The sequence below is a fragment of the Lissotriton vulgaris genome, unplaced genomic scaffold (genome assembly GCF_964263255.1).
Source record: "Lissotriton vulgaris unplaced genomic scaffold, aLisVul1.2 SCAFFOLD_1089, whole genome shotgun sequence".
NCBI lineage: Eukaryota > Metazoa > Chordata > Amphibia > Caudata > Salamandridae > Lissotriton > Lissotriton vulgaris.
The window spans coordinates 128,342-252,432 of NW_028255123.1; the positions used below are offsets into that span (position 1 = coordinate 128,342).

The following is a 124,091-nucleotide window of genomic DNA, read 5'->3' on the forward strand; positions in this document are numbered from 1 at the left end:
AAGGCGAATGAGGAAATAATGTTTAACAGGGGGAGACTCACAAAGATGTAGTCAATTAGAGAATTTCCAGAGGAAGTTAAGTATGAGAGGCCAGCCAGTTTGTCCAGGAGTATGCATTTGTTTAAGGTTCTGAGGCTTAGTACTCACTGACCAATGACATGTCTCTATTTATTGAAGTTGTGTTCTTTGGTGAGCAGAATATGAGGCATCATAATTCGATATGCAGCTCAAATGTCTCCTCATGTGAAGGATAGACACAGCTTTGAGGTATGTTGTGACTATTTAGACTTGCTGTTACATGGGGCCCGATTCACAAAATGAATTTAAGACTCAATCCTAAACTTACTACTATTTTGGTATTCACAGAATGAACTTACTACTTTTGGTATTCACAGAAGTTAGGATTCTGACTTAAGTTTGTCCTAAGACAAACTTAAGACAGACTTAAGACAGACTTAAGACAAACTTAAGACAAACTTAAGGCAAAATCCTAACTTAAGTCTGTCTTAAGTCTGTCTTAAGACAAACATAAGACACAATCCTAACTTCTGTGAATACCAAAAGTAGTAAGTTTATTCTGTGAATACCAAAAGTAGTAAGCGCATTCTGTGAATGCCAAAAGTAGTAAGTGCATTCTGTGAATACCAAAATAGTAGTAAGTTTAGGATTGAGTCTTAAATTCAATCTGTGAATCAGGCCCTTAGACAATAGTGTCAGGCTCATGAAGTTAATAGGTTTTCTCTACATATTATCCTGAAGTTGTTGTGCAATATGGCATGTCTTGTCCTGAATAGACCCTCTGGAATTAGAGGGTGGGTTGAAATGTTGACACTGGGATAAGGATTGTCCAGTATACATATGATTCAATATAGAACTTGGAATTTATAAAAAAATGTGTATTGCGCATGGATTTGTGGACAATTTTTATTGTTCACATTACTGCACCTATGAGCACTGCACTGTCTGCACTAATGCAATTTCTGAATCACTTAGATAGAAAATACATGCAAAAAATCATTGATGGTGCCAAGACTTGATAGTATTATTGTATTATAACTTCATATTATGCTATGGTATGTCGATTTGTAAAGTGCCTAGTTACCTGCAGGCATCCCGGTGCTGAGTGAGTCATAGCCCGCACGGGCGAGCTAATACCGAGAGAAACAGCTAAGCGGGTATAGGCAAGTCATTTCCCTGAAACAAATCTCATTTGTTTTATTTCTCAAGTCAGCCAGCTTTGAATTCCAACATTTTGGAGTTTGATATGAGAAGGATCTACCGCCCCATCTGGTCCTTTGTGTTTGAGGAACCTTTAACAGCTGCCTTTCAGAGGATCTTAAAGTCCTTGAAGGAGTGTAGTGTACAAGGAGGTCCATGATCAATGACAGGCGTTTCCGATGTATTCCTGTATGAGTGAAACAAAGTGTCTTCAAATGTATTCTCTCCTTTACTGCAAGGCTGTGCAAGGAGGCCAATGCACTTTTTGCTGATCAGGGACTAACTCCTCACCAAAGTGTATGTCTGCTTGAAGAAACAAGGATGGTAATTAATTAATTAATTCATTTAATTAATTAATTAGTTAATTTATTTTATTGTTTAGTTAATAAAAACCGTAACAAATTTTCTTTACAGCGTTTGGCCAATGTTAGCTTAACACAACCAAGACAACGAAAAGCAGTAAGAATAAAATTTCAATAAAATTACTTTCAATTGTGATCTTTGCTAAAACCTTAAAAAAGCAATTCTTAAGTAGTGTTTACATATGTAAATGAGAAACTTCCTTCTGACTTAGTCTGCAATACTAAAGGGTCTTAAAAATATTATAATATTAATATTAATTCGTTATGGACTCGCTTGCTTTCAAGTGTTTTTCATGAGCTTGCAAAAACGTTATCATTTTGCAGTTCATTTTGGGGTCAGTAGGATCCAGGCCCCCAATAAAGAAACAAGGAGTGTGAGCCTCTGGGGAACATGAATAATACAGGAAGTACCTTTACACTGGTTTTCTGCAATGGAGGCCAAGATTTGTGGACATGTTGTCATGTTCTCACCATCTCCTCCAATGTTTCCTGGGCAGGGGCAACAGGTGACTTGCTCTTACCCTCAGCAGAAATGCATTCACAATGGCACAGCTGCATTTAGGGAAGGTGCTTCTCTCACCCTCAAAGACCTGTGGCAAAGATTTGCTGCAGGATTCAGAAGAGACTACTCCTTTTGACTCTTGTATCCGAAAGCCATGGTCATGAAGGGCACTGGTGACAAGATGTGGAGCAGTGGGTACCAATTTTAGGATTCGTCACTGTGGATGAGAGGAAATGATACCCAATTCCTCTGTTGTCAGACTGCAATCTTTAGGATGCAGAGGTTCATCCTTCTAATTAAAAGGGATAATATGCTTACTTATGCTAAAAAGGAACAATATCTATTAAACTGCAAGAAAAACTGGGGAAACTCATTTGAAGCACATCTTAGTTGAGACAACATGCCTTGCAGTTTCCAAATACCTTGGCACAGAATGGATAGAACACCTATGCGATTGCAGCAATTGGGCAATATGTACAAGCTGGCAGAGCCACCTGGGGGTGTGTTAAGTAATGTTTCCCAGATAATATTGTCTCTGGCAAAGGTTCTTCGAGAGTGGGAGGCCATGTCCAGAGAGCATGATTAGGAATGTTGTAACATTACTTGTACTGAGGAAAGATCCGGGAAACAGGAGTCATTCAAACAGGCAGTCCCAAATAAAAAATAGTTTGGCACCTACACCAATTCTAATGCAAATATAGTTGACTGAAAACAAATCTCTCCTTATCAGTGAACTCCTAAATAAACAGACCTCCAATGAGTAGACTACCAGGTCATCTGCAAACAGTCCACAAACATGCTGAGCAGTGCTTCTCCTAGTCCTATGAACCCAGTGTCCTCATAATGGTGGCACATAAAAGTGTGCAGTCACTGAAAGGGCACTCTTTAAATATTCAAGTACTTTCATTGTCAATGAAGCCTGACACTCCTGAGGATTATCCCATTTTGTCATAAATCTGCTATGAGTGACTACCATATGTCAATAATTAGCTCAAGTGAGCCTTAGCAAACTTTTTTCATTGCGTTTTATCCGTATGCCATAAATCTCCTGCAATTTGCCAGTGCCAGAACTTTGCCATTAATGCTGTCGATTTGCCACTCATGAGCAACCATGAACACAAAAATTGAGTCAATCGCTGTTTCAAATGATGTAAGAGTAGCCCTGCATGCAGGCGGATCAGCTGCCCTGATCCTGTTGGATCTAGTGGCCGCATCCGACACCATCTCCCGTTACACCCTGTGTAATCACCTCCAAGATTCAGGAGGGAAGGAACAAGTGCTCAGATGGTTTACATTTTTCTTACAGACAGGAACCAAGAAGTTGCCCTATGTCAATGTCTGAAGCAGTGCCGCAACCATGAGGAGTTCTCTCATTCCAGAGGACCCTAAACAACAAAGTGTTCAAGCCCTGGTCAACATCTGGCTTGACAAGTCTAATGCACTATATATGGAGCTTAACATATATGCTCCAGGGAAGCTGCTAGTTCTTCAGAATGCAGAAGCTAGGCTCTTCCTCAATATCCCAAAAAAGAGAGCCCATATCTCAACATTTGAGATTGGCACTCATTAGAGAAAATATGCGCTTCCCGGGCTCATTGCTATTATGACAAAGCAGTGCCTTGAAGAAGCATGCTAGGCATTACATCTCGACTCTCTTTCAGAGATGTGCCCCAATCAAAGCATTACGCACCATCTCTGCTCTTCTAGTTAAACTGCCCCAATTCTCAGTGTGAGTGTCAGGAAACATTTGGATATTGGCTTGCTTAATAAAACCTTAAACCTGATAACTAGGGGTGGGCGTAACTCGCTGAGTTTCATTCCTTGGAATGCCACGGAGTTACAGAAAAACTGGGCAAGATTCCACTAAATTCCACCAATGGGCTGCAATTTAGTGCTGGAGCAGCGCTGAAAAATCCCGACACTACTCTGCAGCACTGCACTCTCTGCCTCTGAGTTCTATGCCGTTCTACTCTGTACCACTCTACTCTGCATTACTCGATTCTGTGTCACTCTATTCTGCGCCACTCTACTCTGCACCGCTTTACTCTATGCCTCTTCGCTCGACACCATTACCCTCTAATAACTTTACTCTGCACCACTGTATGCCGCTGAACGCTACACTAATGCACTCTATCCTACTCTATTCTACACTACTTCACACTAAGGCACTCTACTGCTCAGCACTGAACTCTATGCCACTGAACTATGCACCATTTTACTCTGTGCCAAGCTACTCTGTGTTAATCTACTCTATGTCACTACATTATACTATGCACCACTCAACACCACTCTACTGCACTCTATGCAAGTACACTCTACGTCACTCTAATCTACTGTGCTCCACTGCACTTTGAAACTCCACTCTATGCCACTTCACTCTATGCCTCTCTACTCTACTCTGCACTATTCTACTATATGCCAGTGCACTCTTGCCAGGTGTACTATGCACATGCACTCTTTGCCACTGCACTCTACACTACTCCAGTCTAAGCCAGTCCATTTTACGCCACTCTGCAATACGGCACTCTGCGACAGTGCACTGTAGATCACTACTCTATACCACTCCATTCTACCCTGCACCTCTCCACTCTATGCCACTTCACTCTACTCTGATCAATCTACTCTATGCAACTGCTTTCTATGCCACTGAAATTTAGGACACGCCCCTCCACTCTGTGCCACTCCATTCTATGCCACTGCAATCAACACTGTGTCTCTCTACTCTATACCACTCTAGTCTATGACACTGTGCTCTATGCCACAACTCTATGCCACTGCACTTACACCACTATACTCTACCTTGAACCACTCAACTCCACTTAACTCTACTCTGAACCAATCTACTCTGCTCCACTACACACTGTGCCACTGCACTCCATGCCACTCTACTGCACTCTGTCCCACTCAACTCTATGTCACTGCCCTCTACACTGTGCCACTTTATGCCGCTGCATTATACACTACGCCACTCTACTCTAAAGCACTGCACTCTATGCCAATTCACTCTACACCACTTTACTCAAAACCAATACACCCTACGCCACTTTACCTATGCCAGCTACTTTGCACCACTGCACTATACAACATTTGACTCTGCCTTGCATGCCACTGCATGTTACGTCACTCTACACCATTGAGCTCTATATCACTTCACTCTACGCCTTTCTGTTCTGCTCTGCACCACTGTACTCTACATCACTGCTCTCTGCACCGCTCAAGCACCCTACCGCACATTAGTCAAAGCAATACCCTTTTTGCCACTGCACTCTATGCCAATCTACTCTGCACCACTGCACTGTATGCCACTAAACACTACTCTATGCCACTTTACACTACAACATTGCATTTTATGTCACTTTATTGTGCACCTCTGAACGCCACTGTAATCTACACCAGTGCACTATATGCCACTTCTCTCTACACCACTGCACTCAACAACACTCTACTCTGCATGACTGTACTCCCTGTCACTGAACTCTATGCCACTGCACTCTGCACCACTCTGTGCTACTGCACCCTATTCCACTGCACTATGTGCCACTGCACCACTCTATTCTGTGCCAATGAACTCTACACCACTCTACTCTGCATCACTCCACTCTAAACCACTACACTCTAACCTGCACCACTCCACTCTATACCAGTTTACTCTATGTCACTCTACTTTACAACACTGCTCTCTCTGCCACCGAATTCTATGCCACTCTATTCTGCATCACTTCACTCATTGCCAATCCACTCTAAACCATTCTAATCTACTCTGCACCACTGCAATCTACACGACTACACTTTACTCGGAAACAATCTACTCTATGTCACTGCAGTCTATGCCACTCTATTCCACTCTGTGCCACTCCACTCTGTGCCACTCCACACTATGCTACTCTCTTCTACACCACTGCACTATTTGCTGCTGAACTCTATGCCACTGCACTCTACACCAATACTCTCTACACCACTTTACTCAAAACCTATACACTCTATGCCAATCTACTCTGCAGCACTGCACCACTGCACTGTATGCCACTATACCCTAAGCCACTACACTCTACACCATTGCAATCTGAAACTTTACTCTGCACCACTCTACTCTATTGCACTGTACACCAATTCACGCTATGCCCCTCTAATCCACAATATGCAACTCTAATCTATGACACTCTACTCTGCACAGTTAACTCTATGCCACCTCACACAACTCTGCACAACTCTGCACCACCCTACGCCACTCCAATCTACTCTGCGCCACTGCACTCTGACACTACAATCTACACCACTTGGCTCTACACCTCTCTAAAGTACTCTGCACAACTCTATAGCAATGCACTCTACCCCACTCTACTATGCACCAGTGCACTCTTCACCACTGCACTCCACACCATTGCAGTCTAGGCCACTCCACTCTGCAACACTGCACTGTGCCAATGAACTCTATGCTACCACTCTACACCACTCTACTCCACTCTGCACCACTCCACTCTGCGCCACTCCACTCTACGCCACTGTAATCAACGCAGCACCACTCTCCTCTACACCACTCTATGCCATTGGACTCTACATTACACCAATACACTCTACCCTGCACCACTCCACTGTACTCTGAAACAATCAACCGCTGCACTCTATGCCACTGCACTCTACACCACTCTACGCACCTCGCTCTATGCCTCTGCAGTCTACGCTATTCCACTGTACTCTAAACCAGTCACTCTACAACAATGCAGTCTATTCCACTATACTCAAAACCAATGCACCCCATGCTACTGCACCTATGACAACTACTTTGCACCACTGCACTTTACGCCACTATACTCTACAACTTTCCACTCAATACCACGGCACTATATGCCACTGAATGCTACAAACCTGCATGCTTCGTCGCTCTACACCATTGCACTATTTGTCACTGCACTCTATGCCACTGCACTCTTAGCCACTCTATTCTACTCTGTACCACTGTACTCTACAACACTGCTCACTACACCATTCTACTCTGCACTGCTCTGCTATACGCCGCTCTACTGCGCACCACCCTATGACCCTGCACTCTGACACTCTACTCTGCATGACTCCACTCTGCCACTGCACACCATTACACTGAACTCTACTCTTCACCACTCAACTCTCTACCACTGTACTCCACTGTGCACCATTGCACTCTACACCTCTTCTCTCTACTCTGCACCACTCCACTCTATGTCGCTTTACTCTTCACCACTCTACTCCACTTTGCCCCACTCCACTCTATGTCATTGCACTCTACGCCACTGCAATCTACTCTGCACCACTCTACTCTATGCCACTGCACTCAATGCTACTCTATGTCACTGTTCTATATGCCAAAGCACTGTATGCCACTTTTCTCAAAACCAGTGCACTCTACGTTACTGTGCTCTATGGAAATCTACACTGTACCACTGTACTTTATGCCAGTTAACTCTAGGCCACTCTACTACATTCTACTACACTCCACACCACAATACTCCACACTATGATGCTCTAATCCATTAAACTCTGCTCCACTGACACTCTACTCCACTCTATGCCACAGCACTCTTCTCCACCCTATGCCATTCTATGACCCTTCTCCACTCTGCGGTGCTCTATGCAACTCCCTCTATGCCAGCCCATGCCATTTTACTCCAATCTGTTCTGTAACACACTACTCCACTTTACTCCATCCCATGCCATTCCATTATATGACAATCTATTTGTTCTATGCCACTCTACCCTACAAAACTCTACTTCACTTGATGAAATACTCTCTATACCACTCCACAACACTTTATGCCTCTCCACTTTACTCAAATCTCAAACTGTACTCCACTCTACATCACTCAACTCTACACCCATCCACTGTAAAACATTCTACTCCCTCCGGAACACAACACTGTACGCTACTCCAAGAAACTACACTTCACTCCTCTCCACGAAACTCAGCTCTACCGTACACCATTCTACATCACTCCACAACACTTCACTCTACTCCACTTTACAGCACTCCAATTCACTGTCCTTTACCCCACTAACTTTTAGTCATGCTGAACAGCAGCCACTCTGGTGTACATCATTGCTAAAACATATATTGGGATAGCCACTAGCTCTTGCATAAGCAAAACCTATTGGCTTTGCCATTGCTTGTTTCTTGTTTTCGTTATTTCTCTCCTTCTTTTCTCCTGTCTTCTTTTTTTCTTTCTTTCTTTTTTTCTTTCTTTCTTTCTTTCTTTCTTTCTTTCTTTCTTTCTTTCTTTCTTTCTTTCTTTCTTTCTTTCTTTCTTTCTTTCTCTCCCTTTATTTCTCTTCCCTTCTTTCTTTTGTATCTTGCCTTTAATCATTCTTGTCCTTCATTTATCCTTCCCTTCTTTGCCTTTCCTGCTCTATTTCTTTCTTTTACCTTCTCTCTTTCTTTCTCTTTCCAATCTATTTCGTTCTCTTTCTTTCATTTTCTTTCTTTCTTTCTTTACTTCCTTCCTTCTTTTCATCTTTCTTTCATTCTTCCATTGTTTTCTTTCTAGTGTTTTTTCTTTCTGTTCCCTTCTCTTACTTTTTATAATTTCCTCTCCCTTTCTTTCTCTTTCCTTCATTCTTTCTGTATCTTGCCTTGACTTGTTCTTGTCCTTCATTTCTTTTTCCTTCTTCCTTCTCACTTTTCTTCTTTCTCTTTCCTTCTCTCTTTCTTTCTTTTCCTCATCTATTTTTTCTTTCCTTCTTTTTCTCTCCTCTTTCTTTCTCTGTCTTTTTCTGTCTTTCTCTCCTTCCTTTTTTCCCCACTTTCATTCTCGTGTTAGTTCTTTCTGCTCTTTTCTTTCTTTATTCTTTTTTATTTTCTTCTTTCTTTATTTTTCTCTCTTTCTATTTCCTTATTTTGCTTTATTTTCCTTTCTCTTATTATTTGCTTCCTTCCTTATTTCCTCCTTTCTCTCTTTAATTCTATATTTGTTTCCTTTTTTCCTTCTCGCTCTCTCTCCCCTCTTTCTTTCCTTCTCTCTTTCCTTCCTTCTTTCCCTCTCCTTCCGCCTCCTTTCATTCTGTGTCTCTTTCCTTCTGTTTTTTCTTTTTCCATCCATCTTCCTTTATGTACTTGTTTCTTTAATTTGACTGTTTTCTTTTTCCTTTCTTTCTGTCCATTTCTTTTGTCTTATTTCTTTTTCTTTGTGCTGTTCTTTCTTTCCTTCGTTGGTTCTCTTTTTTCCTTCTTTCTTTATCTCTTCTCTCATTCTCTCTATTTTTCCTTATCTTTCTTTCCTTCTCTTACCTTCTCTCTTCCATTATTTCCTTTTTCTTATATGTGATTTTTATAAGAATTTTCGCACTGCTTTCTTAAAACCACTGTTTTTAAAATATGGTATTTTTAATGTGGATGCACTATATCCTATGTGAGGGCATATCGGAATGAGCAGATATGCCCCTACAAGTTCATTCTGTGATGTTGTAAGTGAACAGGGAAGTCATAAAAAGTACATGGGGTGGGTACTTGTCACCATAAGTTTCCTAGCTCCTTGATGGCGATACTGATTTCTAACGTGTTTGGTACAAAACATCTTCTCTTAATAAATCCTCACTGATGCCAGTCATGGATTTATTAGGAACTTCGAGGGTTCACTGAAAAGCTACTAAACCCTGGTGTGATTTCTGACTTGTTTATGCCAGTCTGCCACCACCAGACATGTTTCTGGCCTCATGGGGTGAGAACCAACGCTCTAAGGGGACAGGAACAAAGCCTGCTCTGGGCGGAGGTGCTTCACACCTCGTCCAGGATAGGATGGCCTCCACGGACGGGAAGCTTCAAAGATGATGCCACCTTTGAAATTCAATCCAGGAACCTCCAGATAGTGGGGGAGGCGAAGCCCCCTTTCCAGCTCCACTTTCAGTGGGAGGAAAGGCGGGAAAACTAGCTTGATCAGGAGGAGGGTCCCCACTTAGCCTACACCATCACTGGGGCACGGCAGATGATGTGAACCCCTTTCCTGAAAGTCCACCATCTTGGCATGGTGGAAAAACAAGCTATCAGGGCTATGGTAGTGCCTCTTCCCCCAGGAAGTGATAACTAGATGGTATAGACAACCTAAAGGTAGGGAGCCCATTGGTTACTATCGGTGTCCCCTCATAGCGCCCCTAAATTCAGTATTTAGGTGGTACCCTGAGATGACCTGAACATCAGATTCAATGGACAAAAGAAGACCTGGACAAGGAAGACACGCTGCATGAGAACTGATGACCTGCTGCAGAAGAAAAAGGCACCAAACCCTGCCTGCTGCCTGACAGATTTGACAATCACTGCCTGCTGTTTAGTCCTCAGCCTGAAAGGACTCCAAAAACCCTTGCAGCACCTCCAGCTTTAGAGAAAGTGCCAAGAAGCTCACTTGGAGTGAAGGTATCACTCTCCTGCACACCGCAGGCAGCAATTCTGTGAAGTCTGTTTTGTCAACTTGCTGCTCCCTAATTACTTTAGTACAGTACAGAAGCAAGAAAAGGTACGGCAGTTCTGGAGGGTCAGATCTGTCTCCTCACCAAGTTTGGAAACACCAGGACCTACTGGAGCCATGGTATATCAATACCCGGGTTCTCTGACTTTCAAAGGTAAACACCGAGAAGAAGAGTCTACACCGCACTCCCAAAGCACCATAAGCAAGCAACCATCAAGGGATGTCAAGACACCAAAGACCCACTTTCTGAATGGCCTAGCTGTCCCAAGATCGCCTCTACAATTTGCCTACTCCTCACCGCGAGGACCTCAAAACACACAACACCTTGCTAACCTGTTCACTCTGCTCCCAGGCCCATCAACCCTGGCATTGACTAACCAACTGTGCTCTTATGGTCCACAAGCCCATGCAACCTCCTTCCTCCCTCCAAGGAGATCCACCAGACTTACCTGTAAGTCCTCCTGTGCAGGGTACATTCAAGTGACCCCCTTCGTCTTCGCGCACCAGCTTCCAAGACCCTCAGCACTTCGCACCTGGTCGATCTGGGATGCTCCCAAACTTCTCCTGCTGGAATTTTGGAACTGGTCCCAACATTGACCTACAATGAGAAGGTGAACTTCGTGAAAGCATTGCCTGAATTCATATGCATTTTTTATTCCTTTCCCATTACTCTGAAAAATCGTAACTCCAAATGTACTTTTCTTGAGCTATGTTCACAGTCTTCTGAATTATATGAACTTTGATATTATTTTTATAAATTGGATCCAGATTTATTCTTGAATTGGTGTCTCATTTATTGCCTCTCCGAGTACAAATGCTTAGCACTAATTTCTGATAAGCCTAACTGCTCGCCCACGCTACCACAAAAAGAGCATTAGTGTCATCTACTTTTACCTCTGTATACCAATTGGGGATTCACTGGACTCTTTACACAGTGTACTCCATTTACTGCACTATACAGAGAGCCAGCTTCCTACACCCAAACAATCAACGTTTGCAAAAACCATGACAAAAAAACAAAAATTACCCTACAGATGGTGGCCAACGCCAGACCAACTGGCTTTACCAATGCTTTTTCTATTCATGTGGTGCATAGCTCTGTCAAATTTCTAATCATAGAGAGTAATAAAGCACTGGTGATTGCACAAATGGGTGTCCAGGTGCAAAAGAGGAGTTGGCTTAACGGCTAGGGCGCTCGACCTCGAACCTGGGGATCTGGGTTCGAGTCTCGGTAACGACGCCAAAACCTCCGGTGATTCTGGGCAAATCACTTAATCTCCCTGTGCCTAAAAAAAAATGAATGTGTCCTCATGTAATTCAACTGGTGCTATGTAAAGCGCTCTGATACCTGATTCGGTTCGAGTCTAGTTCGCGCTATATAAAACTCTGCAAAATGAAAAAAAAGGAAAAGCATAGCTCGACTGTAGAGAAATGATAATTCATGCAGTTAGAAGTCATGCAAGAAAAGCCAGGACTTTAGGGCTTCTTGAAGGTCGCATGGTCAGAAGTTGTGCAAATGTGTACAGGCACAGCATTCCTATGTTTGGCGATTAGACAACAAAATGATCACGTTCAGACTGCTCACCCACGCACACAAAGTGTTCCACAACATGGGCCCTGACTACCTCAACAGCCGACTCTCGTTCTACACCCCCACTCGCCTGCTTCGCTCCACCACCCTCGCCCTCGCCATCGTCCCACGAATTTGCAGAACCACCTCCGGAGGAAGATCATTCTCCTACCTGGCAGTGAAGACCTGGAACTCCCTCCCCACTCGCCTGCAACTGACCCAGGACCATCTCAGCTTCAGGAAACACCTCAAGACCTGGCTCTTCGAGCAGTAGCAGCCCCCCCCAGCGCCTTGAGACCCTCACGGGTGAGTAGCGTGCTCTATAAATGCTTTGATTGATTGATCAGGAAAAGGAGTGATTACAGGGTCTTGGACGCCAAAACCGGTAACACCTTTTGTGGTACTCTATTCTGTATTAAATTCTGTAACCTCTGTTAGAGAAGGGACTATATGAATTATGAGAGTGTGAAGAAAAGAAAGCTGGAAAAGGAGAGAGTAGAAAAGAGGATACGGTAGAGAAGAGAAAGGAAGCATTGGCATTTACGGAAAAAGACATGAGAACTAGGGGTGGGTGATATATTTAGCTCCATCAGCAGAATTTGTGGAATATTGGCCACTCCTCGGTATGCTTGTAACGTGGAGTTCTGGCCAAATTCCTCCAACCACCATTTGGGGGAGTTTTTTCTCATGCGTTGCTGAAAATGGTGAATTGGCGAGTGCAAGCAATATTTGGCAACCCTTAGCATAATTTTTATTCTCTAAAAGGGCACCCGTAGAGATTTCTCCAAAGAGGACGGTCTCGACTGTTTGCGGTCTCGACTGTTTGCGTTCTGAAAGTTGCATCTCGAGTAGAAAATCTACTCGAACAGCAGCCAAATCAACTCGAGACGCTGCACCTCCTGGCGAACCACTTGGTGCCATTTGTGCTGATTTTTCAGTGTGGAACGAGCTCCTGGCACTAAAACACAGCACAGACAGTGCAACGCGCCTATTTCTGCCTGTTCGCGGAATTGAGGAATCTTGCAGTTTTTTTGTAACTTCACGAAAAATCTGCAGAATGAAACTCCGCGAGTTCCGCCCAGGCCTACTGAGATCAGTGAGAGCAGTGAGAGGTAAGTGGGGGCTGCAAAGGAATAGTGAAAAAGGGACAGCTAGGGTAGATTAACATCAAAAGAAAAAGTGAGACTTAGAGAGTAGGCAAAAAAATAATAAGACAAAAACAATGAAACACAAATGGCAGAGAGAAAAGGATAGAGGAGTGAAATATGGGGAAGAAATTGAAAAGCAACCTTGGCAAGAAGAGAGGATGCAGCGACAGAAGAAAATAGGAAAATAAGTAAACATTGGCAGTGAAAGAAAGAAATCTAAAAACATGAAAGTATTGAAAATACAAAGAGGACATTAAAGAAAGAAAGAAACAATATTAGAAAGAATAAATTAAAGAAAGAGGTGTCATAGAGAGAATTTAATAAACCAGGAGAAATAAACAGAAAAGTGTCTAGGATACATCTATGTGTAACTGTGTCCGTCCATGCGTTGTGTTCTTATGTTGTGTAACACACAGATTTTTCGGCGGGGATTTATTTAACAGTTTATTGCCCAATGTTTGTCTTGGACAGATCATGGGTTGAAGCGAGGCCTCGACCCCTGTAATCCCCCCGAATGGACAGGTCCAGTCTCCTGCCGCTGGACTTTGTCTGGCCTGCGTGGGTGCTGGGCATCGGGCGCCTTATATAGGGGCCTGGAGCCGATCCGTGGCCAGAGCTGCACCGGACCATCCTGTGCCGCCCTCGCCATGTGGAAGCCCTCGCTGCCCCGCCTGTGCCTCGTCCTGGGCCTCTTCCATGCCTGTGGGACCTCTCCGCCACAGCCGTAAGTGCGCCCTCCTCCACCTCCACACTGCGCTCCTGCACGCCTCCTGCCCTCCTCACTGCCCAAAGCACCCGGTCTCATTCATTCATTGATCCATCCATCCATCCATCCATCCATCCATCCATCCATCCATCCATCCATCCATCCATCCATCCCCCAGTTCTCTCTCTTCCCCCTCTCTGATCGCTTCTCTCTTCCTCCCCCCTCCCTTCCTCTCTCTTTCTTGAAGCCTCGGGAGCCCGCAACAAGTGGGTGGCCTGCTTGCCTGTCTTCAGAGCCACATCCAAAGGCAGGCCTATAAGTGGGTTGAAAAAAAACGGAGGGTAATAAAGGGCGTGGCTTAAGCTAAAATCTGTGCTTAGCCTAGTGTGCCGCCTGACTGGTATTTGGTTGCTTCTACCAGTGCATTCAGATATATAATACAAGTAGCACTAATCCTTTATGGGTTCCGCAGTGGCGTGCTACTCGCCCGAAAAGCGCTTCAACACCCATCAGGGGTAACAAGTGCTATATGAGTGCAAGTCTTTCTTCCCCTTTTATCCCTCCGCTATCCTTTTCACTTCAAGTAACTGACTAATATCCACCGCTGAAATTCCTTCATATTTCACCATATTAATTCACCACTAATCCTTTATGGGCTTCCTGAATAGCGTGTGTCAACAAGCGCTAAATGAATACTAACCTTTGTCCTCCTCTATCCTTCTGCTATCATTCCAAATCCAAATAACTGAATAACTTATCCACCACTTAAAATCTACTTGCATGTTTCACTATACTAATTCAACACCAATCCTCTATGGGTCCCAGAGTAGCATGCTACTCGTCGAAAAAGCGCTTTGATGCCTCGTCAGGGGTAGTAAGTGCTATATAAATGCAATTACAATACAATACAAATACAACAAGTCAGGACAATTGGTTTTGCCAATAATTGTTAGTGGGCATTCGGTAAATAAGCAGCAACTATGGCTTCGTTGCATGTACATTTGAAAATGCTTCAGTTCTGAAATGAGGAGACTGAAAGCACTATCACGAATCTCTGTGAAGTTACATCAAAGGTAGTGAAGAGTGGCGCTGCTGCAGAGGTAACATTTATTTTTAACCCTGAAACCGGTCCTTGGATGCTTGTTTCTGGTCCAGGAAGGACCTGGCTTTGCAGTTCGGGATAGACTGTTTCCAAGGGGCACAGGGTCAAGACTGATTTGCATATGGCCAGGTCTAAAGTGGGGTGGCATGGTGAGCAAAAGATTGATGGATTTAACCCAGATCCCTTGATGGGGGGGGGGGGGTGAATGTTTTTATTTGTTCTGCATTCCATCCATCAATTGTGTGTCTTTTACCGTATTGCAGAGCACAGTACTTTATGTCAGCCCTCGAGAGTGACAGCCACCTATCAGTGTACTCTATCTAGTAGCACTCTAGAGTGACAGCCATATATCACAGTACTTTATGTCAGCCCTCGAAAGTGACAGCCACCTATCGGTGTACTCTACATTCCAGCCCTCTTTCATTATATCCTCCTATTGCTTTACTCTATCAGCGAGCGCTCTAGAGTGTCAGTCATCTATCACTGTACTCTATCTGCGAGCGCTCTACAGTGGCAGCCACCTATCACTGTACTCTATCTGCTAGCACTCTAGAGTGCCAGCCATCTATACCTGTACTCTATCTGCTCGTACTCTAGAGTGTCAGCCATCTATCACTGTACTCTATCTGCTAGCGCTCTAGAGTGGCAGCCATCTATCACTGTACCCTATCTGCTAGCACTCTAGAGTAGCAGCCATCTACCACTGTACTCTATCTGCTAGCACTCTAGAGTGGCAGCCACCTAGCTCTGTACTCTTACCTGCGAGAGCTCTACAGTGTCAGCCACCTATCACTGTACCCTATCTGCTAGCACTCTAGAGTGTCAGCCATATATACTTGTACTCTATCTGCTCGCACTCTAGAGTGTCAGCCATCTATCACTGTACTCTATCTGCTAGCACTCTAGAGTGGCAGCCACCTAGCTCTGTACTCTTATCTGCGAGAGCTCTACAGTGTCAGCCACCTATCACTGTACCCTATCTGCTAGCACTCTAGAGTGTCAGCCATATATACTTGTACTCTATCTGCTCGCACTCTAGAGTGTCAGCCATCTATCACTGTACTCTATCTGCTAGCACTCTAGAGTAGCAGCCATCTACCACTGTACTCTATCTGCTAGCACTCTAGAGTGGCAGTCACCTAGCTCTGTACTCCTATCTGTGAGAGCTCTAGAGTGTCAGCCATCTATACCTGTACCCTATCTGCTAGCACTCTAGAGTGTCAGCCATATATACTTGTACTCTATCTGCTCGCACTCTAGAGTGTCAGCCACCTATCACTGTACTCTATCTGCCAGCACTCTAGAGTGGCAGCCACCTATCACTGTACTCTATCTGCCAGCACTCTAGAGTGGCAGCCACCTAGCTCTGTTCTCCTATCTGTGAGAGCTCTAGAGTGTCAGCCACCTATCAGTGGCAGCCACCCATCACTGTACTTTATCTGCCAGCACTCTAGAGTGGCAGCCATCTATACCTGTACTCTATCTGCTAGCTCTCTAGAGTGGCAGCCAGCTATCACTGTACTCTATCTGCGAGCGCTCTATAGTGTCAGCCACCTAGCTCTATACTCTATCTGGTGGCTCTCGAGAGTGGCAGCCATCTATCACTGTACTCTATCTGCTAGCTCTCTAGAGTGGCAGCCAGCTATCACTGTACTCTATCTGCGAGCGCTCTAGAGTGTCAGCCACCTAGCTCTATACTCTATCTGGTGGCTCTCGAGAGTGGCAGCCATCTATCACTGTACTCTATCTGCTAGCACTCTGGAGTGTCAGCCATCTATCCCTGTACTCTATCTGCTAGCACTCTGGAGTGTCAGCCATCTATCCCTGTACTCTATCTGCTAGCACTCTAGAGTGGCAGCCATCTATCACTGTACTCTATCTGCCAGCACTCTAGAGTGGCAGTCACCTAGCTCTATACTCTATCTGGTGGCTCTCGAGAGTGGCAGCCATCTATCACTGTACTCTGTGTGTCACAGGAAGGCCTGGCTGACTCCAGTGGGGGCCCAGGCTATGATACATCACACTGGGGATCATATTCATGTCGAAGGGGATCAGTGACATCACAGGTCCACCATAGGGTTGTGCCTATACCTGTGAACACTGCACCTGTGGTACTTAATACTTCACATTGCCCATGGTTCTCCTCTGCTCCCTCATCTCACGTGTTGCCTCAGCTCCTTCCTCTTAGAGCTGGTGATGGCTTTATATTGGGGACCACTGGCCTCGCTGTATGTAGAGTTGGCGGATGAGCAGGTCTGTGGACTCTGGGAGCGGCGGGTCTCCCGGAGAGCCACTGTTTCAGTCATGAACCACTTAAGCCATGCAATTAAAAAGCATCATTTTAATGAGAGCAGGGTTTTTTTTTGGGGGGGGGGGGGGGTGCTGTGGAGTTGATTGCTGATCTTCATGCATTCAATACCTTTTTGACTAAAATCCTGTCCATGGTCTGGGTGATTTCAAGCAAGGACTGTTCTAGGATCCCTGCAGGAAATCAGTTCTGAAGTGGTTAAATGTAAACCCAAATTCATAACGGGAAAAGCAAAACTACAAATCCCAGAAGGCAAAGTGCTGCGACTAAACTGGCAGGACTGGACAAACGCATCACATGACACAGACTCTGTGTGCTGGGTTGATATGCATGCTGTGGGACTGCTGTGAGTTTACATGTGGGGTCTTCTTGAGGCAGTGCCTTTGCGGGGAGTGTTTGATTGGTTCAGATGCTCCGTCCATCATCTCCTTGTGTTTCCTTTGTTTGCCATAAGTTGGCAGGGTATGCCCAGACGTGGTCCATTGCTCACTTTGCTACTGGATTCAAGCTAGCCTGGCTGATGAGGGCTCTTACCCCCAAACCGGTCCTAGGATGCTTGTTTCCGGTCCAGGGAAGTCATAGCTTGGCAGTTCGGGCTGGACTGTTCCCATGAGGCACAGGGTCAGACTGATTTGCATATGGACATGTCTGAACTGGGGTGGCAGAGTGGGCTAAAGAATGGTGATGGATTAAACCCAGATCTGTTGACTGGGTGTGAGTGTTTGATTGGTTCAGATGCTCCGTTCATCACCATCCCCTTTTGTACCGCTTTGCGGGTTTAAAGGCTTTGTAGCTCCAATGATACCCGATACCTGGTGCAGTTGAATTGTTGAGGTGTTGCGCTGTATGAGGGGGATTTGTTTGTCTTTCCTATTAACGCACCCAGCTCCCTCAAGTTCCCCGAGTTCCCTGCCTGAGTAGCCAGTCCAGATTTTTGTTCTGCATTCTGGGTTGTATTCTAGGTTTTGTAGTCCTGATTTTGTCATAGGATTAAATAACACTACAAGCCCCAGAATGCAAAGTATGAACCGCGACCGGATGAGCTAGGCTTCTGTGGACCCGGGAATTCTAAAAAGTTCTGACAGACCAGCCCAGAGAACAAGGTCTGACTCTGGGTCTCGAGGAAAGGAAGGCTTGAGGATATGTGTGCACGGAGGGCTTGTTTTCGTAGCTGTGCAGTAGGAAGTTAAACCGGTGAACGAGAAGGGAATGGTGATTCACAGGCACCAGAGTCCTCTAGCCACCACTCCCAGAGCAGTGGGTTTTCTTTCCAAGCTTTATGAAGACTTTCCCAGCCCTACTGTGCAAGAGCTCAGAATGTTAAACCTCTTAGTCTGAATAGAGCGGTCCTCCTGGGCAGGTTTGTGTGTGTCAGTCACAGCCATTTCTTCAGTTTCAGGAAATAGGAGTCTGATTGGTGCAGTTTTCTACTAGATTGCTTGATTACAGGGAATGTCTACAGCTCGTGAGACAAACTCTGTGGCTCTCTGGTTTGGAGGGTGAGCAGCTGAAAGAACAGCTCGGAGTCAAAGAGAGTTCTGCAAGCGGCAGACTGCGTTTGGTCATGGCCTTCACATTGATTTTCAGCTCCGGGTGTTTGTCTCGTGCTGTAAAAACGGTGAAATGGCCCCATGCGTAGCACAAGAGGGCGCTGCTTCTTTTCTTGCCGCTCGAGTAGATTTTCTACCCAAGCGGCAGCTTTCTCAACGCGAACGGAAGGTTTCTCAACATGAGTAGTCGCGACCATCTGCAACCGCCTGCGTTGAGAAATTTCAAAAGGAGGTGGATGTTCCTCACTTGCCAACTTGAAGGAAGCAAGTGCGAGAGAGGGAGAAACTCCGCTTTGCAGAGCGGAGTTTTTTGGAACTCCACATGCTCTGCGGAGTGCGGAAAACTCTGCAAACTCCACAAATGTAGCAGAGTTCACGGCCCAGGCCTACTCAAGGAGGCTATGACCTCTGCTGCCCTGGCGGACACTGCCCTCCAGGTTCAAAGACCCCTAGCTACCCAGTGGGGATCTCTGTGTGTTCAGGGGTGAGGACCATTCTGCTCCTTGGAAGGTACTGACTCTTTTCCAAGTGGGTGCCATGTTTGATGAGCCTGCTCTTGCAGAACAAATGAATGATGGCCTTGCTGTGCTGGGAGTTTTCTTGATGCACATGATTTCCATTGTATGATACTTGTAACACAGGCTGCCACATTTTGCACGCCAGTTACATGCGGGTTGGTTGACTCTCCCTACATAAGGTGCGAAACTGCCTTTGTGATGTGGCCGTCCTGCGGTGGATGGACTGTTGCGTTAACGTTCCCCCCCGTTAGGTTAGACAGGGACGGTGGTACTGAGTTTGGCCTTTCTCTCCTACCTTACATAACCTGCCCACACAGGACATATCACCGCCAGCCTCAGCCCAGTTGAGCGCAGGTTTGGCCAAGGCCACTGTGAAGCAACATTTGCTTTGGCTGAGAGTGAAGGACGTGGATTTTGCATCAGAGTGGAGGACTCTTTGCACTCCCCTTAGAACGACCTCCTGTCATATTTCAAGCACAGGCTTGTGGTTGGGAACTACGGGATGACAGTAGTGAGGGGGAGGGCAAGAGGAGGCTGTGGGCCTCATTTATGAGGCCGTGCGTCACTTTTACGCCGCAGGTGCGCCACTTTTTGTGACCCACCAGTGGCGTAAAAAATGCACCTTGTTGCGCCATATTTACAAAGTGACACATCTAGGTAGATGCGTCACTTTGAAAACCCCTGCGCCACATTATACCTGCGCCAGGTATAATGTATGCAAGGGGGGGCGTATTGACGCAAGAAAGGGTCATGGAAGTGACGCAGTGAAATCTATAAGATCTCACTGCGCCATTTCTTGGCCGCTAATGCGGCAACATCTTACGCCTGCTTCATGGCAGGAGTAAGACTGATGCAGGCACTAACAACATGGGACTTGCCCATGTGAAAGGACACATTGCTGGAGTTGCGTCACTTTTGTGACACACTCCAGCAATGCATCACTTTTGCGCCTACAGATACGTCAGAAATACTGACGTACCTGTAACTCCTTGCGACATGATGCGTCATATTATAAATATGAAGCACCAATCATGACGCAAGGAGTGCGCACTGAGAAGTGACGCATCGCTGCTTAGCGATGCGTCATTTCTCATAAATGAGGTCCTATGTTTTTAGGGGGCAGGTGGCACTGCTGATGGTGGACCCAACAGTTTTATCTCTGTGTCTCTTGCCACTGTGCCCCCTTGGTAAAATAGCTCTCAAAGATGCCACTGCGTTTAAGAATATGTATTATAATTTTGAGGCATTTTCAATTGTTTTTAAACCTACACCAGCAATCTGCACCAGTTGTCAAAAACAAAACTTTTCTGGAGTTTTATATAGTTTTATATAGCACAAACTTAACCCGACGGTATCGGATATCGGATTGCTGTACACGAGCACCAGTTACGTAACACAAGGACACATTCCTTTTTTGTCAGGCATGGGGAGATGAAGTGATTTGTTCAGAATCACAGGATGTTGAGCATCGTTCCAGCGAGACACAAGCTTGTTTCCCCAGATTTGAGGTCGACCGCACTAGCCGTCTGGCCATATGCTCCCCCCGTTGTTTACATTGTTTATTACTGAGCTGGAGGAAATATGCAGATTTGTGCAAAGGTACTTTTTTATCCAAGGGGAAAATATTTTACTCCATAGACCATCAGTAATCCCTTCGCCTCTGCCCCCACCAATTTTAGGTTATTCCATTTCCATTTGAGAATACCCACAAGCTCTTGAATTTATGGATCTTCCTGAAGTTTTCATTGATTTATGATCGATTGTATGAGTATCTTGTACTAGCAGATTACCACGGTTGCATGTTTAATTAGAAGATACACCTGCCAATGGCTTTGTGAATTGAATCCAATGAGTGTGAGGTATACATTGATATTTTCTGCACAACGGAAGGTGAAATAGATAATCGAGTGAAAGTGCCATGCTACCCGGCAGAGAATGCCGAGGGCTTGTGAACTGCAGACCACAGGGGGACAGCCCATGGGTTGTTGTATGCGTTCAAAACTTTACTACAAATCTTGCTTTAGAAAAAGGAATTAATTTAAATTTTCAGTGATGCTTAGTATCCCATTAAAGGACACTAACGCTTAAATTAATTGCAGCAGTGCTTAATTGTTTGCTTGTGGTTGCAGGTAAGGCATACCAGAACTCAATTTTGGGGACTGCACTCACTTTTCCTCATCAGATTTTGATCCAGAGCAAGAAAGATAAAAACACAAACAGAAGAATGTAGGAAGTAGAGAATGAAAAACATTGAAAAAGGGATAGAGAAAGGAAGAATGAAAAGAAATCAAATGAGCGAAGTAAAGTTTGCATGGTAGGGGAGTAGAAAGAGGCATGAGGTGGAATTCAAACTACTCGTCTGCGGTATTTGGCGAATGTGCGATCCCTACATTCGCCGGCACAAGCTGAAGGTTTCTGAGAAAAACTTTGAACACCGGCCCTTACTATTTTACAGATTATAAACTACGTGAAGCTTCCTCTATTCTCTTCTTCTAAAAGGTAAAGTGTTCAAAAGTAGCTTGGTTCACCCCTAGTCCACAGGAAGCCAATCACTGTGCGAGTGCTACCTGGTATTTGGATGCAGGTACCAGGCAACACCTAAATAGCTTGTTGACTGATTCAACTAAACTGACTTTAAGAAGAAATAGTTACTTCCAAATGTAATGAACAGTTATGGGTCACATTGCTAGGGTTAATGGAGTCACTTGGCCACTGGATATGCTGGTTCCCATAAAGTTAGAGGTTAGGAAGGTGTGAGACACAAGTTCATAGTATTCCTTCAGCACACATTATGTGGTATTTTCCACCTCAGGGCACAGAGCATTGCACACAAACAAGGCTGGCCTGGAGGTCCAGGGGTGTTATCCATCGAAAAGTAAGTGTACCCTAAAAGAATGGAGTCCAGTTAACTTGGCAAATGTAGTTATGGTTTTCATATCTGCTGTTTTGAAGACAAACACACACACACTACTTTGCATCGATATGAAGCACATAATTTTTTTTATTGGAAGAGTTCAATATTTGTACTGCTGAAAACAGATCACATTATTACAATCTTTAAAAGGCAACAGTGCATTTTGATTAGTAAACAGGTGCATTATACATTTCGATATTATAAATATGAAACATTTATTAATTAAAAAGTCATAGCTTGAAAGACAGCAATCAATCAACTTATCTTGCAAATATTCCCCCCAAAAAACTTTTAATCCCTTACCCAAACACCTCACAGAGCCTCAAAAACTTTTCATATGACCCTGATCGTAAAGCATATTTCTTTTCAGATTCCTTAATTCTGCATAGTTTGAACCACCGTTATTGGAAATGTGATATTTCTACAGTACGCAAATTTTGAAGAGTTAATGATCTAGCTATTAAGACAATAATATATCATTGCTTTTTTGCAAGCAGCTGGTACTTATATCTGGAAAATAACCCCAAACCGCTGTCTGGGCATCTATTGACTGTTCCAATTGTAGTCTGGGAACAATACTCATTAATCTCACCCCAAAATTGCTTCATTTTTGAACAACCCCACATAATATGGGTCCAGCTGCTCCCTCTCTCCAATGAACATCTAAAACAATTTCTAGAAGTTTGGGGATTGATATTATGCAATAAAGCTGGGGTTCTGTACAGAAGCCATTTAGCGTAAAATTGCAAATGCCTCAAATTAAACCCCTTTAATAAAGTAAAATTGAACTCATTCATCTTATTTCACATTGGTACTGAAATCTGTAGATTTTCTTAAGAGTGCCATTTATCTTTCTCATAGACCTTGGCAGCCATATTTTTCCGAAACAAGAGGACCCAACAGCTAATAGATCTATGAGTTCTGGATTCTATTAGGTCTTCCACTATCTCCAGAGAAGTAAAAATTCTGCTGAGGTCTAAATCCTGTAAAATATATTTGACCTGAATAAAAGACCATTCATTCACTTCTTTACAATATCTAATGCTAGGTTCATTTTCATTCCACCCTTTCCCCTCACCTAGGAAGTCGAATTAAAAATGATATCTATTACTCCCCCATCTAGAGGCAGCATTTTTTTCTAAAATGGATGGGTCCCAAGATATATCAGTCAAGTAAGTTGCACCATTAATAACATGGATATCCAAATGTTTAAACATGTGTTCCTTACGCTTAAAAAATCACTGTAAGATCTTATATCTCACTTGCTTGGGGCTTCTTGTGAGGTGTAAAACATAATTAATTTCATATTCCTGGAAAATACATTTTAGAAAGAAATGATCAAACAAACACCTTGGGGCTTAAAAAACCTGTATGTAATATGTGCAAAATTTGCAAAATAGGTTTCTTTCAGATCAGGAAAGACCTTCTCTCCCTGATTTGCACAATCTAATGACAATCTTACTTACTAGTCCACAAAAAGGTAGAGAACACACCTTGCATCTCTTCAAATAAATTTGTCTGTAAGGCTTTAGGAATAGCTATCAGCCAAAAATTACACAGGAGCAAAACTGACATTCAGATCCGAGACCCATTATTGATAGAGGCAAATTGGTTAATTTGGCCAATAAACCCTTGGTCTTATTGATTAGAGGGACGTAGTTTAGGGAATATAACTTATTAACATTTTCTGAGAAATATATCCCTAAATACTTCTTAGGTCTTGAGTTTATTAAAGGATAAAATTCATCAAGTAAAGTGTCTAGTGCACAGTTACATAATAAAAGCTCGGTTTTTAATGTATTTATCTTATAACCTCCCAATGAACCCGCTTTTGATTTATATATTTGGTTTTAAAAATAGTGCAATATCATTAGCACATAATTTATTATGAGTCATTCCCCTTAGTGGTGGTTCTACATGCTCATTATTTCCAAGAGCAATAGCTAATGGCTCTATAAAAAGGGCAAAGAGTATAAGCGACAGAGGACATCCTTGTCTTGTACCTCTGCTCACCTTACAAGTGCTGATATTGCTAGAGTTAATAATGATGTGTGCGTTAGCTCCTTTATATTAACAAAATAATATTTGAATAAAACTGGTAGGAAATTGTAACTCACTAAGAATAATGAAAAGACTTTCCCAGCACACTAAATCGAAAGCCTTTTCAGCATCCAACAGCATTTCCTGAGCCGGTACTTTATTCTGATGAAAGTAATCCAAAGCCTTGATCAAAAAGTTCATATTTAAAGATGGCTGTCTCCTTGGCACCAAGGGCCATATGTATCAAGCCTTTTTTGATTCGCAAAGGCTGAAATTCGCCAAATTTCGGCCTTTGCGAATCGCAAAAGGCTGTTTTGCATAAAATGATATGTATGAAACAATCGCATCTTAAGGAATCGCAAATACTTGCGATTCCTTATTTTGCTATAGCATTTAAGGAATCGCAATTTTGCAATTTCTTAAATGCTAAGAATGAAGCTTTTTAGACTTGCGATTTCAGGTTTAGAAATCGCAAATTACCACCAACTACAAGTTGGTGGTAATTTGCGATTTCTTGTAAATATGCACAATTGTGCATTTGTGAGGGTGGCATATGACGCACATACATGCCCATTGGGCATGTATGTGCGCCATATGCACACACATGTAATTTACAGGGGTGCAGCAGGGTGTCCTTGAGACACCCCTGCACCCTTGCAACAATTCTCAAATTGCGATTAGCAAATTACGAATTCGCAATTTGAGCATTCTTTGGAAATCATTCCTATGGGCCTCCTGGCCCATAGGAATGCATTGGAAATTATTCCTTATTTGCGAATTCGCAAAATGCGAATTCGCAATAAAGGAAGATTAAGGAATCGCTACAAAAAAGTGAATTTCTTCATGCATACCGTTTTGCGATTCCTAAATAGCGATTCCTTAAAAATCGCTATTTAGGAATCGCAAAACGGAACTATGACACATATGGCACCAAGCCACATTGATCAGCATGAATGACAGTACCTAATATACTACTCATACACTTAGCAAAAATGTTAGTACAAATCTTGTAATCCATATTTAAAAGACTAATGGGCCTGTATGAGTTGACATTATCCTTATCCTTATTCTTCTTCAAAAAACCTAACCACAACTGCAGACTGGAATGATGCAGGAACTTCTCTCCCTTCTAAAATATGATTTGTGTTTTTAAAAGCTGAGGGTTTAGTACCAGTGCAAACCTCATACAGTTCTAAAGGGATTCCATCTTCTCCACAAGCCTTACCATTGGCCAAAGGTTTCACTACAGCCTCGATCTCTTCAAGGGTAATTTTAGCTACTAGGGCTTGGCCTTGGCTCGATTGCAACTTGGGGATGGGGAGCTTATTAAGAAAACCCCATAGTCGTGAAACATCCAAGTCTTGCTGCGCGTTATAAATTGCTTCATAATGTTTAAAAAATCTATCCTGGATTTGTGTTAGGTCCTTTATATATACTTTTGTTTACTTATCTATAAGGAATGTAATCCTGTTCTGTGCTTGGCATTATCTTAATTGTCTTGCTAAAAGTTTACTTATGAATTCGCCCTCTTCAAAATACCTTTTGAAGATATGCTGAGTTAGCAGTGTATCCTCTAGTATAGTAATATTCTTGCATGCTTATTCTCTCTTGCTAAGTGTAGGGATCCCACACGACCCATGGCTAAGTGCTTGCAGCCCCTCCCCCCTTTATGTCAGATGTTGTATTGCCAGCAAAGAGCCATTACTCAGTTTCCTGGGGTGATCGTGTTGCATAGCCGGAGGCTACAGTGGCGGGGTCTTGGTGGTTTTTGTTTGCTGTCCTGATGGACTAACACTGCTACAGCTGCAGATTGGAAGTGACTTCAGATGCACAAATGGACTTGGAGGGCCCACGGGTCCAATTGAGAAGGCGGGGATGCCCGAAACGGGCAACACGCCCAGCAGAAGTCAGAACCAGGTGGGCGCAGCAGTGTGATTTGCAGGTTATCTGAATGGCCTTTCTCGATGACTGCATTTTCTTCATGGGATGTGCCCTTCCACAGGCTTGGCTAGTCTGTTGAAATTGGCCTGCTGCTCTGATATGAAGTGTCAGAATTGGGGCCGCCAGGTTTCTCGCCAGGGGTAAATGTGCTGCTCTCTGCAGATAGTGGAGGCAAGTTGAGGGTCGCTGGGCAGATTTCTCTGTAATTTCACCTTAATTCAGAGCTAGTGTGCAAACAGCACTGAAGAACCTCACAGGACTTTAGATTTTCCAAGCTCTTGTGTTCGTCATTGAGCTGCAGTTTGGGGTTTGGCCCTTTGTAAAGTATACAAAATTATTCAAAAGCTTTTGGCGCCACCGCCAAATTGGATACTTCAATTTTGAGACAAAGAGTCACAAAGAACATAGGACAGGTGGGAGCTCGTGTGAATGCACTTATTCAATTCCTAAGGAGCTTGCGGTGGCTACTAATATAGAGAATCATGAGGATAATTTGAGTCCTCCAAAACACTCTCAGCTATCGGAAGAGACAAATACTACTCTCCCACTGGCTGAAGATTTTGTTCTTTCCAAACAAAGGGCCGGGGGAAACTCAGTGGAGATCTCTATGGGGTCTGAATTCAGCCTGGGCAATGTCAAGAAATACCCTCTATGTCAAAAAAATAAAACAGGAGTATGTGCCGGAGGGCTTTCAATTCATTGCTCCACACTCCCCTTTTTTAACAGCTGCTTCACCAGTAATGAGTAAAGCTGGCACCCTGCAATTACCTCCTCCGGCTCCTCAGAAGATTTTACCGGTGTCTTTACCTGCAGTTACTGAATTTGCTAACTCGGGATGTGAGCGGGTGATCAGTGAATCGATGCAGGTTTGCAATACAAAGACCCTCAGCAGAAGGGCAAGATGGTCACTCTGCAATGGGATGCCAAAAATATGTTAAATCTTTTTCTGGATGCGATCAGAGAACTTAAGGCCTCTCAAGCCATAGACATTCCAGCTTTACATGCCAGGTCCTCTAAGATTAAGGATTATTTTTCTCATATTCCAGAAAAGCTAAAGAAAGCTGAGTTCAGAATTTCAAAACTGGAGGACCAGGTTATTTCAATACAGAATGAGGTTGATTTGTTTCATAAACAAAAATCCATGTTGCAAAGCAAACTAGAGGAACTTGAAAATCCCTCACACTGTGCTAATCTATGCATTGCAGGGGTTCTGGAGGGTTGGAATTGCCAACTAACTCTCCAATGGGTCAATTCTTTTATTAGAACTCATGTACTCCAGGAACATTCTGGCAATCTGACACTGACTAGAGTTCATTGCTTGCCGGCACAGCGGTCCTCCAACTCAAACTTCCCATGTACTATTTTAGTACGTTTCAGGGATTATCGAATTGAAGTGCTAGTGTTAACAAAGGAAATCAAGCAGAGGCAGTTTTCCTTGCCAGAAGTACCTATCTGCCATATTTTCTCAGACATGTGAGCTACAGCAGCTAGGCGCAAATAACTATTTGTTAAAATGCTTACTTTGTTTAAAGCTCAGGGCACTCAAGCTATGATTGAGCAGCGAATAAAAATTGAAGGTACTGATAACGGGGCAATTCCACTTATTCTGTAATATTTCAGAGGCACAGGAGCTTTTACTGAAGATCTCAAACAAGTCCTAATTGCAGGATATACATTTCGATGTACAATGGTTATTGCAGTATACTGATATTAGGTTTTAGATAATCAACTGCTTGTTTGTATTACAATAAAGAGGATGTCCTTAATATTAATGTTCTATGAGCTATAAAGGTTAAGCAATGCATAGCCATTATTAATTCTTACAAATATCCTTGCTTATGATTTATTGATGGCAGCATATATTGCTATCTCTTATGTCCTTTTGAAATTACAGGAACTCTGACGGTTTGGGGGGGTTGCTTGTGCTACTGGGTGCAGTGCCATGGCACCCAGTTTAGTTAGGCACACACTGAGAGGGGCAATGTCGGCACTTCCTCTCTCCTTGGGGGTGGGCGGTTTGAGTGGTTTATTTTTTTACTCATCTCTTGGGCAAGTCCCCTATATATATATACATCGGATGTAGGGCTCAGGTTGGGGATGTTGGGTGTTCGGGTACACAACAAAGGAGAAAAATGAGAGAGTTCACAAACATTTTTGAGTAACTTGATAGACTTTCAGGAAACTAAATGCGAAATGACGAGATTGGTTGAATAGATATGGAAAGTTATACATTTGAAATAGGCTGTAAATGCGAAATGACGAGATTGGTTGAATAGATATGGAAAGATATACATTTGAAATAGGCTGTTTTATTTTTTACAACCTCAGTCCAGCAGGAAGGGTTAGAGACAATGATAAGTTGAAATAATGTGGCATGGCGCATTATGTACTTTTCGTCAATAGGATGGTAGGATGATTCTTTCATCATTGAATAATGCTCTTAGTCACTTTTTCCTCATTTCAAATGGTTAGAAACTATGGGGCAGATTTACAACTTCTGGCGCATCTCTGCTAAACAGCAGGGATGCGCCAGAAGAGTTGCGAAACATCTGCCCACCCGTGCGCCACCACTGATGCGGCGCATTTACAATGCAATGCACTGTGGTGGACGAATGGCCAGATGCGTGTCTCACCACCAGGCGGAAAGGCGGTGCATTGCTGGAGTCATGTCGCAAGCGCAACGCAGCTCCAGCAAGGCTCGGGGTGTCCCTATTCCTAACATGTTGCGTCAATCCTTACGCCTCCTTCAAGCAGGTGCAGGGTTTTGACGCGACATGACCGTAAAAGTAAAATCTTGTAGATTTCACTCAGCCACTTTTCGGAGGCGTTCCTGCGCCGCAAAGCCCACCCCCTGTGCCAGAACGCCCACATGTGGCGCAGGGCTTTACAACGTGACGCATCTCCCTAGATGCGTTACGTTGTAAATACCCAGCAGCATGGCGCTGGCTTTGCGCCACCGCTGCGTCACAAAAGTGACACAATGGCGGCGCAAATGTGGCATACGGGGCTTGTAAATCTGCCCCTATGTGCAATGGGATCGGCTGCTAGCACAATGCACTTTAGTTATGCATCGCACTTTAGATTAAATAGGCAAGTGGATGTAACTTTGTGATTCCTATTGCAGTCATCCAAGGATTTCATATGAATTGTTACTCTAAATGTCGATGGCCATAATAATAAATGTAACGCTCAAGCGGTAGATGACTGGATGCAAAGTCATTTGCTTCTTATATAGGGCTCATGCAAGAGACTCATTATATGGAAAAGAGGGAACCTACACATAACATGTTTAGGCAATGGGCAGGCTATCAATACTTATCATCTGCAAATGCCGCCTACAGAGGGCTGGCAATATATGTCAATAAGATTTATTTTTCAAGTTAAATTTTCCTAATCCGATACAGAAGGCAGGTGGGTGCATATCAGTGGCTTACTTAATAGCATAAGTCTCACTATAGCCACAATATATGCAATAATCTTAGATCATCCTGCACCATTGACAGGTCTTTACCGGGCACTGCTGAACATTCCTGGGTTTGTGATTCTAGGCAGTGATTTTAATTTTCTTCAAAATCCGGAGGTAGACTCATCTTTTGCTAGATGTAAATAGAATAAACCATAAATGGCCAGTGCAGTGACTGAATGTACTAGGGGGTTAGAGTTTGTAGATCTATGGAGGGAAGCATACTTAGACAGGAATATTCTTGTCTCTCATCAAGATATAAATCGGCCACTAGGCTAGATTATTTTCTTTCTTCCCGAAATTTGAAATGAACTACTTACACACATATTCAGAATGGTTTTTCAGGTCATGCCTTAATGAAGATGGACGTGTCTGGGATTCATGTAGAAAGAATGTGCGATGGATAGTTTTTTAACAAAGTGAACTTAAAAATTGTAGAGTGGTGCAAAGATATACAAAGTGAAATAATGAGCTATTTTCAAATTAATACCAATATTTCTAGTTTTGAAAATACTTGGGAGGCATTTAAAGCAACTATACGTGGCTAAATAACTTCTAAAGAGATTGCACAGAGGAGATGTTCAAGTCTGATCTGCATCAGGCATCTGTACAATTTTTATGCAATAAAACTGCATCCAATAAATCAGTATGAAGGATATGAAGCACATACCTAATAAAAAATTAACAAATACTAGTAATAGGTGTAATGCCTTATTATGCAAATATTATTTGTAATACCAAGATACTGATACTCCTACTATTAATGCTAACATTAATGAGGATTACAGTTATTATAATAATAATAGTGATGGTTATTTTAATGTTGCCTCCCTGGCATCCCCTTTAGGCATTACATGCTGCTGGTCCCCACCGTGCTCCATGGCACGCACACGGAGAAGTTGTGCGTGGTCCTCACGCACCTGAACGAGCCACTCACGCTGAGCGTCACTCTGGAGCACCCAACTCACAACATCACTCTTTCTCATGACTTTGCGGCAGAGATTGACTTAGAGCACTGCTGGGATCTGAAGGTAAGAGTGAGCCAGCGCGAGATGTGGGAACCCCTTGTAGTAGACTAGAGTGGAGTAAGCATGAGCGAATTTTGCGGATCTCGCGTTCGCGAATTTTGCGGATTTGCGGATTCGCAATCCGCAAAATCCGCGAATTCCCGCGAATTTGCGGATTTTTTTTTTTTTTGTGTTCGCCCGTGTTTCTGCCAGTTCGCGAGGGTTTTGTACACTTTCGCAAATTGCGAACTTACCTGTCGGGTCGCAAGTTTCGCGAACTTGTTGTTTCTACGTGTCCAGCCTGTTTGGGACACTCTTCTTCATCACTGCCACTCTCTGTCACCACTGCCACTCTCTGACTACTCATGCCACCCTCTGGCCCACCCATGCCACCCTCTGTTTCATCACCACACCCTCTGGTTGTCCAGTGTACATTATTTTCGGCAAAGCAAAGCACACCTTCCCTGCCTCAAGTGACCTGAATTAATTTGGGGCTGATTCATGTGTCACAGAATATTTTTTTAGCTGGCACCTGCTTCCTTAGTGCGCCCTGATTAGTGATCTTTTGCACTTGCTAAGTGCTTTCATTGTTGCAAAATTAGTTACAACACCTGCCCTGCCCCAACTGACAATAATGAATTAGGGGCTGATTAATGGATTTTAACTTCCAGCCTGGCTCCTGCTTGTCTCCCTTAGCTGTAATTCAGGACCTTTGTGGCATATGTGTAACTATTCTGAGGTTCAGAGCAGGGTCACATACTAGTTTCAACTGGCAACTGAACTCTGGAGGGGCCCCTCAGGAAGCACTCCAGGAAATGGCTACTAATGATGAGCCTGAACTTTTGAACCTGGTAAGTAGTTACTTTCAGTTTTGCTAAAATCGTATTTCTGCAATTTTGCACTTATTCGCGGGGCGCGAACTCACGCGAACAGTGCGAGCAGTGCGAGCAAAATCCGCTGCTCGCGGATTTGCGGATTTTGCGGGAAATTCGCAAATCTCGCGGATTGCGGATTTCCCGAAAATCCGCAAAATCCGCGAGCGGAACGGATTTTCCGCCCACGCCTAGAGTGGAGCACAAAAGTTGTGTTAACCCCTTACAATCCATATGCCTTGACCCCTTGCTTTTGCCATGAATGTGGGGTAAAGGCCCTTCATAAAGAGGTGCTCGTGGCAATGATATAAGTCACATTATATGAGCAGAGGCTACTACAAACAGACACCCACAAAAGAGTAGTATCATTAATAAGAACATTTCTAAAATATAAATCTATATTTATAAATACACGCGGGCACAGAGAGAGAGAGGGAGATAATAGAGCTAGGACTATTTAATTAAAATGTTACAAAACGTTGACTCATGTAAATGGGCATTAAATAATTATTGTAAATATATACACATTTAATGTAATGAGTTACTGTAATATTTTATTTAAATAGTTTTAGGTATGTAATAAATATTTACGTTCTTTTATATTTATATTTTACAGTAAAGTATTTTCTATATTTTTTAGGAACAATAAATGTTAAAAAAAATTCACTATACTTTCACGATGGGAGATCCTCTCCATGGCGGCAGAAGTCTCTACATATATGTAAACAGTTATCAGTAGCAACTTTACATTTGTATATCCTGCTATAGGCGACTCTATCAGGGAGTCGAGATATGTAAATCTACACTTGAAAATGGAGAAAAGCAAAAAAGTCAAGATTTAAACCTATATAGAGTATTATTTATACATGTAAACAAATCTTCCCATCTAAATTTACCTTTGTAATCAGGTCTTAAATCTAAACAGGCATTCAGTCTGGAAAACTATAAGCGTCCATTGCAGACTTCAGTTCCCTGAAAAGCTATCACTATCAGAATTTCCCTCTAATGACACAACTGCCTTATTGTTCCACGCCCCCCGTCTCCACTAAAAGGGTGAATTGTGAGACAGAAGTGCTGTAGCCCACCTTCAGCCATCTGGTTGGCCAATCCTTTGTGCACTACTGACCATTACTGAACATCCCTAAACACCCTGAACCAGAAGTTATGTATAGTCCACCATAGTTTTGGCTCCACTGACACCATTGGCACCCTAAGTCCTAATGCCAATGTGCAGCAGTTTGGAACACAAGTTGGAAGTCCAAAAACTCAGAAACACAGCATGTCATCTAAGTAATAGACACTTCATCTGACCCGCACCTGAAATGTGCATTGCCAGAATGTGTTAGAGTTCTGAAACACTATCACATCATTAAACAGCCTCTAGGCAAACTTTGTCCTCAAACATATGCGTATGATGTGACAGTTTCCAGGGTCACCTCCCACAGTGAGTCTGAGACAATCTGTTTCTGAGGAACACCCACATATGGAAAAGATTCAGGGCCTTGTCTTTTGCTGCTGTACAACAGGGACAGAAATATTGGCCTAACTTTAACTTTGTGTTCAAGAAAAACAGTTAAACAAGTGATATTTCTTATTGTCACAGGTCCCTGAAATGGAGACACCACAGATAGCCTACGTCACTCTCCACGGAAAAGGGAAGACCATGGAGTTCCACGGAAGGAGGTCCGTCCTGCTCCAGCCCTCGGAGAACCTGGTCTTCGTACAGACAGATAAGCCCATCTACAAGCCAGGGCAGACAGGTGAGAAAAGAGACAAACACACCTGTGGCAGAGAGTCCCAGACTTGACCTCTGGAAGTCCACAAATAGCATCACACAGGAGCAGTATCAGTCAGTATCAGCCAGTATCAGTCAGTATCAGTCAGTATCGGTCAGTATCGGTCAGTATCAGTCAGTATCAGTCAGTATCGGTCAGTATCAGTCAGTATCGGTCAGTGAAAGCTTAGTGACATGTAGAGGGTCAAGGTATGCTGTAACATTCTGCCCACTCTTCAGGTAAACCAAGAGAATCTGACATCTGAGTGTGGATTTGGGAGAGAAGGTGTTCTCCATGGGTTCTTGTGCAGAGGAGATCTATGTGCATGCCTGATGCTATTCCTAGGCAGCTAGCAGCCTTTCTACCCTCCATGGTACATAAAGGAAGCAAATGGCGCTGTTGGTCTGCTTAGATCAGGTAGGTGCATTAGTCCTCCCATCATCTCATGAGGATGTCAGAAGTAGTAAACATCCAGCCCATACAGAGAAAAAATCCCCAAAACTCACCATATATGATAGACAGGACTCACTGCCCCTTTTGTAATGCTGAATGTAGCCAAGATCCCCAGTGGCCCAACACAGAGGGTTTTTTTGTAATTTGCATGGGATTGTAGGCAGTCAAAATGGGTGGAATTCTTGTCTCCTTACAAAACGCAGATAACTCAACGATCGCAAGCGGTTTCCCTGGCAATCTTGTACAATTTGCACTGTTTGTCAGGGAGAGACAATGAACTTAAACGCCAGGGGAGGGTGCAGCTGACCTCCTCCAAACATCCATTTGTTAGCCTCTGGTGAAGGACACTGATCTCTTTGGCTATCTTTACCCCAGCCATTCTGATGAGGTGAGGGGCCTCTCGAGGGGGGTGCATTTCTCAGGAACATACCAAGAATGCTGGGAAAGTGGGGGTGCACATACTAACAGTGTGCACATGCTCACTTCACCCTAAAGCTGTGTACATCTTTGGCTTTTGTTACGTAACGAGCCACCCAGCTGGTATAACACATGGAAAAAAAGTAATGTGTATCCTTGAATTAACAAATGTTGTTCTCCCTATTTGCTAAGGAGCAGGGATTTGTTCTAGATATGGATAACTTTGCTGTAACAACGTGCGCTAATGCTCTAATTTCTCTATTTTAGTCCAGTTCCGTATTGTGTCGCTGCATGATGACTTCCATCCAGAGAAAGAGACGGTAGGTCTACAAACCAATCAAGCAAATAAACCATTTCTGTTCCACTAGTGGTGACATCCTTTCCATTTTGCAGACATGGAGCCTGAATCTATGAGTGTCCAAGTTCAATGATCTCTACAAACTATTAAAGAATGGCACGGCTTATATATGCCGTTGAACCTCCACAGCAGTGACCTAAGGCTAGAACAATCAGAACCCGCCCCATAGGCTATGGGAGTGATGGAGAAAGCCTCGACCTTACAGTAGACAGACTCTGCCAGGCACTTCTTGTGAATAAGGTGACCCTGTAGCCCAGGAAGCCTTAAGAAATGTCATTTTATCAAGCAGACCTAAAACAAATTGCGGGAAGCCTAGCTAGGTTCTGAGCAGATCTCAATCCGAAGGTTACAAGTATACGTAAGGGCCTTTCTCAGCCCCCCCAAATATCTGATGAAAAATCCCAACAAGTGCACTGCTGGTTGTGCCATAGCTCTTATCATATAAAGTTCACTTTTCCTAAATGTAAACTGATCTTCCGCAGTGATTGTTGTTTGTCACTGTCACTGTGGCAACTCTATGAGAACAAAAGGAAGAGTGAAGCATTGTGTGACAGGATTTCTGGCAGAGCCTGGACTCTTCCCATATTTGTCAGATGCTTCTTTCCAAACTGGATTTGACATCAGGGACAAAGGAGAGAAGAGGGGTGACCATCATTATGGGGTCGGGGACAGTGATGAGAGAAACTGGTTGTGCGAGGTCAGTGAGACTTCTTAGAGTAAGAGGACCACAGATGGAGGAGTGAGTGACACTTCTGGAAGTGGCAAGGATAGAAACCTGATTGATTGGACAAGATCACGCTCCAACACTTTATACTATTTTGAAACTCCTTTCTAGTGTGAGCGGTCCACTTTGGGGAGAACGCCTGTGAATGCCTGAGAACAGTGAGGTGGAATTTAATGAGTGTAACACCATGGAAGGGTACATGGCCAAACTCCAGCAAAGTGTATAGGGCATGTGTTGTGTAGATGAGTGAGAACCCATTAATATTTACTACTTCCTCCCAATGTATGGATTATAACATATTTTTCTTTTCCCTTTCTTTTTTGATTTCCAGTTCCCTGTGGTATACATTGAGGTAAGATTTTAATACATCATTTATTTCATCCCACTGTGTCACTTTATGCAGTGATTTCTCTGAAGACAGTAATGCCTTTGCCCTCAGTGGCTGCCCCCACCAATAAATACTCAGGAGCATCATATACAATGTGTCCATTCCATAGGAGCACAAGATCCAGGCCAGGATCACTGTAGCAATCTGAGAAACTCAATGTGAACTAGTGCAAATCCCAGGGGGGGCACGAGCTCCAGGTCAGGACTCGTCATGTCTAATACGTTTACGGTCTTTAGCACCCTAATCTAGCATTCCCCTCCTTTTAGGATCCGCAGAGGAACCGCGTGGGCCAGTGGCGGGACATAGTAACAGAGGGAGGACTCGTCCAACTCTCATACCCTTTGGCTTCAGAACCTCTACAGGGAACATACAAAGTTGGCGTGCAGAGGAAACGAGGATCTACTGTGGAGCATATGTTCACTGTGGAAGAATATGGTAAGAATCTTTGTTATAAGGGGTTGTGCAAGAACTGTAAGCAAACAGTGAAGTTTATCAAGGATGACAGGATTAGGAAAAGAGGTGGTGAGCAAGAACCACAAGACAACACTGTGGAATGCAGAGGTGGAATATGGAAAGAGAACTCCAGGGTCTAGCTGGATGGAAGAAGTGCAGAAAGATACCACTAAGTTACTTAGATATAGTGAGAGTGCAGAAGAAAAATAATAAGGTACACAAGAATAATTGGAGTGCATGAAGAGAACAATATGGTACATAGGATTAGGAGTGTGAAAAGAGAACATACAGTTATATAGGAAAGGGAGGTGTGCAGAAAGAGAACACAAAGGTGCATAGGAATGGGATGAGTGCAGAACCAGAACTCTAAGGTACATAGGAAAAGGAGGAGGAGTGCAGAAAGAAAACCTAAGGTGTGTAGAACTAGGAGACGTGCAGAAACCAAACAATACGGTGCATAGGAATAGGAGGAGCACAGAAAGATACAAATATGATATATAGAAATAAGAGGAGTGCAGAAAGAGAACACCACAGTACATATGAATGGCAGGAGTGCAGAAAGAGAACACTAGGGGACGTAGGACCATGAAGAGTGCAGAAAGAGAACACTAAGGTGTGTAGAAGTAAGTGCAGTGCAAAAGCAAAGCACTAAGGTATGTAGGAATAGGAGAAGTTCTGAAAGAGAACACTAAGGTGTATAGGAAAGGGAGGAGTGCAGAATTAAAACACTATGGTACATAGGAATAGGATGAGCGCTTAAAGAGAACTCTAAGGCACATGGGAAAAGGAGGAGTGCAGAAAGGGAACACTATAGTACAGGCGTCTCCTACAAAAACTGGGTGGCCCAAATTACACCCATCTTCTTAAAGTAATGGCCGCTCAGATCTTACCAGCTTTGTCCTACGGTCTGGTTACCTGGTGTGGGGGGGAGGCCGGTATATTAAACTCTCTGCAAAATAAAATCTACAAAGTAGTTTTCAATTTACCGAAGAATGCCTCGCCGGCCCAGGTGCGACTTGAATTTGGCCTTCAGAATCAAATCTTCAGGTCCAAATCAAGGTTTGTCAAATTTTACCACAAACTCCGTGCTGCCGATTTACACACATTAAATAATCTCTGTTGGCAAGAAATCAATACTGACTCTACCCAGTGCTGAGCCATCCATCTTCAAAGCTGCCTTTTGGATCTTGGATTGATTGAAGCATGGAATAAAAAATTTGACCAGGCTAGTTTTTGCAAAATTGCCAACCTAAATACAAAACAGAAGTCATTATTGGAAGACAAACAAACTTTGGCCCTTCGACGCCACGCCTGGACCGTTATTTCTTCCTATTCACTCCAACAGCCACAGGCTTACTTGGCAACACACTTTAGCCAACACCTAAAAAAGGCTCTCATCGACCTCCGTATGGGCCTTCACGAGTCCAAGGATTTAAGACCTTCCTGGAAATCCCAAGACAACTGCCCAAAATGCAGACTCTGTGGCTACCAAAAGGAATCTTTAATTCACTTATTTTGTGTGTGCCCATTTCTTATGGTAGCTAGAAGACAGTTTTTACTGGACATATTAAACAAAATGAACATAAGAACATGTCGCCAGGCCGTTATAATTTGGCTGGGAGTTTCATCGCCAATCCTGACTTGTAGGGGTCTTAAACTCATGATTGAGATTGGAAAGCAGTTACAAGTCCGTGCATGATCTTTTAATATATTGTTTGAGGCCACTCCCATATGTCGTTATCGATGGGACCTGACGTAGTTTTAACCCTCTTTTAACTTTGTTATTAATTCTTGTTTTACCAATTTAATGACATTTGTTATGTGTATTTAGGTCAATTGTACTTCTGCTATTGTAAGGATTTTTATTAATTCAACAATAAAAAACATTCAGATTCTGATTCTGATTACATAGAAAAAAGAGAATTTCAGAAAGCAAACAGTATGGTATATGGAAATTGGACGAGTACAGAAAGAGAACAGCATGGTATATAGGAATAGGATGAGTGCAGAAGGAGCACACTATGGGACATAGGAATAGGAGGAGAGCAGAGAGGGAACACTAAGGGGTGTATAAATAAGAGGAGTGCGGAGAGAGAACACTACTGTACAATGGAATAGGAGATGTTCCAAAAACTAACACTGAGGTGTATAGAAATAGGAGTGCAGAAAGAGGGTACAGTGGAATTGAAGAAGTGCAGAAAGAGAACACCAAGGTGTATAGAAATAAGAGGAGTGCAGCAGGATAATGCTCTGGTACAATGTGATAGGAAGACTGAAGAAAGACTAGGTTATATAGGAGTAGGATAATGCCCATAGGAATGGAAGAGGATGAAGGAATTAGAGAAGTGAAGAGGAGCATACTACTCCGTGTTGTATTTAGTTTGAGGAACATGGTAAGAGCACTTGAGTACACAGAGACGGCAACTTAGTTTGAGTGCACTGAGGAGAACAGGGGCATTGCTCGGTTGATTCATTGATGTATATGACTTCCTTTAAGAAGCCTCACCAGCTGGACTGACACCTGCATCTCTTTAACATTTCAGTTTTACCCAAGTTCGAAGTCACAGTCCAGATGCCCAAGTCCATCACCATTATGGATGAGCAAGTGGAAGTGAATGTCTGCGCCAAGTGAGTGCTTTACAGTTTTTTAACATATGTAATTGGCCATGAAGTGCGGCTCGAGCCTCCTCGACCAGTGAGCTCCTTATCCACAGACTGAATACAGTGTAGAATGAGAACAGTGATCTTGTCTCTGGTGATGAGGGTGCTCACTTCAGATGGATCACCTGTAGGATCTTAGGGAGACCTTGGCTTTTCATGGCCTTGTCATTCACCAATTGCCCCTGGAGAGATCACCAATAGAGGTTAGAAAGCAATTTTATCTCCACACTGTAAGAAGTTGGGTTACTGGACGAGGAGGTGAAACCCTAGTCAAGCAGCAACAAAACCTATTGTCACAAGCAAACCCTAAATTAACCTGTGTTGAATTCTCTGGTAGATTGGCACAAAAGCAGTCAGGCTTAACTTAGAGGCAATGTGTAAAGAATTTATGCAGCATACAAACAGTGATACAGTGAAAATACAATACGAGATAAACCCTACACCAATTTAGAAAAATAGAGTCATTTTTATTTGATAATTTGACCTTAATACTTCAAAAATACAATAATAAGAATCAAAGATCAGAAATTCTATTTATGGTAAGTATAGTGCCTAAAACCACTAAGCGTCACTTGCGGTTATCTGGTCATGCAAGTTAGGGTGACTGTGATGGAGTGTGGGCCAGATAAAGAGACAAGGTAAGTCCCACTGTAAAAGTTATATTTTCAAGTACAGTGCAAAGAGTTCAGTTTACAGGGGAGAGGGCCCCAAGGAGCAGAGAAAGCTTCGATGTAGCACGAAGAGCAGGCATGACATTGTGGGATGGTTGTCGCTGCAGTGCGAACATCCTGTTGAGTGTCGCAGGAGATTCACATTTACGATCACCACAGGCTGTCAATGCTGTAGCATGAAGTTCAGGTCTCACATTGCCAGTCGTCGCTGGTGGTCACTGTAGGGAGAAGAGTCGGCTTCACCAGAGCATTGCGGCTGAGGGTGGCAAGATCTTGGCACAAGCAGTTGCGTTCGCAAACAGCTCAAAACTTCAGGATTTCTCCTTTTCTTCCAGGAGGAGTTCATCTGATGCCACAACAAGAGTCCAAGACCTTAGGGGCATCTCTTTGGGATCAGGAACTCAATCCCCCAGAGGCCAGCAGGGCTCAAGCAGATTCAGTTGATGGGCCAGGTAGCAGGTCAACTGGGCAGATGCAGAGAGGTCCCTGGAGCTTGTTATGTTGCTGTTGCTCTAACAGGAGGTCAGTCAGATCACCCTTGCAGTCAATTCCACTCAGGATGAAAGGTGCAGGTCCAGTCTTCTCATAATTCAGGGCAGGCCAGAAGCAACAGGTTGTCCTTCTTCGGTAGTACCCACAGGCCCAGAAATGTACTGAAGAGTGGGCCTGAGGGTTCATTATTTATACCTCATGCCCACTTTGACAAGGAGAAGCTTCAAGAGTCCTTCCCCGACAGAGCTGTCTAGAGTTTCCTGCCCTGTGCCCAGCTTGTCTGGGGGCACAAAAGACTAGTGTGAAACTCTTTCTTAGACCGAGTTTTTGTAATGCGCAACTGTGGTAGGTGACAGCTCTGCCCCTTATCAATTCAGAGATGGCCCATGATGCCAGCACCTATTCCCCCTTTGTCTCACTTACTATCGGACGCTTGGTCCTGCGGACCATGTCTTTTTCATTTTTTAGATGCCATCTACATGTAAGATGAGGTTTAGCTTTTATCCCTGCAAACATGTGTTAGCTTTCTATCTATATATATAAAAACGAAAGTATGTCTGTCTGTTTGTCCTTTATGCATTACTACACCATTCATCTGATCGGCATGAAACTTTGGGAAGTTGTTGAGTACACTCCCGCGAAGGTTTCTGGCAAAAAAAAAAAAAATGTGTTCAAAGTTGTTGAGTACACTCCCGCGAAGGTTTCTGGCAAAAAAAAAAAAAAAAAAATATTTGTTAAATATCGGCCCCCCCGGTCCCCCAGGGCCCTCATAATCGTTCCAATACTGAACGTTTACAGTTTCCGGTGCGACAAGGTTTTGCAATGACCATCAACAAAGCACAAGGACAATTGCTGCATGTGTGTGGACTAGATTTGGAGAATCCGTGCTTCTCACATGGACAACTGTATGTGGCCAGCTCACGCGTCGAAAAACCTTCTGATTTATTTGTGTACGCACCCGACGGAAAAACAAAAAATACTGTGTATCCACAAGCACTCAAATAAATAAATAGAATTAAAACAACACTTTAAAATGCTTCACATATTAAAATGATTAAGTCTCAATAAAAATGACACAATGTAAATTAAATGTTATCATAACAAGTTTCCTTAAATTTCCTTTCTTCTGAGATCGCAGCAATGCGCGACGGGTAAGCTAGTGACTTAATAAGAAGTATTAGCTGTATTCTGTGGAGTCCTTGTGCCCTTTGAGTAATTGGCATCTCTGTAGAGTGTGACCTTCTCCAGAAGAGAGGTTTAACTCTGTGTTTTCAGCTACACACTAGCATCTATTCCAACAGCTTCAAGATTTTCTATCAAAAATAGCAAATATACACCTTCCCACAGATTTGACACCTTCTGGCTAGGGTCTGGTGTCCAAGTACTGTGGGTCAGATGTATCAAACTTTTTGTGGCTGCAAACACTCCGATTCAGAGTTTGCAATCACAAAGGGTTTTAGCTTTGTACAAAATGCATTTTTAGGACTTGGACTAATACTGATTGGCTACTTGGAAGTTGTGTGCTTTCTGCGTCCCTTCCAAACACCAAATTGTTACCGGATTTATCAATGGGTTCCAAGGTTATATCCAGTCACAAAGCATCGAAAAGTCACAGACTCCCAAGTTGGAGTGGTTGTGGATAAAATAAAAAAAGCAGATTTCCTTTTGGACCCCTTTCTCTGTCTGAAATTAGTAAAAATGTCATGGGAATACTCAGTGGACCAGAGGACCACCGCCAACTCCTACTGAAATCTTTACAAAAAGAAAACTTTTCATATCATCAGCTGCATTTCCTTGATGAACATTGAGTTGCTTTAAACAAAAGTTTTCTTTATTAAAAACAATCACAGGCATGATGGTCTGCTTACCCTGGCAGGCTACCATCGCCTTCATTGTGGTCAATCAGAGCGGTGTCCGGTCTAACACTGTGCAGTGGGTATATTGGCAGAGAAAAAGTTCTGTCTGCATTCCCCATCTTGGCTGGGGTTGATTAGAGTGGCACATATCTTGGAGTGTGGTGAAAATGATTTCACTGTGCACAAACTGCATAAAAAAACTTTGCCTAGGAGAAGGAGAACAAACTATGCACTTTGTAAACTGAAAAAATGGGGTAAACTGGGAACTTCGCAAAACATTGCCAGTGTTAGATGTCATTGTAAGCCATATACTCTGTATCAGGTGCACATGGACAACATACATTTTCTGACAAAGGGCTGCATTAGAAGGGTGAGGGCTGTAGTTGGAATTACATGAGCAGTGCACATACTGGTGGTCGCAGTCTAAGAACTGCCTAGGAGGTGCATGCATTATTCATGGTGTGTGTATGCGAGTCTTGCACACAGCGCAACACTGCACGACTCACTGGTGCTCACAATGGCGCAATGCGTGCACTAAGCACAGATCGGTGCCAAATCTTGCACTCTATCATTCACTGAAGATCCAGCCACTGCGCTGCTCCTGACCGAGAGGACATCAAACATGACCTCATGAGTGCCATCTCTGCTGACATCACTAATTTCATCAAAGCTAATGTCACAGAGGAAGTGAAACAGCATTCATACCAACCATTACTGCTCCATTCAAATCTCACGCACACAAGGTGTGTATCTCACCACCCGTCCTAATGACTAAATGTATCACTAGTCAGGTATAAAGTTTTACATATTACATCCAAAAGTTACAGAAGGGGCACAAGGCAGCACAGTTCCTCTTTACAAAATATTTTAAAACATGGCTGCTGCACGTTCCCATTTCCTTTAAGACAGCTGATAGCCAGAAACTGGTCCTAGGATGCTTGATTCAGGTCCAGGGAAGACATGGCTTGGCAGTTCGGGCTGCACTGTTCCCATGAGGCACAGGGTCAAGACTGATTTGCATATGGCCATGTCTGAACTGGGGTGGCTTGGTGAGCAAAATAACAATGGATTAAACCCAGATCTGTGACTGGGGGTGAATGTTTTGCCATTGTGCAACATTCTGTCCATCATCTTGTGTGTTTTGCCGTTCCTATTCCCTGCCAGACTGCATCACTCTTGTACTCACCAAATGAAAACTCCTCCCCTTTTCCCAGTTATTTGCGGCCCTCACTGCCCCTCAAAAGTAGTTTGTGTAATATCTTTTAAAGGGTTACTAGGGGGAACAAGTCAGTGTTTGAATTCTTAGCCGTGTGTGTAACTGAGCAAGGAGTGGGTGATTGGTTGAGTGAGTAGGCTGGAAGCTAAGAGGATGAGTGGTTAAATCTGTGTATGAGTGCCTGGAAGAGTGGAGTGGGGGCAAGTGGGTATAGCATTATATCGATAATAAAAATAAAACAAGCATTTCCAAAGACAGAAAATCTTGCTTTATTATGTTAGTGCCTGCAAACACAAGCATGCACACACACATGTCTTTTTTTTATTACATTTTTTATTGAAGTCCAAAAATTGCAATACATTAAATACATTAAAACCAATACTTCCATAAAAAGAGATTACCTTTAGGCATAATATTAAATTTTCTAGAGATAATAGATAATACATAAAGCACTAAGAAATCAGGGACAAATACAAACATGTCTGTGATTGGATGTTTTAGCCCATCAAAATCCAATGAGTCTGTCAATGCTTGTCTGGAAAAATCTTTGTGCAAAAGAGGGGACCGTAGGATAGAAGCAGCCAATCCATCTAATGTAGGTGTTTGTTATGAATACGACGTCTACCAAGGCTAAAGCTTTATGGAGCCAGACCTAAAAGGGAGGGGGTTGTTACTGGCTGTTTATTTCCAGCTGTGCCTTTGTATCTTTAACTATATTTTGTTTGCACTGATCTTTTCGGTAGGTATACCTATGGGAAGCCAGTGCATGGTGTCCTGAAAGTCAGTGTCTGCCGGAAGTACCGCCAAAGCTACAGCAACTGCTACGGCAAAGAGTCAGAAGCTGTGTGTGAGGAGTACTCGCGAGAGGTGAGTAGGACTGCGAGAAGAAAGGGTGCCCCAATAACTTGTGCTACTTTTGAAATTATCCATCCTTAAGTTTGGATGTAATTCTATTTTTGGATGTCTAAATTCTTCCAACCTTATAACCCTAGGAGTAACTAATGTCCATCACAACACAACGGATATCAAAGTTTAGACGAGGAGCCAGGTGCAATGGCCGACCTTTGATTGAGTCTGTGAAGAAAGCAATGGGGTAGCAGGAGGGGAGGGTGACCAATGCCAGTCTGGCACAAAGAGCCCAGAGAGTGGCTCAGGAAAATGTGTTCAAATGATCCAACATGACTATGAAATACAAAGCAAGGGGTAGGGTTGAACCAGGTAGAGAGAGGGAACTTAAAACAAAAGAAAGGGCCCAACAAAAAGGCAGGTACCCACATGGAATAAAGAAAACAGTTTAAAAACACAAAGCAAATGCAAAAGTGGGACACACTTTAGAATAAGGTACCACATTTCTATTTGTGATGCTGTGCTTTGAATAATGTGTGTTCAAGGCAAGACTCATTTGACGTGAGGCTACACACTCTTTCTGTAGTGAACATCAAATAAAGGGTGGGACCATTGCAAATGCGATCCATCCTTTCAATGGCTACCGCATGCATGTTGTGTCCTTGAGCTAAGCTAATGCTGTGTGGCAGTAGTTCCTCCCATGTTTGAGCAAAGCTTGTCTTGCAAGAGTGCACGCTGTTTGGTTCTGCGAAACCATGAAAGACCCCCAAGTTGTGGCTGAAAAAAAAATCATGACTTGAAACATGCCGGGTGGTGCCCAGCGAAACATCACAACCATTTTCTTTCAGGGTGAAAAACGTTGGTGGAGCCCAGTGGCGGCTGGCAACTTCTGGTAGTGTGGGGGGAATTACATTAAATAAATAAATTCAAAGTTACTTACCATGCGGCAGCAATCGTTCTCGCTCCGGTCCTCTTCTTCTCTGTGACGTCAGGACCCCAGTTAACTCCCTTAACCAATCCTGGGGCTACTCATGCTGTTAATCAGCATGAGAGAGATGCTAGGATTGGAGGGAGCGGACTCTGTCGATGCCCCTGAGGGCACTGGAGGCCTGCACTTACTGCCAACCCAGTTTTCTTAAGACAGCTGGGTTGAGAAGTTTAAAGTGCACATGTCTTTCTGGCTGTCGCAAGACAGCCGTCCAAAGGGACATGCGCACTTCCAACAGTGCAAAGGCAGCCATGACTCCTCCCTGCTGCCACCCAGCAAGCTCCACCCTGTCCTGACACTCGTTTCGGGATGGAGTGATGGAATATAAAACAGTAATGAATCAACTTCATATCCATTTTATTTTTCGTCTCTTGGGGCATTTTAGAGGGGCGACGCTCCTCCGCCATAATGGAGGAGCCGCCAGTTGTCGAGCCCCTCAACTGCAACACTGAACAACAGTGCAAATGTCAACAGAAGGGTGGGTGTGAAGTACAACAAATATTAATAAAGGTATAAGAAGACAATGAAAAATAAAGACATCAAGTGCCCATTTAGCGAAGTTGTATAATGCTAGCAGCTAGCCTCAATCAAAAGACTTACCTTCTGGCTTTGTCGATTTTATGGAAGTGAATCCTGCCAGCCGGGCAAAGTGGTAAGCCTTAGCAGGGATGATTTCCAGGACGCTGTGTATTGTGGTTCCGAGATTCTGCTGAAGGTCTGAGCATTGATGCAAAAAACAGTAAATTGAGCAAACCTGGAAATCTTCCCCACTAACATTGCATCTTTGCCAAGGTACCAGTGCACTTTGTCCCTATCTTTCAGAGATGCAAATGCTTTGGAAGGTCAATGTTACACCTGTCAGCCTTAGGGTGGTCTTCCCCCAAACTTTGGCTTTCATCTTCCCTCATTTAAATATCAAAAAATTGGCTTACACCCAGTTGGCATATTTCATTTATTTGCAAGGCCCTAGTAAAGTGGTATCTTCTGTACACAGGGCATGTAAATTGAATGATACTAAGTAGGCCAGCAGCACTCCTTGTACCACCCACTTAAGTAGCCCTTTAAAAAATGTCTCACGCCTGCCATTGCGGTTTGTGTGTGCACTTTAAATTGGCATTTCGGTCCAAAAGAAACCTCTTGCCAGGCCAAAACCTTTCTTTTTAATTTATATGTCAACCTAAGGGTAGGCCCTAATCAGCCCATAGGGCAGGGTGCCTTGTATTTAAAATGGTGGTCATGTACTTTTAGGTTTTACTTCTCTTGGTAGTGAACCACTTTCAATTAAGTAGCCTGGTAGACATTTTTCAGGCCTGCTATTGTGGCATGTGTGTAGTTTTAACCTGCCATTTCAACCTGGCAAAATAAATATTTTCTCAGAGACTAAACCTTCTTTAATACATGTAAATCACCCCTAGGGAGTGCCCTACCCAGCCCAGAGAGCCGGATGCAGTGTTTTTAAAAAGAAGGACCTGAACTTTTAAGTTCTACATGTCTTGGTAGTGAAAAACTCTACTGCAAGGCCTATCCCTCCCATAGGATACCATTGGGTTAAGTTATTACATTTAATAAGTGAGTAACTTTCAATTAGAAGCAGGTAGGAATCAGTGGTGGCTGCTCCCAGGCAGTAGTACAGGGGCGGGGAGGGTGGCGGATTGAAAAAAAGAAAAGATCTCTTACCTGCTGGCCGGTCAGCTAGCCGTCTGCCGCCTCTCCTCCATCCTCTCATTCTGTGAACCGGAAGCACACAGGCTCTGAGACTCCACTAGCCAACCACAACGCTTCTGTCATCAGATTGACAGCATTGCCGTGATTGGTCTGAGCACCGTGGTTCGGTGCTCAGACAGGGCCTTGGAGCCTGTGCATGTACTCCACCTAGGCGGTGCAAAACAGCTGGGTAGAGAACATGCTAATTGCGCATGACTGGTTGGCCGACCCAAGATGTCCGGCCAACCCTCATGCACACTTAAGTGGGCTCACCACTCCTCCCCCTGCTGGCTGTGATGACAGTGAAGTCCCTTCCCGCCCCAAAACTGGCTTCAGCAGGGAAAAATAAAATGATAATAACAATTGACTAATATCGCTATATTTTTCCTTTTTTGCACTGCTGAAAAGCAGTGAGACGACGCTCCTCCACCTTAGCGGAGGAGCCGCCCCTGTAGGAATGTTGTGTTTGGTGTATAAAGACATTTATTTTAAAACCCCCTTTAATGGTAAAGTCGGATTTTTATTCACAATTCTGAAAAAAAGTTTAAAAAAAAGTTTTAAAAAGTTGGAATTTTTTTGTTCGAACCATTTGGTGCCTGCATGCTGTATCCTGGGTCACATAAATAGGTTTAGCTGGCAGTTTGTCTTTGTGTATTACTCCCAGACAGTGAGACAAGGGGGGAATAGGTGTTTGCAGAATGGATAATGAGCTGCATTTTGAATTCTTATGTTATGGGTGATGACACCCTTGCTATGTCACTGTTATGTGTATTTAAGTGTGCTATGTTTTAATGTGTTATTGCATGCTTATAAGAAGTGCCCATATGTGTGCATGCACTAATCACAAGACAGACCTACATGATTTTTAAATCAATATGAACTATTTTTAGATATTGTGTTTAATAATAAAATACATTTATTTATAATTGTAATTATTTTCAATAAAGTAATTTAACTTGATATGATTTCCTGTGGGGATGTGTTTAAGACCCTGCCTCCAGCATTGTTGCAGTATCTGTGGTTGTCCATCTGTGGAGCTGGGTTACTGCTGTATCTTTTATTGGCAACAGCCACTTACTATCTGGAGTGGAGATGTGAAATTCAACACTTTCAAGTAACTTTACACTCGGATTTAGTGAAAAGCAAAAAGTACTAAAGCTACTCAAAGTGTAATGTAATTTACATCTATAAATCACTCACAAGTGTGTTACTTTTGCGACTAGCCCAGTGAGTGTGGTTAAGGAATAGGACCTATTTGAAAATTCCAATATATTAAAATTATTTTATCCCTTTTGCCCTCAGGTGGATAACAAAGGATGCTTCCATGAAGTGGTGTCAACAAAAATCTTCCAGATGAAGCGATCAGGCTACGACGATAAAATCCATGTGACGGCCATCATGGTGGAGGAGGGGACAGGTACAGCAAGCTTAAAGTAGAACTGTCAATAATAGCAGTTGGGAATAGGCTACTCACCTCAACCAGCAGAGGAAAGGAAGGGAAGGTGCTGTAAGCATAATGTATTGAGCTAAAACAAATATTATTTATTTGAAAAGTTTTATATAGCTCAAACTTGACCCATTCAGGTATTAAAGAACTTTACAAGCTAATGAGACAGTGAAATACAACTCATTAAGCATACTAAAAGTACATACAGTGGCGAAGAAACAAATCGCTCAAGGGGCAGAGAACTGATTATCTATACCAAGAATTTGTTCTATAACAGGGGTTTAACTTTTTTCTTGAAGGAGGTAATTGAGGGAGTCAATCTTATATCAGAGGGGAGGGAGTTCCAAATTCTGGGAGCGGTGCCTGGGAAAGATTGTTTGTAGGTTTTCTTCTTGTTGAAACATTGTGGCTTTAGTAGAAGAGTGAAGGAGCTTGTGTTGAATCTAGCGCCTCCCGATAGCGCAAGCTTGATGGCGAGATAAGTTGGGGTGTTGAAATGTAGAGCTTTGTGCATCAAGCATGCATGAATATTAGGTGTACATCTCTTATTTACCACAGTCAGGACAGACTTCAGAAGGATAGAGGTGCACTATAAATAAAGTGGCCAGAGCATAATGGGGGATTTATGTAGAATACTCACCACACCAAGCAAAGCGGGCGAAAAGATACGTACTGTAAAAATGACGTAAAGTTAAAATGAATACAAGTTGGCCATTGCTTATTCACCACAGCTAGGGAATGTGAGGAGGGAACAGGTGCAGTAAGCATAAAGCCGAACTGACAATAATGAGCGAATCAGATAGAGAACTCACCACAGCCAGCAGAGGAGACGGGTGGGCAGGTATTGTAAACAAAATACAAAGATAAAATTAATAAAAGTGTAAACATAATGTAGAACTGACATCAATCATATCCATGTTTGGGGAGGAAAGAAGATACTGTTAAGAAATAAAATGCAAACCTGCCATTAATACAATGTATATATTATACATTCTCTAGGATTATGAAGGAAGGATCCCATTTTATAAGCACACTGTACACTGAAGTGCATGATAGATTGTCAAAGAATTTAAAAAACAGTCAGAATGGTGGCTGAGAGGGTGGGAACAATGGTGTAGAGTTGGGAGAACAAACCAGGTCACAATATTGCAAACACCACTAATGCTGCCTCACTAGACAAACTGTACATTGGTTACAGATTAAACCACTGGTGGACAGTTTTGCTGCTGCAGGCAGACACCAAAGTTAAAATGCTCTTTTGATTTACATTGCCAGCTCCTGAATACATAAGTGGTTTCCTCTGTAGAGGCCTTCAACCCCAGCAAGGCTCAATGAGAGCAACAGATATTATCATGCTGCTTCCAAACAAACATTCACCATTGCCCATACTCTATTCACCATTTTATCATTTCATTCAGTATTCTCCATTGTCTATTGTTCATTCTCCATTGTCCATTGTTCATTCTCCATTGCCAATTCTCTATCGTCCATTTACCATTATAAATTGTCTATTTTTCATTGTAAATTCTCATTCTCCATTCTGTATTTCCGATTGACCATTCTCTAGTATTTTTTTTATTTTTATTCTCCATTGAGCATTTTCAATTGTCTCTTATGCATTCTAGGTTTTCCATTGTGTATTCTCATTCTCCATTTCCCATTCTCCAATGCCCATTGTTCATTCTCTATTCTCCACTGTATAATTTCATTCAATGTTCTCTGTGGTCCATTCTGTATTCTTCGTACTCCATTGCCCATTGCCCGTTTTCCATTATCTACTTTCCATTCTTCACTCACTATTATCTATTCTCCATTGTATATTCTTATTCTCCATTGTCATTGTCCAATTTTCAATGCCCACTCTCTATTCTTTATTGTATATTTTTGTTCACTATTCTCCATTGTCTATTCTTAATTCTCCATTGCTTATTCTTCATTATCCATTGTCTATTTTCCATTCTTAGATGTTGATTGTCTATTCTCCATTGCATATTCCCATTCTCCATTTTCCATTGTCCTTTCCCTCTACTCATTATCTTCCAGACGTTGAGGTATCTGGGGACGCCTCCAGCGAGATCGGCACAACCATTACAAATGTGAAGTTTCTGCACGCCGACCAATACTTCAAGAAAGGACTTCCTTTACATGGACAGGTTTGTATCTCAGGTGTACGCATCATGGTCTAAATGTCATCTTGGATGTAACCCTTTCACATGGGTTGAAGGAGGATGGTTTTTACTTTTGTTGCTGTTAGATCTCTGTTATGTATATATTCTTCATATATATATATATATATATGTATATATATATATATATATATATATATATATATATATATATATATATATATATATATATATATATATATATATATATATATATATATATATATATATATATATGCGATTCCATCATTTGAGATACATGAGCCACAATGTGGACACATGGAAAACCCACTGGAGATACCAGCGGACCACTTTTTCAATTAGAAAGCATAATAAATGCAAAATGATCTTCATAACATTTGGTACAAAAGTTATACTTTCGACTTTAGTCTTCTAGTTGGAATGGTACCAGGGTATGGAGTACTAAGTATTGTGATACCATGATATTATTTTCAAAATATTAATGACCGAAATATGAAGAAGTTAAATATATAGGTAAGTATGTATTTATTTATTAGATTGACCTCCACATCCACAAATCTACAACTTTACATCCATTTATTCTAGGGATACATTGGTCTGCAAGATACATAGATGGGAAGTTAAGAATAGTTAATGTTTCCTTACCTATACATACTTAGCTTGGTGATATTTTGGTCATTAGTGTTTTGTCAGTGGTATGGCGTGCAGGCTCTCTCGACCTCAAAGCAATTCAAAACGAAGTGGCCGGATGGGCTGTTGAATCAGGAAGTATCTCAGGGTTAGATATGGCTACTAAACAAGACCTAGAAAGGGATATAACCCTGAGTGAAGTAAGACTAGCCTTAGCAGAACTGGCCTCGGGCAAGGCAGCAGGTCCCGACAAAATTCCCCTTGAGCTCTATAAAATTTTGGATAGTATTATAATTCCTATTCTCCTCGATCTATTTATTGGAGTTCAAGTTAGTGGTAAACCTCCTAGATCATGGTTGGAAACGAACATCGTGGTATTTCCAAAAAAAGATAAATCTCCCAAATTGCCATCATCCTATCGACCGATCTCTCTGATCAATTCAGACTCGAAGCTATACTCTAAGATCCTGGCTAATCGGCTCAGGGGGACGATCGAGTCTCTGGTCTCCCCGTGGCAGCATGGTTTCATTCCGGGTAAGGACACTACGGACCATACTAGACGGGTCATCGCCCTGTTTGATGCCATGGCTGTCACGGGGGGCCGGATGTCGGTGGTCCTCCTGGATGCCGAGAAGGCCTTTGACCGGGTTTCATGGGCTTTTTTGTGGGCAGTGCTAGAGTATAATAACATGGGACCATGTCTAATTAAATCTTTAAAAGCAATGTACTTCTCACCTAGGGCCAGAGTTTTGGCGATGGGTCAGGAATCGAGTCTTTTTGATATATCCCGTGGGACTAGGCAGGGGTGCCCATGCTCCCCTATCCTCTTCGCACTGTATATAAATCCCCTCATTATAAAATTATTAAACACCGAGGCAATTCGACCAATAACTCTTGGTCCATTCGACACTAAAGTATTGGCCTATGCCGATGACGTGGCGGTAGTAACATCACACCCCAAGGAGGCAATAACGGAAATTGAACGAATTACTCATGCTTTTGGTCAGGTTTCGGGATATTCCTTAAATACGGATAAAACGATGGTTATATGTACACAAAATACCCAATTTATAGACCCTAGGAAAGTAGATAGCGCGGTATATCTGGGAGTCCGTATATCCTCTAAAATTGATGAGATTATTAAAATAAACTATGATCCACTAGTACAGAAAATAACAACAGATTTAAGGCGGATAGATGGTATACATCTCTCAATCATTGGAAGAAGTAACTTCCTTAAAATGAACACTCTACCTAGGGTTCTCTATTTGTTCCGTGCGATCCCGCTATTGGTGGATGACAAAACCATTAAGATCCTCGAATCTCAGATGAGTAAGTTTATATGGGGATACGGGAAGATAAGGAGATCTATCCGTTTTCTTTCTCTCCCCGTCATAAGAGGCGGTCTCGCAATACCTAACTTAGGGTACTATATGCTTGCAGCTCTGCTATATCAGATGAAGCCACTGTTTTATATAAGATCGCTGAGAAACGAAGTAGGTGAGAGTTATATTCCCTCAATATTCGAACTAGTTATTGGGGATAAGGCAAGAGGCCTTTTAGTAAAACAGCTTGAGCCCTCATACTACAAAAAAGTTAAATTTAAGACTATACTGAGCGTTTGGGGTATTTGGAAAAAAATTAGAAAACAACTGAATATTACGAAATACAATAAGTATACATCACTTTGACACTCTACCATACTGCCACCAGCTATATATGATACAATTGCCAGGAAATGGGAAACATGTGGAGTCACGACTCTCGGTGACTTCCTGTCCCCTCCTGTTGGACAAAGATTCCAACAGTTACAATCTAAATTTTCTATTCATAGCAATAGTGTATTTAAGTACATTCAGATTAACACGATATTGGGCTTAAGGTGTGCAGATATTACACTGGAGAATGTTCCTCTACTTGACTGTCTATTAAGATCATCAACTAGGATTGGTACGATTTATGATGTACTAATAGACAGCCAATCTGATGACGTCGATGTGGTGGAGCAGGGTTGGTCAAGGAAATTAAATAATCCCAATGTCGATATTGATAAGATATTGGTTTTGTCAACAAAACTGTTTATGTCTTCTAATTTAAAAGCACAGTTGTATAAGACCATATATGATCTATATTTCACCCCCGCTAAACTTTTCGCTTGGGGGAAAAGAGCTAATTCAGAATGTCCTAGATGTGGAAATTGCCCGGCACATTTGATTCATATGTTATACGAGTGTGGAAAATTAGTATTATTGAAAAAAATGATAATGGATTTCTGGCAAGAAGTGTTTAGTCATCCAATCGCTGAATCCCCCTCCTTGTTTATCTTGGGATATGATAATACACTATCACATACCAATGAAGAAGAAGCACTGCTTTTTTTGGGGTCAGCAGTCTTTCGTATTATATTAACAGCACGGTGGAAAGACACAGATCCCCCCAACTTTCAGATATGGTTATCAAGACTGTTGGGTATGTATAACCAAGAGAAAGCGATATTTGCCTGTAAAGGGTTGAGGGCTCAAGCACGTGGTATTAAGATTTGGAAACCAATTGAGAATTGGAGCAAATACTAGAAATGCTAGCCAGAATGAAATCACCTATGTAAATAATATCTTGCTCTCTTTCTCGTTTTTTTTATTTTCTTCTTTCTCTCTTTTCTCCATTTTGTGTTTCGTAGTTTTTGTTCTCTTTTTGTAAATTTGTTTTCGGTGACTAAAAAGTATTGTTTTTTGTCTGCATTTGTGAATTGCCAAATAAAATCTAAAAAAAAAAAAAAAAAAAAAAGAAAAAAAAAGGGATACATTGGTCTGCAAGATACATAGATGGGAAGTTAAGAATAGTTAATGTTTCCTTACCTATACATACTTAGCTTGGTGATATTTTGGTCATTAGTGTTTTGTCAGTGGTATGGCGTGCAGGCTAGTTAGATGGCCTTGAGTCTCTTCTGTCTCTGCCATCATGTCATTAATGAAAACAGTAAATAATCTAACTAGTTCATGTAGAGATCTTTCCTTATCATATGATACATGATGGAGTAGGACAGTGTTGAGTGTCCAGGATGCACTCCTGTCCCTCCTGCACTATACAGGTGGCCACTGTTAACTATTATCAATGTCTGACTGTACAACATTTTCAGCACTTTCTGGAACGAGTGCACTTATCCCGCTGTTACCCCAGGAGGTCTTGATATACCAGAAAGTCCATAAGTCCCATTTGTATGTGCTGCGTGGTATGTAGTGTGGCTCGCTGGTTAGAGGCGGCAGACCCGAGAGCAGAGGACGGCCCGGGACCAGGGTTCGATTCCCGGCGCGGCAGGTTTCTGGACCAGGGTCAGCGGACTCGATAATTCTCTCGCCTCGGTGCCCACTCTGATCAGCGATCACACTCGGCAACTCTGGGCATTAGCTTGCCTCATCTTCACTAACGGCCCCACCAGACCGCCGGGGATGCCTGGTCTCACCCTGGAGATACCCATTAAGGGACCATCTTTCAGGGAAGCCAGGAAGGGTTTCGCAGCGGTCGAAGCGCCTTGGGACCCTACGGGTAAGTAGTGCGCTATATAAATGCCAATACATTTACATTTACATTTACATTTACATTGCAAGACCGAAATGGACAAATGATGAGGCCCTTCTAACTTCAGCAAGTGCATTGGGTATACCTGATTGACTATGTGTCCCTTCTGTCTTTATTGTAGCTTGAGTGGGAACACATTTGATGAACCATTATTTACTTTGGTCTTTCCTACATCATGTGAGAGAAGGGGCAGGGACCTGAGGTACCTTCTGTTTCAATGTCACATATATATTGATGAGTACAATTTGATAAAACGTATTCTAATTTCTTTGACATACAATCTAGCAATGCCCTACACAAAAGTCCTTGAATCACTTCCTTCTGCAGTATATCATTAAAGATAACAGCTGTAATGGACTTTCTGTCCATGTGCCAGAACACATTTCAGGGGATAGGTAGACATTCAATAAAGCATATAAAATAGATGGTTCTGACACATGGTCTGAATTTCTTTCATACTTTATGAGTACCTTTTGCCATCATGCACCTCTCTCAATTAGTCTGCCTCTATTGGACTTTGTGATGGGGACAGACTTAATAAACCTTAAGATATGTCAGTTTTTTACCATTTGTCTTCCCTTTCAGACAGTGTGGTGGTGACAGAGCTCAGTAACCTTAAGTTATGCCTGTCTCTTCCCTATTTTATCTTTTTTAGTCACTGTGTTAACAATAGACCTCATGGATCCTAGGTGCATCTCCATCTCCCTTAGTCTGTCTCTTTTACACAATGTATTGGTGATAGGACTGATAACATTGAGTTATGTCTGTTTTTTCATGACTTTTTTTTCCGATTTAGGTTTCGGTTGACGGGTACTCTGTCACAAACATGACAGATATCCCGTCTCCTTTACTACAAGTGCATTAGGATATAATAGGATATAATGCACTTGTAATAAGGCTGTTGGGATATCCATCACATTTGTGATGGGTACACATCCACCCACCTCTAAATCAGGCCCTATGTCTCTTTTACGCGTTGTGTTAGGGGATAGACCTGATGGCTCTTGAGTTACTTCCGTCTTTACATTACTCTGACTCTTTTACAAAATGTGAAGAGACAAACCCGATGGATCTTGAGTTGCATCTGTCTCTCTATTAGTATGTCTTTTGTCGTTAGTGTGTTAGTGAAATACATGGTCAACCTTTATTTGAAGCTGTCTCTGATTTAGTTTGACTCTGTTAGAGTGCAATGTGGATAGTGGCTACGTTATGTTTCCCTACATGACTCTGTTTTTATTACAGAACAAGAGCGGAATAGTCACGATCAACCTTGCGTTGCATCTGTTTCTCAGTCTGTGTCTTTTTCGCCGTGTGATGGGTATAGACCTGATGAAGTTTGAGTTACCTTTGTCTGTTCATCAGTCTGTCTTGTTAGACAATGTAGTGAGGGTACATCTGATGAGCCTTGAGTCACGTGTGTCTTGCATTAGTCTGGCACTTTAGGGAGGGTAATGGAGATAGAGCGGATGGACCTTGATTTATGTCTGTCGTTTGATTTCCCAGTACGTGTGACCCAATGTAACATGAATAGACCAAATGGATCTCTTTTTCCATTAACACGTTGAAGCGTTTGTTTGGAACATATAAAACACAGTCACTCCATTGAGTGAGAGTCCCTCATGTCTCTCTACTAATGTCAGGAAGGTGTTATTATTATAGTGTGTAATGGGGGTGTGAGAAAATGAGGTTGTGATGATACAACTTTGCCCATGTCTCATAACAAGTACATGTTACCATAGCAGGAAGTGATGATAGTAAACCATCCTCTGTTCAGCCAATAATTTTCTTGCTGCTGGAAGGCAACCCTATAAACATTTCTTTTCACAGATCCTGTTGGAGGATTCTACTGGGGCCCCATTGGCCAATGAGACAGTGACCCTTTCTGTGGGCCAAGGAGACACCAAATTCAACTACACAACAGACCATGAGGGCAAAGCGTGCTTTACTGTTGATACCTCAAATCATACCGCCTTGGATCTCTCGATACGGGTAAGCGAGCTCCCAGAATTAGAAATGGGGCAAAATCTAACAAATCAAGTAAAATCATCATAGTATAAAGGTTCAGTGGATGGGGATTTTAAAGTTTAGATGATGGGCAAGCTCTTAGGAATTAGGAGATGCTGGTGTTTTTGGGCACAGTCTTAATGTTTTAGAATTACTGAAGTGTGCCTTTTTCAAGTAACTATAACAAATGAACTTGGACCAATATTTGTACATAGGCACCAACTGCAACTCCACAAAACAAACAATGTACGCTGTCCTGAACTAGATATAGGCTCACTTTCCATGGGGGCGGGGGGTTATCACTTTCTTGAATTTTCTACATCCCATGTATAAAGTCCATTGTCCTGGTATTCACTTTGAAAAGGGTTAGTGCCATTACTGCCTGCCACCACATCTAGAAATTAATACATGTTCTCTCTACTCCATGAAAGAGGCAGGGCACCTTTATGATGTATTGGCAGCCAAGAAGTTTCTGTAACAGCACAGTGTTTCCATGGAAAGGCAAGAACATTTTCCAAAGTGCAATCAGCTGAACGTTGATGTTGCATCAGGAGAAAACATTAAAATACTCTGCATTGCATGACAGACAATCTTTTGGCATGTTCCCAAGGCCACAAAATGCCCCAATACTGAAATTTCATCTTTGAAATGTACTAGATGCATGCAAAATTACACACAGGTTTGGATGAAGTCAGTGACACTGTTGAGATTTAAGCTAAATTCACAAACTGCCAAAATTAACATTCCGAACTTATTGTCAATTGCACACGCAGGTCCATGCCCAACCCTAGCCAATAGAACATCTGAAATATTGCCATCCCTGCTTGTGGATCTATTAAAATGTCATTAAAGCAATATATGACTTACAGGTCATGCTAATTTCTGCATCTAGAAAAGAGGGTGCAGAATAGAGAGTCACCTATATAGAGTTGGAAATTAAAACAATGGCCACATATGAGGAAAGAAAAGAAAAGTTTAGTACTGGAATCAAGGGTACATTTTGAACAGCACAAGATGTCCATCATTGCTATGGACTCTTACCTTACTGGTGGTGTCACGTGAAATGCCGTCTCTTTTAATGATCTTCCAATTCTTGTCAGTCAAATAAGTTCACATCAAGAGAATGTCAATACCTTCAATCATGACCATCTGTATCTGTCACTAGTGTAAATCCACACCATCAAAGGTTTATTCCTGCCATTTAGGTCTTCTATGTGGGTTCCAAGCTAGATTTGTACTAGCATCAACCTGGGTCCTCAGGCAGTGCTGTTGAACAACAGAGTGACCTTTCCTATCCCTCTGTAGAATCTGAGATGTCCAGAAGAGATGCATCTAATATCTCTAGTCACTTTTCTTTTGGGTTTGCATTAAAGTTTGGGGATTATTAAGCAGTGGTTTAACCATGATAGTGTGCATTGTTTGTTATACTCCTTTCTACCTGATCTTATAGTTTATCATTTTGCTGTTAATTATGTTCTCTTATGTTAATACTATTCTGTACCTGTCATTACAATTATCCGAGGAGCTTGTCGGGGGGGGACTCTTAATATTAATGGATATCCCTCAGCTTAGGGCATGCAGCTGGTAGCTGAAGACATATGGTATTTTCTGTGCTAAAAGAGTAAAGAAAAGATTACCAATTGCTTCTTTCACTTCACAAACAATTGTTTTTAAGCTCAGTCTTTTGTCCTTAGCAGTTGTTCTTTGTTATTCAAAATTTAATGTGGAGATTGTGGAAACTCCTGTTAATACCACATATTTGGCACAGTGTCTATCACAGCAGCTCTAGATAGTTGTAGGACATTAGCGCTGTTAATCCTGTTTCCGTTTACATTTTATAAGGTTTCTCACAAGGACACAGCCTACTGTGGAGATTCACGATGGATGTACCCTTCTTACAATGGCGACGCTCACACGGCAAAGTACTTTTATTCTAAAAGCAACAGCTACGTGGAGATTCATCCCATCTATGACACTTTGGAGCCCGGCCACACACAGGAGGTCACTGTGCACTATATCCTGTCCTCTGAGGGCCTGGGAGAGAGCAAGGAGGTTGACTTTCATTACTTGGTAAGTACACTTTGGTGAGTTTGTTGTTACATTAAACAATGGAATGACATATGGGCAAATGCCATACCCTACACAAGACACTCCTTCTAACAGAGTCTCTTAAAAGACTGCTGAACAAAGGTGCACACTTTGTGTGTAATGAAGGTATAGCAGGAATCTTTTAATTGTGTTTCAGGTGTCGCAGATTAGCAGTTCTTTGGAAAACTTCAGAATAAAACACAAATCTAGATATTTTGTTTATTTTAGTTTATAAAAAATCATCTAAAACAGTGGTTCCCAAACTTTTAAGAACCACAACCTACTTTTTTGAATGACAAAAGTTCACGACTCACCTACCTTTAATGGGGGAGATTTTTTAAAATGTAACTAAAGCATCATTTACAGACAGCACATTTCCCATTAAAATGGCCACTAACTTTGCACAGGCAACGATTTGACTGATAATACTATATTGCACACAAATGATCATGTGTAGAAATGAAGTTCCTGTAAATATAGATCAATTGTGCATCACCAATAAAGTGAATTTATTTGTTTTGTTCCTAATAAAATCTCTGTTTCCAACACACTTCAGAACTAGAAAACATTTACTTCAGTTTTGCTTTCCTGACTGCTAAATTCATACAATTAATTTATAGGTATTTACAGTTTGTTGTGTGTTGCAAAAAAATCAACATTCTAAGATTGTCATATAACTTACTTTAAAAACTCATCATTATATAAACTCTGCTTTTCAGTAGAGGATAGATAAATCTATTCTTTATATGATCAATACAATCTTACAATCCAAATTTTACTAATGGAATTTCAGATCCACCCAATAGCTAAATTGTGGGATACTATTTGTACAAGCCTTTTCAACTAAATATTCATAAATTCAAGTCTCCCTCATGACCAAAGTCATCTAATTTATCCAAAACTCACGCAAGGGTTTACATCATAAGGTTTCATTTATATGAACTCTAAAATGGATTCCTTGTCAACTTTTGAAATGAGATAGAACCCTCCACCCTTATTTTGCGTAATAGGCACTGTGAATGACATACATAGGATTTAGCCCAAATCTCCATTGGCATTAACGTCCTGAGCCCCACACCACTTTTGTTTAAGACTAATTCTACAGTTCCTACCAGCGGGTTACAGATGGTAAACTATATTGGAGCACAATAGTTTAGTGTAGGTAATAACTGAGCCCAAAATACTATATTTGATGGTATTTGAGCACTATAATTTAATGTTGGTAATACCTTAGCACAATATACTATATTTTAAGTTAGAAAGAAATAGGCCCTTTATGATCAGTTAAATCTCCATAGAGTCCTCCTCATTACCTAAGTTGACAAATTCCTTGATTTCACCAGAAAGATCTAAGATGGACTTTATTGATGGTTGCTGCCAAATATGTATATTTCTCCACAACCCATGATATTGATGACCACCTTGAATCTAGTGAACCATTCTAAAAGACAAGGATTTTGTCTTGGATTAATGTGTCATAAGTAAACCTTTCCATAAGCCAGTCGAGGTGTACAAATAAAAGACCATCTCGCACATGCATCAATCTCGGCATTTGCGATTTCTTAATTGCGATTTTTAAGGAATCGCAATTAAGGAATTGCAAATGCATATGCATTAAGAAATCGCTAAATAAATTGCGATTTCTTAAAATTCCTTAATTGCGATTAGCATTTTGCTAATCACAATTAAGGAATCCCTTCCCATTCATTCCTATGGGCCTAGAGGCCCATAGGAATGAATGGGAAGACAATCTCAATTTGCGATTCGCAATTAGCTAATCGCAAATTGAGATTGCGATTTCAAGGGTGCAGGGGGGTCCAAAGGACACCCTCTTGCACCCCTGAAATCAAACAATGCACACATCTTGTGTACACACATGCCCTAAGGGCATGTGTGTGCACAACATGAAAGTTAAAAAAATGCACAAAATTGCATATTTCTAACATTTCGCAAAATTACCATGAGGTCCAACCTCATGGTAATTTTTTCTCTCTAATTGCGAAATCGCAATTTTTTTCAGTTTCATGCATTGCTTTTAAGGAATCGCAAAATTGCGATTCCTTAAAAACAATCGCACTTTAAAAGATCGCAAAAATAGCGATTTCTTCACTTTTTAAGGATAATGCATCCCAAATAGTGATTTAGGAATCGCAAACGGCCGAATTTTGCGAATCGCACCGTTTGCGATTCCTAAATCGCTTGATGCATGTGCCTGCATATAATCAGAAAGTACACGTTTAGAGATACATACCACATGAATAATAGGATACACAGCATTGCTTCAATCTTGGACTGACAAATATTGCTTTTAAAAGTATTTATGAGAAGTCCAAATGTTTATACTTTTTGTATTTAAAGTGGTAGGGGTTACGAGAGAACAATATTGATCCAGACTGCCCTTCTAGCTAAATGATCAAAGTCTTATGCAAAATCAACATAATCAACTTACAGTTCATCGATTTTCCTTTTCTGTGCTTTACTTGGTAAAGTTACAAAAGCTGAGAGTTCATGCAAAGTCTAAGCATTTTGTGAGAACCATGTGTGGAAGTGAGTATATGTGAACAGTCTGGAAGAGACTGACAATGATTTGGGGTAGGATTAGGTACTAAAGATTCAGAAATAAGCATTTAGTGATGCATGGCTTTAGATATGGGTATTGGACTGATGACAGCCAAAGGTCTTGCAGTTTCAGACATGGTCGAGGCTGGAAGCATTGATCAAGGATACCGCAAGAGCGAGTACGAGTTGAATATCCACAGCGGTTATCTAGGCGAGCTGTTTTCAGTAACGTGTCCATAGAAGTACTTTTTGCCATTCCTTTCACTTGTGAGACTGTGTGGGTAAGAGACTCACTAAAGCAAAGCATGGGCCCCCAATTGCTAAGTGTGGTGAAGGATTGCTTCATTTTGGTCACCAGCGTGAAGATTCAGGGGCTGATTCACAAAAGGACACCGCACTTGTGGCGGAGGCGCCGCAGTCGTGGGAGAGTTTCTGCACTCGGCGGCATCTCCACAATGAGAATTCTTGCTGCGGAGATTCCTTCCTGAGTGCGGAGACTCCCAGTTACTGCAGGCTCTCTGTCATGAGTGAAGAGGCCCTTTGTGAATCAGGCCTGTAGTATTTGAGGCAGCTGTCCTTGTTACCTATACATGTTCTACTTATGCCTGGGAGGGTGAGGTTCTAGGTCAGTGGTTCCAAGTAATGTCTATGGAGAGCATGGTAGATATATTCTTGAGCTGTTGGATTGTCATTATATATGGGTTATCATCATGAATATAAGTTAATATTCTACTGGAGTAGATATATTTATGTCTGAAGCAAGAGTTTGCAGATAAGGGAGTCCACTGGCTCTTGTTACAAATAATGTAGTTAAGCTCGTTTCTGATGCCATGCACGATTTCTGAAGCAGTTCGATGTCGCGCATGAAGTCATTGCTTTGTGCGGACTCCAATCCAATTCGCCAATTGAAAAGGCCAGTCAGATTGTGTCAGGAATGCTATAGTTGGCTTCAGCAACTAAGTTACACAGGTGAACACTTTGCTTTAGAAGAAACAGTGCTTTTACAAAAAAAGAGAAAATGTGTCATGTCCCTATTGGGATATGTCATCCACTTAGATGATGTGGTGATATACCCAGGTTCGAGACCAAGGTCCCTTCTCTGTTTCTTTGGCCTTTGAGGATTAAGTAGATTTTGATGAATGTTATGATGCTGAAGAATAGCCAAGTATGGAAGAAGGGCAAGCATGTTTACAAACTCTTGAGAATGGATACATGGCAGGTTGATTGACTGTTTGTCTTGTATTGTGCTGGTGAGTCTCGCGTGATTCTGTATTCCGATTTTGGTTAGACCCATCTCCTGTGTTTTTAAACATGAGGAGTATACTGCCATTTGGCACGTGAATTTACTGTGCTTTGTATTTAGAATCTGCCATAGCATGTTTCGTGTTGCTGTAGAGAATATATTATATTTACATGTTGTCTTGCTATGGTTCCAACTCCCTCAATGTTAGCAAGGACCACCAACAATTGTGATGTTCGAAAGTTCTATCGTAAACAAATATTTTTCCCTTTGATGGTTTTCAAGTATTATTATCCTACTAAAGGCTATATTACCACTGAGGCTGACCAGGAGATAGCCTGCTTCCCAAACCATTATTCTCGCATCCTGTGACTGAGACATGCGGTGTTGTAGCTGGTCTATGAGAATACGATTTCTAAATTCACTTTCAATGTCCCTGATTTATGCTTCTGGCAAATTAAGGTTTTCTGGGTCAGCCTTCATAAAACTCAATTTTATGTATTCTCTCCAACCTCTTCTGCTTCCAGGTAATGTCAAAAGGAGGCATCGCCAAACATGGCAAACACGCCATTGATGTGGCACACGTGAAACATGGTGAGTCCCTGTTGAGCTTCTTCTACCTTTTCCGATCGTTGTTCCTTTACTGTTCTTGCCTTCCTGTGGTGTTGGGGTGTAAACTATCTTTGGTGAGATTGGATCTTTTATTTCATTTTTAAAACACTTCTTCTTTTATATTATATCAAGAGAGTTTCATGACATGGTCACTTTCTACATTTGGGACTCAGCGATATGAAGAAAGGGTGGGCAGTCATCTGATCCAATATGTGTACCTATGCTGAAGTGTTTAAACTTTTTCCACTTGGATGTGAAGGACCATATGCATTCCTGCACTTATAAACTTTGCCTCAAATTGACAGGATTTTGCTCATGCATCTCAATGACCCTAGACTCAATCTGTCAGATAGGGTGTGATGAGGCCATAGGAGGGAGCTGAGACATGTTAACAGTTATCTATGGATCAACTTCTCCCAGCACCATCATTATTTGGTGTCTTACCAGATATAATTTTTTATATTTAGGTCAATATATCCGGTGTTAGTCTCTTTAGGTACAAAGGCACATTTTGAATTTTTTCCATTCAAGAAGAAATATTATTTATTTTCCGAAGAAATTTTCCACTCACCTTCACAGATGAAGTATTGGTCTTGTATTTTCCTCCACAGGTGTGCCTGGGTCTTTCAAGCTCTCACTGCATATTGGCACAGACATTGCTCCTCTGGCCAAGATGTTAATATTCGCTTTCCTTCCCTGTGGTGAAGTCATCGCAGACGCGACAAACTTCATAGTTGCGAAGACCTTTGACAACAAGGTAAGAGTTTAGACTTAGAGTGCATGTGGGAGGAGGTTGGTGAGCTTAGAAGTCAGTCGGTACATATAAGGATAATTATTACATCCACAAAGTTAGAAAAAGAGTAAACAGAAGAAAGGAAAACACTGCTAATCTCTCAATTCAAGAGATCTGCTCTTACCAGAGATGGTCATAGTAGTTCAGTGATTTAACTTACAAAACAGCACAGCTCCAGGATTTGAGATAATGGGATGATGAGCATTTAACCTGTAGCAATGGGTTTCCTTAGAGAAGTGGCAGAGCACTACAGCATCACCTAGCCTCTATGGTTAGATGTAGTCAGGAAAGTTGCACAGGGATGCATACATGTTCATATCTAAAGACTGGATGACTGAAAGCATTGGAACTGGGAGGCATGGCAGATCAATTTCAGGATTAGGTGACTTAAGAAATTTGTATAACAACGCAAAGATGTTCATACTTGTGATTGGCTGACTAAGAAGATAAGTAGAAAAGGACATCACTTTATAGATATAATAATTGAGTAGCAAAGCTCAATCCACTCTAAATCTGCTTGTTGATGCCCTTATTATACAATAGTGTCTTTGTTGGGGGAATTTAACGCTCATTGAGAGTAGTGCCTACAGCCTCAGACTTGTGGTTCAATGGTATTGTATGGAGTGTATTCTTCCCAGTATATTTGCAATAAATACCCTAAGGTACAAAGGTAAAACACATACAAATAATTCTTCAGAGAGGTAAAGTTGAAAAATCTGAATTTTTTTTCTTTTTATTTTTTTTGTACTTTTTTATTTGCTCTTACATCAGTTCTTCATATAGGAATCCAGTATGTCATTTTCTTTCTCGATATGTACAAACAGTTTCAAATAGATCAGTTGGTAGAAATTAATGTGCCGGTATGTAGTCTCTGCAGATGAAATAATTCTAGTAAAGGTTTTACAATTGGTGTTTGCAATTCCAGGTGAACCTACACTTCTCCCATGCGGAAGGCTTACCCGCCTCACCAACCAGTTTGAATGTCGAAGCCTCTCCAGGCTCCCTTTGTGCCCTTCGTGCTGTTGACAAGAGTGTCCTTCTCATGAAACCAGAGAAAGAGCTGACAGTGGATTCGGTGAGGTTTTCTCTTTTTGGCTTACCTGTAAACAAATGTGATTGACTCTCTAGCATGCCTCTGAGTTTTGGGATGTACCACATCAGGCAATTAGTGTCTGAGGGAAGGCTGCCACAGAAGGGAAGAAGGACACACTGGGTGTATGAGAAGGTTTGGATTTGCCTCCACATCTGGAAAAAGAATGTGTAAATGACATACGTGGCAGCTGAGTAATGGAGACGCAATATCAAAGAATGGGTTCCTGATCAATTCTCTGTTCTCGTTTCACTGAATTAGCATATACCAGCTATAGGTTTTTGTAATTAATTACTTCTTGTGTAGGATTTTATTACTTAAAGGCTGAGGACGTCTTATCAATTCACCTATTGAGATATTGTACAGAGGCTGTATTCTTAATTAACCCTGTACTGACTGAGTCTTTCCTGTTTAAGGGCAGTGGTAAAATGCCAATGTGTAACTTTGTTCGTCGTGAAAGTGTGTGCACATGAAACCCTTCTTGGGAAGTTGTTTGGGTGGGAGTTTTTGGGTTTCGGTGCTACAATTGTCATGGCCCAATTGTGTTGTGGCACATTCCTCGCGAAAGGCTTCACCCAAGAGCCATTGTTGGAGTAAGTATAGAGGAAAATGGAGGATTGTGCCCTCACAATTTATCAACAGTGGTCCAGACGAAAATTCACACGTTCTTTGAAAGTTTTACGTGCGTGGGTTTTATTTCATGTTACATCTGTGTAAAAAGGACAGCCAACATGTGTTTCTCCCTAGAGGCCTGTTTAGGCCGTGGGCTTTTTCAAGGCAAAATCAGGTGTTGAGTCAGATCGAATTCATGTTTCTATTGAAGGCCGTTGTTTAGATATCTGCAGTCCTGGAAGGCACAATCCTCCATTTTCCTCTATGAAACCCTTCCTGGACTGAGGTAACCTCTCTTATTGCATTATAAGGTGAATATAAAAAGAATAGTTTTGTTCACCATAGTCACTCTGATGCTTCTGTGCAGAGGAGTTACTAGGAAAATGAATGAGTGAACATATTTACATAGTACAATTTTAGGATCAAATCATCTCAAGGTGATTTTCACTGTACCAAAGGACATCAATAATTATAAAAGTGCCACACATATTAAGTAATAAAGAGTCTTCATTAGTTCCTCTGTTCTGTAGCAGGATAACATTCATGAAGAACTTCATTCATACTAGGTAGAAGATCCCCAAAAGATTTTGTGATCTGTTCTAATTTTGTAGAACGTACAGCTCTGGAAGCGAGGACGTTACACAGTGAATCCACTAATGTGCTGGAAGAATGGGTGTAAGATCACAGTTGTGCTTTGTCTACTGATGCTTAGGTCTCATCTTTGCCTCAGTTTGTGCTGAGAAAATACAAGACAAATTCTGGGACATGAGCAGGAGGAGTCTAATGGGAGCGGGAAGTCAGGGTTGTCACCCAATCTTGCATTGACATTCTTTAGTGTCCTCATGCTCTCTGTAAACATAGGTGTATGACCTGCTCCCATTGAAAGACCTCACTGGCTATTACCATGGAGGGTGGAACCTGGAGGAAGTAGACTCTACGCCCTGTGTGAATCGCGAGCCTCTTTTCCAGAACGGGCTGATCTACTATCCGTCATCCCTGGACAACGAGAAAGATGTTTCTGATCTTCTTGAGGTAAGTCTGATCTTTTCTCATCCAGCACGCTCCACTTCCCGCTCTGATGAATGCATTGCCTTGCTAGCGTTCCAAGGATTTGTGAGTCTTCTTGTCCAGGTTCAGGACTTCTTGGTCTAAGAGCGCTCTGCTGCTGAGCACTACTTTCGCCTTATGGTCTGACCAGTCTCCCTATGAATGTGAATGCTTCAATATTTATGTATATATTTATGCATGCATTATTTATTTATTCATGATGTTTAATGATATTAAGCCTAGACACAGAAGCACTGTGATGCTTTACAGATAGAAAACAGGGCAGTGTGATTTAACAAAAGAACAATAGTACTACCTGAAAGCAGCAGAACATTTACTTTTATTGGGAGGGTGATAGTCAACAGAGGATTGAGCAGGAGGGGAGAAGGGGATCAAGAGTACAAGGAAGGGATGGGAGTGGGGTGGTGAACTAATTTGTTATACAGACTTCTGACACATGAGCGGTATTACTTGAAAGTGAGAAAATTACAATTAGGTTTGATGTGTCAGGGAACGGGTTCAATCTTCTTGGATCTAAAAAAAAAGAACGCCTGGTTTGTAGTTTTGCTTTTCTTTGTTTAATAAATCTCCAGGAGACTTGATTCATCGTATGTCAACCCTTCTCTCTCTCTCTCTCTCTCTCTCTCTCTCTCTCTCTCTCTCTCTCTCTCTCTTTCTCTCTCTTTCTCTCTCTTTCTCTCTCATTGGTGTGCAATTGGCCCCTAAGATATAGCGGAAATCCAGACTGGAGAGCCTTTTGAGATATGGTGGCTGTTTTGAAGTTGCTGCATGTTTTCAATGGTCACCAGTTGAGTTTTTTTTTGGGTGTTGGGGGGTGGGGGGTAGCATGACTGGACCTTTGAAAAGTAGGAATGCTCCACCATGTAGGCCAACCTTGATAGGTGAGGATTGTGTTTTGGGATTGGTCAACCAGGAAGGTCTTACCTCTGTAGGAAATCACTAGGGATTGGACAGCTGTCCTGAATTCTGAGGGGGGATTATAGTTTTTCACCTAGTGTACATGATTATATTTTCAAATCCGCTTTAAAACTTGTGGTCCAAACCTTGCATCATATTGGTACCTCTTCCCTCTATTATATCCAATCTCTCTTCACCGTTTTACAGTCGTGGTCGCCATAACAGGCAATGCGCACAATCAGACTTCACTAGTGAAGTGTACAGAGGTAACACAGCTTAATATGTTCCCTAGTTATACTTCCTTCTGTACCCCTAACAGTTCACTCTATGGTCTTTGTTTAGCTAAATAAAAGATGGCAGACGTAGCCTGCTTCTGTCCGGTAGGATTTCTTTCCTCAAATCTCACACTTTAGCAATCCAGGATCTATCTGCACCAAGTTCCTCATTCTGGGTGACTCTTTGGCCCTTAGTGAACATTCATGGTCCCAGAATTCCTGATGCCCTGTGCACCTGTAATTCAGAGGTTCAGGAATCTCATGGCATTCCAAGTTGCACTGAGAAATGAGGAATAATTGTGACAGTCTGTGTTTGCACACTTCACAGCTCTTGGTCCCTCTTCACAGGGACCTGTTGCTATATTTGTTCTGTTGAAAGGCCTGTGAAAGGGGTGTCAAGCGTGTAATTTTACCACATTAGATATAACCCTCAATTTAGCGCCAACAGTAGGAATTCCCAGCCACATATGGAATTAAGTGCCACTCAAAAGTAGACCTGTGTAAGACTTTTCTTTTTGCTACGTTGAACTATTAATTGCCATCTGTTATGCCTACTTTATGCATTTCTGCACCATTCCTCATATTTCTATTGCCTAAGGGCTGGACCACCGCAATTATGCGGCAAAAGAGGACCAAAATATGCAGCATTGTTGACTAGATTATGCAGCAAAAAATGCAAATTAAGCTGTGTAATACTGAACATTTTGTGATAGTATTACTTCATTATTTTGACATTTTTACAATTCGTCTGAAAAAAGATGTTTACCTATTAGTACCAATTCAACACCCAAATACAGCAATAAGCAAATGAAAGATGGCCTGTTAACCTTGGCAAAAAGCCTTCCAGTGTGAAGGAACACTTGTTACAGTATTTTTAGTAAATTGGATTCATTTGACCTGGAATATTTTTTTGGGAATCTATACATTATGTGGTAGAAGTTGGTCTATGTGGTAAAAGGGATCTATGTTGATACAACGCATGTTATTACAACGCATGCTTTTACAACGCATTTTTTACAACGCAAAAACTTTTACAACGCATGTATTTACAACGAATGTTTTTACAACGCAGGTACCTTTACAACGCATACCATTACAAAGTAAGTATTGGTAAGTATATATTAATTTTATAATCGTAAATTAATTTTAAAAAATATAATTTAATGTAATTTAATTTAAATTTAATTTTAATTTATTTTTACCCTGTACCCCTGTACCCCCAAAACCCAAAACTGACCCTGAACCCCAAAAATACCCCTTTACCCAAAAACTAAAAGCTGACCCTGAAGCCCAAAAATACCCCTTTACCCAAAAACTAAAAACTGACCCTGAACCCCCAAAATACCCCTTTTCCCAAAAACTAAAAACTGACCCTGAACCCTAAAAATACCCCTTTACCCAAAAACTAAAAACTGACCCTGAACCCCAAAAATACCCCTTTACCCAAAAACTAAAAACTGACCCTGAACCCTAAAAATACCCCTTTACCCAAAAACTAAAAACTGACCCTGAACCCCAAAAATACCCCTTTACCCAAAAACTAAAAACTGACCCTGAACCCCAAAAATACCCCTTTACCCAAAAACTAAAAACTGACCCTGAACCCCAAAAATACCCCTTTACCCAAAAACTAAAAACTGACCCTGAACCCCAAAAATACCCCTTTACCCAAAAACTAAAAACTGACCCTGAACCCCAAAAATACCCCTTTACCCAAAAACTAAAAACTGACCCTGAACCCCAAAAATATCCCTTTACCCAAAAACTAAAACTGACCCTGAACCCCAAAAATACCCCTTTACCCAAAAACTAAAAACTGACCCTGAACCCCAAAAATACCCCTTTACCCAAACACTAAAAACTGACCCTGAACCCCAAAAATACCCCTTTACCCAAAAACTAAAAACTGACCCTGAACACCAAAAATACCCCTTTACCCAAAAACTAAAAACTGACCCTGAACCCCAAAAATACCCCTTTACCCAAAAACCCAAAACTGACCCTGAACCCTAAAAATACCCCTTTACCCCAAACATATAACATTTAAAATATAATTATATACTTACCAATACTTACGTTGTAATGGTATGCGTTGTAAAGGTACCTGCGTTGTAAAAACATTCGTTGTAAATACATGCGTTGTAAAAGTTTTTGCGATGTAAAAGTTGCGTTGTAATGGTATGTCGTTGTAAAAGTTGCGTTGTAAGTGATGTTTCCCGGTAAAAGCCGCAAATTCATAATTATGTGAAAAATGCCACAGATGCAGAATCACATAATTCCATTGGCCATTCTTAAGGCTTACACCTATCACCTGTGATAAGCATGAAGCACACACAGGTGGGTGTGCCATCCCACTTGTCTGCCTTTTCCTCTGAATGGAATCCATTTACCAAACACGTCATACATGTCACTGACTGCTGTGTGTGCCAGAGATCTGGGGCTCCATGGGGAATACATGTGGGAATCCCGTATTTACTCCAAGGTGTCACCCAAAGACACATTAATCCACTGAGAGGTCTCAACTGGGATTATAATTGCAGAATTTACGGTGTCTCCAGGAAAGACAACATTAGGAACAGAAACCAGCGGGGGTGGGGGGTTTAGGTGGGGTGGTACTGAAAGGCTCCGACTGGGGGATGCTACTGAGAAGCGCCGGCCACTGGAGAAGTGTGGCTCTATGGTTAGAGCGGCAGACCCTGATGCAGAGGTCTAGCCCGGGACCAGGGTTCAAATCCCGCCTTGGCGGGTCCTGGACTCAACTTCCTCGGACCTGATAATTCTCACCTCGGTGCCTATTCTAATCATGGGTCCCACGCTGCAACTCTGGGCAATAGCTTGCTTAGTCTCCACAATGGCCCCCACAACGCTAGGATGCCTGGCTTCACCTTGGGGGTGCACAGGAGTGGGCACTCCACAGGGAAAGGCCAGGAAGGGTTCTTCAGCGGTATTCGTACAAGCGCTGAGATGCCTCATGGGTGATTTGTGCGCTATACAAGTACCACACACTGCAGCTTTTGTTACAGGGGTCGATATGGCAGCACTGGGATAACACCCGGTGCCCGCTACGGTCAGTCACCACAGGTCATGCCTTTCATGGGAAGTGCACAGCTTGGATTCACTTTACTAAGTGCAAGGGTTTGATCCTGAGAACATGTGTCAATGAAGACAGCCCTCCCAGTTGTAGTGTCTGCAGTGTAGATGGTGTAACTACATGATTTGTCTTCTATTTTCAGGGAATGGGTTTGAAGGTGGTGACCAACGGTGAATTCCGAAAGCCACATTTATGCTCCACCACCTCCACCGGGATGGCGTATGACCATGATCATGCTCCAGGTGAGGCAACAGAAATTTTTCTTAACAATGCTTGGAGATTTCAACAGGGTACGATGGAGGTCAAAGTGTAATTTATCATATGTCAAATTTCGGCTTATTGTGGCTCTGGAGCATCAAGCAAGCACCTTTATAGCACCACAATCATCATTTGCAAAAACCTCTACCATATGATCGCAGTCGTCGCATAATTTGCAATGCCAATGGCCCTCAGTCCTGATCTTTAAATGGTGCCTGATAACTGAGTCTTAGGGCTTCATACTCAGTTCTAATGAGGGAGCTCAGTCCTGACTGGAGGAGGGCAAAGTGTATGTGTGAGCTTGGACTGCAGATGCAAAGGGGGCTGGTAATCGCGATTCAGGAGCGTTGATGCCATTATGTGTGGGCCCAGAGGTTGATTAGCGGGGGTAGATACTGGGCAGTTGTCGTGCTCATGAACTAAGTGGAGCCTCAGGTCCCCCTTTGGGTCTCACTTTCCCTGAGTTCAGAATCGAAATCTATCATATTTTATAGTACATTGCTTTTTATGTAATACTTTACTCATTTGCTCTGCTCAGATCTGGGCAGAAAGTGCCACCATATGATGGACTTTGATGAATAACTGCAGGTGTTGTAAAACATGTGCCGCTGTTGGGTCCCGGCAAACACCAGCACAAATTAAGAAAAGTCTTGCACTCATACTGCTGGCTAACCTTGCCTCCAATGCCCGCCATGATCCAGCTCCAGTGATTGGGTGAGAGCCAGTTTACGTGCTGAACTTTCCAAATAATAGACACAACTCTACCACACATTTACAGTGCATATGTAAGAAAACAGAAACCGCTGAGTTCTTTCAGATGAAGGGGCTTTTCCAGTGCACCCAACATGCTGGAAAGCAAACTACTCCAAACTAACAGTCCCACACTCACTCTGAGTAAATCTCTCAAAGGAAACCCAATGCAACATTTTCAAGTGAGCGCAACACACAGAGAGTTCATTTCACAAAAAGGGCAGAGTGCACCCAGGTCTGACAGGTCCCACACACAGTCACTCTCCTGTAAAACAGCTCCCTGAGCAGCAGAGGTTTGTGACATGTGCCATCTCACTTCAACACACAAATAGTTGCTGTACTGCACCATAGGGGATTGGTAATGCTTATATCTACCGACTGTGTACAGTTACAGAATGTGCCCTCTAATGCCAAACTTTGTATGAACATTTTTAATAAAGACTGGCTGGACACATGGAACTGGGTGCAACATCAAGTTGGCTATGTGAGTTACATCTGTAAAGCTTACATGTGTGTTTAGTGCTGGTCATGAATTGAAATTCTGGCAAGGACAACCTAGACCTTCTTTCTTCCAAAGTCAAAAAATTAGTAACATGTAAATTATGTGATCTTAGCACTTTCTCTTTACAATATGAAAAAAGGAACAATGTTATTATAGGCATTACAGAGTGGAGAAAAGCCGGAAATAACTCCATAAAACCTGTCTTTAGTTTTAGCTTATAGTCAAGTTGAGGCATTGCAACTCATTTGTAATAAGAAAATTACATCAATACTCTACTGTAATGCGTTATTACAGTTGAGTTGTGACATCAGATACCTCTGCCAGAGCCAGCTGATGGTGTGAAGGGCAGTCTTTTCAGCTACTTTTTCCTAAACATTTACAGTTTTAGCTAATTTTGAGACAATTTTGGCAGCACCTTTTTTTATTCTACTCGAAAAGTTCTTATGAAGAATATATCTCTCTGATCAAGCACATTCTGCTTATGAAGGTCACATATTTAATTCCTAATCACATAATTTCGAACCACTTACAAGATGACTATTGGAATTTTTACTTTCACAGTACAGACACCACATTTATTGCAAATAACTATAAATATTGTATCTCTTTTATTAGAGGGAGCAAGAAACCACAGATTAAAAGCTGAAAAGGGGAGACCTGTGATAACTGAAAAAGTATTAGGAGTAAGACACTCAGGGGTATATGTAAAGGCCTATCGCCATGGGAACGTCACTTTTTAGGGCGTTCCTGTGGTGATAGGGCCTTTTTGCCTTATTTACAAGGCAGCGTTAAGCCACTTAAAGTGGCTTAACGCTGCCTTGTAAATAAGACCCCCTTACTCGCTATGCTTAGCGTGAAAGGGGTGGACAGAGGGTGTTGCGGTGGGCGTTCTACCGCGACACCCATTGATTTTGATGCTGCTCCTTATTTACAAGGGCAGCGTAAATAGGAGTCAGCTGCAAAATTAAGATCAGGGCAAACCTGGTCTTATCTTTTTGAAACGAGGAGAAATGCTTTATTTCTCCTCGTTTTTGATTTTTCCAGCTGGGCTGCCTTGTGCAGCATACATGGAGAATGCAAAACACCTTGGATTGTTTATGTTCAGGAAGGCGACCCTTCTGCACACAAACAATCTTTGAAAAATAAATTACATTGTGTAGCTTCCATGTGTGCTGCACTAAGCAGCACTCGAAGAAGTGACAAAACGCGAATTTCAAGATTGTTTATGTACAGGAAGGGACACCTTCCTACACATAAACAATCCTCCCCTGCACGCAGACACCCTTGCACTCTGGTGCAAGGGTGCCGGAGTTGGTGCTACACTGCTAAGTGCAGCGCCATCGCAGGGAGAAACGCAAAACTGCACCATATTCTTGTAAATATGGTGCAGCTCTGCTTTTCTGAAGTTGCGGAGCATGTCGCTAAGCCAAGGAGGCTAACGACACACTCCGCCACTTCTGTTGTAAATATCCCCCTTCACTGCGATGAGTTTGGCCTCAGTCCCCATTCCTCATTCCTCCTGTTTCTCTGTATATTCACGAAACGCTATAGGGATTTCTAATAAACTTATAACATATGATAGTGGGTTCTTTATCCCACATATAGGAACATTGGAATTAGCTATAAAAAGATGGCATAGAACTTGTCATGATTATACAGAGGTATTTTCTGTAACCCAGGATTGAATGTATTAGTGAATTGTGTGCAAAAGTCGAAAGTTACACTTCCAGGAGAAAATATTGTTGCGTTCCCAGTTAAAACATGTGATATAGTTTTTTACTTAAATATGCATCTACGACACAGGTTCTTTGTTTTCACAGGAGTGAGCCCGATAATGTTGTCGCGATCAGACAGTATAAGTAGAGTGTTCCTAGATTCTGCGATCGAGACAGTTCGGACCTACTTCCCTGAGACCTGGATCTGGGATCTGAAGACCACTGAGTAAGTAACATTCCTTCCTCTTTACCAGTCATCTAGAGCCTTACAGCATCTTAGAATCCACCTTATCTGTTGGGAGCAAGAAGGTGGTAATGCAAAGTATGCCTTTACTGACCACAAATATTCTGAAAGAAAAGAAAAGATAAATAGTCCCACATCACAGATCAACATCCCCCTTTTCCTCCAATCCTTCAGTCAGCCCCTTCAAATTCATGGTCGAGGAAATGCCCAGCTCCCTCACCTCTTTGCTTTTTTTCTCTGAACCACTGCCTGTGCCAAGTTTGGCCTGGTATAAATGAGTAGAACATCTGGCGTTTGATGAGGAACTATACCCAGTCCTGAGTATCAAATAAATGCAGTGCTCACTGCAGAAACAGCTCTGGGTTTTTAGACTATATATAGGATGTCTTCCTCTTCAAATCTGACCATTTGTAAAATGTGCTGAAAGAGACAAATTGACTCAAAGGTCATCTTTTCTTCTGTGTCTTTTTTCAACTGGTGCTAGGCATGGGCGGAAAATCCGTTCCGCTCGCGGATTTTGCGGATTTTCGGGAAATCCGCAATCCGCGAGATTTGCGAATTTCCTGCAAAATCCGCAAATCCGCGAGCAGCGGATTTTGCTCGCACTGCTCGCACTGTTCGCGTGAGTTCGCGCCCCGCGAATAAGTGCGAAATTGCAGAAATACGATCTAAGCAAAACTGAAAGTAACTACTTACCAGGTTCAAAAGTTCAGGCACATCATTAGTAGCCATTTCCTGTAGTGCTTCCTGAGGGGCCCCTCCAGAGTTCAGTTGCCAGTTGAAACTATTATGTGACCCTGCTCTGAACCTCAGAATAGTTACACATATGCCACAAAGGTCATGAATTACAGCTAAGGGAGACAAGCAGGAGCCAGGCTGGAAGTTAAAATCCATTACTCAGCCCCTAATTCATTATTGTCAGTTGGGGCAGGGCAGGTGTTGTAACTAATTTTGCAACAATGAAAGCACTTAGCAAGTGCAAAAGATCACTAATCAGGGCGCACTAAGGAAGCAGGTGCCAGCTAAAAAAATATTCTGTGACACATTAATCAGCCCCAAATTAATTCAGGTCACTTGAGGCAGGGAAGGTGTGCTTTGCTTTGCCGAAAATAATGTACACTGGACAACCAGAGGGTGTGGTGATGAAACAGAGGGTGGCATGGGTGGGCCAGAGGGTGGCATGAGTAGTCAGAGAGTGGCAGTGGTGACAGAGAGTGGCAGTGATGAAGAAGAGTGTCCCAAACAGGCTGGACACGTAGAAACAACAAGTTCGCAAAACTTGCGACCCGACAGGTAAGTTCGCAAATTGCGAAATTGTAAAAACCCTCGCGAACTGGCAGAAACACGGGCGAACACAAAAAATAATAAAAATCCGCAAATTCGCGGGAATTCGCGGATTTTGCGGATTGCGAGTTCGCAAATCCGCAAATTCGCGGATTGCCAATCCGCAAAATCCGCTCATGCTTAACTGGTGCATCAATGTCAGAGGAGGAAGAAAACCACAAGAGGTGCTGATGGAGGAACCTCCTCACTGTTCAGCCAAAGAATCGAACTACCACAGACCAGAGCATTGTATCAGTCTTGTTAAAAGTAAATCATCAAACAATTAAAACTTTAAATAGAAAAGTCCTAAAAGCATGTTGCCTAGATAAAAAAACAAAAAACATCATAAGCTCTGAATTTCGGAGGATGACAGTAAAGAGAATTTTTTTCAGATAAGTTCATTACAATTTAACCCCTTCGCTGCGGGGCTGTTTCCCCCGCTGTGCTGGATTGGGAGGGAGAGGGGGAGGGGGGGGGGGGCGCGCACAGCGCCCCAGTGCTCATGACAAGCTCAGCTCGTCATTACCCACGATGGTCGTGTGCTCATGACGAGCTGAGCTCGTCATGACCACGCCCGTTTAATGGAACGCTCAGCACAGCAGGGGAATCAGCCCAGCGTGCGAGCGTCCAACGGGCATGACGAGCTCAGCTTGTCATGAGCACACGAGCGCCGTGGCTCATGACGAGCTAATCTCGTCATGAGCACAGGAGGGTTTAAACAATCTATTATGGTGCCCAAATATATGCTATGTTTGCAGGGATATATACATGTTGCCTATTACCTGGACAGAAACTGTAAACGTCCGATAATGAAAGGCACCTGCACAATCAGATGTGAGGTAGACTGCATGTAAGGTGAGTAGGTCTCTCCAGCATAAACTACACCTCCCACACTAAGACCACAAATGCTACCAAAGGGTGCCAGACAAACAACCTTGGTCAATATCTAAAACCAAGGGGCTTATTTAGTCCCTTGCACAACTGGTACGTCACTTTTTCCCATGTTAAAAGTGACACACCAAGAGCTCAAGGGGCTTGTGAATAATCCTTCAAGAACCTTAGTCAATACCAAATATAGCCCTTCCTTCCCCTTGCAATTAAAAAGTAAGAAGGTAAAGTACAACAAATTAGCCAATCTAGCATATTGAAAAAAAGTGGTTTAAAGTGGAATAAATAAAAAATTGAACAAAATAGTCCAACACATAAACATGTGGTTAACAAGTTCATCTTGCAAGCCGTAAGAAGGTTAGTTGGCCTACAGTGCTTGTACATTTGCTCACACCTATAATAGCTTCACCAACCCCATTCATCATGGATGCCCCTTCAGGGCAGTCAAATGATTTCCCCACCCCCCCCAATATTACCCGCACCCGCCCATCTTTCATCAATGTCCTCAGACACAGGATCACCTGAAAAAAATACTCCCAACCTCCCATTAGGAGTGCCCCAGTTTTATGTACAATTATTATCACACACAATAAAAACTTATATCGAAGAACACAGAATTTAATGTGGATCACCTATTACACGTTTTATACTAAAATGAGGCGATACATGAGGAGCTTACCAGAGGTTAGGATGTATGAGGGAAGTGCCTATTTCTATTGGTGAGGATGTGAGGTTAAACTTGTGTTTCTGTTGATGAAGCAAGATTAGAAGAACAAGCATTGCTGTTGAGAAGTGAGAGGTGGAGAGATGTCATCTATATTGTCAGGGCTGTGTGAGGGAACTTGCATTACCAGCAGTGGTGATGTATGAGGGAAGTATCTATTGCTGATGGTGAGACAATGTGGTTTAGCTTGGTGTCCGCCTGAGAAGCAGGATAAGGGAATCCTGTAGTAATGTTGATGAGTGAGAGAGAGAAAGTCTTAGTTGCTCTTGTCAAGGCTGGGTGAGGAAACCTGTATTCCTAGCTTTACGTCTTGTTAGTGATGCCTTATGAAGGGATCATAGGGTGCCGCTTGGAAGGCAAGGAGCGAGGGAGAACTTTTTAACAGAAAACTTTTGCCTTCTTTATCAATTGGGTATAGATGTTTATGTTGCCATTCCAGTAGTTATCACTGTAATGTATTTGCTCTTACCCAATACCCTATACCTTGGAAATATGTTTTTCACAAGCACTTTTGAGAATAATATTTTAATTAATCTTCCTTTTTCCATTTCTTACCAGTGACAAAGGGCATGCCGAACTCCAGTCCACGATCCCCGACACCATCACTGAATGGAAAGCCAGCGCGTTCTGCCTGGCGCCCGACACCGGCTTCGGCCTCTCCCCCACCACTTCTCTGACTGCCTTCCAGCCCTTCTTCACCGATATGACGCTTCCATACTCTGTCATTCGTGGTGAGACTTTCCAATTGAAGGTCACCGTGTTCAACTACTTGGACAAGTGCATACGAGTAAGGCTTTTTTATGTTAATTTCTCCAAACTTTATTGAGCAAAGTGCAGGATAGCAAAACTCTTTGGCATATGCTGAAATATACTGGACTGCTAGTATAAACCTTTATTCTGTTCTTATCAAATGTTTAGAAATTCCAGGGGCATAAACAATTTAAATCATTTAACAAGCAAAAAAACAAGACTGTTCTTAGTCTGAGCAGACATAAGGGCGGGGGATAGTTAATATAAACAATCTACTGGGCATATGTGGTACATAAGGTCACCAATCTAGCAGATAGCTGCATCCTGTGAGATGAACAAATGGCAAATTAGTGTTTCTGACCAGATGGAAAATTTAGTGATAATAGGAACTTACCTTTTTTGACAACACATGATATACAGTAGGGTTGTCTTGACATAACCTTGTGGCTATCCAATCTCGATTGAGTTTGCTTTTGAGGGTAACATGGTAGCATTGTGTGATATTTAGCTGCAGATGCTAGTGAAGCTGGTTGCTATGTGATGTCACATAGAACATGAAATGTAGATGTCACAAAGAACATGGAATATAGAATGCAAATTAACCTCTTCGATGCTCATGACAGCTTCCGGCCGTCATGAGTCACGGTGGGTGTGTGCTGATGACGGCTCGGAGCCGTCATGACCACGCCCGCAATTGGAATGTTCAGCACTGTGGCGGAATTCGCGCCGCAGTGATGAGGTTAGGCGCAAGCTGGTCAGTTGTCCGATGATACTTGATGGACGAGGCTTCTAATAAAGTATCACCTACCTTAACCTACAATTATTGTATGGCTATGCTTGTTTACAAGTTACACATTTTATTGCACAGCAACGTTTATATAGTGCCTAATACCCCATATGGGGTGCTGTATCACTTGTCTACATGGGTAGCACACAGGGTATGCGGGTGGAAGTGTGCTCTCTTTATTTTCATACCGTGAGCGAAGTGTTTCCAGGTCACGCGCGAGGCCTTCTGAGGTGCGGTTATCATGTCACGAGACACATCGCTTGGCAGTGTGATGGATGAGGAAGTGTGAGAGACAGGCACATAGTTTATGGTTGTCAGTAAAAGGGTCCCTTTGAGCGGCTCTGCAGGTCCTTTTGTCGAATTTCTCACATTCGTAGATCATTTATCTGGATGCTACACTGGGTTGTCCATTCTGAGATACTCTGTTTAATGTTTTTGGTCCTGAGAGGGCATAGTTTAAATGGAGAAATGGTGGAGAAATCTGCTGGCATGAACTTTGTTAATGCCATTCCATATCTGATTCTCAGTATGAGATTTCAAGAAGGGATCATATGGTGTAGCTTATTGGGACCGGCTGTGGTGAACTAAATTAAAGTGATCCATTGGCCAGATACATGTGGCCGAGCTCTTCAGAAATGCCATGTATGTTCAGATGCTAATAGATGCTACAGAACTGGGTGGTGGATATGGCTCTTACCAGCATTGTCTTATGTGAGTGTAAGAGAGTCAAGCAGTGAACATATTATGCAGCATGTATGAACTACAATTGTCTGACTGCTGAGTGCTAAATTATAAATTTTAGTTTGGGTGATAAATTGTACGTTATTGTAATTGTATTTCTACGCCGATGAGATGTTGTAGCACTTTATACCCGGTAGCATGCTAATCTGGAACTCAGGGTTAGTGGGTTTTATTTTTTTGCTTCTAGAATTTTTTTATTCTAGGATCAGGGAATAGATTGAGGGTTCTGAGGTGTGCTTTCTTTAATGGTGAGACCTTCATGTCTGTGTTGTCCTTTTCTTGACAGGTCAGCATCCACCTGGATAAATCAGAAGACTACCATGCAAAACCTACCAAAAAGGAGGAGGAGGGACACTGCATTCCTGCCAATGAGAGGGTCACTGTCTCCTGGGATGTATCCCCAAAAACCATTGGTAAGGATTATTTCAAATATGATCTTCGGTCGGGCCCTCATAGCATCACCTGCCTTCCCTGGTGTGGCTTGCCTTTTGTCAGACAAGCTCCGGCACTGACAAAATAATCCTAACAGAAAATAGATACTTACATCTTTTCCATGCATTGAACCTTCTACTTTCTGTTAGGGGAGCTCTTGATGGCGGTAGAAATGATCGCACTAGAGTAGATGAAAACATGGAACTTTACTCTACTGCAAAAATATTGCCCGGCATCTGCTGGGCATTGTCCTGGCAGTGATAACCAAGGGCCTCATGTATCAAAGGACAGGTTGCAACTAGGGAGCACAAGTGTTGAATCTTTTGCCATGTGACTCACTTACTAATCAGTCAAGTCACACAAATGTATATTTCTAGAGGGTTGCAAAACATTCTGCCTTCCAAACATTACTAAATCAGCTTGGGTTTTGCCTCTCTCTATGAATGGCTGCTAAAGAAGATCTGGAGGCCGGAGAGGGCTAGCAAATCTCAGCCCCCTGCGTTTGCATTCCCAGAATGTGAATTATTTTTGTTAAAAGCAGCCAAAGCCCATGAAAGGCATATGTGTTACTTTTTTTAAAGTTAACATGCTGGGAAATAACAATGCAAATTGAGGGATGGTAGCTGATCATGGGTATTTGCCCACAGCTGTGGTCATAAACCACTGATATGTCTCATGGCAATTCCCATGTAGGAGCTGGGTGGCCTTTTCATGCTTGTTCATATTTACAGTTTGGAAAAGGTTTCCAGGACAAACCCTCTTATACAAGTTGGAAACAATTTCTAAAAGGGCATTTTTACATTATAAAAATGTATTTTGCAGTCACAACCCCCGACATTTTGTGAATTGTTGGCTTCTCCAAAGCTGCAGAACTTTGGGGCATATTATCAAGGGGGTTTATCTCCGCTTTTTTTACTTTAAAAGCCAAGAAAGCGGAGATAAAATTATCTCCCTATTACCTAGCTGTCGCTAACACCAGTTAGCGACAGCTAGTAGGAGATAGTGACCATCTTGGGCCCCACTTTGCATGTCAGTGATATTTATCACTAATGACATGCAAAGTGGGCGTGCCAAGATTTTAGCGACTGGAAACAGTCGCTAACATCGCTATCTCCTATTACCAACTTAGGGAGATATTTGCGCTAAGCGCGAATATCTCCAAAAGCTAACACCTGCCCTGAGCAGTTCTTAGCCATGTTATCCAATGGGAGGTGGATAACATGGCTAAGAGCATTAGCTCGGTAATGCATGAATATCGCTGACTTTTCAGCGATATTCATGCATTGCGGCTGATTTTTATCACATTTGCGATAAACCTTGGTAATACCAAGGTTTATCTGCGATAAAAATCGCCGCGGCTCAGCTGTAAATTTTTGTCTCTAACCAAGCAATAGCGATATTTATCGCTATTGCTTGGTAATATGCCCCTTTGTTCTTTAGACCTACCATTCCCAAAAAAGAGGGATGCTCCGATTGTCGCCCCATTCAGACCTGTGCTGCTTCATATAAGTAAATTCTTAATGTAAGGAAATCCTCGTTGAGTGGAAGGATCTTCTAATCTTCACCATATTCCTTCTTCTGCCTAACGTAAAGATTCAGAAAAGGGGGTGGTGATGGACAGAGTATCTGAATTAAGCAGAACACTCGTACCCAGTCAACAGATCAGGGCTTGATCCATCACCGTTTTTTAGCCCACTGCACCATCCCAGCTCAGAACCTGGCTACATGCAAAATTAGTCTGTCCCTGGCCCAGTGCATCATGGGAACAGGGCAGACCAAACTACCAAGCCAATTCTTTTAATGGAAAGGAAACAAGCTTCCGGGGTCCGGTTTCTGGCATTACAGCCGTCTTCGGCCCGGCTAACGTAAAGGACATTTGCTATGGAATGGAAACATTCCTGCTGGAACAGAGATGTTCATATCTCTTCTGTGACCTAAATAGAACCTTATGGAGAAGCTCCCATAAAGATAATGAACCCCTAAATGAATTATCTAAACATGAATATGTCATGTGTCCTCCTAAATGAATCTCAAACCTTTGCTTGGGTTTAGGGGAAGAGATTTAGAATTTTTGTTCCTTCTCTTTGTCGCCTTGATTTGCCTTTTTCTGTTACTGCCTATTTCAGGAGAGGTGAATTTCACAGTTAGCGCCGAGACACTGAAGGGAGAAGGTCTGTGCGGGAACCAAATTGTTGCCCACGATGTGCACAGGAAGGATACAGTCGTCAAACCACTTCTGGTTGAGGTAATGTAGGGGTGGTGTGTGCTCTTGACACTTATTTCTGTGGGATCTTTCTTATATCTGGCATACAATGCTTACTGAGAGACTTCCCAAATATAAACCAACATTTCCTGCTGCTACCTTCCCAATTTTTCTCAATTTTCCAATTCTGCCTTGTGCAAATCTTAATTCTCTGCCCTGTGTGTTATTATTTTTTTCAGCCTGAAGGGATAGAGAAGGAAGATACTGTCAATGCTCTGATCTGTGTAAAAGGTGGGTCAATCACATCTGATGAGTAGTACTCTTGTTAAATTAGTCTTCACACACAACACACTTTACACTTTAAGGTTAGAGCTCTGCAAATAAGTTCAGTCTTTACCTGTGGCACACCGGCTATTTCAGTCCTGAGACCCGCACAAAGTTCAAGTAATGTAGATCAATTCTAAGCAGCCGCAGCCTCTGTCATAACACATTTCTGGTTCTGCTTTTATCTCTGACCCATAGCAACCATGCAGTGCCACACACATCTCTTTCAATGTGTCTTATTCCTGTTTTCTACTACCCTCTGACATTCCTGTTCTGCAGCCTACATACAGCTCATTCAAAGCATCTTAACCCTGTTTTTAAGCTCCCTATGCACTTTTGGTATTCTAAACCCCATGAAACTCTTTTAATGAGCCTTGTTTCTGACTTTGATTACCCTCTGGCATTCTAGTTATAGTGTTGACATGCAATCCTTCTACTTTACCCTAAACCTGGCCTACATCTTGCTTATCTATTCCACTTATGGTTCCCTAACAGCCCTAAAAACTGTCCCACTCCTACATCTTAACCCTGATACTTCCATCCCCTCCTAGCTGGGCACCACCTCAAAATAACAAGTGTAGATGTGGAAAATAGTGTTTTATGCAGTAAATAATGTATAAATGTATTCAGGCACATATTATTCTATAGTGCAAGGATGTGAATTGCTGCAAAATAATAATGTATTATATATACAGAGTTTAGACTTATTTTAAGATCTATATCAATTCCTCACCATGCAAGAAGGAAATTAGATTTGCAAATCAGGGTGAGCTCAGCTACCCTCGCAAACCTTTGGTGCACCAAATCAGAAAACACTTCCTATGTCTCAGACCATGTCTTATGTTATCTTTTAGCCGACAGCCCTGTTACCGAAAAGATTCACCTGAAGGTTCCAGAGAATATGGTGGAAGGATCCTCACGGGCTTATTACTCCGTTGTTGGTAAGTGATTGCTGAGATCCTCGCACCCTTTCGGTCCCTGTCATAGAATCTGAAGGCGCCTACATTGACCCATCAGTTCCATCAGCCCTGCATCCTCTGCGTTACCCTTTCTTCCTGCTTTGACCACACAAATGTCATAAGGCTCTCAAATGGTTCATGACTTATGGTTGAGCTAAAGGTCTTCTCCATCCGGGCAATATTATTTAACATGTCAGTCAAATATTGGTTGTAGCAGAATCATATTAAAAGAAGACTAAGCAAAGTTAACCCCTGCTCTGCACAATGTAATCTCAAATAGAGAAATGATAGAAATATATAAAGAGATAAGCATTTAAAAGTAACTGTGGGAACCTATTATGGTATACCATGCTGAGCCTCTCCACACCTCTACCGGAACCCAACTGTTTTCATCCTGTGCTGTCAGCACTTAACAGGGTGATCATGTAAAGAGTACAGATACTGTGTGACAAACTGTATGAGATGTCTTGTTTGGTGATGCTCTTCTGCCATCTCTAACGCACCACACATTGTGGTGCACGATAATGCAAATGTACTCATAAAAGATTGTGAGTGCTGTAACAGGGACAGTCACTAGGAACATAGCTATGACAGTGTAATGTAGTGCTAGACTGTAAAAGAGGATTTGTCGGACCTCTGAATCTTCTTCGTCTTGCAGGGGACCTCATGGGAACCGTCATCCAGAACTTGCACCATCTCCTGCAGATGCCCTGTGGCTGCGGCGAGCAGAACATAGCCCTTTTAACCCCCAACATCTATGTCCTGGATTATTTGAACAAAACCGGGCAACTGACCGATGAAATAAAATCCAAGGCGATTGAGTACATGATAAGCGGTGAGTGATGGAATTATCCATCCAGTCGGTTATTACTTGAACTGAAGGATTGTGCATTTGTGCTCATATCAAAGAGGTCAAAGACTAGACAAGTGCCATTAGCCCTAGCGTAGCACCTTCTTCAGGGTTAAGAACGCTAGAATCTAGTCTGATTTTGACAGAGGGAGGATGTCCTTTGATCTGTCTTTGGTTTGTACATTGTGTGAACAATTTGTAACTCAGCTGCTCACACAGCTGCTAGTAACTAACTTTGTTATGTGCTGATTATCTTCCTTCCCCTAGGTTACCAAAAGCAGCTGCGGTTCAAGCACTCCGATGGCAGCTACAGTGCCTTTGGCCCTCCTGGGCAGGGAAACACCTGGTGAGTACTTAGACGTGGTTAACAAACCGTGTCTCTTCCCCTGTATGACTGGGAGACTTCCCATCACAGATCTACCCAAGAAAGATCCACACTGGAGAACTCCCTCTCCCTATACTGGCAAACCATAGAAAGTAAATCCTTTTTCACTCAATGTGATCCAGTGGATCTTTGTTCTGGGTCTGAAGACCTTCCTCTCCTGTAGAGGCCAAAAGGAGTACTGCGTGCACAAAAAAGACACCTCTTTAGGTGTCACCGTAGTACACCTTATTTGGTGTTCCTGATAAGTGATTGCATAATATCCCAGGAGTGTGAAGTTCTCTTGATCCCCTCTGGGCTCCTTGGAGTGCCTTTGAAACATTTCACTCAGAAGATTGATGTTTATCAGAAAATTGTTATTTATTTGTTTCTCTCCTTCAGGCTGACGGCCTTTGTGCTCAAGTCCTTCGCTCAGGCCAGGAGACATATATTTATTCAAGAGAAGCAACTATCAGAACCCCTGCAATGGCTCGCATCCCATCAGAAGGATAACGGCTGCTTCCAGAGTGTGGGGACGCTCTTCAACAACGCCTTGAAGGTGACTGGTTACCCAGGTTTCTCTAGTGTGGGGTGAAACAGGTCTTTGTGTGTGAGAGTTGTAAGGGTATGGGCCATAGATCTGTTCAAAATGGAGCAATCGAGGCATTTGAGCGAGTAAGGTTTGGTAGACTTGAATCTACCGAGCATCCATGTAAATCCTAGGGGATCAGTATCCGACTCCCACAATCCTAAGGAAATTATGTACTGTCAACGTCTGTACATTGTTCACTGCTTTTCAGAGCATTGGTGGACTGGGTCATTTTCCTATTCCAAGCCCTTTGTGACTTGACAGTTCTGAGAAGACTTGGGCCCACTGTGTGCCCTGCCCTGGGTTGCATCGATGGGTACCCTTTACCGGGTCAATTACAGTAAAACCGCAGTGTCTCAGCGCAGGCGCGAAGGCTGACAGATTGCACCAGTACTGAGCAGAGCACATTAGTGAAAGACAGAGCTGTGATTTTAGTGCTCTGCCTTAAACTAGACATGAACCCGCATTACTTTAAAGAGGGGGCAAAGTGCCCAAGGCAGTGCAAATGCCTGTTGCGCCAATTGGGCACTAGACATTGGATGGCACAGCAGAGGAGTGAGACAGATGTATTGTAGAGACATTGAATGGCACAGGAGAGGAGTGGGACAGCTGAAGGGACATTGGATGGCACAGCAGAGGAGTGAGACAGATGTAGAGACATTGAATGGCACAGGAGAGGAGTGAGACAACAGTAGAGACATTGGATGGCACAGCAGAGGAGTGAGACAGATGTAGAGACATTGAATGGCACAGGAGAGGAGTGGGACAGATTTAGAGACATTGAATGGCACAGGAGAGGAGTGAGACAACAGTAGAGACATTGGATGGCACAGCTGAGGAGTGAGAGAGATGTAGAGACATTGAATGGCACAGCAGAGGAGTGGGACAGATGTAGAGACATTGAATGGCACAGCAGAGGAGTGGGACAGATGTAGAGACATTGAATGGCACAGCTGAGGAGTGAGACAGCTGTAGAGACATTGGAGGGCACAGCAAAAGAGTGAGACAACTCTAGAGACATTGAATGGCACAGGAGAGGAGTGGGACAGCTGCAGAGACATTGGATGGCACAGCAGAGGAGTGATACAGTTGTATAGACATTGAATGGCACAGCAGAGGAGTGAGACAGATGTAGAGACATTGAATGGCACAGGAGAGGAGTGGGACAGCTGAAGAGACATTGGATGGCACAGCTAAGGAGTGAGACAGATGTAGAGACATTGGATGGCACAGCTAAGGAGTGAGACAGATGTAGAGACATTGAATGGCACAGGAGAGGAGTGGGACAGCTGTAGAGACATTGGATGGCACAGCAGAGGAGTGATACAGTTGTATAGACATTGAATGGCACAGCAGAGGAGTGAGACAGATGTAGAGACATTGAATGGCACAGGAGAGGAGTGGGACAGCTGAAGAGACATTGGATGGCACAGCTAAGGAGTGAGACAGATGTAGAGACATTGGATGGCACAGCTAAGGAGTGAGACAGATGTAGAGACATTGAATGGCACAGGAGAGGAGTGGGACAGCTGTAGAGACATTGGATGGCACAGCAGAGGAGTGATACAGTTGTATAGACATTGAATGGCACACCGTCAAAAAAGTGACATCCTGGTGCCTCAGGGGCCTCATAAATGAGGCCCTTCATGACTCAAGCAGGTCCTTCAAATTGAATTTATTTGAATAGTAAATTATTTTCGTTCAAAGCTTTATGCTCTTGAAACATTCTATAATATTTTCAATTTTATATACAAGGAAAGTCTTGATTTCAAAGCGTTTAACCCCTTCCCTGCGGGGGTTTTTCACCTCCTGTACAGGGGGGAGGGGGGCCGCTCGCGGCGCCGCTGTACTGGTGACAAGCTCAGCTCGTCATGAGGCACAGCGGAGCTGCACTCATGATGAGCTGAGCTCGTCACGGCCACACCCGGTTTTTTAACGTTCAGCACAGCAGGGAAATTATCCCCGCGTGCGAATGTTCCACCGGCCGTGACGAGCTCAGCTCGTCATGAGTGCAACTCAACCGTGCCTCATGACAAGCTGACCTCGTCATTAGCACGCAACGGGTTAATATCCCAATACATTTCAGGCAAGGGCGGTCTTCAGGGGATATGTAACCCTGTGTAGTGAGGAAAATAACAGAAATAAAAATTAAAACTTCAGGCACAGTGCACAAGTTAATGACTAGACTCATAGGTGTATACACAATATGCTTAGAATCCCTCGTGAGAAAATATCACTGTGTTTTGGCACAACTTATTCAATTCATTCTGAAAGTTATGACATTTTAATAGACCACCAGGAAGGTGTCATAAATAGCAAAACCATTATATGGGGATATTATTTGGGGATGGGACTAAATACCTTGTCCTGTCTCACTCTTGCACTATGCAATTTTGCACACCTCCAAATATGCCACTACTTTTCACATCAGGACAGGGAATCCTGGACCCGTATATATATTGGTCTATTTGTTGCTCCGCTCTCTGTCTTTTGAGCATGTTTTTTCTTTACTATGTATTAAAATTCAGTGGTGGCTGGTGAGACTTGAAAGTGGTGAGGCGTAAAGGTTTGTGTCGAGTGGCTTGTGGCGAGCGAGCGTACGAGTCGGACAGCCACAAGGGGGATTTGGGGGGGGGGTGTTCCCCCCGAGAAAATTTTGCAAAAAGAGCAAGCAAATGGTGCATTTTCAAGCATATTTGAGAAAGCAAGAAGGTTAATAAAGCAATTGTTAAATTTTATTTTTAACATCAATAATGCTAACTAATATCACTGCAAATAATCTTTGTGACAACCTCACATTTCTCACATGTGAGGTCCTGTTTTGATCTAAAAGAAACTTTTTATATGGATGTTGCATGAAACAAACACAGCATTTCTCTGAAAGAATGTCTACAATAGCCTCTCACACCACCTATGTTCAAAATAAATTAAAGGAAAATCGTATTTAAAACAGTTTGCTTAAGAATTATTCAATGTCATCAGGGCAAGAATCTCTGCAGAGCAGATCTGGCTCTATAAGGGGACCCATAAGATTCTGGGGCCCTGGGCCAGAGCTGAGCCCACTTTGTCAATGCCGTAAACCGTCTCTGACCAGGCCTGGTGTTTTTGTTCATGTCCTAACGCATGGCTTGCATTTTATTTCTTGCATTTGGAAGTCCTTGTTTTCATCAAACCACTTTATGTAGGCTGCAAGTCATTTTCAGGACATAAACAAACTGAGGATCACCTCTTCTTTTTCCTTCCAAATGACTCTCACCTTCCTTTCCATTCTCTACATGCATCGTTACTCAGAGCACAACTTTCCCTAACATATGCTTATGTTTGCCTTAATCACCATTTACTTTCCGCAAATTGCCCAAAAACCACTTTAAAGATAAAAACCTCACCTTTATTGTAAAGTGATACCCCTGCAACTTAATTCTCCCTACTCTAGCTTATTTATAAATGCCATTAAATATTTGCATGAACTCACATGCCTCTCCTTAACCCGCTACTGTCCAACCCATCTACAAGTGACACAGTGCACCACACAAATAAATAGCCTGCACCTTTGGCACATTCTGTGCCAGGGCCTGTTAAAGATAAAGTGAGCCCCATTTCACATCAATTCTTGGAGCCCCCCTCCCTTCCAGGAGCAATTACCAATACCATGATGTAACATAGCTTTAAAACAAATAAATAGGGCAAAATCCACAATCAACAACCCCCGATATAGAGGAAGATTGTGATCCTAAGGAGTTGGCAACAAAGCATAGCCTGAAAGCTCTTTGCCAGCCTGGACTTTGAGATATAGGCTTAAACCACCCCGCCTTCCGCTGCCCCGCCCCCTTTCCTCCAAACATATGCAGTATCTGGGGCCCATTTTGCTTGAAAGATATTAATTTCACTGGCACCAGCCCTGTCTCGTGCAAAAGGGAAACAAAAAATACATGTACATCTGCAGTGACATCACTCGTGCTGCACAGCCATGTGTAAAAATACAAATAAGTCCATACATTTTTAAAGGGTCACAAGACTTTCGACAAGAAATAAGGAATAATTGTATTAGGTGAGCAAATGCGTACCATGTTCCCCTCTCGAAAAGATATATCCAGAAAAATGTAAAGAGGTGAAGGGCAGTACAATGGTGGATAAGCAGGAGACAATGGCAACAGTCACAGGTTCTCCTGAATATGACTCAAGAATCTAGACCATGTACACAGAGGGGGAAGTGTGGGTTAGGATAATAAGAGAGGGACATTCAGATGGCAAAAGGAAATAAACAAGCATTGGAATACCAAATAGGTCTCGCCTTTGGGACCTTAAAAGTGTTTAGCCATGCAACACTTGATGTTGTTGCACCTAGGATATTGTGCTGGATAACTAAACACTTATATGGTCCCAAAGGCAGACCTATTGGCTATACCAATGCTTGTTTTCATGGCCGGCGGATTAAATTCGCAGCACAGCCAGAAGGTAAAGCTTAAGTTTCAACATCCCACTCTCTCCTGTTTTGCTGGGGTTTTTTACTCGCTTCCTTTTAAGTGCTTCGTGGCCACAACAGAGGTATGAAGCGCTATGCAAATATTACATTAAAATACTCTTTAAGAGCGCAGGGGTCCTGGAGGACAAGGAATGCCACAAGAATAGACTGCTGTATCTATTTGCAAATTATGTTTTGATGTATTTTACTACTTAATTAATTGTACTTAAAAGCAATACAATTGGACTGAACAACTGAACTCAGGTTTGTTTGTGATTAGATGGTTTGATGAGTCTGTTTCTAACCAGGGAATCAATCTGTCTGTCTGTCTATTTTTTTCTATTTACGTTATCTATCTACTTATATCTTTTATTTAAGTAATTGCTGCGAAAAAGTGACAAACCCCTTTGCAGTGCTTTCCTCCGGCACTGGTTGTGAACAAGTTACCAACAGGAAACATGCTTTTAGCTAAAGTCTGAGCTAAGTTTCCTCAAAGGAAGAGCGTCTGAAAGCAGAGGGAAGGGTGGAAGGGGGCTTCTTAGTCCCGACTACACGAACCGAGAGAAGTGACCGAGTCTCAAAAGTGTATGCCGAGCAGGGTCCCGTGCACCGTCACCTTACACAAGGCGGCAGTCCCAGCCCACCTTTGACCCACACCAGTCTCTGGCTCATTACCTTGGTCCGAAAAGAGATATCACAAGTTATGACACACCGACTAATTTCTGGGACGGACGCATTGAGAAACGAGTATGGCAAAGCTCCAGTAACCGATACCTTCCGTCACACCCAACCCATTCAAAACCTGTTGAGGTCAAAATGACAGTGTCTCTTTAAAGGGAAGTAGGCCTTGTTGTTATAAGATGTAGTGTCCCGCGAAAGGTGGGACAATTAGACAAGGCAGCGAGGTCGTGTATTAAAAGCATACACTTGTTAGTGTCTTTAGACATACATCTATGGAACTGTAAAAATATAACCCCCAAAAGCTTTACATATCCTTTAAAATAAAAGAGAGGGGATAACAACGACACAGAGGATCACAGGAACCACAACACCCTAAAAAGAAGCATTCCAATAAGAAATGGGAAAGGAGTGGGAGCAAAAGCTTAAAAGAAGGAAATTATTTGATTTAATTGAACAAAACACAAAACAACACACACAAAAAATCACCATTTCCAAGTGTGTGACAGCAGGTCCAGCTTCCAGGGCCCAATGGGAGCAGACGTCAGTTTCCGATTCTTCTGTCCAGAAGAGATAAAGTTGCAATTTCAAGACAGCGGGTGGGGGCAGTTGACGCAACATGGGGCTGCTTCCCACTGCTGAAGAGACCACATGTGGGTGCAATGCCAAGGTGGAGCAGGCAGAGCGCAGTCCTGACCTCTCTCCTCTGGAGGGAGAAGAGCAAATGACAGAAGAAGAAGAAACAAGCGTGCACACCTCAAGTAAAAAAAAAAACTGTTGGCAAAAGTGGAAGTGTTTCCCTTGCGGGAGCGAGTAGTGACAGGAGCGATAATTGACAACACATGGCGAAAAAGCTCGCTCCTACAAGGGACTCACCAGACATGCACGCTTTGCCATTGGAAGCAATGCAGCACGTGCAACTTTTTGCCCACAAAGCTCTGCCGATTCCTAAAGGTCTCTTTCCTATGGAGCGCATACGCGCTGCGTAGGCAAGAGATAAAAAGGAATAAGAGGGAAATTTCCAACTTCCAAATTTAGAGCACTTAGAAATGGTGGAAGTGTGTGCAGAGCGCTAAATAAAACATAATACAATGGAGGCGAACTAAATGGCACTAACTCATTTAGGAAGGAGCCTCTTGCACATCACATAAGCATAGGCAAAATCTAAAGGGGTGTGGTTATTGACAACCCTTCTATTGTAGTTTTTCTAGCATGCTTCAGTTTCAGAGCCAATAAAAGTATATGGACATGATTGCGACCTGCCGAAAAATGGGATATACATGTATCGCGTGTTTTCAGAGAAGCATCTGTTTCGAGGAGAGAATTTGGCTTGAAAGTCCCATGCATTCTCCTCTGTTCCTTTAACCCATGAGAAGGTGAGGCAGTCACCCCGCTGACAGCAGCAAGGTGCTGCATCGCTGTATCCTGCTTGGGCGCTGGGAGCCCAGGCTTCTAATGTGTCACATCTGGCTGCGAGTGAACGGGGGGCTTCTGCGCTAACAGAGAAAGCAATCCCGCCAAAACCCAGATCCCTGGCAGAGAGAGACACGGGAGATCCTGGCTTTAGAGGAAAGAGTGCTTTACTGGAAGATGCTCAAACTGCGGATATTGTGTTACTAAACTGATGGCACCGACAAAGGAATCTGAAACAACTGGGGCCCGGGAGGACCAACAGAGCACTGCGTTGCTTCAATAACCTCACATTGCTGCAGTAGTGAAGCAGACTTTCATGCCCACCCGTTCCCCGCTCTTCTTACCCCCCGTTCCCTCCCCTGCATGGAACAGCACTGGAAGTGTCTGCCAAAAGTTGGCCTATTAACATTACAAAAACACCAAAACTACAGCACACAATGTGATAGACATGTTCAAGGTCTTTCAACCACGTTAGCGCCGGCATGACGGGCGGGGGGGTTATTGTGCAGATCCCGGGGGGGGGGTGGTGGAGTTGCGCAGGTTACATAAAAAAAAGTACCTTCCCCTGGGTCGCCCGTTTGCCTGCTGCTTGCTGGTCTGCGTGTTCCACAGGCATTCTTCCTCCCCTCCCCTAAGCCAATCACCACGCTGCAATGACAGCGTAGTGATTAATGCAGACAGCTCCCAGCCGGGAGCCTTTAGGGAGGCCATCTTCTCTATGTAGGCTGCATACAGCCAACATAGAGGAAACGGAGAGTGTGCATGACTGTTTTGCCAACCAAACAGTCAGGTCCCAAAACAGTGGGCTAGCCACACCTCCCCTGCGTTACAGCAGACCCACCCACCCGCATGCCCACAACCAGGCACTTATGCTGTCTCGCAGTGTTAAAATCAGTGTTCACCTATAAAAATAGACTGGTGCATTTCTGGTTCAGTTTGATTGAAATATCCATCTAAGAATAGGCAATTACTGAGTAGGTGATCATTCATTCCTCAACCACTGCATCCAATTATCAGAAGCAACACTACAGAAGACTTTTTGATTTTAAAATTGCACTCTCGAAATTATTAACTTTGGGGATCATAAATACAACTTCTAATAAGTGACCCATATATTCCTCCACCAAATAGAAGGGTAAACCATATATTTGCCCAGTGTCATTCTGTGCAAGGTTATAGGAGCCAGATCAGTAAGGATATGGTGAGCTGCACCATCTGCTCCTTTAATAAAAACTCAATAGTTGTTATGCTTGGGGGTTCAGAAGAATCCTGGAATAGATTAGAGTTCCGGATGATAAATATTGTACATGAACAGTTTTCTCACCATTGAAAGTAGGGTAAATCTCCACTGGCCTTGGAGAGCAAGAGACTGAAAGCTTTTGTTTGATGCTACTTTGCAAGAACAAGACACATGAGGCTTTTTCTTGGTCTCCACTTTGAAATGGTTCAGGATCCGCTTGTCACCCGAAGATATGCTTGGGTTTGGAAAAACTTTGATCCACAATTCTTTAGTAAATACTGATAACAAGGCACACATTCCAGATATACTTAAGTAAATAGGGATTATCTGCCTTATTTTTTTCTGGGTGGGCTGCTCGTTTCTTACCCAGCAACTGAGTAAATAACTTCATCACCCTAACAGAGATGCCACCTGCCTAATTTAAGAATTACCTCCAAGCTGGCAGTCATTTCTAAAACTTTGCCAGGGACCGCCGTCAGGGCGGTTTCTATCAATGCTTTCTGCAGTTTGGTGCAGGACTTCATCAACATGATTGAGCCTTGTGCAAAACTGTTATCTCTTTTTCAAAAATAAAATCCTGAAGTTGGATTTTCTTTTTCAAAATAAAAAAAGATAATGCCCACTCACCATGGGAGTCCTCTCCCATGGCGAGGGGGGCATTTTTAGCTGTTACTGTTGCTTACTGACAGGGTTTGCCTGACAAAAAACCTGCTATATGTCTGCCCATTCTAATTGGGCAAGCTGGCTTATAGCCATTTCTCCAATGGCCCTTACTCTGTTGGATCGTCAGAGAAGATTGGCCTCTGCAGTGAAAGAGTAGTCCATCCATATTTAAATTTGGCTTTAAATTGTCTGTATGTTGTTTAACATACAAACAACTTTTCTACTTAATTTCCACTGTCAACATTGATATCTAGTTTATTTCTAGTACTCCACCCAAAAAAACATAAAACAAATGCATACGTATTACAGTGAAAGAAGGAACAGGAAGGTCATTATACTCAAATAGCTTAGACTTCATTGTGAAATTCTTATGATCTAGTTAAGACATCCAGAACGACGCCACCAACATGTAAAGAAGTGTTACTTTGACAAAGTTATGGAGAATTTCACCCAGCGACCTTTAAAATCAGAAGGAATTTTTCTCCCGCCTGGCACCAAAAAAATCTGTATTTTTTTTAGCAGGGCAGTTTTTTTGTCTCCTAATACTGAAAGCAAATCCAGTTTTGAATTTGAAATTGGATTTGTAAAGTGGTCTCTTGGTGCTAGACAGACCACCGATAAAGAAAATAGCACCACGAAAAAGGGAAAAGCCAGGTTTTAATGGACTTCCTGATCGGAGGCAGATTGGCGATGCTGTAATCGTTTGATTTTTCCTTGTCTGAAGTTTGGTAAGAATACAATTCTTTATACCAGGTGATAGGCTACCACAGGTTGTCTAATGGCTCCGATGCGCAACAGTTTACAATCAAGAACAAGTTGAGTAGGGGAATAGTAATCAAAGGTGGTATAAATTGATTGTGCAAGAGGATGTCACTGAAGAGCCTTGATTGTCCATCTAGAGAAACATCTGTATCTTAACTCCCCAGCTTTTTACATTAGAGACAGGAGAGGGACAGGACCAAATTCAGGAGGCCGGATGGTAGATTGTCAGAGGTGCTGCATTTCAGTGTAGCTGGTGTTAAATTTCAGATAATTGGAGCATTTCCATATGTGAATGGCAATACGGCGGTTTGGTAATGACGTTATGCCATTGGGAGATTTTCTAAGTCTTAGCAGAAGTTGAGAGTCATTGGTGTAGGTAAACATTCCCAACCTGAAAGAACAAACCAGTGAAACAAGAGGTCTCAGATAAATGTGTGACAGGGTATGGGGGCAAACTCAAGTCTTGGGGTACACCACATAAAATGTTAAAAGGGGAACACAATTGTGCTAAAGAAACCTGTTGAGATCTGCCAAAGGAGTGATACGAACCAGATAAGAATGTTATCCTGGATACCAACAGCAAGACATTGGCTGAGAAGGAGCTGGTGGTCCATGATATCAAACGCCATGGACAGATCCAACAGTCTCATTGCATTACAATATCTGTTGTCAGCATCTACTGCAAATCCTCCACTGCTTCCAGCAAAGCTAACTCCATGCATCGATTAGGCATTTTCTCATGTCAGTGAAAAACATGTTCAAACCACCATCTCAAAAAGATGCTAAGTTAAATAAGGAAAGCTAAATTGGAAACTACATTTAATCCCTGAACAATGCTATCTTTTAAATGGTATTGCTAAGCATACTGATATTTCAGATGTGTTTCCATAGCGTCCCCTTACTGTATTTTATGGAACTGTAAGTTCAAGATGACACAGGAAGGTAAAGATGACACAGGAAGGTAAAGATGACACAGGCACCCCTGGAATGAAACAGCATCTACTGCTGAAGCAACTGAGTTACTTCAGAGTGTGAAGTCAACAGACTGTCTGTTCGCTGCATGTCCAGGCTGGGTGTTCTCTGCTGTCCTGGAATGTGTACAGACGTTTTACTTCTGGAGTTACATACAGGTTCAGTGACTTTCTCACTTTCGTCACTAAAGTCTGTTCACTGAAACATATGGAACACAAAATTATATTTCATGATAAATCATAACTAAACTTTAGAAACAATTGTTGGCTCTATTAGTTTACGAAAAGTATGTAAAAAGCATTAGGTGCATGCCTGTGTTGGCATATTAAAATCTGAATTATTGGTTCCTCCAATGCTTTTTTATTAGAGTATGTGGTATCCTCTAGCAGGTTAAACTCCAGACTACAACATTTAAAAAAGACAACTCCAGTGAAAATAAAACTAGATGTATGAATATAGAAATAGTGATTGCCTAATTGCAGTTTTTTACGAATCGCAATTAGTAAATCGCTATTTCTCACTTGTGAAACTCATTTGAGTTTTATTAGCAATTCTTAGTGGGTCACACAAGGACCTACATCATGAATATTAATGAGGTAGGTCACAGTTTGTGACCCGCCACAGTTCGCTGCCATCAAAGGGATGGCGGCCTGCTGGTGTCAGCTGACCACTATGTCTGTCCTTGCTTTTAAATAAAACAACATATATTTTGTTTAAACAGAGCCTGATTCCTTAAAGGAAAACAGGGTGCGTTTACAAAAAATATATAAAAACTTTCAAGTTTCATTTTTTAAGAGTAGGCAGTAGCCCCTTGGACCATTGCCTGCTCTTAAATAATATTTTTTCAACCATTCTCAAAGGGGAAGGCGTCCCTTGCGGACCCCTTTCCATTTGTGAATGGGCTACCACCAACATTCAATTGGCAGAACATTTTTAATGTTTTGTGACTACATTTCATTTGCAAAACATTTGTACATACCATTCCAATTCCGTACTTGGAAGGGACGCTCTCAACTTGCCCCTTTCAAATTCTGAATCACAAAACCCAATTTGCGATTACAGAAGCAAGTTAGAGAATCTCAATTTGGGCTTTGTACATCACAGAAAACATTTTGCCGTCACAAACAGCCAAATTTGCAGAATCTGCCATTTTGCAACTACAAAATGCTTCGTACATCTAGCCCCTTTGATGATATCATTCAATTTAGTTTTGAGATGTGAAAGAGTCCCTCCTGCATTAGAATGAAAGTATTCCATATGAGATGGAATTATACACTACTCTACCAATAGATTGAAGTGACAGAAATATACTCCAATGGGATCAGCCACATCACTTTACGTACACGTTAAAGATTTGGTAACCATAGGTCTGCAGGGACCTCTGCTGTACGGCTAGACATAAAGGGAATTTGATTTTGCGACTTCACAATTTTCCTAGTTTTTTTTATTTATTAAAAAGAAACATGGGTAAAAGAGGAAAAAAATTATGGCTACCTTTTAATGCTAAAATAAAGCATCATTGTTTTTAAACAAAATAAAATTAAAAAGCAATTTGGAAGTTCGCCCCTTATTGTATATTCGTGAAAATATTTTCCCCTAGTGGTCCGAATGAGTAGAATGTGTTCCCAATTTCCATCATATTCCTTTGTCAATTTGTTACTGTTTTATCAAATGTGTCTCTTGGCCGGTCAGCATTTCTGATTGGATCCAGAAGTACAGAAATTATGAAACTGTGTTTTGCTTCCAGGTTTTAGCTTAATCTTACTTTACATTCTCTTACCCACAGGGAGGTGTGAAAGATGAAGCCGCGCTTGCAGCCTATGTCACAATCTCCCTCCTGGAGTACCCGCTCCCTGCAACAGTATGTACAGAGCTTGTTTGATTCTCATTATTCACTTTTGTGGTTTGAAAACATCCCCTTGCCGAGTTGATTAAAAAATCGGATTAAGTATGCGAAATGTACAGAAAAATTTACTCAATTATTGCACGGTTATATAAAAGAGATAACATTGAGACCTTTTAGCAATGCTAGTGTTGGTGAGGTCTTTTGGACTCATTCAAGACTTGGAGATTCAGGAAGATTATTAAAATTATAATGACAACACCAGTGGGACTCCGGGATCCATTCTGATATCTGAGAAAGTCCTCGAGATTAACTGCGGAAAACATTAAAAAGAGAAATGTTGTTCCAACCAGGTGGAAAGAATCTGCTTTGATCACCAGAAATATTATAATCCTCTGTAGTACTATAGTGGACAGTGAGCCTCTTATTGCCATGTTGAAGAATGTCTCCTAGTCCCCTTCCTAGTCACTTTTTCTTTAAACTGTGTGGATGGCCCTCAGCTCATCTGTTGCTTTCTATTGGGGTGGGATCGTGAACATGGGGCCCGATTCACAAAACTAACTTAAGAAAAAATCCTAAACTTGCTACCATTTTGGTATTCACAGAAGGCACTTACTCATTTCGTTATTCACAGAAGTTAGGACTCCTAACTTTAGGACCCCTAAATGGAGAAAAATCCTAACCTTAAGACTTTCGGTATTCACAGAAGGCATTTAGGAGTCCTAAAGTTAGGAGTCCTAACTTCTGTGAATATCAAAATGAGTAAGTACCTTCTGTGAATACCAAAATGAATAAGTGCCTTCTGTGAATACCAAAATGAGTAAGTGCCTTCCGTGAATACCAAAATGAGTAAGTGCCTTCCGTGAATACCAAAATGGTAGTAAGTTTAGGATTTTGTCTTACGTTAGTTCTGTGAATCGGGCCCATGATTCCAAGATGTCTCCAAGAGAAGACTGCCCAAATGGCCTTGAAGAAGAGATACTTGCTGTGCTTCTTACTCCACCTCTTCCTGCCCAACCTAGGCACATCCTCAGCCTCACCTTTCCGTGGTCAATTTCCTTTCCTTTGATTAAAATATGACTTTGGTATTCTGAAGCAAAGTCCATGCATTCAAAACGTGTGGCTGACTCTAAACCTGGCTCTTGCATCTAAGAACCTTTCTGCTCTTTTCCAGCACCCCGTTGTCCGTAACGCCCTGTTCTGCCTTGAATCGGCCTACAAGGAATCAAAAGATGTCTACACCAAGGCACTCATGGCGTACGCTTTTGGCCTGGCTGGCAAGGATGACAAACGCACTGAGCTGCTTGAATCCCTGGATAAGGAAGCAATTGTGAAGGGTAAGGGGGTAGCGAGTCTTTCAGAATATTATCCTCGCGTAAACTAAATGTAACCTGTTCCTATCTCCTATATTTTGGGGGGTTTGGCTTGATTTTTTCATGAGTCACACCCCTTTCTATTAATCTTTTTATTGGTACTGCTGCCAACCTACTAACTTTATTCTGATGTGGTTGGTATTCACAATGCAGCTGTAAAGTCAGCTTTTCTGCTGTAATGGAACACATTCCATGCAAAAGCAGTGGGATATGTGTCCTGAAAATGTCCAAGCATGCAGAAAAACATGCATGTTTTTCACCATTTCATATAAGGGGGATAACTCAATTCCATAGCAACACTGTGCCATGATATGACCAAAACCCTTAACTAGGTATTAGCACCTGGAATCAAGCACCAGCTCATAATGATTACTTGAATAACTTCCAAAACTCTTGTTTCTTTGCAGTGGTTCTTGCTCTGTTTCATGGCTCTCTTGCCAATCTCCTGTCAGTGTTCACTCATTTGATTTTTTACCTTCTACTCTATACTTTTATTTTCTTTACAAGCGGGAGTTACCTCTGATTCTTCTTCCCATATCTTGCCTCTTTCTCCCTCTTTTGCTCTTATTCCCATTCCTTCTGTATGACCTATGGACTTCATCAATGTCTCTATTTTGCCGTCTTCCACTTTGTTGTCCTTCGTATGTCTTGGGTCACTTCTTTCTGTTCCGTTTTCTCTGTGTTGACTAACCTGTTTCATTTATTAAGTCTTATAGAGCAGGTGTTGTTCATTCTCTTTCCCATGTCTTTGCTTTCTTCCATATTAGTAAGTCTAATGTTGGAAACTGAGTTTGAATGGTAGTGATTAAAACAAAAGATTTACCTATTCATGAAGATTGACACAGCACATACTGTTAATGTACAAAATGTAGGCACATTGTAGACATGACTGAAGGAAGCACATTTTGTTTCTTGTTATTTGTTGTCTTCTCTCTGTCTCTGGAGGCGTCCCCTTTCGTTTATAAAGGGGAAGTCCTGACTTATGCACCTTTAATCCCTTCGCTGCGGGGGATAATTCCCCCGCTGTGCTGGGGGGTAAGCACAGCGCCCGCATGCTCATGACGAGGCTCCGCTGCTCATGACGAGCTGAGCTTGTCACAGGTGCACCCGTTCCAGTGGAACGCTCAGCACAGCAGGGGAATTATCCCTGCGTGTGAGCGTTCCACGGCTCATGACGTGCTGAGCTCGTCATGAGCACTGGAGCGCCGTGCCTCATGACGAGCTCAGCTCGTCATGAGCATCGATGGTGCTAAGACTTGGACACCCTGATTGGGGTTCCCTTCAAAGAGTTACACAGATGTACAACTAAGTAGCCAAAACAAGCATTTACACTGTGAATGAAACAGCTGAGAGACCACATGTGTAGATCTCACCCTTCTCCCCTCTAAAGACACCTCACCAGTGCACAGACACCTTCTGATGGACAGCTCTCTTTTAACTCCTTAAGATGGTTCCGTCCACTGGCACCGCACGCATGATACCAAAGAAGAGGAGCATGTTCCCTTTTTCCGCTTCCGGACACGGGCGCCCTCTGCTGAGGTTGAGTTGGCATCCTACGTGCTGTTGGCTCGCCTCGCCAAGCATCCCATTTCTCAGGTGGATCTCACGGAGGCTTCAAAGATTGTGCAGTGGATCACAAAGCAGCAGAACCCAACTGGTGCTTTCAGCTCGACGCAGGTAGGGTGCGCATAAGTGTGTGTGTGTGGGATTGTGTTTTGGTATGTGCATAGATGTGTTTGTGGGTATGTCCATGCGTGCATACATGGTGCATGTGAGTGTGCATCAAGTGTCTTGGCTTATAAGTATTTGCACTACCACCCTCTTTGGAGAGAATAAACTTTCAGATTTTCAACTCTGAGTGGGAAATGCCCCACAGGATTATCTTCTTCTTCACAGGTACTGTGGTCCCAGTGTTGTTCTGCTCCTTTTCTAGATATGTTTTTTTTATCAGCAGAGCACATACTTGTACTTCCTTGCAAGGTAGGCTGTAAAATTCTGAGTAAAGAACGTGAACAGAGGCAACCCAATCTCATCTTCACTGACTGGACTGACTCATGCAAAAGCCATAGTGGGTGTGGTCTTGTCCTTGGCTCGTTGCATGATGAAGGAGGAAGAGATTATTTGAATTATCTACAACCAATCCTGATCATTTTCCTGTAAAATTACTGCCTCCTTTTTCAGTATTTCTAAGGATTCCTCATACTGGATATGTCTGTCCCTCTTCAAGCAACAGGAGATGTGCCCTTTCCTCTCACCACCCCGTATAGAGATGAGGTTTCCTCCCTTATGAACCTCGAGTCAATTATCCCAAGTTCTGCCACTAACTTATTCTATTGTATGAGCTATCTTGCCCTTGCTTGATCGATTTTACCCTACTTAGTGGTTGACTTGTGCTGTGTAATGTGTATATATATCGTCTCCTATCTAAGCGTGTCTACAGCCCCTCTGTGATACTGAGCATTGAGTGCTCCTAGAACCCCGAATACATGTCTTGTTGTGAAACTCAATGTCCATTGCTGCAAACAGCTGTTTTGTCACTCTGTCAAGTTTGTTGTTAGGAGGGCATTGCTACGTGGATAAAGTAGAGGGTATCTCTAAGGGTGGTTTCCTCCTTTATTCATCCTTTCCTCTCCAATCGTCTTTTCCATTTCCATTGCAATCTACACTGGTCAGAACTTATTGCTTTCTCTCCTTCCTGGTCTAGTGAGACCAGTGTAGGCTTAGTTTTGTTTTACCAATAGATCCTCTCTTCTCATTGTGCTTCTACCGTGGTTCTCCTTAATTTCTTCCCACTAGCTCTCTTCAGTACCAGCGGTAATGATGGTCGCACATTATCATTAAATATAATAATTGCATGTGGAGTCCATTGTTGAAAGCTCTTAAGCTTTTAGTTACTAAAATGCCCAAGAAGAGCCAGCAAAAGACAAATAATCTGTCTCATAGTAAACCCTGGTACAACAAAGCCTGTAGGGAGTCTAAACGGGCGCTTTTAACAGCTATCAAATCTAAGGTATCCTTAGACATTAAAACAGCTAGGAACAATTATAAATCGGTACAAAAGGCGTCAAAAATAGCTTGGGAAGAAGAAAAATGGGCTGACATGCTGCTGGCCGCAAAATCACGCGATAATGTAGCTTTTTGGAGGCTAGTAGCTAATGGAAACCATGCTGGGAGAGTGGTTAAGGACATCTACCTGGATGAACAAACCTGGGTTAACCACTTTACCAACCTGTATAAAAAATATGAAGATCTTCCCATTGATATTATTGTCCCAAACAACGCTCTTCCAACAGACCATCTAGACTTTACTTTAGGTGAAACAGAGATGGCAATAAGCCAAATAAAATCTGGTAAAGCACCTGGGCTAGACAAGATCCCGGGAGACTTATATAAACACGATCTAAAAGTATGGGTACCCTATATTAACTACCTGTGCAATAAGTTATCCAGTAATCTAGACTTCCCAGAGAGTTGGAAGGGAGCCGAAATTGTTTTAATTTTTAAAAAAGGAGACATGATGGAGCCCTCCAATTACCGGCCAATCAGCCTAATGGACATACTACAGAAAATGTATGCACGACATATCTTATTACGTGTTAATGACTGACTGGATGAAAATGCAATTTTAACCAGATATCAAGCTGGATTTAGACCCGAAGTAAGTACAATAGACCACATTTTCCGATTCTGCTGCCTTTACTGGAAGTATGTAAAGATTAAAAAGGGCCAATTATATGTCGCATTTGTCGACTTAAGGGCGGCGTTCGATTTAGTGCCTTGCAAGTTACTATGGGAAGTACTGAGTGTAGCAGGGATGCCAACTAACTTAATAGATCAGATCAAAGAGCTCCATAGAGATAACTTTGCGAGAATCCGCTGGGGCCCTAATGGAGAGCTAACCCCAAAAATCCCCATCGAGCGTGGTGTTCGCCAGGGATGCGTCCTGGCCCCTACACTCTTTTCCCTTTTCGTAAATGACATTCCCTCATATCTTGAGGGATGTGAAAACGACTCTCCTAAACTGAATGGCGAAAAGGTAACTTCCCTATTATTTGCCGACGACACTATCTTGATTTCCCAGACCAAAAGAGGTCTCCAGGCTCTTTTGAATTCCTTTAGCAGGTATTGTAGTAAGAAGGGACTGGAGATAAATGGGAAAAAAAACAAATGTATGGCCCTCAATTCCACCAAATCTGCTTAACCTTAAAAGGATTAAAACTAGAATCGGTGCCTCATTTTGTCTATTTAGGGGTGACAATGGATTCCAAATTTTCGTGGAAAGCCCAAATAGAAAAAAGTAAGATGACATTTTCCCAGAATGCTAAACCTATCCTCAGGTAACAAAGCCTGAGCACTAGCAAAGCCGTGTCTCCGGCGGTTGAACTTTTTAAATTCAAAGTACAGCCAGCAGTGCTTTATGGCTCAGAAATCTGGGGCCCTGGGTCCAAGGGCGCCTTTGGTCTCCTGGACAATAATTTCATGAGAAGTTTGGTAAGGGCCCCGAGAAGCACTCCCCTAGTGCCCCTCCAACTGGACCTGAATTTTAAAAGAACGGACCACCACATTATAATACGCCCATTGCTGCTATGGGTTAGGCTATGGCGGGTACCAGAATTACAAGATTACAGGGATGGGCTAAAAGAAATTATGGAGCTTGACACCTTTAAAGTTATCCCGTGGTTCAAACATGTCAAAATTTGGCTTAACAACTTAGGTTTGAAACATTTTTGGGAGAACCCTGACCTATTACCATCTAACTCGAAACAATTATTAAAAAGGGCCTTCTGGACCTACATTACTAACATGATCAAAAGTGCCGTAAATGGTGGGACCTTAGTAACAAAGTTCCTCAGTTTCAAAGACGAGCCACTTTTTGAGACTTTTTTGGACGAAATAGAACCGCCACTCGCAAAAATGCTATTCTTAAAATTTAGATATGGCAATCTCCAAATAGGCTCAACCTTGGCTCGTTGGACTAGCGGTCCAAATACTTCAAACTCAGTAAAAGACGAACTTTGCCCCATGTGTGGAGGCCACCAAAAAGAAAACGAGCAACACATCCTATTTTTCTGTCCAGTATATGCACAGGCCAGGAAAAAATGGATAAAACCGATATGCCTTGCGCTAGGCGTGAGATCATGTACACAGGCCCTGAGAATTTTATCCACTAACACAACCCAATCTATAGTATTTAGTGTTAGTAGATTTTTGCATTGTATTTTTTTTCAAGGAAAAAAACTGGGATATCATCTGTAAATGGGATCAACTCCAGATATAGAACTGATAAAAATTTTAAGCAATCAGTGGGGGGCCACTGCAGAACCCTATTGTTGTTGTGCATATTTGTCTCTATTACAAATGAATTGTTTTAATTAATGGTTTTTATGTTCCATGCTGTATAGTTTTATCCTGTTTTTATTGTATGTATCGAATTATTTCTTTTATGGCAACAAAGCCGAAATAAAGATTGAAATAAAAATGAATGAAAGGTGTGTCTGTGTTCCTTAGGAGAGATGCACACATCTCAACCATTGTTGGTATGGAGAATGTGCTGTTGTAACTCTCAGGTGAGAAGTGCTTTGACTTCATGGACTCCCAATCCTGCATAGCTCTCCCTCCTTCGTTTGCGGCTCTTTCACTTACTACCTCCAGCATTAACTGATGTATACAAAGGGATGCACCATTAAATTGTTTTATTCATCGCTGCTTTCTTGTCCACCTTTTCCCACATTCGCTGTTCACTTCAGGACACTGTAGTGGCTCTCCATGGACTTGCAAATTATGGCGCTGCCACCTACGTGAAGAACGGAGAAAGTTCAGTGGCAGTGAGTCATGAAACCAAAGTCGAGAGCCACTTCCACGTAGATGATGGTAACCGGCTCCTACTCCAGCGTGCCAAGCTTTCACATGTGCCCGGAGACTATAATGTGGAGGTGAAGGGAACTGGCTGTGTCTACACACAGGTGAGTCATTGCCCATGTGTACAATGGGAAGAGAGCAAAACCAAGCCTGGGCACCATGGGTAAAAGTCCTGGAACAACATGGCTTATTGCTAAAATGCTGACAGTTTGGTAGGGTAGGTTTTAATGAACCCATTTGTTCTTACCACCAGTACCACCTATACAGTGTTAGCAATTAGCCATTCTGTTAAAAGAATTATGGGGGTGATTCTAATGTAATCGGACAGGAAATGGAACCGGAAGACATCTGCAAGTAGGATGCGACCGAACCCTGCTCAGTCGCAATCGTATACTTCACTATGGGAGCATGCATTCCAAATGGAATGCATGCTCTCATGGAAAAGAGCAAAGGTGCAGTTCATCCCTGCACCCGGTGGCAGGGATCAACAGGGTACTAGGCCACCTTGCGGCGGCCTCACACCCATGGGGTTTCCCACTGCCTTTTTGAGTTGGAAAGGCCAGCACAAAAAGTCAGTGGGACCCTGCCATCATACTCCCTCACCCGGAAAGGACCAGCCAGGGGAGTACTGAAGGGTTTCTGGATGGGGAACAGGCTCTCTGAGCCCCTCTGAAGCCATCCGGAAGACCGAGTTGGATTCCTTTCCGACTGAGCCCATCAGAATGGCTCGGTCAGAAAGGAATCCGACCGGCTCATTCCGATGCGGGCAGGAGGTCTCCGACTGACAGGCAGAGCCCTTCCTGCCCGCATCGGAATTAGCCCCTATGTGTCCGATGCTCTCAACTATTGTCAAAAAGATGGAGTGGGTTTCACTAAAACCAACTGATTTGCTTCTATCGGTGTCTATTCATGCACGGTTTGAGGTGCATGTCTTGGTGCTGCTGCCTGAAGCAGAAGGGGGATTTATGAGTCGCAAGTCGGAAAGGAGCAGGGAAGAATACATATGTCTGGGAAAACCAGCTCGAGGGTCAAAGGGATGATGGGGTGCAAAGCTGGCTTTAGGATAGTGAGACTGTGGGGGCCACACTGGGCCCTGACCTGGGGAGGGGGTGGTGACCTTACGGAGGTGCTGTGTTTAGCAATAAGTTAATATTTAAAAGCACCTGCAGCAGAGTTACTTGTGCTTCCAGCTTTTAGGCAGCATTAAAAATGTCAAGATAACTCTTGTGGTTAATGTTCCTGCTGGAGAGAGTGCTCAGAGCTTTGTCTATGGCAGTTTTCACTTGCTTAAATGAGTGCAGAGGGTCAATATGCCTGCTGCAAAGAACTCACACTCTGCAGATCCCAGATCTGTCTTTTATCTGGATAGCTCAGTGAATTACTGCTTTCGTCACAGATATCCTTTTGTCACCACAGTTCATGAGATACAACCCTAATATAGATCAGTGCCTGTTACCAATGGTAATAAAAGCGATGCATGCAAACTGCATTAAATAGGTTAGGACATTATGTTTTTCCCCAAGTCTTTTCCTGATATTGCTGAAATGTGGTTGTTTGGGTAGATATACATTTTGGCTCAGGGGTTAGAAGCGGCAGACCTGGAGCTTGAGTTTCGGCCCTGGACCAGGGTTCAATTCCCCGCCTCGGCGGGTCTTGGGCTCAATAATCCCACGGACTCGATAATTCTCGCTCCGGTGCCTTCTCGACTCACGGGTTCACACTCTGCGACTCTGGGCAATAGCTAGCTTAATCTCCACATCGGCCCTTCGTGGCGGGATGCCTGGCTTTCGCCTTGTGGATACCCCTCCAGGGTTATCTCACAGGGGAATACCAGGACGGGTTCCCTAAGCAAGCGCGGAGATGCCCCAGGGTAAGTTCAGCGCTATATAAGTTTCATACATTTACATTTACATTTATTAGTAAAGTCAGTTTACCAGCGCTTTAAAACAAATTAAAAGTATGTGAAAGAGTGTCCATGGAGAGATGAGGAGCACCTTTGCCTGGTGGTCATGAGGTAATCCGAGCAGGAGGTCATGGAGGGAGGCGCCAATAATTATTGTTGCGTCGGGCGCAACAGTGCTACAGCCGGCCCAGATGGGGTGTTGGTGGAGGTTGAGAGTAAGGAAGGGATGAAGTGATAAGGAGTGGGATAAAGAAGGATAATTTGGAAGGATGAGGTTATAGGAGTTGTGCAAGGATGAATGTTTAATAAGTTTGCACTTGTTAAATTGTGCTTTACTCTGGGATTACAGCCCCTAGGGAAACAGGAAATGATTTAGTGAAAGGAGGGACAAAAGCAATATTTTAGTTTTCAATGAGTTAGGCAGTCAGAAATAGGCACATGCCCAGATGATAGATTCCAGAGACAGGAGAAGCTCACCAAAGGAATGACTTGCCTAAAGCCACTGATGAGAGGAAACAAAGTAGAGAAAAAGACATAGCACCTTTCCGTAATTGTCTTACAGTCTACCCTCCGATACAATATTCCACATCCAACTGGAGACGCTCCATTTGATCTGCATGCTTGGACCGTACCGAATATCTGCAACCAGAAGTCTGAGAAGACCTTTGAAGTCCATGTGAACGTCAGGTACGTTGGAGTTGGTCTTGTCTTAGGGTAGGTTAAAGTCCAACATAAGCAAGAACGTTAATAAAGTGATCTTGATTCTGAAGGACAGCAATGTCAGGGGTAGTTTCCTCAGGGTCATCTCAGTTTCCTGACACACCATAGTGTGCTGTGGTGCTTCAGGCTTTGAGTCCACTTTGCAGAGTGACTTTCTGTCAGGTGGTGTTAAGTCCAGGTAGCAGTTTGAGGATTTGATTGGTGGTATTGAGTCCTCTTTGCAGCTTTTGAGGGCCATACTGGTGGAACTGAGTCCACTCTGCAGACTGTCGACCAGTTAGAGGACCCGACAGATGTTTATAGTCACATTGCAGCTTAAGAACCTTACATGTGCTATTGGGCCCACTTTGCAGACTGTGGACCTGTCATTTGGTAATGAGTGCACTTTGCATCCTGTAGACCTCAGGTAGTACCGGGTCCAGTTTGCAGTTTAAGACACTGACAGGTGGTACTGATTCTCCTTTAAAGCATAAAGATGTGAATGAGAGAGGCACCCCGCTGGCATCTCTTCGCAGACAGTGTGACCACTCTGTCCCTCTCTATGGTAGCACACCATAGACAAAGAATGAGAGAGGCACCCTCTGGTATCTCTTTACAGACAGTGCAACCACTCTGTCTTCTCTATGGTAGCACGTCATAGACAAAGAATGAGAGAGGCGCCCTCTGGCATCTCTTTACAGACAGTGGAACCACTCTGTCCTCTCTATGGTAGCATGTCATAGACAAAGAATGAGAGAGGCGCCCTCTGGCATCTCTTTACAGACAGTGGAACCACTCTGTCCTCTCTATGGTAGCACGTCATAAACAAAGAATAAGAGTGGCACCCCACTGTTATCTCTTGCAGACAGTGTGTCAACTGTATCCCTCTCTATGATAGCATGTCATAGACAAAGGAGGAGAGAGACACGCTTAGCAGATCGTAGCAGAGCATATGACCTCACTCCTTACCCCACGTGTATTCAAATGTGATTATATTCAGTGTTACAATACACTGTGGTATCTAATGACTGCACACACACTAGAAGAGAGAGGCAATATCTTATTGTGAAATCTAATGAACTAAAACTGAGGTTTAAATGTCTTTTACAAAACATGACCAGTAAATATCTGTGACTTTGGTGGGATTCTGTCTAATACAGTTTTTGGCTATTTGCTGTCACAGCAATAGACACACCTCTTCTTTTCCACTGTATGGGATGCCTGATCTGTCTGCTATGCTGTCGATTTACCTTCTGCTGTAAAACCCCTCTCACTTTCAATGTTTCTTCTAGTTACGTCGGTAAACGTCCATCCTCAAATATGGCTGTTGTGGATGTGAAAATGCCCTCTGGCTTCATCCCTGTAAAGTCTACAGTGAAAAAGGTAATCTTTCAATACCAGATTTATGTTCCTTATCTTTTTAAATAATGGTTTGTAGAGTCATTTGTGGTTGTGAGTGCAGCATCACTGCATTCCAAAACATGAATGGATGGGGAGTTTTTAAGTATCTGATCATGCCAGGAGCAGATTCTCTGCATATCCACACACTTCTTGGAAAGGGGCTGTTTTATTATATGAGGGTTCCCATTGTGACCACATTTCCAGTTCTTTCAAGTTCCTGTGTTTAAACCTGGCTTCATCTATAGATTTCAGTCACTATTATTAGACTGCGGTTCTTAATTTGATCTTTAGCTTTATATCCTCTTCTGTTATTAATCTAAGATTCCTCACTCAGTTGAAATCTTGTTTATTTATTAGCTAATTTTGCATATTTGTAATGCCTGAAATATGGCACCTGGAGAGATGGCTGGGGAAGGACATAGGGTACGGTAACTGTAATTAAAGATCAAGTTGTAATTTAAAGGGTGTGTGGAGGATTTTGAAGATTAACACCAGAACTTTATATTGCCATCTTTCTCTGGCTGAAAGCAAGTGGAGAGCATTCAAAACAAGTAAAAGCCATTTAAGGCAGCAGCTTTTTAGCTGCAAAATTCTAATAGAATGTGTATTGTAGTTTTTTGACTAGGGAAGAACCGATGCGCTTGAGCACAGTTTAGAAAAGTGGTCCTTTATGTTGCAAATCCACTTTAATATGAGGTTGCCATCTGAAAAGATAGAATTGATGGATGAATCAGGGGAAATGGCCAATTCTTGTATCCTTAGTTGGGGGTTAATGTTGTGTCACAAGATTACTTGAATAGGGCAGTATGTGCATACATTGATGAATAGCAGAACTGGAGATCGCGAGTTTGGTTTTCACATTATTTATGCAAAGCGTCTTCTCATTCATCGTTATTGAGGATGAACGCCCTGAGAATACTGATATGGATCCATTGTAAAGGTAGTGCTCAAACCACTGAATAGGGGTACTCTAACCTAAGACTGGTGACATTGGTAATTGGAGTTGGATCTATATAGCACTTACTTCCTCTGACGAGGCATTGAAGGGCTTTATGGTGAGTAGCCCTCTGGTCCAGAACACAAGGTTTGTGGATATTCTAGTGGTCATGGTTTGTTTTTGGAATTAGTCATGGGCATGCAAGAAAAAAATTCCACAAATTTACTCCAGTCTTTTTATATATATATATTAATTCCAGGTAGGTGTGATCATTAGAAGGGTTATCTGGTTTCAGTTAAATTATTGGTGAGTTTGGTAGTCTGGTGGTGAATATTTAATGTCAGATCAAAGGGAGAAGGCTTTAAAGAGGAGTGGTCATTGAGCAATGAAAACACGTATCAGCCAGTTGCAGAATTATAATAAGAAGGATTGAGGCAGCAGGCACGAGACTGACAGGAGGCTAGACTCAGAAATAGAAGGAATGCAGAGAAGGCAAGAAGAGGGTCACTCTGAAGTAAGAAAGAAAGCTGAGTTACATTTTTCATGCAAGGAATTAGGAGTATAGTAGAAAAAGGCTTGCTGAGATAGCAAGCAATCGGAAAATGTAAGCTGGAGAAAGAAACAACATTATACATAGTGGTCCATATCTGGGGCAGAAAGATTAAATATGTGACCCCCTGAGTGTACACACCATTTAAATATTAAGAGCCTTAGTGGCAAGGACTAAGGGTGACAACAGAGTTGATTCATTATACATCCACTGAGTCAGAGAAGATGCTCTATGTGATGCTTAGATCTTCATGGACTGCCATAATGAGCTGGGCATCACACAGACTTAGTAGTGTGCATGATGGTTCTTCATGAGGGGCTTTTAAGAGGCAGGTAGCTGTGCAGGCACTAGAAGAGCAAGATAAGTCAATATCTCGTCTTAAATTTATTAGTGTGTCACTTTTACTGTCACCGATTATGTCTTTCTTTCCATTCTTTTTGGATTGCTTCTGTGCTCTATCATTGTTCTTGCTTTGCAAGTGAGATATTGATTATAATGTTTTTGTCCTTTTTGAGGTGTTGATGTCTTATTTTCAACTGTGTGCTGCTATACCTGTGCCTAAGATAGTATAAGCTTAATGGCTTTTGCCCAAGTGTCACATCTTCCTTTACAAGGTATGCAATTTGAAAGTGGGCCTTCAGAATGGTACTTTGTTTTTGGTCTCTCTCTGTGCTTTCCTATGATTCATGTGGGCACTGATACATTAAGTGCAGACCATAGAACCTCAAAATCTGAATTTGAATGCTCAGTTTCCCAATTCATCAAAAGTGTGTGATCTTGACTCACCATTCTGACTCTGAGATCCTCAGATTCTATTTATTCAAAAGTTGGGTGACTGAGAAAACGAACCATTTGCATTTAACATATGATCAGTAATCAAATCCAATATGCACACCACAAAGTTAGTCATAATAATTATAAGTACCTAAACAATCTCACAAGTCTGTGGTATGCCCTGAGCAGTCATGCTTTTTCTTGTTATATATTTGGAGTTCATTTTTATCACCAATTTTCTTTCTGTACTATTTGTTTCTAGCTGGACCACTGGTCGGGCATTGGACGGACAGAAGTCCACCCTAACAACGCCATTATTTACCTGGAACATGTAAGTATTTTACAGTTCTGGGACTTAACTGTGGGCAACCAAGAGTATTTATTCATATTTTACTGTCAAGAAGGCACACAAGTAGATAGCCACCGAACCCTGTTGCCTTTATCCTTATGAATACTATTTTACCAAAGAATTGATGTCAAAACCCACATGAAACGAGAAGAAAAAGCAAAATAGCAGTATCGTGAGGCCCTGACAGGCGGCCCATATTTAGTGATCCCTGCCTGCTCGCTAGGGCTCTCTATACCCATCAGCGCAATTACTGGCATGGTAGTTGCACTTAAGGAAGAGAAGTTTGCTGAGCAAGTGTCATATTTGTTTTGACCACTCTAAAAAGTGGGGATTGTTTTTCTAAATAAATATATAATTGGTTTCTGTTGTTCATGGAGATTGGTCTCTATAAATTAGGCCTAATAGAATCCCATCATGGCAGACTCAGGCAGGTCAATCTAGTGACTGTATGCCCTCCTTAGGTGGAGCGGATATGATTAATTCCTAATAGTTTTGAACGCCGAAGCAACATGAGGCACCACTGCCAAAAAAACAACAGTTTCTGAACCTCTAAATTGGGTGAGGGAAGTACAGGTTTTTGCAGATGGAGCATCTGGAAATTTTTGGGTGATTACAGGATGGTCACCAAACTCTGTAATACATCCTAATAGTTTTTTTAAATCATATATTTGAACTTCAGGTGAGTTGGTAAGTTTATTTATTTTTCATGTACTCAATTGTCACTGGTACATTAGAAAACATAACACACTGTTCCTGTGCTTCTCTCACATCCATAATATTTATCAGGGAGGGTTCTATCATTAGGCCACTGCTCAATTAGATTTCGCCAAACTGTTTATTACAAGAAGAATATCCTTTGAAATCTCATGTAAGAATTATTACAGGCAAGAAATGAGTGATCCTATGTGAGTCAAAAAGTTTCATATTCATTTAATTGCAGAACATATGTAAGTAATAACCACAGTGACTTCTGGCTTTATGAGCATCCAGAAGAGTGTCACTGAGAGCCTTTGCTTTACGAAATGAAAATGAAACAAACTGTATCCAAAAACAAAGTGAAATTAAGCTGGCCTCCATTTTGTCTTCTGCAGGTCTCCAATGCTACCATCTCCTTTTGGTTCTCAGTTGAGCAGGACTTTGAAGTGAGACACAGGAAACCGGCTATGGTCACAGTAACTGATTACTATGAAACAGGTAGATTTTTGCATTCATTTCACCGGTTTGAGCTTTAGGGTACCATCAATCTCCATTCGTGTGGGAAGCAAGACTCTAAACGCACGAAAAGCTTGATTTCTGAAAATGACCTTTAGCAAAAGGATTTTGCCGGATGCAGGGATGGTTGAATTTTATATACACAATGCTAGTTTACCATTATGCAAGGCCCTTATTCTAGGAACCTTGTGAAGGCAGGTTGTGACTATGTTTGAAGAATATTTTAATTTCAAAGAAATTTTAAGCAGAGATGCCACCTGCAGGCATGGGAAATTATTTCCATGAATCTCACCACTTACTGTGTTGTTGTCCTGTATACAGGTCACAATATCCTGAGGAGACTCTAGTTATGATCATCTGATACCCCAGAACTCGTCATCACACAATAGGGAGAGGAGGAGAGGTCTCCTGCTGAGGGGGGCTTTTGTGGCAAGTGGTGCCTTCTCAAATGTGGAGCCCAGGATCTGGAAAGGAGACCTCTTGCAAGAGAGATCTAGATCTTATATGAGCATGATTTTCTCAGTTGGCTTTCCGTAATTATCCCTCTTTTGTAGCGCAATTGTTAATATATATTTAATACCATTCATTGATGAACTGTGAAGTGAGTGGCATTTTGTTTACTTGCTAAGGGGATCTTTATGAAAGATCACCTGAGAGGTGAGACATCTGAGAGGACTGAGATTGTTTCATGAACTAGTCACACAATAAAGCTTCCAGATATTCAGCATTTCTGGACATATGTAGGATGGTCAGATCGCAGATCTCAAATGTATCTGCGTTGACGTAACACAAAATGATGACCCCTCCCAGCAGCTTGTGAAGTGGGGCCCTAGTCTACCATATTTAAAAAATAGTCATTGGTCATGGGCTGAATTGGGGTCCTCTCAAAGGTTGGGAGGTCCTGTCAGGTTAAGGCCCCTCTATGCTACAGGGGGATGCACTACACCCCTGCTTTAAAGGACTGTTGGATCCCCCCTTTCTTGATAAAGCCCCCTGACCTAAAAGGTGCTAACTCAAAAGATTGTTTTCTTGGTTTCAAGGCTCATGTTCTGCACTTTGGTAGAATAAGTCAGAGTCACTATCCAATAGAATAAAAAGAATATGGCAATATTTGTTATTTAGTGGTAAAATGTGTGAGACCATCAAAGCTAAATAAAATGTCCATATTATTTACATGTGAAACAGATAATATAATATCCACCCTCTAATAGTAGAAATGAGTAGATCTAAATCATGTTTGTTGCAGTCCTATGGTGTCTGGAAGTAGTGAGTGTAATTGTTGAATCTATTGCAGAATCTTTCTTTTGTACAGATGACCAACTTGCTAAAGCAAGAGACAAAACTAAGCTTCTTTGTTAAATTACATGACATATTTTTCTTTGTTTCAGATGAATTTGCTGTGGAGGATTACAGCACCCCCTGCAGTAAAGGTATGCATTTGGGTAATGCCTGATCTAGGTCATGACAGCATGATGCTCTTGTTAGGTGTATAATACTTTGATGATGTTCCAGAGGCTTTTTATTTGAGAGGTTTTTAAACTGAGGGGTGGAAACCCTTGTGGGTTGGTAAGAGATACTCAGGGGGGGTCCACTGCTCTATCAAATGTGAGAAGTGAAGTTGTCTCAAACTGTAGCTACAAAAGGGGCTTTAGTCTTGTAATAAATTAAAAAGCCTCTTTCGCACTAAGGTGGATGTAAAGGGATCTCTAGGTGTTGGAGTCATGAGAGGGAAAAGTTATTCCACTGAAAGTTATGTATTTGACAGATCTGATGACAAGCGTGTTCTAAAAGGTCACCTCCTAGGCGTCTGGTTGATTGATCTTTGTTAGCGGGCTTGGATTCCTCCTAGGAAGGGTTTTGGGAACAGGGTCCAAGTCTAGAACCGAGTCTGTTTAGTCATAAGCAATGACGGGCATGAGGTGGAGTGATGAGTGGCAGAGTCTTGCGATTGGGAATGCTTCAAGACTCATGGCACACTGCAGTCCACTGATAGTTTTCTCTTATAAATGAGAGTCGATGGCACTTAAAAACTGCCAATAGAATATCCAACAAATAGAACCATAATCTCTATAAAATAATTCTCTCATGGTTACATGGTTGTCTTTTCTCTAGATCACGAGCAGGCGACCAACCACTGATGCTGTGTATGCAAAGAAGGAGATCCCCAAATGGAACAACTGACAATGATTGAGGTGCAGGCAATACCACCACACCCCCAGGGGATGAAGAGTCACTTTCTGGAGCTAAATAAATATCTGACAATAAAGAAAGATGTTCTGCTGCTGAGTTCTTTTCAGACATATTTTCTTGCATTTTGATGTCAATTATATCCTGATTTCCACCCTCTCTTCGGTCGTGCTTTGGTGGCTGAATGGTTTTTGTTCATTTTACTGAATGAAGGACTAGTGTTTTTCCCTAATTAAGTGGTAAAAACCGTGTCAATGATTGTACCTTAGTATTATTGATGTTCAATGTGTTTACACCGTGACACCTAAAACCAGGGCTGAAAAGGTAACGGGATAATGACTAACTAATGTTGGTAAGGAGGACAGCCTGAATAATTGCATTGGTCATGATTGTCTGTCAACACATGAAGAGTTAGATGGTCCTCAGCTGTCGATGTTAACAGACACGTGAGCAGGTAGATTTATCACTTTCCTGTTCCATTTTTATTGAACAGATGGAGAGTTAGATGGTCATGATTCTCAGCTATTGATGTTCGTAGAGACATGAAAGGGTAGATTGATCAATGTCCTCTGCCATTGTTTGTGAAGAGTTTGTTTGGTCACTGTTCTCTGGCATTTTTTTATAGTGCTACAGAGTTGGGGAGTGAGATGATTGGGGTTCTCTGTGGTTGACGTTGGTAAAGAGATTAATAGTTAGATGGATCATGATCCTCTGCCATTAATGTTGTAAAGAAATGAACAGTCAGATGAGTTATAGTCTTCTGTCATTGGTAGTAAAGAGAGATGAGTAGTTACAGGATGTATGACGTTACAACGCATGCTTTTACCACGCATGCCTTTACAACACGGTTTTTACAACACATGCCTTTACAACGCATAGTGCTTTGGGGCGCTGTATAGTGAATAGTTTAATTTACTATTCCAACTCCAGTCCCCGTGGATAGTAGGGAAGGTGTTGGATAGTAAATTAAACCTATTCCCTATCCTAGAGCGCCCCCAGCGCAATGCGTTGTAATGGTTTGCGTTGTAAAAGTTGCGTCGTAAAGGCACTGCTTGGTAAAAGTTGCGTTGTAAAGGATGTTTCCCGTAGTTACAGCCATTGAGTTTGTCTGCCGTTCATGTTAGTAAAAGGATAAAGAGCTGGATGGGTCATTGCTCTCTGCCATTGATGATGGTGCATTGTTTGAAGGGTTAGATGGCTATGGTTCTCTACTATTGAAGTTGGTAAAGACATAAATCAAGATGGATTAAAGAAATGAAGAGTTGCATGAGTCATGTTTTTTTGCCTTTGATGGTTCTGAAGAGAAGAGTATGATGTGTCATTCTTCTCTACCATTGGCATTGAATAGATGGAGAATTGGGCACTTATTTAGAGTTTGGTAGACTCTGGCTAAAAAGCGGAGAAGTACTCCACCAAACTTGGGTTCCTCCACTTTAGTGTTGTGGGAACTGCCATGTTGCCAACGATAGAGCTGGCATAGGGTCTGCTAAAGGAAGCCGTTGTCTGACAGCTTGTTAGATATTTGGCGTTTAGTAAAGTTACCTCAGAACATCCCCCTCATTACCTCTGACTTACATTTGTGTTCTTGTTCTGGACTGCCATGGAAAGCATGACTGCCCCCCCCCCCCCCCCCTTCCCAACAAGTTGAGAAAAAAAACTCCAAGTCAGGGCACTGATGTTTTGCCCTTTTTATTTGTTTGTGAAAACAACAACATTTTCTGTATGGACAGATTGAACATGGTTCTTGCACAACAAAGATTCAGCAACCTCAACGAAGACCCATGGTAGTTGTTCTGCTGAAGACTCAGAGATATCTGCCTACATGGCAGAGATATCTCAATATTATAACAAGATATATTCAGACAGGGCAGTGGAGTGTTTTCCTCCTCTAACCTGGCAGAGTAGAGTACAGTCCATCAAACTTTAAATATGCCCCTTAGATAAATCATTGGTTTCTGCCATGAATGGCGATGAAGATTTGAAGAATGATATCAGCTGTGGTGCTCTGCAGTTGGGGGGCGGGGTAAAGCGATGACAAGATAGTTGGGTCATGGTTCTCTGCCATTGATATTTTTTAAGTTATGTAGAGTTCTGAGGCATGAGTCTTTTATTGATTCTGGTGCTGTACATACTTGCGCTCTCTAGCGGTTAGAATGGATAAAGACATCCAGTATGACAGACCCCACCCACAACTGTGCATCCAGGAAACTTGAAAAAAGGACCGTGAGGAAATGTTCCTTGTCAATGTTGGACAGGGACTTTTAGCTTTCCTTTCCCACAGATGTGCTTGGCCCACAAATGTAGTACAAGGTACACACCGCCAATATGACTTTAAAAAAACGAATGCCAACATGAGCCCTCCCCATCCCTACGTCAATGATCGTCAATTTCTATGGTGAATGTTCCACTGGTATTACAATACCAACCTCCTGTTTATCGCTGGCAGATGGAACGGTGGAGAGAAACCAAACATTGGTCCTTCTGGGAAGGTCTTTACAGCAGCGGCACATGGATAAGCTGTTTTCCAATAGTAGGTTCCTGAGGGTTCATGGTGTTGGGCGATTAAACTCTCACAATGTTGGTGGAAGAAACACAAGAACATCTACGTTTTTCAGCTTGTCATGAGAATGAAGCAATAGCAAAGTATGGTGCAATTTTTAATTTTGATGGATACTTCGATGCAAGAGTGAAATTGAGATATATGCTGAGGGCTGAAGTAGGAACTCAATCTAAACATGGGAGGGATGCAGCAGATAAGGATCCAGGTGGATCTGTCCAAGTTCTAAAACTATGTATACAGCTCATCTCCCAAGAATCTCACATCCACCTCAGAAATTCCCCTTTGGGTAGAAATTCACCTACCATGCTCCAATCTCGTATTTTAAATGTTCTCACCATTTCCCCATAGGCTGCTCTTTCTTCACCCCTGGCCAACCTCTGTCTATTCCCACAGCCATACATATCGCTTGTTGAATCAAGTTCTCACTTTCTTTCCCAGTGATGTTTTATTGCTTGGGTCTAAAATCTATAGTGTACCTTGGCTTTCCACTGCCCTGGACTGATGCTTAACACTACTCCTGGCATGCTATAACCAGTTCACCACTCACACAGAACCTTTTACCAGTCCACCAAGGCCTTCACCCTCTAACCTATTGCTATTCCCCAGTCCTTTACCTGGCCCAATCATCAGTGGGGGATGCCAGCTTAACAAGTGGCCCACTTGCTAGAAAATGCAGTTAGACCTTCAATCTCCCTATTGTCTACCTGCTGTCCTCTGGTATCCACCACCTTCCTGGGATCATCTGCTGCTCAAGTAAGTAGCTATACTGCAACCTAGAAGTCCAATCTACTCCTCACAAGATAGCGCTAAGCCTGCCTCACTTTAACACAGGTCAGTGTCCAGGAATTCACAATCCTACTTCCAATTCTCTGCAACATTTGCAGTCCTTCTCCACTCCAATGCTGTCCAGCCTCCACCTCTGGTTAGAAGGACATGTGTCCAATCCATTTCATCTTCTTCCTTCTCCTCTCTGTTCTCCTCTTCCTAATGGCCCGCGACACTTCTTTTCCTCTAAACTGCCTCAGCCGCTCTCCTCCAAAACAAAGCCAGAGTGTGCTCCTCCTTCACTGTTGCTTTGAGTCGAAAGTTTCAACAAACCAATTTCTTTGGTCTCCAGGTGTCTTCTCATTGCTAACCACTGCCTTTTTGTGTCCTGAGCCGTTGCCTAAGGTGGACCCTGCAAGGTGCAGCGGCATAAGGTCATCCATCTGATTATACCTGACAGCTGGGAATCTTTGTATTTCAGTATTCGGGTGTAATCACTAAGTAACCCCGCCACTGGTCGTATGGACCTTTGTTCATCAACAAAGAGAAATTCAAATACATCAAATCCATTTGAGGCTCCACAGTAAAAAGGTTAGAGAGATGGTGTGAGTTAAAGTGTTTTTATAAACAATTCTAATAAAATGTACTTGCTTTATTCAGTCAATAATAGGCTTTTGTTATTATAATTTCAATTCTATCAATCAATCAAATAATCTTTATTCAGATAAGAATATCCATAAAAGCACAGTTCATCACCACCAATAAGAAATACAGTACATTTTAAAACCTATAAATATAATTTCAATTCTAAAATATCCATTAACCAATATTTCAAAGCAAGGTAAAGTGACTATATTAGTAAATATTACAAATAATATATAGATAATACAACAAGAGTGTTCCGTAAAGGATCATCCAAATCCCGGATTAGAATGTCAATTAAAGCCAGAGTAAAGGTGTCTTTTCGGAAACCCAATAAAAAGAGCTCTGGTGAAAGAATAAAATGCATTAGCATGAAGCTTTCACAACTAAGTAAAGGAAAATTCCCAGATGGAAAGTTATTTTCAGCTATAAATTAGCAGACATCTTCTAAACAGAAAAGGGCTAAATAAGGAATCTCTCCTGAAGAGAGGCAACCTTACGATCTCACCGAAAGAGTCCGAAATGCTCTTCTGTGCAGAGAGTGCAAATGCCAGTCTAGGAATGCATGTACATTTTTTTAAAATAAAAACATACATAGAAACATCTGTTATATTCAGAAAGCTCTGGAAGCAGGAAAACTGCCTAAGATCTCACCTCTTCACAATAGACGACAGAAATAAGTCCTTGACAAGATACTTCATCCACATCTTGCAATTCAAACACTTATTCCAGTGAGTCAATCAATCAATCAGTGGTTTGTAAAGCGCACTACTCACCCGTTAGGGTCTCAAGGCGCTAAAGTCATGCTTCCTCTATCACTTCTCCTCCCGGTGAGGACCTCACTATCAGTTATCTATTACATAACAAATTCCTATTTACAAACTAACAGGCAGCTTCTGGAAAGTTACAGCATCTGCAGTGAAAGAGAAAAACATCTTGTGCAAAACAACAGTTCCGCAAGGAAAACAGGTCTTTCAATGCTAATATATCAAACAACGGTAAAGTGGTATCAACAGGTTAACTGAATTCAGTACATTACGTTATTTCATTTGTATGCTTACAACTGTTATAGCATACTTATCTACTACAAATTTGCATTTGACATACATGTATTATTTTTGCATTAGCTTTCATATTTTATATTTAAATGCTTTTTTATTTTCAAAATAAGGAACTTTGCTTCGGCATACCCAAAGATCCTGCTCTGAAACCCTGCAGCGTGACACCTGCCCCCTGGTGGTCATTCCATTTGGAAACTATCTCTTTTCTAAAAGCACCAACTTCAATGACAATATTATAGCACTGAAAGTGAAGTTCTAATACATTTGTTACTATTAATGGAGAGAACCTAAGGTGTCCCTTTTCAAAGGAAAGGAAATATCTCTATTTCAAACTGTGAAGGTCGAAGGTCATTATTATGACGGTACACTAAATAGAAGAAAGATTATCTTAATGAACTTTGGGGGCCATTACGATGTTGGACAAGCCGGCATGGAAACCATACTGGGGACTGTGCATCATAATCCCAAGGGTAGAAAGGCCCGCCCTTTGGGATTACAAGCGGGATCCGACTGGCCACGGGCTCCTTGAGCCCATTGGAAGCCAGCCAGAAGAACCGGCCAGTTTCAATTTCGACCAGCTGATACATAATCAGCTGGTCGGAATTGAAACCGACAATGGGGGTCGGAAAGCCTCCAACCAAAAGTCTAAGGCTTTCCGACCTCCATCATAATAGGCACCTTGGTTATTAATTACAGAAATACAATTACCATATTCCCGTCATGTGCCGATCACATTTAAGCTATCTGCATTCTGGTCCAAAAGTAAAACTGGGAGTCTAAAACGCAGTCTTGCAGTCAGATCAGATTTAACTTTGCAACATAGAGGCTCATAGTTTCATGAGGCATCTTCCCCTCAGATGAGCACCTCCAGAAAATGAGAAGTATTAATGCAATCTGACCTTTTTAGCCCACACACCCCCACTCCGCCCCAGCATGACACTAAACTGACCTATCACCCTCCACCCAGGTGCCCCATACCTACACTCTGGTGACCCGCCAATCCAAGCTTTGATTGACTTTTCTGATCACTCGTCTCGCTCTCCCTTTTCACTGTGTCTTTGAATGGCCACTCTCACATTATATCTGATCCCTGCCTCAAGGTAACAACGGTGCATTTTGGCAAAACCAACAATCTTCTGGGTCCCACTCTCCCATCCACAGCCAAAACCTATCTCCCAGAGGCAGTCAGCTATCCCCAACCACGACAATGTCAAACAGTCACCTCCACTCCACCCCGTCACCATGTCCTGATACAAAATCACAAACAATTGCCTGATTTTGCCTAATCAGTCAGCTGAGCAAACAACAAAATTAATTCTCCACTATCATTGCAGACTGGTGGAAAGCAGCTGTTTAATGCAAACACCCTTAGACAGCACTCACAGATCCTCAGAGTGGACAATTATATCTGCCTGTGCCAGGCTCCATTAAGTAACCTCATCAAACTTAATTTGTGTTGGTAGTTAACACTAACCCTGTGCATCATACAACCCCTCATGGGTCCAGATTGTTAGGCAGTCACACATCTTCCTTACCAAGGCGTGGGAGTCAGGGTGTTCCTCCTAAACATCGAGTACAGGATATTATGGAATCTTAATATTGTAGAGTCGTAGGTGGATTATAGAGTGTAAAAATATCAAAAACTAAGTATGTACAGATTTTCAATACCTAACTTCACATACATGTACCTTGACGATATGTATATACCTTCTAGGTACGTAGATGTGGAGTTAAGAATAGTAAATCTATACTTCATGTATATGCCCTTGTCTTTCGGTACCTAGTCTACGATAGCACAATACACCTACGCTCAATATTCTGTTGTGCAATGCACAGGGGTCAATTAATGATTCAAAATGGATCTCACATTGAGGGGCATCTCTCGCAGGGGGAAAGGGGCGATGAACAAGCTGCTTCTCTATGTAAAATTCCCATTTTTTCAAGAGGGTATGTGACCTCACAAAATAGAATTTGTGGCATCATTTGACTAACTAGCTCTGTGTAGCTCTTAAATTCAAATCATGACAGAAAAGCAAAATAAATGCTTCTCTGAGAACTCCAGTTAATGGGGAAAAAAGTAAGAGCTCTCAAAAGGTGGTGTGCCCATTCTAACTAACAATGTAACTGACCTGTGTGGAAAGTGGATTATTAGACGTGACAAATGTATATCTGTCACTGGCAAAAAGGCCACTAACATCCTCTAGGGCTCAGAATTGGTCCTAGAAAATTATTCCCATGCTCAACCCTTGGTAACTTGGCTACGAGCATGCAGGCTTAACTTTAAAGACAGGCATATAAAGCATTTAAAAACACAACTTCAGTAAACAATTAAGAAACAAAACACAATAAAAATCCAACACCAATTCATAAACAAAGGAAATATTTTTGTCTTTAAAATGACACCAAAACCAACAAAAATCCAATGAAGGGAAATGGAGATATGATTTTTAAAGATTTAGCACTATATAGCACATAGAAACCTATAGCACCTATCTGGACATCTGGTCACGCTAGACTGGGACAAAGTCAAAGTTTCAAGCTGAGCCGTGAGTGGCTACCCCTAGTGGTAGGTCTCAGTCAAAGGTTTTACCTTCTGACTTTTCTGGATCTTTTCTTCCTGGGGTCCCTCGAAGCTCTCAGCCAGTCTGGATTTGGTGGGGGTTCACTAACTTGCCTTGCGACAAGCTCCCAGTCAAACTTGTGTAAGTCAGACCTCCGAAGATTTCCAGCAGGATGAGCCAGGGATCCAGGCCGGCTCACGGTTAAAGGTGGGTGGCTTGGCTGTTGCAGTTGGTCCTGGTCATCTTTTCTATGTTCGGACTCAGAAACTTTTACAGAGCTTTTTCTTCAGGGGTCCCTCGCTGCTCTTCACCAGGCTGGATTCGGTGAGGGTCCGCTGGCTTGGGTTTCAGCCTGCTCCCGGACAAACTCTGGAAGTTGGACGTCCTGATCTTTTCAGCGGGGCAAACCTGGACAGCAGGCTGGTTCGGGATTGAGGGTCACCGGTTTGGCTGGCCAGGTTGAGACGGTCCACCTATAAAGCTTTTTTTCAAAGTTGCTCCAAAGTTCCCCAAATGTCTGGAACTTCTTCCTTAAGTTCCTCAGAGGGTCCTAAAGTGTTACAAACTTACTTCGAGAGTCTGGAAGGTCCGAGATAGCACTTGAAAGTTTGGCACTTCAGTTCCTACAATCCACTTGGGCAAAATCCTTACAAATTCACTGGAAGTACTCTAGGATGAGGGTTCTTGGTGGTGATGTTCGAGGTGAGCTTTGTTAACCTGCAGTTTGCAGAGAGTACATTCTTTAGTCCTTGTGAAGCAAGGTAGTCACCAGGGCTGTAGCTATAGATTATGCAGCTGGAGCAGCATTCAGAGTGCAAGCTCTCGTTTTTGCAAATCAAATTTCTCAGCATGGACCCTTCTTCTTCCTTGAGTTTCAAGCAGCAGATCTTAGAGGCTCTGCCCCTCTCAAATACTTATTCCAAGTTCTCTGGGCCAAGCAGAATGGCACGCCTGTCCAATGAGGTGCAGGGCAACACCCCAGGTTATGACCACATCCTCCAAAGTGGGCCACTATTTTCTCCCAGAGAGGACCAATTCTCTAAGATTTATCATGGCTGATTTTCCACACCATAATACACACCACATAGAAGGGCGTCCAAGGCGTGGTTTAGAGACTCACAACTAGATACTTCCCCTACTTATAACAACTATACATACAAAGTATCTAGGAGTCAGACAATAAAAAAGAAAAAGAAGAAGAGAAGCTCAATTCATCAAAGACCCATGACAAAACAGAAAAGGTTTTTTATATTTTTAAATAACACCACGTGAAATGTTGTGATTGAAATACACGTGATCAATCGACTGGGAAAAACAAACCCAAGGGTAGGTGAAAATATTCCCATCAGTTGTCGATCTATACCGCCACTTTTTACATCATCTGGGTTCTCCTTACCCAGGAGTCAGTGCAATCACAGTTGAAATGGTGTAGAAAAGACTGCGAGAGCTAAAAAGACCCTTGTATCTACAAGTTTGGCGGTGCAGATTAAAGCATCAATGTGAGAGGACAACTGGGCCTCCCCAGTTAGCGCAGAGGAACGCCGGGAGACACCGACGGAGAGAGCGGTGCTCCTCATTACCTGAGCTGCAGCCAGGTGAGGTGAGGCGCTATTCCCACAAATATAGGATTATGGTGGAGTATTCAACCTGAAATGCAGGTGATATAATTCCCTTTTTTTAATATATTTTCACTCATTTATTTATTTTTATTTATTTATTTATTTATTTTAGGTTTTTATAGAGCGCGTAGTCACCCAAGAGTATCCCAGCGCTAAACCTCAGGCTCCTAAGGGTTGGAAGTAGGGGATGTTGACGACTCAGGGGAAGAGTAGGGTTTTAAGGGACTTCCTGAATCGTAGGAGGTTTGGTTCCGCTCTGAGACTCGGGGGAGCGCGTTCCATTTTTTTGCTGTATTGACTGAGAAGCGGCGGCCGCCTGCGCGGGCCTTGTTCACCCTGGGGATCATGATAAGGTTTCCATGTCCTGACCGAAGCGCTCTCGCAGGTCTGTAGGGTGTGATCCAGTTGTTAAGAATTGGGGGGCCTGC

The 124,091-nt window shown here is 42.4% G+C and overlaps 1 protein-coding gene across 1 annotated transcript; it reads left to right on the plus strand.

The window, feature by feature from the left end:
- The first annotated feature begins 13,794 nt into the window (after nt 1-13,794).
- On the plus strand, nt 13,795-114,554 carry LOC147659229 (alpha-2-macroglobulin-like). Its single transcript, XM_086951870.1, has 36 exons — nt 13,795-13,950; nt 30,616-30,799; nt 33,251-33,407; nt 34,560-34,612; nt 35,706-35,726; nt 36,029-36,197; nt 38,759-38,843; nt 43,855-43,978; nt 47,952-48,066; nt 50,140-50,249; nt 56,277-56,438; nt 58,296-58,523; nt 62,868-62,934; nt 63,564-63,709; nt 64,671-64,820; nt 66,309-66,479; nt 70,921-71,020; nt 74,109-74,229; nt 77,741-77,969; nt 79,747-79,873; nt 82,019-82,137; nt 82,335-82,386; nt 83,274-83,360; nt 84,037-84,213; nt 84,496-84,574; nt 84,992-85,148; nt 97,155-97,229; nt 98,386-98,548; nt 100,032-100,261; nt 104,332-104,547; nt 106,909-107,033; nt 108,338-108,428; nt 110,970-111,038; nt 112,148-112,250; nt 113,657-113,698; nt 114,381-114,554. The coding sequence occupies exons 1-36, from the start codon at nt 13,874-13,876 to the stop codon at nt 114,404-114,406; spliced, it is 4,407 nt and encodes a 1,468-aa protein (XP_086807996.1). The 5' UTR covers nt 13,795-13,873; the 3' UTR covers nt 114,407-114,554.
- The last annotated feature ends 9,537 nt before the right edge of the window (nt 114,555-124,091 follow it).

What these genes read in the sequence shown, in the direction of transcription:
- LOC147659229 (XM_086951870.1), top strand. Translation starts at nt 13,874, where the DNA reads ATGTGGAAGCCCTCGCTGCCCCGCCTGTGCCTCGTCCTGGGCCTCTTC. An exon ending in GGGACCTCTCCGCCACAGCC is followed by an intron (nt 13,951 to 30,615) that starts GTAAGTGCGCCC and finishes CATCCCCTTTAG; the next exon opens with GCATTACATGCTGCTGGTCC. An exon ending in AAGAGCTGACAGTGGATTCG is followed by an intron (nt 64,821 to 66,308) that starts GTGAGGTTTTCT and finishes CTGTAAACATAG; the next exon opens with GTGTATGACCTGCTCCCATT.